The following is a 144179-nucleotide window of genomic DNA, read 5'->3' as shown; positions in this document are numbered from 1 at the left end:
CTAAATTCGTGTTACGAATTTGAAATTCAGTTGCTAATTTGAAATTCAGTTGCGAATTTGAAATTCAGTTGCGAATTTGAAATTCAGTTGCGAATTTTACTTTTGTGTTGCGAATTTGACTTCTGTGTTGCGATTTACAGATTCACGTTGCGAAATTGGAAAATGGGTTGCGAAATTGGAGTTCGCGTTGCGAATTTGTTGGTCATTTTGGCAAATCCAAAAAAAGTTGGTTAAATTCATATATTATAAGGCATTTTCGGTCACTGAGGTTATTTTCTCTAATAATAATATGCTTATAAACTTCAATGTCCATATCCAACATAAAATACACCAAGTATTTGCTATGTATCTCTATTGTTTCATGACCAATTATTAGAGGTTATGGACTTAAACAATGGATGTTAAAGACTACATTCGTTTCATTGAATTAATTTCAAAATATGACCAATTTGATAGATTGTGTAAGTAATAAGGACTAAATGTATAATTATATAAATTTTATTAACAATCATGTCGACACTTATGTTAACTGTTAACGACAAGTGGCTTTATTGAATGCATTTAAATAGTTTAGCAACCTTATTGAGAAAATTTCAAAAATGATGGTCAAAATGAAAATGGACAATAGTTTACCCAAAAAAATTATGGAAAATGATATAATTAATAGTTTATTTTAACTAATTTATCTTTAAATTTTTAACTCGCTTATAATTATACATTGAGTATTTTAGAATTTTAAAATTTTATAAATTAAATTAATTGTGTTCATCGTTAGTTGTGCTCAACAGTACTCATCAAACGTCGTAGAATTTTTCTTTAAATTTATTATTATATTAAATGAAATTATGTAAAATTAACAGATAATGTTAAATTTATGATTAAATATTTTTCGTTTCTTATTTATAAAACTGGGAAGATTTTTTCCCTAAACAAATAAATTTATTTTGATTTTAAAATTAAGAGAACTTAAGATAGTTTTGCAATAAATTATTATCGTGTTCTATAAATTAGAGTTTTTCCTTATATTTTGACATTATTTGAGTATTGTTGACAATTTATTAAGTATTTATTTAATTAGCCACAAAATCATTAATTGATTTTATTCAATGCATCTAAATAGTAAATGCAAACTCAATTATTCAGAATGTTTCATTTTCGGGCTATTTTTGATCATTAATCTATTAATAATTATTTTCAAAAGAATTACTATCAACATAAAAAAATATGAATTATAATGTTTGTAAATAGATAAAACTTTGCCGAGAGAGTCACCTTTACAATGAGCTTTTGTAAAATCCAATCTAAAATAATCAATATATGATACGATTACGGCTACTTAAATCAATATTCAGTCAATATTATTCAATTCGAGTTTTCTTGGCTTGAAGACGAGCTCAACTTGAGACTATAACAAGTTAACTTGAACAAGGTTCAACTTGACTCGATAAGCTCACGAGCAGTTCGTTAATTTTTTTAATAATTACCTTAAAGCATTTTATTTAAAAATTTTAAATAATAATTACTCATCTATTATTTTTCTAATAAATAATAAAAAAATTATATTATTAATTTACTCATCCAAAAATCAAATCTTAATTACCCTACCAAAAAAATTTATGAGTTTAACGAGCAAAGAGTCGAGTAACAAATTATTTTCACGAACATAAGTAGAGTAAAGCTTTAACAAATTTAACAAAAAACAAATCAAATAATAAAATCTTTTAACGAGTACGAATCAAACACCTAAGTTGTTATCGACTTGCTCGACAAACATCCCTAGATACAATAACTAAAAAAAAATTCATGATGCGCACAAAAACACGCGCGAGGAGATGAGAGTGGGAAGATTGAAAACAAAGAATGAGTGCATAAAAACACATTAATTTTATAAACAATCAGTTAGTCTAGTGAGATGAGATACTAGATCCCTTAAGTAATTTCAGAGGTTCGAATTCTGATGTTTACGAATGAAGTAAATTATGTTGGAATGATCGCTCTCGTCTCTACAGTATTCAATCTGAGATACAAATGATTAATGCATAAAAAAACACACTAATTTTTTGTCCGTTAAAAAACAGGTGGTCCTATGGGAGAAGCTTTCTCCGCCGCTTGCCTACTTTAACTCTTACCCTAAAAAAACCCCACTGCACACGTCAGTTCCTCGCATCCCACAGCGCATGTTAGCAACGAACCCCCGTTTCCAAGGTTCAGTCACTTATGACCTGTCTGACTTCATCTTCATCACACTTTGTCAATTCACTCCCAGTTCCCACTGTGAAAAGAGAATAATGAAACCCCCAAAAGAAAATAAACTTTTAGCACCCCCCTTTGCCTTACGTAACTTTCATTAGATCTTCACCTACAAGCTTTAAATGTTTCTTCTTTTCTTACAATTAAAATCAAGTCGAAGCACAATTTTGAACAGCAGAAAGAATTTGGAGTACTTAGATTGTTATTAATACATAAATTTAATACACAATATAAGAAAACAATAAAGAACAAAGAGTACTTAGTGAAATAATAAAGACAATAATTCTGAACCTGTCAAGCAAAAAAGAGCTAAAACAGACACTTAAATCCAAACACAGCTTCAGTAAACAGCAACTCGCACAATCAAACCAACGCTAAACATGGTAGCAATACGAATGATCGAAGAAAATGTACGATTAAATGATAAAGAATGTATTTTACCCTTAATATTTTACGACAAAATTTTCGAGATAATGTTCTGAAAAAAATTAATTCACGAGATAAAGCACTCCCAAGATTAATTGCTCAAATAAGGTGAAATCCACAGTGTTGGTCGTAGGTCGCCATGTCTTACGGGCGACCTACTAGGTCGCCATGTCTTCCCGGCGAGCTACAAGAGATTGTATGTGTCATGCACGTCCCAACACGCTGGGCATCCGAGGCCATCCGACCGAGGCCATCCGAGAGCATCCGAGGCCATCCGAATGAGCTATGTGAGGGCAACCAAGCGAGCTATGCGAGGGAATCCGAGGGAAGCCGAACGAGGGTAGGTCGCCCGGAGTGCATGACGACCTACAAGGTCGCCCGGAGGGCATGGCGACCTATGTGTTGGGACGTGCATGTGCCATGCAACACGTTCATTCTCACGTTCATTCTCTCGCAAGGGTAGGTCGCCAGGAGTTCATGGCGACCTACAAGGTCGCCCGGAGTGCATGGCGACCTACGGCAAACACTGTGGATTTCACCTTATTTAAGCAATTAATCTTGGAAGTGCATTAGCTCGTAAATTAATTTCTTTCAGAACATTATCTCGAAAGTTTTATCATATTTTACACTAGGAGACAAAGGATGAGGTATTTACATTTTTTACTACTAATTTTACACACAAAAGCAATGGGAAAACGTACGAATGACCGGAGGAGGAGCCCAGAATAGACGGGGGGTTGAGCCGGTGAGGTGAGGTGAGGTGAGGTGAGGTGAGAGGCAGTATAAATAGTAGAAAAGATAACCTGGGAGAGCCCTGGTTGTACATCTGAACCAGGAACACACTTTTGGGATTAGTTTCTTTCTTTTTGAAACTTGTAAAAGCTTTGTAGGGTGGTCCATCCATTTGACCCCTTTCCCAAAAATCTTTTATATGCAAATCCATGATTATTGGACCATCCTATACCTAGGGTAGACAGTAGCTAAATGTGAGTTGAAATCATAGTATATTTTTATAGGGTTTTTCAGTGGCAGGCTGATCACTGTGGCTGCACTGGTCTGTCCGGATATGTCATCTTCTGGTAAAGCCTTTGGAGCTGGACCTAGCCATAATCATCAACCACGACTGTGCTCTTAATGCACAGAATCCCAACGATTGCTTTTAATTATTGTTTGGCGCCGATTCATCGGTGGAATGGCCTTTGGGGCTGGTTTTTAATAAGTGATATTTTAAAATTATATTGAAAATATTGCTATACATCCTTTTTATCCCTCTCTTTTTAGGGACTATTCTTGTTACACCTATCAAATGTTGATAATTTTATATTTTTTGAAAGATATTTATCAGTTTTTAATTTTTTTTAATATCACGTGCTTTAAATAATAATATTTTTAACGTAACTATTAATTTATTCATATGATTTATCAAAATTAAATATATTATTTGAACGATAATTTAACAAGTTAGTTTACAAATAACAATAATTATAAAATCCCTCGATTAAAATTGAAAAAAAAATGACTTTTTTTCTCAAACTCTCTCTGTTACTTTTTAGATTTTCATAATCAAATAGTATTAATAGTATGTAATTTCATCATATATCATCGACTTTGGTTCTGTATCTAAATTAATAGTGATGAATCATCCATAACCACCAAAAATTCATTTTTTGGAAGAATATCCCCAAACAATATTTTTTTGGAACAATACTCCAAATTGTATATGTAAGACAACTTCGCATCCAACAACACGCGATTAAAGACCTCACTTTCTAATGGGTGCGAGATTACTCCTATGTGGAAATAATTTTCAGAGAATACAATTTAATATTTCAATTAATGACCTCGCGTTATGCACAACACGAGGTTCCCAAGATATTGAAACGTTCTTGAGAATTTGAAGTATCATGTCTTTTGAATAGACCTCACGGTTTGCGTAATACGAGATCCATCCATCTTACGAATTTAATTTAATCATTACATTTTTATTGTATAATATACAATAAAAAAACTTTGTCGTTATAAATAAACAATATATATTAAAATTACTATTCAATACAGATGTAAAATGTTACAAAATAAAATTACTTCTTGGTTCCAAAAACAAGAATCATGACAAGTACATAGGTTGTTCATTGGTTGCCAAACTTGATCGTATGAATTACGCGGACAGTTGTTAGGACAATTGTAGGCTTCAATTTGTTCTAGGAAGGAAATGTTGTGACAACTCCACGACATTAAGCCTAAAAATGGATTCATCTCTAAATGAATAACTTCTAATTTTTTAGAATTGGAAATATAGAGAGCTTTTACGATTCGAAGTCCTTCAACTCTTTATTTGCATTGGAACATATTAGAATTAGGCCATAAACATATATGACATTGATCAGGGGTGGAGTTAGAACATTTATTTTGGGGTGTCAAATTAAAAAAATATTTGTGCTATTAAAAAATTCATTTTGGGCGACAAATTTAAAAAATATATATTTTAAGGTGCTAAATTTATAAATTTCAAAAAGAAAATAGGGTGTCATTTGACACCCCTCGTATAGAGCTAGCTCCACCAGTAACATTGATATTATCTTTATAGGCTGCTTTCATTAAACAATGCCGACCAAACTCTAAATTCCTTTCACTAAAATAATTATACATGTCGTATCTATATAAAGCTTCATGATTATTAGCAACAAGGAATATTTCATATAAAATTTTCTCGGCTCGTTTCCACAGCATGACTTCAAAATTTTTCATTGAAACATTTTGAAAAATATAATAGTGATACGCAGTTTCTTGAAAAGTCTTGCAACTCAACTGCGTGTTGATGAAATCGATGATAGAATTAGATGCCACATGCAATAGAATTTTTTATAACACTTATTTTGGGAATAACTTCACAATATTAATACATATTTTTTCCAATTTTTAAGATATGTTTAGGAAACCTTCCGAATGGGCCCTTATTTATAATAGTCATCACACTTGTTTCGAAGCGAGAAATTAATGGAACTCTCGTTTTGCAGTACGTGAGGTCCGTTGAAAATACGCGACCTTAAATTCAAATAATATCCAACGTGTCAGAAAGGAACTCACGTTACACATGACATAAGATATATTGAAAAATTACGACTTCTGATTCGAATAAAATCCAACGTGTTAGAAATGGCCTTGCTGGTTGCAAAACGCGAGGTCATAGCATTTCCAGTCCGCAATCTTTTTCTTCATATCCATGTTTCAAAAGTTTCCCTGGGTCGTAAATTGTACAATTTTCATAATTTATAAGATTAGTGGCATAGAATTCATATTTATCTTTCAGTTGAGTCTAATATAAGCACATATGATATATTATAAGTAAGTAAAAATCACATTCAAAATGATTCAAAAGTTTGGTTTTGTGCATCAAGAACAAGCTAAAATGGCTTGATAGACATGTTCGCGGAGTATTGCAACTTATCTTTCAATTGAAACTTATGTGAGCACATACGAGAAATTGTAAGTGGAGTACAAATCGCGTTCAAAATGGTTTCAAACAAAAATAAATTGAAAATTAACAAACATATTTTGTAAATAACTTGCAGTGTCGTAAACAACTCTAAAAATTATCTGAAGATGTTGATGTGTATTGCATATCTTAGCATGAGACAAGTAGATATTGCCACCAGAAAAAAATGTCTTTTATAATAAACGAATACCAACACCTCAGTGAAACCCAAAGGTAAACTTCATCTTAGACTTGTGTTCTTGGTACTGTCGGTACAAAATGAAAAGGGAAAAACTCAACAACATTTCTTAAAGGGTGTTTACTTGATCCTAATTGATAGAATAAGAAGTTTCTCAAAAAGCCCAAGCGAAAATATAGATGCCACCAAAAGAGGATGCATTATATAAACAAATACGATACCCTAAAAAAACTATGAAGTTTTATGAGAACTAGGAAAGAACCTCGCGTCGTACAGATTTATCTTGACCATGAAGAAAAATATCGGTTATATCCGATGATGTAGAGGCACTTATGGTGTCTATCTCAGCCGGAGAAGAAAATGATGCCAGCAAAAGACTATGCCTTTTATAAACTAGAAGTTTCTCAAAAGGGATAAATCATTTATGAAAGTAGAAGAAGGTTTCGCGAAGATGATTAGGTTCAGTAGAATAAAATGAATTTAAATAGGCATGAACCTCGAGCGTGAAGATTCTTCTTATTGTGATGTGGCAGTGAACTCGCGTCTTGCACTACGCGAGGTCCTTTTCATTTCACGTCAAACTTTCACGTCAAATTAGTTGTTGCCATGTCAGGAATCTTCATAGAATTTACATTATGTAAAATGTGAGTTGCTTGCTACATCACGTCAAGAATCTTTTCAAGATTATGTCTCTTTCATATCACGTCAAGAATCTTTTATTTGGAAAAAAACACGACTTCCATTCGAATCCTTATTTGAAGCAAGTAAAGGTAAACAAACAAGCCATACAGAAGTGAAGTGAAGGCAAGGACAAGGAAATTAATCAACATTTGTTTTAATCGTAAGTTTATTTGACACTTCTCGATTATCACATAATTTGAAGTTATCAAAATTTCGCTCATATTTGTTCTTCTTTTAGCATGATCGTAGATATTTTCAAAACATGTATAGAAGAATAAGTGTTACTGCTTTGGTATACTATGATAGCAAAATAATACGTGATCATTAAAACCACTAACCTACTCAATATGTAACGTTAAGGACAATGGTGATATGCACATGATGTTCGATTTCCACGTGCAATATTCATTAGGAGTTCCCCTTATGCCATATGCAAATTTTACTGATGATAATGATGCTACCAATGTCCCAAATTGGAGACTGATAGATTTTGACTTCGATTCTAATGTTCATAGTCTGATAGCTAATTTACATAACGAATTCAACTTATTAAGTTCAAAAAGTAGTCACAATGATTTATGTGCATCATTATCTTCGATGCCAGATCATTTTTGCATAGCTAGCTTCGACTTTGACTTGAATTTGTCATTAATGCAACATTCAATTTACAATCCATATAATATTAGTGAACCTGTGTTATTTTCTTAGAAATACATGAGGTTGCAAGAACACTAAGCTTTTAACCCATTTGACGATTTCTCAACATCTATGGTGAGGCATTCTTGTATTGGTGTTGTCGCCTTTGATCTTAGTAGTACATTTTGTGAGCGGTCTTGTGATCGACGCACAACTGCTACTACTGTTATCACCGTAATTGATAACGTAAAACTATTTCGATTTGAGATAGATATTTCTGATGAAGAACCGATAAGAGAAACATGCCCTGATGGTGATGAGGTAAGCCTCTTCAATGAATAACCAAAATACCTTGACACATCAGTGAGAGCAAATGATGATGACATTTCACGTGTTGCACCTCATGTTTTTTATTACCAACCACCAGCTCACTCAATAACAATTGATATAGAGTCTTTCAACACTTTAAAACTTTTGTAACTCTTACAGCTTGACCAATTCAACCAATATGTTGGTGGTGAGCTTGACCAATTCAACCAATGTGTTGTCATTAAGAACTATAATATATGACACCTGGTTACGTTAACTATGAAAAAAGACGCAGACAAGTACATGGTTGAATGTGTCCATAAATACAATGGATGTAATTGGAGGTTTCGTGTATCACGCTTGAAGAGGATGAACAACATATAGAAGCTGACAAAATACGACCAACCTCATACATGCACCGCCAGCAGTCTCAGTCATGATCATCCAAGCCTAGATCTTCATGTGCTTTGTGATGTCTTTATACCACTAATCAAAGAAAATTCACGTATAACAATTACTAGTTGTATTACTGCAATTATATCTCGATACGGCTCAACAAAAAGTGTATGACCAATGGAAAGAATCATACAAAGAGTTACGACTAGGGGTGCTTATAGAGCGAGTCGATCGTGAGTTGGGCAATGCTCGACTTGTGCTCATTAAAATATTTATTGCTCGAATCTACTCATTGCTCGTTAAGCTCGTTAAAATTTTAGTCGAATCATGCTCGTTAAGAAAATTTGTTGTTCGGCTCGTTGCTCTTAAGCTCGTTAAATTTTTGCTCGAATCGTGTTCATTAAGAGAATTTATTGGTCGAATCATTGCTCGTTACTCCTTAAGCTCACCAAAGTTTTTATTTTATTTTAAATTTTAAATAAATCTACTAATACTATATAGAAATTATTATAAAATTAATAAATTTAACCAAAAAATATCAAAATAGTGTATAAAACAAATTCAAAGCCTAAACATCAAAATAACAATCAATAAATACATTTAATAATAATCATGGTTTAATTTTTTGGTGTAATAAAAATAATTAAAATTAGTAAATTAATATTTAATTATTTATTAAAATCAATTTATTAGTAATTTATCATCTTTTTTATTACTTGTTAGCAAATTAGCAATTTTTTGAATGAAATAATTTTTAAGATAACTACTAAAAATTAATAAGTTTATCGTGAACTTATCGAGTCGAGTTGAACTTTGCTTGACTAAGCCACTATAAGTCGTTGGTTCAGATCAACAACACTTAGTTGTACGACTAATACACACAAATACTGTTGTTGACGGTTGCACAAGATGACAATAGGAAAACTATTTTCATCGTCTTCCTAATAATCGAAAATGAAGACATAAACTCTTGAGAATTATTCTTTAAGAACTTGTGCAAACATATTCTATTACATGTTTTACGTGATAGATATGGTGGGATGTATCTTATTTCTGACAGAGGCGTAGGGATAAAATACGCAAATGAGTGTTTGAGACCTTCTTGACAACCTTCCTATTTATCTCTTGTACTATTTACGCCATATGGTTGTAAATTATTTATAAAAGTTCAAAAACGAAGATGAATGCATAATAATGCTTCGAATGAGTACGTCTTTCACTCTTTTGAGTTTAAGATATATTTTTATTTATTATTTATAATTAATTATTGCATTTTAATGGATATGCCACTCTCATTCCATATGTGAGGTTGAGGAGTTGTTTCAAGAATTGAGACACATGAATCAACAAGGCTATAATTACCTTGCTAAAATCTCGAGAGAGAAATGGCTTCGATCATTTGATGGGGGTAGACGATATGGTCACATGACAATGAACTTGGTTGAAGCGATCAATTCATCACTAAAGAGGGTGTGATATTTGCATATCACTTTCGTTGTCAAAGCGACATATTATCAGTTGACAATCCTATTTGCAACCTTGGGAAAACAAACATTTGATTGGATTGTAGGTGGCCACACAATCTACCCAGATCTCCACACAAAATTGCAAACCTTTGTGCAACACTCAAGCGTGATGAATGTGACATTCATCTCTCGTGAACAAAATAACTTTTGTGTTTCAAATATTCGAGGCCATTGGAAGGCATAAAACACAACACATGCTTCGTTAATATACGTGAAATAACTTACAATCGCGAGCATTCCAAACATTCAAATACTCGTATGCACACATCATTGTTGCTTGTTCTTCTGTACAGATTGACCACATGCAATTCGTTGATTTCGTATACTTACTTGAAAACGTATTTAATGTTTATCAATACGAGTTTCCTCCCATTGAAAATGAAAGGGATCCAAACTAAGTTGATGATGAACCTACAATACTACCAGAATTTTGCATATGGTGTGAAAAAGGGTCGTCCACAATCAACGAGGATTTACTCTGATGAGGATTTGGTTGAACATCAAGAAATAATCAGACAGCCGAAGTTATGCAGTATCTATAGGAATCCTGGGCACATAAAGAACAAATGTTCTAATCGATCACGACCTAGTATTGATTAATTTGTTTTAAATGTAGATTTTTATGTTTTGAATATATTATTGAATCAAATATAATGTTAAAATGTATTTAAATTATTAATTAAGTTCTAATTATTAATTTGTTTAAGTTATCCTTCAACAATATGATTTGTACCCCGCCTCGATCATGCCTATCAAGCCATTCTAGCTTTGTTTTCATGTAGAAAACTAAGCTTTCGAACCATTTTGAACGCGATTTTTACCCACCTTATAATGTCTCGTATGTGTCGATATTACCCTGAATTAAAAGATAAGTTATAACACTACGCCTCTAATCTTATAAATTACAAAATTTTCATATTAACTACCCGAAAAACCCGTTGAGTATGCATATCAAACAATTTTAGCATTTTCTTCATGCACAAAACAAGCTTTGGAACCATTTTCCACGCGATTTTTAACTCACTTATAATATCTAATATCTCGTATGTGTCGATATTGACCTCAACTGAAAATAAATTCCAATACTACACCTCTAATCATATAAATTACGAAAAATTTAGGTTAACTACCCAAAAATACCCCTTCGAACATGCCTATAAACACTTGTGATCTGGGTTGTAAAATTACATAACTCGAGTTCTGTATTACGCGATATATGTTAAATACCACTCGCGATAAATTGCCAAAACGTTTAAATATCTCGGGAACCTCACGTTACACAGAATGTAAGGTCGTTAATTGAAATATTAAATTATTTTATCTGAAAAATGTATTCATATTGGAGGAGACTTACATTCTATACAACGTGAAGTGTTTACATATTTTTTTTTTGTAAGACGTGAGATTTTCTTATGTATGCAATTTATGGGTATTTTTTTATAATCTTCTCTAGAAATACTATTCCAAAAAATGAACATTTGAGAGTTTTAAACTAATAACGCCTCCAACTTGCACAATAAACATTCGACATAGAAACAATTGGTCGGAGACAGAGCCAACAAGGAATTATGAACAAAAAGACTAGGTCTTGGGAACTGTTTGTGAAGCTATTTATGTGTTGTTGACATATAACTGATATCATAAATGATGTGCTCTTATTATTATATATGTACCATAGGTTTAATTAATTATAGATCCCAACCCTTTCAAGTGAAAAAAATATATTGGATATATATTAATAATAGTGTTGTTTTATGCAGCATTAGCAGCCGACAAGGGTCAAATCTTTGCAGTAGTAAGATGAAAGATTACTTCCAATGGTACATTTTGCAGTAATTTATAGCTTTGGAGTGGTAGGGTCGTCCTGCTCCTAGATCGGATCCTAACAGCCCCCACAGATGCAATAATTTAATTATTCATGGGGGTAAGGAAGGTTTTAGGGTAACCTATAGTTCTGTGTACGTGTATGTCGTGGTTTATTTGTTGTCATTTAATGGAACAAATTCGTTTTCACCATCCACTTGGCTGTTCAATTAAAGCTAGTGAGTATTGCTACTTTTGTTCTAAGAAACAAGTTTAGTTGAAAATAAGAGTGATTTTAATTTGAGATACAGTTTCAGAACCAATTGGGAGATTTGAATGACAAAATAAAATATTGTTTTTTTTAAATGAATCCAAACGAGTGTATTTGTAGAGTATACATAATTAAAAGATTATATTTGTTATGAACAAATATTATATTGTAAGTACATTGACTATTCAATAAAAATAATATTAAAATTTCGTAGTTATTTGGATAAAAAATTATAATCCTTAACAGGGACGAAGTTAACATCAATTACATGGAGAGACAAGATACTTAATTTCAAAAATAATAAGACTTATTATGTATTTAATCTAAAAATTGAATGGAAAGTCTAGTTTTAATTAAGTTTAAACTAATGATGACCTAAAATGCTATTAAATCAAAATTTTGGGAGGGCAAGAGTAGGGATGGCCAATCAACCCAAACCCGATAGGTTTGGACCGGACCCGACCCGATCGGGTTGGATTTTTTTAAAAAAAAAATTGGGTTCGGGTCAGGTCGGGTTTTTTAAGTGTGCTATTCGGGTCAGGTTCGAGTTTAGGGTGAAAAATACCCGACCCGACCTGACCCGAAAAATATATAATTTTACCTTATATATTTAGGAATAATTACAATAATACCCCTCTATATATAACTTTTTCAATTAAGTCACTATTTTTATTGAATAAAAATATTTTTTTTATTATTTTGAATCAGGTCGGGTCGGGTTTCAAAGTCATATATTCGGGTCGGGTCGGATCTCGGGTGGAAGTTTCCTTGTTCTCGAGTCGGGTCGGATGACCAAAAACCCGACCTATGGTCATCTCTAGGCAAGAGGCCCTCCCACTCTCTATATAACTTTGTCCCTGGTCCTTAACTTGAGTTCTGCTAATAAATTATAATTTTCACCTAAGATATTAAGTAGGAATGTTACGTCATTATTTAAAAATGTATAAATATATTATGTCAACGATTAATATTGATAATTAAATAACTAATATTTTTCAATAAAACAAAAAATTGTTTTAATAAAATTGAAATGTATTTTATTTGTCATTTTATTATTACGACTATTTAATGAAGCCTAAAATACCATATAAATCACATGAACAACATATGAATCGGTATGAATCGGGGGGGGGGGTGAGAAGTGTGAACTTCTCGTGCTTTCAAGAGCAAATATCTTTATTCCTTTGATCTTTGATTCCCACTTTTGTGGGAGAAATTCCAATTTATCACAATAAATGTGCTACGAAAACAGATCACGAAATAAACCCACATGCAAAAAGGAAAGGAAAAAAAGATTTGTGCTTTGGTGGTCCAATTTACAAACCATATTAGTTACAACAATGCTTGTTTTTTCATTTCATGTCCGACTTTTAAGTTTTACCCCCACTTCCATAAGTGTTCTTTTTTTATTGCTCATCGACGGTAATCAAATGATATCAAAGTATTAATTTGTCGAACCTTTAGATAGATTTTCATCGATTTTGAGTAGATTTCGGGCGTAGCTAATCCGATGAGAAGATAGAAGAGTGAAATGTGAATATTTTGATATTAATCTTACCATGAATGACGGCTTATGACATGCAACAATTGATTTCCTACGGTTTCCGAATCATTAATTGCATCAGAAATACAACAAAACCTAAATCTAGTATTAGAAGTTCAAACCTTGTTTTAAGTGAATTTTTTAAAAGTTTAACAACAAAACCTAAATCTAGTATTAGAAGTTCAATCCCCGTTTTAAGTATCATTAATCACATCAGAAATACAACATTTTGCTCACGTCATCACAGTGACAAAAAAAAATGTCTACGTCATTGTCCTGTTAAAATTTAACGATCAATAATATAATTAAATTAAAACTCAAATCTAGTACTATAACAAAACAAGTGAAAGTTTAATGGTACAAATAATATATTATAAAGAATTCAGCTATACATGATGTCTTTGGGGATGATGCATGTATCAGAAAAATTGAGGGAGGGAAGACTACGATGGTTTGAGAATGTCCTTAGGCGACAACCGTCGGATGCGGTCAGGAGGGTAGAGTCGATTACAGTTGACGGTGCCAGAAGGAGAGGAAGACCAAGGCGGAAGTGGGAAGACTGCTTGAAATCTGATTTGAAGGATTTAGCCCTTATCGAGGACATGACCTATGATAGGAAAGTATGGAGACTTAAGACCAGGGTAGCCGAGTAGTGCGGGTCACATCCATAGGGTGTATCATCTCTTTCTTCTTTTAATGCCTTTGTAGTAATTTCCATGACTTCTACTTTTTATATGTTTTTGTCATTGGAATTTATGAAGGCTTAGAACTAGGGTAGCGGAGTAGTGTTGCCTTAGTTTAGGTTTTAACCCATTTGACTATATTCCTTCACGTTGCTTGCTCTCGTTGACTTCTATGTATCATTCTCTTCATGTTTCCTCTTTTTAATTTTAGTCGGGTCTTACGTTTCTGTTTATATGCAGAGCTTTTTACGCAGGGAGTTACTTGCAGGGATTACTTTCCATTACAGACGCGCATATGTAGACTGCATATGAAGACTGTTCAACTATGTAATTATTTATTTATATATACACACATTGCATTTTATCTTTATTTTTAATTTTTTGACTGTCGGAGGTCTTTCACGGAAGCTGCTCTCAACCTGGCGTTGGAGGCAGCCTACTACCCTACCTCCCCTTACCCCATTGTATATGGAAATAGGGTTTTGTTGTTGTTGTTATTGTAACGTATTAATCATGAAATGAGATATGTGCTGAAATTCGCAATCAACTTAGCTGCCTAGATACAGATTCCATGGTATTCGGAGATATTTTCATTCAGATCATTATTGTTTAATGAAATAGATAATATAAATTTTTGGATAAATTGCGTATTTAGTACCTAAATTATAAGTTTTGATTCGTTTTAATACTTAAAGTCTTAATTTTTTGAAAATCATATTTACAATTTAGTTTTTTGTTTCATTTTAGTATTTCACCGTTAAAAACTTTAGTTTTTGTTTCATTTTTAGTACCTCGTTCAAAATTTAACATTAAGTTTTGAAAAAATTGAAAGTTTAGGTACTAAATCAAACCATAATTGATACTTAGGTATTAAACCAGTGGCGGATGCACTAAGCCCCTAAGTGCATCCCCATTATTTTAGAAAATTGGTTAAATTTAGCTTAATGTGTTAAGGAAAAAAGGAAAAAAATACAATTTTTGCATACCCATTATTTTTAAGAAAAAAAAATTAAAATTTTTGGATCCCTATTCTTAAATATTTGGATCCGCCACTGATTAAACACGTTAAATTTTTTATGGCGGGAATGAAATGAGAACTAAGAGTTAGGTATGATTTTGAAAAACTAGAAGTATAAGTACTAAACGAACCAAATTTAATAGTTTAAATATTAAATGTGTAGTTTATCCTAGATTTTTCAAGTGTTTGGAATCATATGATATGGATTCCAATCTGAACAACTCCCCGGCGGTGATATTTTGTTAGGCGTTTTTTTCAAGTTTTACGAATGGGTGATAATTTTTTTTAGCATTTTCCATTGTTACGTCTGTAATAATTATATTTAAAAATTAATAAGTGAAAATTTAAATAATAAAATTTACAAAAACTATATATATAAGAGATTATTTAAAGTGGTTTAATTTGCTATACCTCAACATAAAAAATCATCATTAGAATTGCAGGTCAAATAAAAATACAAAAACTTATTCAAAACATAAATAATTCAAATTTATAATATTTTAACTTATTTAATTAACAGGCCAAATTATATAGAATATTTATTCTAAAAGTATTTTTGTTGAATCATCTTCTTCTCCTTAGCTCACACGGAACAAGTCATCGACAATACATGAGTCAATGCAAATGACAAACCCAGAAAAAAAAAACAAGTAAAATGCATTAAAAATGTTTAAATATTAAAAAAAATTAAAAAATAAGATTCAAAATTTCATAACTCTGTTTTAAAAACTTTTGAGTATGCAAAATTTCTTATCATTTTAATTTTATTAACAAATTAAACTAAATTTAACATTTTTCCTAAAATAATAGGTGTATAATTGCTCTCCTATAAAGTCATAAATAACCTGAGATTAAGTATGAGATTTGGATAAATGACGGATTGGATTTAGGATATAAAGTTTATGACTCGACTAAAAGTAATAATATAATTAATTTTCAGATATTTAAAGGTGTATGTAGGGATGGGCATGGGTCGGGTTTTTGGTCCACCCGACCCGATAACAAGAAATCCTCCACCCGAGATCCGACCAGACCTGACCAAAACAAGATTCTACCTGACCCGAACCCGACCCGATATATAACTTAAAAACCCGACCCGATCTGAAATAATAAAAAAATTATTTTTATTCAATAAAAACAGTGACTTAATTAAAAAATATATATAGAGGGGTATTATTATAATTATTCTTAAAAATAAACAAATGATAAGAAAATGATAAATTAAGTCTACTACATTAACAAATGTGACCCTTAAGCCTATTTTTTTTATCGTATCATGATGTGTTTTATATTCATTTTAATTTTTTTATTGTATTTATATCGTATCTATTACTGTACCATTCATGCCATGTGTAACTTGATATTATACATGATTGCCAATGTGTCGGGATAGACCTACGTAAACGTGGGCCTCTGTTCACGACATAAGAATGGACCAGCATCTCGGGTTATTATATAAAAGTTAGATGAATGTATACAATTCATCGATTTGTGGTCATTCTAACTTTAACATTAAGAGTCATATTTTAATATAATTAAATCTCTCCTATAATAAAATATATTATAAAAAATATTGTTAGATATACTCAGAGAGTCAGATGTTGAAAAATAAGCAAATCCACCGAAAGATGAATTAAAATAATCCACCGGCATATTTTAGTCAAAAAGGGGATGGAAATTTTTTGTTTAAATATTAAATGGGATAATTCAATTTAGTCACTAAACTTTAGGATATTTATAAATTAGTCCTTATGTTTTAACTATAAATACTCTAGCTCATTTAGCTTCAAAATCATCCCAAAGCATTCTAGCTTTCTTCCAATACTAGAGAGATTTTAGAGAGTTTCTTGAGAGTTGTTTTCTCCTTTTTATCTAGAGAGAATTATCATTGTTTTCTCATTGGTAGATCGAGAGAGGTTGTAATTCCTATTTTCTCATAGTGAAATTCTTCTACCGTTGCTCGTGGTTTTTACCCTAAATATTTTAGGGGTTTTCCACGTAAATTTTGTGTCTCTTTTATCTTCATTTTTATTTTCTCAAATTATCAGTTGGATTTTGCTCAATCTGATAGCCGTCTTTCGCAATAATTGGTATCAGAGCCAGATTGGAGTGTGTAATATCTGCTTATTGTCTTTGTGGTTGCCACCAAAAGGTGAATCCTCCAACATAAGAAAGTAAGAAGGTATTACCCATTCTTTGAAGGTTCCAGAGAACTATTCACGATAGTGAAATAGTGGGAGCTATTCGTAATAGAAGCTATGGCAACAAAATTTGATATTGAAAAGTTCAATGGGAGAAATTTCTCATTGTGGAAATTAAAGATGAAGGCCATCCTGAGGAAAGACGGGTGTCTAGCGGCCATCAATGAAAGGCCGGTGAATTTCACAGATGACATCAAATGGAACGAGATGGACGGGAATGCTATGGCAAACTTTCATCTAGCATTAGCAGATGAAGTATTGTCAAGCATCGAGGAGAAGAAGACAGCTAAGGAGATATGTGATCATCTCACAAAACTGTACGAGGCCACATCGTTGCACAATAAAATTTTCCTTAAGAGGAAATTGTACACTCTCCGTATGCCAGAATCTACTTCAGTGACAGAGCACTTAAATACACTGAACACCTTATTTTCTCAGCTTACATCCTTAAGCTGTAAAATAGGAGAACAAGAACGTGCTGAACTTCTACTTCAAAGTCTACCGGATTCGTATGATCAACTCATCATCAACTTGACAAACAATAATGTCACTAGTCTAGTCTTCGATGACGTTGCAGCTGCTGTTCTACAAGAAGAAAATCGGCGCAAGAACAAGGAAGACAGATAAGTAAATCTGCAACAAGCAGAAGCGTTGACAACGATGAGAGGGAGATCAACAGAACGTGGCCAAAGCAGCAGTCATAAACATGGTAGATCGAAGTTGAGGAGCAAGAAGAATTTAAAGTGCTACCGCTGTGGAAAGAAGGGTTACTTGAAGAAGGATTGTTGGAGTCTAAATAAAAACTCCAATCCACAAGGCAATACCGCAAACACTTCAGATGATGGAGATGCTCTATGTTGTGAAGCTTCAACCACCGTGGAAGGCAGAAAACGTTTTGCAGATATATGGCTCATTGATTCTGGAGCAACATATCACATGACCTCAAGAAGAGAATGGTTTCATCATTATGAACCTGTCTCAGGAGGATCTGTGTATAGTTGCAATGATCATGCCTTAGAGATCGTTGGCGTGAGAACCATCAAATTGAAGATGTATGATGGAACAATTAAAGTTGTTCGAGATGTGCGGCACGTGAAAGGTCTGAAGAAAAATTTATTATCCTACGGATTGTTGGATAATAATGCAAGCAAGATTGAAACACAGAAAGGAATCATGAAGGTGTTCCGTGGAGCGCTTGTGGTGTTGAAAGGCGAAAAGATAGCTGCAAACTTGTACATGCTGAAGGGAGAGACTTTGCTAGAAGCAGAAGCCTCTGTTGCCTCATGTAGTTCTGATTCTGTAATGTTATGGCATAAGAAACTTGGACACATGTCAGAACAAGGAATGAAAGTCCTTGTGGAGCAAAAGCTACTTCCCAGCTTAACAAAGGTATCACTTCCTTTGTGTGAGCATTGTATAACAAGTAAGCAACACCGGTTGAAATTCAACACATCAAATTCTAGAGGCAAAAGTGTTCTAGAATTGGTTCACTCTGACGTATGGCAAGCACCGGTCACATCCCTAGGCGGAGCAAAATACTTTGTCTCATTTATTGATGACTACTCCAGGAGATGTTGGGTGTACCCTATTAAGAAGAAGTCAGATGTGTTTGCAACTTTCAAAAACTTCAAAGCGCGGGTGGAACTTGATTCTGGAAATAAGATCAAGTGTTTCAGAACAGATAATGGAGGAGAATACACAAGTGAAGAATTTGATGACTTTTGCAAGAGAGAAGGCATCAAAAGACAGTTCACAGTGGCGAACACTCCTCAAAAAAATGGAGTGGCAGAGCGGATGAACAGAACCTTGTTAGAAAGAACACGAGCAATGTTGAGGGATGCATGCCTAGAAAAATCATTCTGGGCAGAAGCAGTCAATACCGCCTGTTATTTGGTGAATCGAGCTCCATCAACTGCAATAGAGATGAAGACACCAATGGAGATGTGGACTGGTAAACCAGCTGATTATTCAAACCTCCATGTATTTGGAAGTATTGTGTACGTGATGTACAACTCGCAAGAAATTTCGAAGTTGGATCCAAAATCCAGGAAATGCAAATTCTTGGGGTATGCTGATGGAGTAAAGGGGTATCGCTTGTGGGATCCCACTACCCGCAAAGTGATCATTAGCAGGGATGTTATCTTTGTAGAAGATAAGCTACAAAGAAAAGAAGACGATGCTAGCGCTGAAAAGTCAGAGACTACTCATATACATGTGGAAAAGGAGGTTGAACAAGGAGATTCTTCTGAAGCAGAACCAGCTCATAATGAACAAGAACTAGAGAGTTCTGAAGCTCCAATAACTCGTCAATCAGATCGTGTGAGAAGACGTCCCAATTGGCACTCAGATTATGTTATAGAAGGTAATATTGTATACTGCCTTTTAACAGAGGACGGTGAACCATCAACATACCAGGAGGAAATAAACAGCTCAGATGCTTCATTATGGATGATGGCGATGCAAGAACAAATCGAAGCCCTTCATAAAAATAATACATGGGACCTTGTGCCACTACCACAAGGAAGGAAGCCAATAGGTAACAAATGGGTCTTCAAAATCAAGCGAAATGTTGAGGATCAAGTGGAGAGGTACCGTGCAAGACTGGTGGTCAAAGGATATGCTCAAAAAGAAGGTATTGATTTCAATAAAAAAATTTCTCCTGTGGTTCGACTAACAACAGTTCGAGTTCTCTTGGCAATGTGTGCTACATTGAACTTACATCTAGAGCAGCTAGATGTTAAAACAACTTTTCTTCATGGAAATCTTGAAGAAGTGATTTACATGCTCCAGCCTGAAGGTTTTGAAGAAAAAGAAAAGAAGAACTTGGTTTGCAAGTTGAACAAATCTCTGTACGGTCTAAAGCAGGCGCCGAGGTGTTGGTATAAGAGATTTGATTCCTTCATTATGTGCCTTGGATACAACAGACTTAATGCAGGCCCTTGTACTTATTTCAAGAGGTCTGATGATAACAATTTTGTTATATTGTTGTTGTATGTGGATGACATGTTGGTTGCAGGACCCAACAAAGATCATATTGAAGAATTAAAGGCACAACTGGCTAGGGAATTTGAAATGAAGGACTTGGGATCAGCAAACAAGATTCTAGGGATGCAAATTCACCGAGACAGAAGTAATAGAAAGATTTGGCTTTCACAAAAGAATTACTTGAGGAAGATCTTGTCACGATTCAACATGCAAGATTGTAAGCCAATTTCTACCCCTCTTCCTATTAACTTCAAATTATCCTCCAGTATGAGTCCTAGCAGTGAAGAAGAGAGGATGGAGATGTCTCGAGTACCGTATGCATCAGCAGTGGGAAGTTTAATGTTCGTTATGATATGCACAAGACCAGACATTGCACAAGCAGTGGGAGTGGTTAGTCGGTACATGGCGAATCCAGGCAAAGAGCATTGGAATACAGTAAAGAGGATCCTAAGATACATCAAAGGGACTTCAAATATTGCATTATGTTACGGAGGATCAAACTTACTAATCAATGGGTATGTAGATTCTGACTATGCAGGGGATTTGGATAAAAGCAAATATACTACATGATATGTGTTCAAAGTTGCTGGTGGAGCTGTAAGCTGGGTTTCAAAATTGCAGTCAGTTGTGGCTACTTCCACAACAGAGGCAGAATATGTAGCAGCTACACAAGCCAGTAAAGAAGCAATTTGGTTAAAGATGCTATTGGAGGAGCTTGGGCACAATCAAGAGTATGTCTCTCTATTTTGTGACAGTCAAAGCGCCTTGCATCTAGCAAGGAATCCATCATTTCATTCAAGGACAAAGCACATACAAGTTCAGTACCATTTCATTCGTGAAAAGGTAGAAGAAGGGACAGTAGATATGCAGAAGATCCATACTAAAGACAACATAGCAGATTTCATGACGAAGGCGATCAACACTGATAAATTTACTTGGTGTCGATCATCCTGTGGTATGTCAGAGACATAAGCAACATGAAGGTACAAGGTAGAAAGAATGGTGTGAAGATATGATTGTTCCAATCAAATCTTCAAGTGGGAGATTGTTGAAAAATAAGCAAATCCACCGAAAGGTGAATTAAAATAATCCACCGGCATATTTTAGTTAAAAAGAGGGGATGGAAATTTTTGTTTAAATATTAAATGGGATAATTCAATTTAGTCACTAAACTTTAGGGTATTTATAAATTAGTCCTTATATTTTAACTATAAATACCCTAGCTCATTTAGCTTCAAAAATCATCCCAAAGCATTCTAGCTTTCTTCCAATACTAGAGAGATTTTAGAGAGTTTCTTGAGAGTTGTTTTCTCCTTTTTATCTAGAGAGAATTATCATTGTTTTCTCCTTGGTAGATCGAGAGAGGTTGTAATTCTTATTTTCTCATAGTGAAATTCTTCTACCGTTGCCCGTGGTTTTTACCCTAAATATTTTAGGGGTTTTCCACGTAAATTTTGTGTCTCTTTTATCTTCATTTTTATTTTCTCAAATTATCAGTTGCGATTTTGCTCTATCCGATAGCCGTCTTTCGCAACATCAGAGTCGTCTCAGATAATTTTGAGGCCTTAAGCGAAATTAATAGGTCTTATAGAATAAAAATACATTCTATTAGTTCATATAATTAATTTAATATTACATTAATAAATCTCAGAAAAATGATTAAATTAGGAGTCTAAATTATAAATCTAAAAAGTGAGACTGAAAAATTAGGGATCTCAAATATAAAGGTAAAAAATGAGATTAAAAAAATTTAGAAATCTAAATTATAAAAATAAAAAGTGTGATTGAAAACATTAAGTGTCTCAATTGTAAATATAAAAAATGAAAAAGTTGGATTGGGAGGATTGTCCGAGCTTCTATAGTACATGATCTGGATCAGTCGATTAATAAATCAAATACCAATGATTAATTAAAAAAAGATGAAATATATATTAATATTATTATTTAACGATTCTTTTGATCGATGATACAAACTGAATAACAACGTTACTTTATTATATGTTATTGGTTATTTATGGTATAAGATTTTAATAATATTGTCAATGTTATAAGATTTTATAGAGGTGGACTTTTTATTTTATTAATTAAAATTAATAAAATAATTTGAAATGGCATATCGATAAATTATTAGACAGGAAACGCCTAATTAAATCAGATTTAGTTCTAATTGTTTCCTGTTTTAAATAAAGTTTTAATAGGATTAAAACTCGAATATCCCCTGGGCAATAGACAATTAATTGCCAAAGAGATTGCCGAATAAGTCCGACTCTTTTTCATTTAATTTGAAATAAATAAACCGGCTCTTGGTCAGACACATCTGGGAAGCACGAATAGAAGAATGGGAAGCACGAATAGAAGAACTCATCTCCACTGCCCGCTTCTAGTTTTCGTCGTCTTTCGATCCAAAATCAGATAAAAAGATCTGTTCTATCATCTGTTTACGATCAGATCATCAACAATCAAATCAGGATCCCCGCGAAAATGAACGACTCAGATGTGTCCAAGCAGATCCAGCAGATGGTGAGTTTCATCCGCCAAGAAGCGGAGGAGAAAGCTCACGAGATCTCCGTGTCAGCTGAAGAGGTATTTCAATTTTCATTGATTTTCCCACTATCTCCACCTCTGGCTTATAATTATTGTTTTTGGAAATTTTGCTGAATTGACGGTTAATCCATATGTATTTTAGGAATTCAACATTGAGAAGCTCCAGTTAGTGGAGGCAGAGAAGAAGAAGATCAGGCAAGAGTACGAGAAGAAGGAGAAGCAAGTCGAAGTTCGAAAGAAGATGTAAGCTGATTTCTCTAAAATAAAAAAGTAAATTAACTTACCCTTATTCTCGTAACGCGGTAAGATAGTAGGGTGACTAACGTCAGGTTGAGAGCATGTTCCATCTTCAAATTATGAAATGTCCTTTGTGAGACTCGATCCCACGACCCCAAGTTAAGAGCCTTGTGTTCTACCAATTGATTTTTCTAAAATATTCTACTTAATCTTAGGGTAATAGGATCGAGTCACGGAAGATATTTCATAATTCAGAGGTTTCCCTATTATTCTACCTCCCTTTACTTATTACATATGGAAATAAGGGTCAGATAATTTATATTCTACTTATTTTTTACTTTTTTCTGCAGTAAATTTCATTAGTCAGTTAAATTTGCTCTATCATACTGGATCTGTATAGTTAAATTGCTTTATCACACTGGATTTGTATAGTTTATCACACTAGTTTGATTAGAACCTGAAACTAGGATGAATATTCGATCAAGTTGAATAAAAAAATTGAGTTATTTGAGATGATTAGTCCTATTTTTAAAATTAAACTTTATTTGAATTTTTTTCAATTTGAGTCGAGTTTACGAGTTTCTGTTTAAATTTAATTTTAAATTTTTCTAATATTATGATACTATTTGATTTTAATTTGAAATTATTTTTTATAACCATATACAATACGTATATATAATTCTTCATATTTTTTTCAAACTTAAAAATCATTCCACTAATTACTAAAATTTCGAGTTATTCAAGTTGTATTTTATAACTCAATTGAGAACTTGAAATTTTGTTAGAGTTGAGTCGAGTTTATAAAAAAACAACTCAAAGTCAATTTAAATCAAATATTTTCGAATTGAATCAAGTAAAAAAAATCAGTTTTTCTAATCGAGTTTTGTTCACATGTACCTGAAACCATAATGTGACGGGTGAAGCTAGAAAATTGAAGAAGTTTGACCGTCAGGATGATAATAAAAGATGAAGGAAAGTGAGTTTAGTCTGTTTTGATGTAGAATTAGCACTTCTAGTATAATTAATATAGACATTCTTTTATGAATAAGAGTATGCGTTATTTTTTTTTTTTTTTTTGAAAGAGGGTACTTTGATTAAGAATATCAAGATACACTATCCCCAAGGAGTACTCGATGCAGCTTAATGCATCTAGGATCAAGGTCCTTCAAGCACAAGATGATGTGGTTAATGAAATGAAAGAATCGGCATCCAAGGAACTTCTGAATGTGAGCCGTGATCACCATGTGTACAAAAATCTTTTGAAAGATGTCATTGTTCAGGTCTGTGAATGTCAAGATCATTAAATCATTTTTTGCAAATATTGAAAATTGCAACATTGGATAAGAGTTTTGAATCGAACGATATTTATCTACTCTCGAATATTGAAAGTTTTGCTGTATATTCCAGAGTTGGTCAGACTGAAAGAACCTGCTGTCCTACTGCGATGTCGCAAAGATGATGTGCACTTGGTGGTGTCTGATTCAGCAAAAGAGGACTATGCTTCTAAAGTTAATGTTGATCCACCGGAAATATTCATCGACGATGTCCATCTTCCCCCTGCACCTTCTCACCATGGTGCGCATGGCCCTTTCTGGTATATATTATTAATTCTACGAAAATGCAAGATTACATGTTACCAGTTATGCAAATGATTTGGCAGGACTCGTTATTTTTTGGACCAACATTCCTCCTTATAGTTTACAACTGGGGAGGGTTGTGATGTTGGTTTGAGGTTGTAATTAACTGTTCCCTAGTATGGTTCTACTAGTTGTTTGAAATAATGGCAAAACGGTTTTGCCGTTTTATGATCCGAGCAACATCCCCTTGATGTACCCCTTCTGCCTTCCTCTACCTTAAAAATGAAAAAGAAAAATGATGATACTGACCCTTTTTTTTCTTGTTTTGCAGCTCTGGAGGTGTTGTCCTGGCATCTCGAGATGGAAAGATTGTTTGTGAGAACACTTTGGATGCGCGGTTGGATGTTGCATTCAATAAAAGCAAATATTGAAAATTGCAACATTGGATAGAGTTTTGAATCGAACGATATTTATCTACTCTGAATATTGAAAGTTTTGCTGTTATTCCAGAGTTTGGTCAGACTGAAAGAACCTGCTGTCCTACTGCGATGTCGCAAAGATGATGTGCACTTGGTGGTGTCTGTATGGATTCAGCAAAAGAGGAATATGCTTCTAAAGTTAATGTTGATCCACGGAAATATTCATCGACGATGTCCATCTTCCCCTGCACCTTCTCACCATGGTGCGCATGGCCCTTTCTGGTATATATTATTAATTCTACGAAAATGCAAGATTACATGTTACCAGTATGCAAATGATTTGGCAGGACTCGTTATTCTTTGGACCAACATTCCTCCTTATAGTTTACAACTGGGGAGGGTTGTGATGTTGGTTGAGGTTGTAATTAACTGTTCCCTAGTATGGTTCTACTAGTTGTTTGAAATAATGGCAAAACGGTTTTGCCGTTTTATGATCCGAGCAACATCCCCTTGATGTACCCCTTCTGCCATCCTCTACCTTAAAAATGAAAAAGAAAAAATGATGATACTGACCCTTTTTTTCTTGTTTTGCAGCTCTGGAGGTGTTGTCCTGGGCATCTCGAGATGGAAAGATTGTTTGTGAGAACTTTGGATGCGCGGTTGGATGTTGCATTCAATAAAAAGCTTCCAGAGGTGCGTTGGTAGCTTTTTCAGATGCATGTAGCTTAGTTTTTACCTTGTTATGGATAATTACAAATAAGGACGACGCGTGATTTTATTTTAGGATAAAATTATAAAATTTTAGGAGGATGAAAACATATTATTAATAAAATATACAAAAAAAAACTAAATTATATGAGAATTTAGAATTTTCAGACGGCTGCCCTCGTCAGCCCCCTCGGTTCATCCTTGATTACACATCTAATTCTACAAGAGGAGTTAGAAGAAGCAAATCAATAGTACTTGGGCGTTAGATTGCATGGTTGTCTGTATGCCTTCCTACATTCTTCCTTCTCAACTTTGCTTATTTTGGTATCATTGCAGATACGCAAGTGGCTCTTTGGTCAGGTTGGTGCTTGAAGGGTACGACCGTATCATTTTCTGTGCCGCTTGGGTCTTCAACTGCAGAGGTGGAATAGCGTCGAAATCGTTTGTTCGAGTAGTTGTCGTATTAGATCAAATTAAATCAAATTTTTTAATTTTTGTTATTCGATTTCGATTCCATTAGTAAAGAACCGTATAATACGATTCAGTTTACTTTTTATTAAAATATTGAACATAACATTTAATTATCGATACAAAGTTAATAATAAATTAATTTTATTTGATAATTTTAATCAATCACATATTTTAGTTTGAATGAAGAAAATACATTTTAATGTTAATACTATTAAGAGTTTAAAACTATCATAGTGATCTTATTTAAAAAGAATTTTTTTTTTAAAATGATCCATGAAATTTTGATTTATAAATAATGAAGTTTTGGACTTTAAAATTTCATGGTTAAATACAAGGGATAAATATAAAAAATTATAATTAATTTCTTTAAATATTGAATGTTATGTATGAACTTAAATTTTATGTTATTTTATATATAATTTTAATTTTTTTTGGATAAGTAAAATTTCATTCATCCAAAAAGGAAGGCACCAATTGCTGCTACAAAACAGAAACTCAAAGACATTACACCAATCCCCAATCTATACACAGATCCCTATTTACAACATCAATTCTATTCATATGAGTTCTATGCAATTTGATTCTAACATATTCTTTAATACAACTAACAACAGCTCCAACCAAACGATGAGAACCTCCAAATGTCTGTGATTCCGTTCCTCCCATATGTAGTAGATGAATCTAGTCCAAGCAACTTGAGAATATGCACTAGCAGAGATTTACCCTTAAGGTTAAGTAACAGCCACTGGAGAGAACCATTCCAGTCGAGAGGTGCCTGAGAAAGGCCGTAGAAGAGAAGAATAGCAGTCCAGATTCCTTTGTATATGCACAGTCAGGAAAAAGGTGGTCGCGAGATTCAAGACCAGAGCTACACAGACCATAACCTCCATCCATTACTACACCAAATCTAGAGAGCATGTCTTTTGTGGGCAATCTGTTCAAGATTGTCATCCAAGAGATCATAGAGAACTTTGGGATATGGCCAGGAAATCACACCAGGTGGTGCCAACATACCTTCTCACACCTAATTCGAATGTTATCCCATATCCATCTAGCATTGATTTGGTCCCAGCTACTACTGGAGCCAAAATCCCTCCTAGCTTCACTCCTCATTTTGAACAACTTTGTTAGAATCCAACTGAAATGAGCCTTATATTCAGCATTCCAAAAACTACTGATCTAAGGAAGTAAGAATTCACCCAAGCGATCCAGAGAGAGCCCTCTCATGCTAGGATTTTCTTGATTAGCAATAAGCAGCAAGCCTTACTCCAATCAGCCAAACTCCTCAACCCAAGCCTCTATCAGATTTTAGGGAACATATTTGGCTCCAACTTACCCTAGATCCTCTAGCTGGGGAGTCACACCCTTTCTAGAAAAACCTCATAAATAATTTCTCAACATCTCTGATAACCCCTTTTGGCAGAACCAGCTGCCTGCTCCAATAACTGAAAACACTGAACAAGACATAATTGATGAGTTATAGCCTGCCACCAAACTCAACTTCTTATTGGACCATGTGCTGAGCTTCTCCTTAATCTTTGTCACCAAAGTAGAGCAATCTTTGCCAGTAAGCTTCCTAGTCACCAAAAGTACCCCAAGGTACTTTACAGGGAGTTGTCCAACTCTAAAACCTGTACCAGCCTAAATTTGTTCAAGAACAGACTCAGATAAACCATAAGCATAGATCTCAGTTTTCTGCACATTAAGCATCAGACCAGAAAGATCTAGAAGGCCTCCAAAGTGATCAAAACACCCATAACAGCATCCAAGAACCATGACAGAACACCAACAATTCATCAGCAAAGCAAATGTGGGTTAGGGAGATTCTCTTGCACTTGGGGTGGTATTTAAAAATACCATTCTTGGTAGAGACATCCAGTAAAGAAGAACAAACATTCATCACCAATAAAAAGAGGTAAGGGGATAAAGAGTACTCATGCCTGACCCCTCTAGCACTATTAAAATAACCAACTAGGCTTTCATTCAAGGAGACTGAAAATTTGGAGGAATGACACAAGCCTTTATCCAACTACAAAACTTCAAAGGCAAACCCATAGCCTCAAGAACATCCATAAAAAACTCCCAGTTCACAAAATCAAAGGCTTTTTTCAAGTCAAACTTTATGGCACACCTAGAAGAAAGGCTCTTAGAGTACCCTTTGACTATTTCCTGAGCTAGCAAAGTGTTATCAACAATATTCATCCCCTTTACAAAGACGTTTGGCTTAGAGAGATCATTCCAGGGAAAAAGAGAGATAACCTAGTAGTGATGATCCTAGTGATGGTCTTGTATACTATCGAGCAACAAGAAATAGGTCTAAAGTCTTTAGCCCTACAAGCATTCAAGGACTTTGGGACTAAAACAATAGTAGTTGCATTAAAAGTTGGCAACAAAGAAGAGGAGTGAAAGAAAAACCTTACTGCAGCTAAAAAATCAGTGCCAACCACTTCCCATGCAACACTGAAAAACCAAGATGAGTAACCATCAGGACCAGGGCTTTTCCCATTGCCTTGCCTAAACAATGCATCCTTAATTTCCTTATCATCAACCTTCCTTGTAAGCATATCTTCAGCACCAGCAGCCAGGGAGAAGTTTAAAAAACCCCTCAAATCTACCACAGAATGACATCTAACCAAGGGATCAGCTATCCCAATGAGATTAGTGAAGAAATACACTAACTCAGCAGCCATGTCATAAAATGAGTCCAAAAACTGCCCATTCTCAGTTCTAAAATTTTTATGGTGTTCCTCTTTTTATTTGATTCAACTCTTTGATGAAAAAACCTGGTGTTAAGGTCACATTCTTTAAGCCAATGTACCTTTGCCCTCTGTCTATAAAAATCAAATTCTGCAACCTCCAGATCCACCAAACATGAACAGTTCTCTCCTCATCAATGTTCCTCAGATCAGCATGGCTCAAGTTCCTTAGTTGGATCATTTCCAGCTCAGCTCTTTTGCAAAGAACTCTTTTTGAAATATCAGAGTACTACTCATTGTTAAGGTTCTTCAATTTAGGCTTTAATCTTTTCATCTTAGTGAAAAGCTTTTGCAAAGGGTTACCGTCACAGTGCTCTAACCAAGACTTTTACAATACTTAAGAAGTCTTCACTTGAGGTCCAATACTTAAAAATTTTGAATGGCTTCGGTCTCCTAGCCAAGGCACCCCTTTGAGTCCAAATCACTCCAAGACAATGGTCAAAAACACCCTGTGCCTTAAATTCAGCAAAAGAATAAGGGAAAACAGAAAACCAAACAGGATTAACCAAAATTCTATCCAACTTGCGAGCCAAGAATCCCACATCCTTTTTATTAGTCCAAGTGAATGAAAGACCAAGGAAAGGGTAGTCCAAAAGATCTAAGTCCTCCAGGCAGCCTTGGAAATCCTCTATATCAGGGGAGTTGTAGACACCAAGGGTCTCAAAATCAGAGCTCTCCTCAGCTCTGAGGATAACATTAAAATCTCCTCCAACCACCCATAGAGAAGAGCCAACCTCACTTTCCATGTATTTTAGTTGATCCCATAACCCTCTCCTGGATGTCCTACTATTACTGCCGTAAACAGCAGTGATCAGAGTCCTATGACTATTGACACTACCACCTATAGTTAGGGATTGATCACTCACCCTGAAGACAGTAAAAGACCACTGTTTCTTCCACAAAACCCAAATTCTGCCGCCATCAATAGACTCATAATTTTCAACCATATTCCAGTCATTGGAAAAAACAGAGATGAACTTACCAGCATTGATCCTCCTAATCCTAGTTTCCAAAAGACACACAACATCAGCTTCCAAAGTAACCAACCTCCTCAACACCTTAAATTTCTTGAGAGGGTTATTAATCCCTCTCACATTCCAGAAGCAAACCAACATCAAGTAACAGTAGGGCCAGCACTACTACCAACCCCCACACTCCCAATGCCTTTAGTTTTATCCACTAGGTCCCTCTTCTTGGGCTTAATTTCATTGAGCAAAACAGCAACACCCATGGAAGCCACCCTAGTTTTCCTCTGGTCATCCATAACACCTCCACCAGCTAACATATCAAGTTTACTAGAGGAGCTTTTTCCTGCCTCTTGTCTTCTTTTTTTTGATCATGGAGTCTTGCAAAGTGGGGAACTCCTTTCCTGATCCCAAATCCATAATTTTAATTTTGATTAATTATACATTAAAAATTTAAATTTTAATTCAATTATATAAAATAGATTTCTTATATTCATATTAAATAAATATAATTATTCACATAAAAAATTTGAAAATGAAAAATGATGCCAAGTTACTAACTATTTTACTAATTTGTTAAAATGAAATAAAATCAAAACTTTATTTATATAATTATATAAAACAACAAACTAATGTATTACATTCAATATTTAAATATAATAGATTCAAAGTTAAAATAATCGAGTAAAAAATCCTCGCAAAAACAGAAACTAATGAACCCTTACAAATATGGGGAAGTTTTGAATTGATGAAGACCGATTTTCAATGTTGATAATGGCATTTTAACATCCTGGGTGGACCACTAGATGTCTTGGTTGGACAAGTTGCTTGTAAATATAATGGTGAGATCATTTCTTAATAGCAAAATTCCACTCATCTCAAAATTGATTTCTTCTAAGTTCGGAGGTGATAATCCTTAAAAATAAGAATAGTTTCTTATTTATTAAATAATAATTCAAACAAATTACTTGATGGATATGCAGACGGCGGGTACCCTTGAGGTGGTGGATAAGGCTGTCCATATGCTGCTGGTGGATATCCAACTGCAGGAGGAATTGCTTGATCAGGGCGAGACATCTGCTAAACAGAGGGTATTGCCATTGGTTGCGGACCGAACTTGCCATCTCGTTTGTCCATTTCGATCTTATGTTGTGTCTGTAATCAAGGAAAATTTAAGAAACGGTTCAGAATAAGGATAACAAAAATGTCCGTTTGCTTGTTTTGAAACTCTTCTTACCTGCATACAAGCACAGACCCTGCAAAGGAAAATAAAGCTGAATCGTTAGTGTATTATCTTTAGGAAAGATTAGCTTGAGATGGGGTGAATAGAACAGAATACTTAACGTGCAATAAACCATATCGGCCAAACAGTTCAGAACTGTGCTGCATCTTGAATCTCACCGCTCCCAACAATCACTGCGACAATGGAAAATATGCAGGCAATTTGTTACAGGCAAAACATGAAACCCTAAACATGAAACTAGATCTTTTACAAATTCTTCAAAACTAAACATGATTATCTTTAAAACCATATGGGATTCTTTCTGCAGGTCAATCTCATCATCTCTACTACTCATGTTGGAGTTGAGAATCGAACTTTAAAGCTTATACATTAAGATGCAAGTCGAAGTAACAAAAAAATAGCAGTTGAGACCATATAGACAAACTTCATAATCCTACCTCAGTGAAAAGGCAGAACTCAGGACATTTACGTTCTCCACACCGACCACTGCATGGCATATAATCAGCGCAACATGTATACCTACAACAGAAACAAAACTACATGTTTAAGCCAGGATATCACTTCATCGACTTGTAATCAAAGAGGGATCAAATGCAACAATTACCTTGACATGTCATTATAAAGCGCTCGTTTCCGGAGCACGTAGGATACACATGCAGGGGCATGGCTGAGGGTGTGCAAAGTACGCGACGGCGTATGACCCAAAAAATAGAGACCCCGAAATCGAGTATATCTATCAATTTTTACTATTAATAAGTCCTAAAAAATAAGGGTCCGAAATCGAGTATATCTATCAGTTGTTGACATTAAGAAGCTCAAAAAATAGAGATCCCGAAATCAAATATATCTATTAGTTGTTGCTATTAAGAAACCCAAAAAATAAGGGTCCAAAAATAAATTTGAGATCTATGTGCCTCCAACAACCTAGCCATGGCCCTATGGTCCACTGCAGTAAAACAAAAACGACAATGAATCTGTGATAGAAATTTACTCTTAGAATTCAGACGGTTCTAAAACGTCTAGGAAAGGAGAGAAGTCATCTACATATGTACAGCACTGCACACCAATTAGAAGTTAAACATGATAAAAAGAGGTGAGTATATGAGAAAGACGATGTGAGGAAAAACGTTTTAGGATCCAATACAGAACAGAAACATGAAAACCAGGTAGAGTCAGCCCTAAGTCACTCACTCCAGTCACCGCTCACCAACGTCTCAACTTTTAAACCCTAAACCATCAAATAACCCTTATAATCTAATTGCGGCTAACTAAACTAAACTAAAATTCAGGAGAGTCGGAATCAGATCTACAACACCGAAATGAATTAAAAAAAGATTCGGAATCACTTACCACCAAAAAGCCAAGCAGCAATCTGGGAAAAAAAGAGAGTAAGTTAAAGGGTAAAATACTCTAATGGTCACTAATGTTTTGGTAAGTTTTCGTTTTCACCGCTGATGTTTTAAAAGTCACAAATCAGTCACTAACGTTATCGTTTGTTACAAATTGATCACTCGCCGTTAACAGACGTGACAAAAAACACACGTGGACTGTTAACAGCCTTTAACAGGCTTACCTAGATGGTATAATTACACAAATAGTCCATGTTATTTATATATTTTTTTCAATTTGATCATAGTTTTAATAAATTAAAATAAATTTACCTACGAATCAAGACGTGATATGTGTCATTGGTTACACACCTGTCATAACACTTGTTATCATTTGATTGGAAGACTAAATTTCTTTTAATTTATTTTTAATTTAATATATTTATTTCTACCAATCAGAGGGTGACACGTGTAACCCTTTGGTTGGAAGAAAATAAAGCAACAAAGAAACAAGTAGGGGATTCAAACATAGGATCCTTAGGTGAAATATTACAAGTTAAACCATTGAGCCAAGGCAATCATTTGATATAATTTTGGAGAACAAATGGTTTACATCTTGTCTTAGTATGTAATTGCTTTACTCAAAATTAATAATATGTTCTATATGTTAAATTTTAAAATTATCTTTTTGTTTTTGTTTTAACTTATTAAATATTTTTATTTTTGTCTTAATTTATTAAATATATTTTGTTTTTATTTTAATGTAAAAATATATATTTTATCTTGATCCTCACTTAAAAATATATTTTTTAATATCTTAACTTAAAATATATTTAAATATTTTATTATTAATTTAATAAAAATATATATTACTCTTACTTTTAATTAAAAATATTCAATATTTTACTATTAATTAATTTTTTTAATATTTTACTATTAATTTATTTGGCGGAGGACGTACACTGTTCATTTGGCGGAGGACATATTATTAAATATTTTTAATTAATAGTAAAATATTAAATATTTTTAAATAAAAATAAGAGTAAAATATATATATTTTTATATTAAATTAATAGTAAAATATTTAAATATATTTTAAGTTAAGATATTTAAAAAAATATTTTTAAGTGATGGTCAAGATAAAATATATAATTTTACATTAAAATGAAAACAAAATATATTAATAAATTAAGACAAAAATAAAAATATTTAATAAGTTAAAACAAAAATAAAAAAATAATTTTAAAATTTAACATATATAACATATTATTAATTTTGACACAAATCTGGAGGTATCAATTCCCATTTCTTATCAACCTCCTCCTGCTCCAGCTCCAGCTCCAGCTCCATTCGATGCAGCTTTAGGACATCCTCAAACTCCTTCAGCTGCTCAAGGAAGTCATAACAGTAAGAGGGATGAAGCAGTGCAGAGAACAAATATTGGTTCCTGTCAAGAAACAGTTGCTGTCATCCCCGAAAGACTTATATAAAATCTGAGGATGCAAAGGAATTGGACTTGAAAGCACAAGCTACTACTGAAAATGAGTCATCAAAGGGGCTAGAAGTAGAACTTTCAAAACCAGTTGAACCAATTGTGTCTACAGAGGAGGAAGATTGTTGTCCAACCTGTTTGGAACGTATGTCTTCCCCTTGCCATTTATGAACTCTGTCACACTGCAAAAAAAGTGTGGTTTTGTTCATTACTGCCCTGTTTTTTTTTACTGTTCTTTCCTGCAGAATAAGATGCAGAAAATCCAAAAATTATCACAAAATGCGAACATCATTTTCATCTTGCGTGTACTCTTGAATGGATGGAAAGAAGTGAGACATGTCCTGTGTGTGATAAGGTTTGTCTTGAAACTATTTTCATTTCTTACAAGTCAATAGGAACTATTGTATTTAACGAAGAAGATAACGAGAAGGTAACGAACCTATTAAAATTCATACACGAATTTATAACAAATGATATGAAATGGATTATTAACTAATCAAACTTTATATGAACATCTAATTTTCAAATAATATTATAATATAAATAAAAATGTACAAAATATAATGTCTGCTATGTTTATTCAGTGATTTGTCTTATTAGTAATTTTTATTATATTCATAAATTAATTAAATAAATATATTTTTATATGAAAATATGTGTTTCTTTTTAAGCTTTTTAAGAATAATTATGGGTGGAGTGAAAAGATTTATAAGAGCAGCTCTTTTAGGTTTTGTGTGTGTTTTAAAGAAAAATATCCAATATCTTTGTATTTTTAATATAGACATGGCACGTTTAGGCTTTGTGAGAAGAATATTCCCATGCACATGTCACGTTCCAAGATTTGGACCGTTCCTCAGCCTCAACGGGATTGCCTTGACACAGGCACCAAGTCACAGAACGGATGTTAAAAGAGTGTTATTTCTGATGGCCTACGAAACCCAAGGGAAGGGAGTTTAGGTCAATGGTCTACGCTCTAATCTATAAACCCCAGATTTACAGTAGTACCCCTAATTGAATTGGCTCCCCCACACTTTTTGTTCACCTCCAACGTTTTGTTTTGGTAATTTCCTGCATTTGCAACAGCTCGATAGCCGTCGTTTTGTTTCCGCACATGGCGAATAGCACGTGTCCACCATCTATGACTATATCTATTTCAAAGTCTTCCATTTTCTTGCTTCTCATTCCCCGAGTCCTTTTCTCTTTGCCCAAGTTAGGTATTACGTATTAGGTCTTATCTTCATCTTCACCCCTTCCCCTCTGTGGGTTTTTTCTTATTTATTAAAATATCATCATAATAAAATTATTTTCAAGATTACCACTTATTCCAATTTATTTTTATCATTACTATTCTTTTATATCACAAAAGCAAAACTATAAATTATAAATATTAAATAAGAAAAAAAAACTACAAATATACAAATTTAATAAATACACGTACTGAATGTCTAAGGCACATAATTGCACAAGCTAAACAATGGTGACAACATGTACATATATTAGATTTATCTTCATTCACTCAATGGTTGTGCATTTAAAGTAGTATACTTAAGGCTTGTCTACATAATTGATCATTTATGTTTGTGTTTTATCTACTTTTTCTCACTAATTTTAAAAAAATATAATATATGCTCACTTTCATTTTTGTTTAATTAAGACATGGTTATTACGAGTTAACTATTGTTAACATATTACATGATGTGACAGTTAAATATTTTAGTATAATCACACATTTAGTATTGCTATTTACATACTATTTTAATTTAGTCTTACTTTAAATAAATTAAAATAAATTTAATTTTTCAATCAAATGAGACCACATATCATGTGTCACACTCTGATTGAAAAAAAAAAACAAAAGAAATTCGGGCCAAAGGTGATGCTATACCAAATTATCGTTGGCTTTGGCGTACTATAAATTTAATAAATAATTATCGTTGTTCCTCGTCAGCATCGTCACGAATCCGGCCATGGCGATGCTATACCAAACAACAGCATATATATAACTTAAATTAATAATAAAATATATTAGTAAGTTAATATAAAAAATATTTTTAAAAGTTAATATATATAAAAAATTATAAATTTAAGTTAAGTATTTTTTTATACACTAAAAGTGCAAAATATATACATCGTATTATCTATTTTAGATTAAGTATTGGGCTTGACTCAATGATTGGGCACGTACTTGGTTTCTAAAGAAACCTAGATTCAAATCCCTTTACCCCAATTTGCTTTGTTTTATTTTAGACCAGTGGTAAGTGACATTATTTGATTAGATGATTAAATTTATTAAAAATGAGACTAAATTAAGAGAATATGTAAATAACATTAATCAAACGTGTGATTATACTAAAATATCACGTCACCTAATATATTAACTGTTAACTACAGTTAACTTGTGGTGACTACATATTAATTCAATAAAAACGAAAGTGATCATATCTTAATTAAATAAAAAAATGATCATATATTATACTCTATTTTTTAAATCAATAAAAAATTGAAAAAAACATAAACATAAGTGATCAATCATGTAGTTAAATGTATATTTAAATGTTTAAAAAATTTATATCTAAACAATATGACGTTTGAGAAGCTCATGACCAAACATTCTGATTTTGAATTGTTAAAGATATGCATTAAACTTAATCAGACTTAATCCTGAACTTTGTCAATTGTAGATTTTAAAAGTATTCGGATCGTAATATAAAAAATAATCTTTTATTGATGTATTAATATGATCTGATAAAATTCACGATCTATCTCTGACAACTCAAAATCAACATAATTAGATAAATAATAATTTTTTTATTATAGATTTTTAAAGTATTTGGATTGTAATATTTATTTTATATATTTTATATAGAGATGATATAATAATTCTTTGACCCCTTAACACCACACATAATTAGATAACTAGTAAATACGGCTGTGGTTTGTGTGTCACTAAAAAGTTGATAAGAGATCAATTGAACTTATCTTTTCCTTGACCTAAAATGTTGACATAAAAGTTCCAATTTCAATAATTAGTAAATAAGTATGACAACATAAGATGACGACGACGATGCCGCTGTCGGTCAAAAAGGATGGCATTTGACTTTTCAGGTAATGTGCGCCTTTATTAAATTATTCTTTATTTGGACAGTTAAATGAATAATAAAAAATATAATTCTTAAAAAATCTAAATTAATGATTAATCTTTAATACCATTATTGAAGTTCTTGTTATTTCTTAATTTAAGTTTTAATGATAGTTAAATATTAAATTAATCAATTGAATATGGTTCTAGCGAAAATGACTTATCATCCACTTAGATATTTCTTTTGGCAAAAAAACGTTAGAGATCGCTGCACTTTTGAAGAAAAATTTAATGTTACTCTTGCATTATTTTTATTTTAATACGATCTTTAAACTCATGAAATAAATTCAATGTGATTTTTTGACTAACATTTTTTTCTTCATTGACTGTTACGGTACTGACTTGGCAGTCCACGGTACTAACATGACAATTTAGAATGACAAATTAATGTGGCATATAACATGTCAGATGGACTAAATTGATAACTCAAATATGATATATAGATTGCCATGTCAGCACTGTAGACCACCACATTAACACTCTGATCTGGAATGCTGATACTGTAACGGTCAACGATGAAAAATATTAGTAAAATAGTCCATTGAGTTTGTTTTCTTAACTGAAAGACACATTATTTTTTTCCTCCAAAAATATATAGACATCTAATATTTTTTTCATGTTTTTCCCTAAAACAAACATGAATTTGTGTTGATTTACCAATAACGTTATATTTTTTTGTAAAATGAAAACATAAAGTTGGCCATTAACATATATTTAATAAAAATAAAAGTGATTTGTCTTTTAGAAAGTATGAAAAAAATAAATAAACTTAATAACACATGCCAATTTTTTTTATCAAATATTAACGAAAATAACTAAATTAACATTATTATGAATAATTATCAATTCTGATTGAAAAAAAGTTTAAAATCAACAATTAAATTAAAATACTCTTATAATTGAATAATTATAGATATAATTACTCAAAAATATAATATCCATTCAAAATTAGATACACATTTAGGATGACAATTTAATTTGAATACAATGAGTTTCGATCTAATTCGATAGGGTTTGGGTTTTTTAATAAAAGAAATTGGGTGTGGCTCGATTCTGGTCGGATTTTTTAAAGGGCGAGGTCGGATCAAATTTGGGTGGAGGTGAAAAAGTTTCGATCTGATCCGAGAATAATAATGTAATTTCTTTAAAAATGTATTATTATTTAATTAAATTCTTATTTTTTATTATATCGAGTCGAATTTATATTTTAAAAAATTCAAATCATATCAAAATTCGATAAAGAATAAATATTTTTTTAATTGAATCGATCCAGTGAAGAATATACAATTTTTAAATCAAATTTAATTCAGATAAATAATATATATTTTCAGATTGAATTGACAAAACCCGCCACCCTAACCCGATATGTTGCCATCATATCGGATGGTATGAGTAAGCCGAAGGTAGAGAAATCCGTTGGGCAAATGCGATAGGAAATGGTGGGACCAACGGTGGTGGGGACGGAGGGGGAGTTAGTCGAAGTGGCAGGTAAAGGGGTCGAATTTCGAGGAAGTCCATGGGGATGGAAAAATTATTTGATGGGACCCCCTTTTCTTTATTACTTTATTTATTATATGCGGTGGCGCACGGAACCCCATGAACACGTGGATGCGCACACGTGCACACCTTCCGCAACCACTTCATTACATCAAATCTAATTTCACCTCTACTAACATTAATATAACCAGCTCCAATTAAGTTTTACAACCATCTTCTCTATCTTTCATGATTACTTCTATAAAATATTTTATTAAACTAAAAAATTACTAAATATTTTTTAATTCATTTTTCAAGAACATACGTGTGATGAGAATTTGAAGTTAAATAATTAGCTTATTATACATTATAATTAATCCTCTAAAAGTGGAAGGGCATTTAAGTAAATGGAGCGAAACCTTAGGCAATTTATGAACATTACCTAAGCTCATAGAACCAAGTGATTGCCGTGTTTGACCTCGATTATGAACATATTATATATTTTATTATCGAGAAAATTTGACAATTCCGAGAGGAAGATAGTTTTGAGCTGTTTGGCTCGCCAGAAAAAAATAGAAAAAAGAAAGTAGAAATGAGAGGCGCGAATGGAGAATCTAGAGCTATGAATAACCCTTTGGAGATTATATATGCTGCTGCTAACGCGATCGCTTCAGCTGAGAATCGTGTTCCACAATCTACTGGTCAGGTAAAATTTTTATTTTCCTTTTTTTATGTATGTTTAATACTGTTTTTTTATTGACTTGATTGTTTTAATTGAATTTATTTCGATTTGGTTGAGTTCCAGATGTTTTTAAGCTTCTTTGATTTCATTTCGTGATATGTTTTTGCCTGATTCGATTTTTCCCCTTTTTGTTCTTTGATTATATTACATGCTGATTTAGTGAACTTCTATCTTTAATCAAATTTCGCCTCTTTTTTTGGCTTCAGAAACGGTAACTTAAATGCTTGTGATTTTAGGCTTAGATTTTATTGAAGGTTGGCTTGTTCCTGAATCAAGAGTCTTTCACTGTTGCTTGTGTTTAGGGATACTTAAGTTCAGAAGCTGCAGTTTTTGCTTGTACAAATTGGTTTTTGGTACTTCAAAACATACATGTTTTCTGCTTTTTGAACTTGGCAGTTCGGGAATATGAGAATAGTCGGTGTTGATGAAACAGTGCTAATTAGTAGTATATAATAATTTTTGGTTACTTATTTACCCTGGAAACACCTTGTATTTAGATGATCTTCCTCATGCCTTATTTCCTGTTTTACTTTCATTCAGCAAAGTTCCTAAAAGAAACAAAAGAAGAGTAGCGCCAAGCTGATATTGTAAAATTTGGAACTTAGATATGGTTGTTAATTGTACTAGGCAATCTTTGATATGGCCATGACACAGTTATAGCTAATTAGAAGGTTTCGGATTCGTTGGGATTTTGGAAATCTATAAACTTCAGTAAATCATAAGATCATGAGAACATCCAAATTCAAGGTGGGAAGTGCCCTTTGTTCTGCCCGTAGGTATGATTTCCATGTACTGGAGGTCTAGTTGAAGAGTGGCAAACCGTAATCACCGAGGAAAAGGTTCGGAAATACTTAAACAAAGGGTGGGAAGTGCTTCTGCTCCTTGACCCAAACTTGGATGTTAAAAGGGCAGGTTTAAATGGGTTATCTTCTACGTTAAAAGCTTTGAAATGGAAAAAGATGCCACAAGCTTGTATTCTTTTTGCCAAAGAGTTGAAAGTACATTTATAGCATGATGTCCAATAACCTTTGAGCATATATACTTTAGTATGCTTCATTACTTGATACACTTTGGTAAAGTTCGACGAGGATTGGTTGTATTTTTGCTGTAATATGCCTTTTTGTCTTTTAGAACAAAAGTTTTCATTAATCGTACCTGTCATTTATTTGATTTCTTCTAGCTACCTAAGAATTTGGTGCAATCTCCTGTAATAATGCATTTTATCTTAACGTTCAGAAGAAAAGATGGGGTGGTTTCTGGAGCAAATATTGGTGCTTTGGATCTTACAAACAAAAAAAGCGAATTGGACCTGCTGTTCTTGTTTCTGAAACGAGTGCTTCCCATGCTAATGTGCCTGCTGCTGAAATTCCAACCCAAGCACCTGCCATGACACTTCCTTTTGTTGCACCACCCTCTTCTCCTGCTTCTTTCCTTCCATCTGAACCCCCCTCTGCTACTCGGTCTCCAGCTGGTTTAGTGTCTCTCACCTCCATATCTGCTGGTATGTACTCTCCAGGGCCTGCTTCTATATTTGCAATTGGCCCTTATGCTTATGAAACTCAGTTAGTTTCACCACCTATTTTCTCGACCTTCACCACTGAACCATCGACTGCTCCCTTCACTCCTCCCGCTGAGTCGATACACTTGACTACACCTTCCTCACCTGAGGTGCCATTTGCTCAGTTCCTTGGCCCCAACTTCCAGTTTGGAGAGGCTGGACAGAGATTCCCCATATCCCACTATGAATTTCAGTCCTATCAGCTTCAACCCGGGAGCCCAGTTGGCCAATTGATCTCACCAAGCTCAGGAATCTCGGGTTCTGGCACATCATCTCCTTTCCCTGATTGTGATTTTGCTGCTGGTTTACGCTTTCCCGAGTTCCGGATGGGTAATCCTCTCAAGCTCTTCGACATTGATAAGCTTTCCAACCGTGAATGGGGATCATGTCATGGTTCTAGGACTTTAAACCCAGATGCTACAACGTCCACACCTCGCGGTGGATTTCTTCAGGGTAGACAGATCTCTGAAACTGTATCATATCCACGTGTGGATAAACAAAACCCAACTGATCAGGTTGCAGTTAATCATAGACTCTCATTTGATTTGACTACTGTAGAAGTTATAAGAAGTGTGGAAACAGAGGCAGCAACACCATCTGAAGCCGTGTCAAGATCTCCACAGAATGAAGCAACAAGAGAAAGAGAAGAGAATGCAACTAAGCTGGTGGACGATCATGAATGTCGTGTTGGTGAAACAACCAATGAAAGACCAGAGAAAGCTGCAGCAGATGGGGAAGGCACACCACACCACCATGAGAATCAATGCCTAACACTTGGGTCAGCTAAAGAATTCAATTTTGACAATGTCGATGGAGTTGATGCCCATAAGCCTATTGTTAATTCTGATTGGTGGGCGAATGAGAAGGTAGCCGGAAAGAACAACAGTGTAGCCCGGAATTGGTCTTTCTTCTCCATGATGCAGCCAGGAGTTAGCTAACCGGTATGCATTTTAGTAGATGCCTTCTGATTTTCACGTCATTTTAGGAACTAGATGCAGTGTCGGCGATCTAAACAATTTGGTAACAGCAACAGGGAACAATTAATCAACCATATCACAGGTAACTTTAATGTTATTTTTTTTAGTCAGATGGCGATTTGCATGAAGAATGTATTCGAGTCATCCCGACTAAAAGAAACAAGGTCTCGGGCATATTTTTGTTGTTTGTAGTATACATCTCCAATATAAGCAGATAGATATCATATCAAAAGAGTCTTCGATTTGTGCCCTCATTATGTAAAATATGAATGACAGGATTGCAGTTAAAGTAATGAAATTTTTGTGTGATGGTCAATTTTTAGAATGCTGATATTTGCGAATGGATTGAATTATATTCGCTCCGGGGATAATTTCTAGTTATGCTGATATTTGCAGTTACCCGGCAAGTTTTTTTTTAGACCCATACTAAATTAATAAATCCAATTTACCATACTAAAATCTTTTATTTATTTATTTTATTTTACTTTGAACAAAAGTTCTATACGTGCTTTAATTTAAAATTTAATCATAATATAAAACTTTGTCTTAATTTGAAATTTAATATCCACCACCAATCACTAGTATCCAAAACAATCATCCATGTTTTCCTTAATAGAAGAATTTCTTTAAATAAAGGGTAAATTATGTATTTAGTACTTAAATTATTAGTTTGATTTGTTTTAATTCAAATTCATATTTAATGTTTAACTTTTTAATTTTATTCTAGTATTCCGGCGGGTATCTGGTCGCCGTTAAAAATTTAGCTCGTTTAGTATCTGAATTAATTTTAGTCTGTTTTAGTATCTAGACTTTTAATTTTGTTAAAATTTAATGTTAAGTTTTAAATGGAGTACTAAAATAAAATAAAATTAAACTTTATATACGATTTTAAATAAATTTAAAACTTTAAATACTAAAATATATTAAAATGAGTAATTTAGACATTAAACGCATAGTTTACCTTAAATAAAAGAAGAAAACAAAACAGCATTCTCGTTCCACAAATGGATGGTCAAACAAAAAGTCTGCCCAGGTTGGAGTTTGACGACTCGGTTAGTCAGCTTCGGTTCATTCAACTAACGTTAAATATGCATTCCGATGCTGGGATTTCATTTCTCATTTTCACAACAAACCAGACCAAACTCTGTCGCCTTCTACAAGACCCCAGCAATCAATTTCCCTTCCCCCCTTTATTTTCTCTAATTGCCCACATCTTTCTTCAAAGAATCTATTCCAAAACCCAACATTCTCATCTCTTTCCAAGAATTTGGGGGGTGAAAAATCATGTCAACGATTGCAATGCAGAGTTTGGAAACAGAACCGGAGTTAAACAGCAATGTCGTGTCGATCAACGTCGGCGGCCAGATTTTCCAAACCACCAAGCAGACCCTAACACAAGCCGGCCCTAAATCCCTCCTTTCTCAAATTGCGGGAACGGGTTCAGACCGGTTCGTCGACCGAGACCCGGATCATTTTTCCCTCCTCCTCTCCCTCCTCCGTAGCGGTGCCCTCCCTTCAAAGTCAAGGATTTCGACCTCCGTGACCTCATCGAAGAATCCAGATTCTATGGCCTCGAGTCCCTCTTGACCAGCTCTTTGAGCAACCCTTCTCAGTTTGACGGTTTTGCCCTCCAAAAGTCGTCCGTATTGCCCTTAAACGGCAGGGACTGCCCTTCCGCGATCGCCTCGACGCCGTTTGGGTCCTTGCATGTATCCCACGGTAGCAAGATCACGTCATTCGATTGGTCGCGGACGAGAAAGTCAACGATTCTGACCCAATTCACAGCCGTCGATTCCTTACTCGCTTTATCCCCGGATATCGTGGCGGCCGGGGCGACAGACTTTTCGGGGCTTCAGATTCTCGACCTCCATGGAGAATGCGTCAAACAAGTTCTCAACTGGGAGAATTCGACCCGGTCTGGCTCCACGGTTCAAGCCATCGGTTCATCAGGCGAATTCTTGTTTACCAGCTTTGAATCCAGTAGGAGAAACTCCAATTCTATCCTGGTTTATGATTTGAATACTTTGAACCCTGTTACTGAGATCGGGCATAACGAGATTTTCGGGGCTGATCTTGATTCAGCCATCCCTGCTACAAAGCTGAAATGGGTTTCGAGTTATGGATTACTTATGGCATCCGGGTCACATAGCGGGTTATCGGGTGTGACAGGGAATATTAGGTTTTGGGATATAAGGTCTGGTAATGTGGTCTTTGATTTGAAGGAGAAAGTTGATTGCTTTGCCGATGTTTGTGTTTCGGATAATTTGAATGTGCTCTTCAAGGTTGGAGTGAATTCCGGGGAGGTTTTTAATGCGGATTTGAGGCGTTTAGGGAGTGTGAATAATGATGCAGATGATAATAGTAATCCATGGATTTGTCTTGGGGATAGAAGGAAGGTTGTTAATGGGAAGAAAGAAGGGTTTGGATGCAAAATAGAGAGCCATGGAAATCAAGTGTTTTGCAGTAAAGGATGGGCTATAGAGTTGTGGTCAGAGGTCGCGATGGGTTCAGATAAGACCAGTGAGGGTCAATTAAAGGGAAGGGTTTTTAGGAAGAATTTGATGGGTAGAGTGAAGGATACCGGAGGCTTGAGGATAACCAACTTGGCATTTGGTGGAAACAAGATGTTTGTGACTCGTAAGGATCAGCAAGCCGTTGAGATTTGGCAGGGTTCGACGACGAGGGGGTTTTGATCTTTCAAGACTTTAGTAGCATTGACGAATGTTGATCAACCTAGAATCCAGTAAGCTATTTCTTAAATTTTAATGTATTGTTTGATAGCTGCTGTAACTAGGACATGAACACAAGAAAAATTGTTTGTAGTTGCAGATTTGGTTCTTGGTGATTGAATTCGTATTAGATTTCATGGGAAGATGCAGGCCTTTGTTGTTTAGTCTATTAATGCCCCATCCAAGATGTGGTAATTGCCATTACTGTTGTTGTTTATGATTGCCCTGGGATCCTGCTTCTTGTTGTTGTATGAAGTTTTATGCATTTCATTCAATGTCTTCAAGTTCTCAGTTGAAACCTGCTGTACTGGAAAGTAGCATGGAACTTGTCAGCATTATAGCTATTTTTAAGTAATATTCTTTGAACCAATCTCTATGATGAGCAGAGGAACATACTTGTTTTGATTTCTGAGGAAATACTAATTCTGTGCATCCCTCGATGGCATTGTCAATGTTTAAGCTTAGAAGTTTGCCCTTCAGGCAATGAGAATCATTCAAATCAGGGATGGACCGAGGGGTGTCCCCTTGAAAATTTCAAATTATCATATATTTTAGATACTTTATTTTGCATTTTCTATTGATAATCTATTTATATCTCCTAAAATTTTCATTAACCATGTCAAATGAAAGAATAAGGTGATCAAAATCCCCAACAGCCTGCCAATAATAAAACCCATTGGCATAATTACTAAACAAAGGAGAACCATAAGCATGAACCCCAGCAAGTGGAATTTGCTTCCATGAATTGCTTTTAAGGGAATATAACTCGACTTGGTTGATCCAATCTGCCATCAACCCTTCTTCTAGATTCTCTTCAAAGTAATTAGTAACAAATCTTACAACTTTGAAGTCATCAGTCTGAGAATCATACCCAAAACGAAGGCAGCCGAAACTAGTGTAATCTAATGCAGGAGGGCGTTGGACTGTGGATTAAGGATTTTGAACTCTCTGGTAGATGGGTTCCAAAGGGCAGCCTTACCAGAATCATGTAAACACAAGATCCCATTACAAGGACCATTAACTAAAGGTACATACCAACAATTCTCGAAAATGGGTAAGTGAATATTGTGTTTTACTCTAAAGTTTTGGCCTTTCTCGATCGAAAGTTGAGAGAATTAGTGGATGTAATCATGGGAGTTAACACCACAAAGTTTGAGGAGGAGATTAAGGTTTTTGTTTTTTGAGGAGGTTGTGCTGATGTTTGGCAATGAAATGAGGGGTTTGAAAAGATGAAGACCAAGGCTTGCAAACGCACCTGAATCGTATCAAGGATTTAACAGGAAGCTTCAAGAGAATCTCCAACATCACCATCTCTGGTAACTCAGCTCCTGCTTTGCTCATCTTCCTTCCGTTTTTATTGCCTCTGTTTTTAATCCCAAAAAAATAGGGTTCCTAGAGAATCATTTTAACTGCCGTTTTGCGTTTCCAGGAGGGAGGAAATGAGTTTAAACTCATTTCAAAGCCTAAAATGACTTATTTAACATCTTAAACGGCCCGTTTGTGACCATGGGCCCACGTGCACTCTTTTAGATTTATTGCTTTAAAGGGCCTTGTACTTTTGACTTTAATACAAAACAATCCTCTTTCCCTTTTGTTTTTAATTTTCTGGAAGTTTTCATTCATGTATTCTAACTTTATTTTTATTCATTTTAGTCCAGGTTTCTGGTTATATGGATTTTTTATTTTAATGCCCTTTCATTTTCTTGCTATTTATATTCTAGTCTTTATTTTTATGCACTTTACATTTCACTCTTTAATTTATGCCTTTATTTTTCAGTCCTTTTTCATTTAGACACTTTAATTTACTTTATTTACATTTCAAAACATTTATTTCCTTTATTTGCATTTTAGTATTTTTATTTACATTATTTATATTCCGGTACTTTCTTTTGTTATTTATATTTTTGTTCCTTTAATTATTCGTCATTTACTTTTTAGCACGTTTGTTTTTTATATTAGCTCTTAAATTTCATAGTTTATTCAATTTAATCCTTTTTCATTAAATTTAAGCTTATAATTTTATAATTATTTCAATTTAGTCATTTATTATATTTTAATGGCTTTTAAATTTTACCATTTCATTTATCATGTTTTTTAATCTAATCCTAGATTAAGTTTTTTACTTTAGATTAAGCACCTTAAGTTTAGTTTTCTTTATTTTAGTCCCTTATTTTAGGGGAATGTTTAAAATGGCCCCGCCAATGCTCGAGGTTCCATTTTTAATTATTTGATTCAATAAAATTATAAAAATTATTAAGGTTCAATATTAGAGTCTTCACTTTAGGTTTAATATCATTTTAGTCCTTAAATTAGGGGAATATTCAAAATGATCCCAGTCAATGATCGGGCTTCATTTTAATTATTCGATTGAATAATTTTTTAAAATTTATTAGGTTTAATATTAGATCTTAAATTTTAGATTTATTTCTATTAAGTTTCTTTAAAATTCATAACTTGACACTTTAGTTGATAAAGCTTTAATTAACTCATTTAGTATAATTACGTTTAATAATTGTTTGTTTAATTGCATAATTCATTTTCAAAAGACGACAATGTTCATTTATTTTAGGGTTAATAATGTATCTTCCGCCTTTTGCTTGAAGGTGGCCATTATTAATTCTCAAAATAAATCAACGTCCTTTTCAAACCCATACATCATAATCTCGAAATTATTAATGTAATGTTCATTTATTGAGATTAATAATAAAACTTTCGCTTGCTTAGGAGAAATAATTATTAATTCTAATAAATTAATACTCTTTTTCAAATTTGCATAGCAGATCTTAAACTACATAAAATCTCAAACTTGAAATTTTCAATCTTAGAACAAAGAGTAATGTAATCAACTATGTATCAATTTTGGACATTGTAGGGGTGTTAATCATTCCCACATATAATTGAATCCTGAGCCTAATTTTTTATTTCACATACCAAATTTTTGATATTTTAGTAAAATCAAAAGTTTTATTATCCACTTGTATATATTTTAAAGAATCTCATAATATTTATAAGGCTTAATAAAAAAATAAGTTTCCAAACTATATCAGTTTCCTCATTTAGGAGCTTAAACTTCTTTACAGTCAATTTGGATGCCTAACATTACCATTTTAAGTGTCTCAATCGTAACAACGTTAAAAAAGTTATGTTAAGTGACCCAGGTCGTGTTAAGGTAATTTAAAAATTTTATTTAAAAAACTTTAAAATATTACTATATTTAAAAAGCCTTAACTCTTTAATCCTTACCTTACCATCTCCATTATTGGCCACGACTATTGTCGCCTCTGTCACATTTAGCATCTTCCTTGTCGACTGTCATCTCCCTTATCGTCGTGCGCACAATCAGATCACATGAATGTCGCGATTTTGGGATTTCGGGTTTGCCATTTGGGAGTTTAGGTTCGTCGAGGATATGATGTTTCTCGGATTTGGGTTGTTAGATTCGACTTGTCATCGAGTGGAGGTTCGGTCAATGACAATAATGACGATTGACGAGGGTATAGGGATTGAAATTAGAGTTTTCAAAGTTTTGTATTTTTTTAGGTTTGAGAAACTTTTGGGTTTTTCGATATATATATATATATATATATATAAGTTTTTATTTTAAACTATTTTTTCAAAATTATAGAAATATGGAATGTGTCACTTAACGAAATCTTTTAACAATATTTACAATCGAGACACTTAAAATGATAGTGTTCGTAACATTCTAAATTTGAACTGACCGAAAAATAATTTAAGCGCCTATAAGAGAAAAATGGTATGGTTTATGTTAGGATTTTCGGAAGCTCGAATCGACAATCGGAACGGTTTGCAAAGAGGGGTCGGAACGGTTTTGTGTTTAGGGAGTAAGGAGATTGAAAGATAGAGAATTGCACAACGATTTATAGTGGTTCGACTTTCTCAACCAAAGTCTACGTCCACTACCTTAGCTCCTCACCAAAGATTTTCCAACAAATTCACTAATTTGTTCTTTCTTTTGAGGATAAAGAGTGACCTTACAAACTCCCTAGTTTTTCTGGGCTAAACTAGAACATTTCCCTAGCTTTTACACGGGCTAAGCTAGAACCTTTCCCCTTTACAAAAGGATAAAAAATGTAAAGAATAAAACCTCTCTAAGGTAGGTGTTTACAAGATTGAGCTCACAAGAACAAAATATTTACAAGAGAAAGATGAAATAAGATTGAAAAACTCTTCTCTTGTGTTTGATTGCTTGGATAGTTGTTCTTTTGCTTCTTCAAGTGTTCTTAGGTTGTATTTATAGCTTGGAATGTGTTTGAAGTCGTATATAGTCGTTAGGGATGTTTTGGAGCCGTTTGGAGATGAGAAACAATTAATAAAACAGCTTGGAGCGTGAGGGGAATCGGTACCCCCTCATGGGGAATCGGTTCCCTAAGTGCAATATGTTTTCGACCGTTAGACAGGGGGAATCGGTACCCCCTGGACAATCTGATTTTTCTTGAAACCCTTTAAAAAGAAAATATTTTTGGCTCGATTAAGGCTCGAAATACTTTGTAAAATTATTTTAAAATAGTTTAAGTATAAAACACAATTTTACACTTTAGTAAGGATTAAAATGAACTTTGAAAGACTTGGAGTAATATTTTGATATTCGAATAATTACATCGAATATACTTAGGAAATCTTTTGTAAAATCTTAAAATTCATTTAACTTAATTTGTTATATCGAAACATCAAAATGTTTTCAACAATCTCATCTTTTTGATATAACAAAACATTTGAGTAATTTTAAGATTTTGAAATAAAGTTTGAAATTACTTCCCCTTACTTTAACACTTCTCCCCTTTAACACCTTAACACTTTCTCCCCTTTTTGTTAAATCAAAAAGGCTCTAATATTTGAAGTTCAAAATAACTTTGGAGAGTAAGTAGTAAATTTGACATTTTAAAAATCATTTGAAAAAAATCAAAGCTCCCCCTCAATAAATGCATTCCAAATAAAATTTTGCTTTTAGGATCTTGACACTTAAACAAAATTGAATTTCAACAAAGAATAACAAACATGTTAGTAGCATATGAAATTCAATATATCCAAGACTAAAATACTTTATGCAATACCAATTGTTGAATTTAAGATCATATGCATAAAGTTTTCTAAAAATGTTATGCATTTGAAAATTTTTGATATCAATTATTAGAGAGATATCATTTTTATTTAAACCACATGCATAAACATTCAAATTTAGGTCAAATTTTTTAAAGATTTATAAAATCAAAGTATTTGAAAAGTTGATATCAATTGTTAGAGAGATATCATTTGCATTAAAACAAATTTTGACCAAAATTTTATTATGATGAACTAAAAATTCTGAAAAAAACATTACAACTTTAAAATGTTCATCATAATCATCTTTTCAACATACATGAGATTAAAACAATGATGCATAATCATTTAAAACCAAAACTCATGCATGCTTAAAATCAAATGAGCAACCAAATAATCCAAAATTAAAAGTATTAAGCTTAGAGGTTACCCATTCCTTTTTCATGTGTGGCTAGAGCATCTTGAATATCACCATTTTCATCACAATTGCTTCCACACACCTACAAGAGACATTTAAGTAGATTTTGGTATCCAAATTGCTTTGGATCCTTGAACGTTAGTTACAATGCCCCTTGTTTCTTTTGGAACCCATACTTGCCTAATTTTAAAACGTTTTCCTTTCTTCAAAGGACAAGTATGTTCCATATGACCATGATAATGGCAATGTGAGCATTTTGCCATATTTAAACATAATAGGTTGTTTTTAGAAATTAATTCTTTTTCTTTTATTAAGCTTTCAAACTTAACACCTAACTCAAAATTTTCTTTTTCTAAATCATTTATTTTGATTTTTGAAAGCTCTAAATTATTTTTCAAAATTTCATTTTGATTTTCAAAATCAACTTTTGCTTTCAAAATCAAATTATCTTTATTTTTGAGTTTTGAAATTAATTTCGTTTATTTGGAATTCATGGTCTTAAATCCCAAATACAACATATTATAAGCATCTTGTAACTCATCAAAAGTAAATGAATTAAATTCATTTGAGTTAGAAGATACCTCGAATTCTTCTTGAGTGGTCATGAGGCATAGGTTGACTACTTCATCTTCATCATTGGAATCATCTTCATCACTCCAAGATGCAATAAATGCCTTCTTCCCCTTTTTCTTTAGAAGAGGACATTTAAACATGACATGCCCCTTTCTTTGACAATCGAAGCATACCGGGGGACTCTTCTTCTTGGTTGATTCATGTTTCACTTCCTTGGAAATCATGAATCTCTTGAGTTCCTTCAAGAGCTTGATCATCTCTTCTTTTTGTTCATCATCGTCTTCATCCACCTCATCACTTGAATCTTGATAGCTTTCATTGATGCCTACGTCCTCATTCTTCTTCTTCTTCTTCTTCTTCTTCTTGTTTTTCTTCTCTTCTCTTCCCTTTCTTCATCTTCCTTCACCAGTATCTCATGAGTGAGAAGGGAACCAATTAGCTCATCGAGAGTGAGAGACTTTAGGTTTCTTGCTTCGATAATGGCCGTCTTCTTTGATTGTCACTCTTTTGGAAGAGACTAAATCATCTTCCTCACAAGCTTCTCATTTGGGATTACTTCTCCATATCCCTTGAGACCATTGACAATCACGGAAAATCTATCTATCATAGCTTTGATGTCTTCATCGGGTTTCATCTTGAAGTTCTCGTAGCTATGCTTGAGAAGACTTTTCTTTGATTCCCTCACTTCGTCGGTTCCTTCATGAGTGACTTGGAGCTTATCCCAAATCTCTTTGGCACTGGAACAAGATGAGACTCTCCAATATTCATTTGGGCCTAAAGCACAAAATAGAATATGTATAACCTTAGAATTAAGCTGAAAATTTTTCTGCTCTTCTCTACTCTAATCGTTGTACTTGCCGGGTGGAGAGGAGTAATTGTCCATGATTGAGTACCAAGCTCTTAGATTGTATGATTGAATGAAGTACATCATCTTATTCTTCCAATGTGGATAATTTGCTCCATTGAACAAGGGTGGCTTGTTGACCGGTTATGAATCTATAATAGGATATTCTTCAAGATAATAAGTACCGGAGGAAAAAGTCATTTCTTTGTCGGTTGCGTCGGGAATTGGTAGAGCTTCTTCTAGGATCGTCTCAAGGTGGTTAAACCTTCTTAATGAGTTAGGCTCTGATGCCAATTGTTAGGATTTTCGGAAGCTCGAATCGACAACCGGAACGGTTTGCAAAGAGGGGTCGGAACGGTTTTGTGTTTAGAGAGTAAGGAGATTGAAAGATAGAAAATTGCACAGCGATTTAAAGTGGTTCAACTTTCTCAACCAAAGTCTACGTCCACTACCTTAGCTCCTCACCAAGGATTTTCCAACAAATTCACTAATTTGTTCTTTCTTTTGAGGATAAAGAGTAACCTTACAAACTCCCTAGTTTTTCTGGGTTAAACTAGAACCTTTCCCTAGCTTTTACACGGGCTAAGTTAGAACCTTTCCCCTTTACAAAAGGATAAAAAATGTAAACAATAAAACTTCTCTAAGGTAGGTTTTTACAATATTGAGCTCACAAGAACAAAATATTTATAAGAGAAAGATGAAATAAGATTGAAAAACTCTTCTCTTGTGTTTGATTGCTTGGATAGTTGTTCTCTTGCTTCTTCAAGTGTTCTTAGGTTGTATTTATAGCTTGGAATGTGTTTGAAGTCGTATATAGCCGTTAGGGATGTTTTGGAGCCGTTTGGAGATGAGAAACAATTAATAAAACAGCTTGGAGCGTGGGGGGAATCGGTATCCCCTCATGGGGAATCGGTTCCCTAAGTGCAATCTATTTTCGACCAATAAACATGGGGGAATCTGTTCCCCCTGGGGGGAATCTGTACCCCCTGGACAATTTGATTTTTCTTGAAACCCTTTAAAATGAAAATATTTTTGGCTCGATTAAGGCTCGAAATACTTTGTAAAATTGTTTTAAAATAGTTTAAGTATAAAAACACAATTTTACACTTTAGTAAGGATTAAAATGAACTTTGAAAGACTTAGAGTAATATTTTGATATTCGAATAATTAAATCGAATATACTTAAAAAATCTTTTGTAAAATCTTAAAATTCATTTAACTTAATTTGTTATATTGAAACATCAAAATGTTTTCAACAGTTTAGGTCCTTATTTTTTATATTAAACCTTAATATAATTAGTTTATCAAATTTATATTTTTAAATAATTTTCATAAGCATGATATTTTTATATATAAAATAATATTATAATCTTTGGTGGATAAATATGTTATTTTTCAGTATTATTTTTTATATATGAATACTTTTAGAGAAATACAGATTTAACTATGTTCCTGAAAATTTATGTATATATCTCCTTTTTTCATTAAAATTATTAAAATTATAAAATTTTAATATAAAATTAAATAAAATTATACTGGCAACTATAATGAGTTGGAAATCAATAGGAGGGGTGGGAGCTGTGGATTAATTGGGAGTTTAAGAGCTGTGGATTCAGGTTTTCCTTTGACTTTGTAAATTGCAGACTTTTGTGGACAGTCGGTGCAACCCAAAGTCTCCTTCATTAGAGGGATCTAGACGGGCGGTCGTTTTTTTTAAAGTTTAAGATTATTGTATATTTTAAATTTTTATATATTTTTATTAAAAATCTGTTTTCATTCTCTATAACTTTGTAAATTAAATTTATTCTCTTAAAATTTATAAATTTAAATTCGTCCTAAAACATAAAATTCAAGTACTTCACTTGCATGACTTTGCCGTGGGTTGGTTTCCACGTTTTGAAGTTGCACCTGCAAACCAACATGTCATTGCCTTGCCTGGTCCAAATGGCTGGGCCTGTGTTACATTAAATGCTGGTATGTTACATTAAATGCTGGTATGGCGTTTTAGTTGAGTTTATGCACCCCCAATGATTGCCCCCATTTAAGCCCTCAAACCTTACACCTTTGCTACAATTTCTTCATTACCATCATTTTTCCTTTTACATGCCATTTTTCTTCTTTGGTCTAAAAATAATTCCATTTCATACTTTTCAATTAAATAAAATAATAATATTTAGATTAATTTGATGTAGTGGATGTTCACTCATCCTTAATCATGAGTAGGGATGGGTATGGATCGGGTTTTTGGTCTACCCGATTTGACCCGAGAACAAGGAATCTTCCACCCGAGACCAGACCCGACCCGACCAAAATAAGATTTCACCCGAACTGAACCCGACCTGATATATAACTTAGAAACCTGACCCGACCCAAAATAATAATAAAGATATTATTTTTATTCAATAAAAAACAGTAACTTAATTAAAAAAATAATGTATAGAGGGATATTATTGTCATTATTTCTAAATATATAAGGTAAAATTATATTTTTTTCCGGATCAGATATTTTTCACCATAAGTCCGAACCTGACCCGAACATCATAATTAAAAAACCCAACCCGAATTTAATTTTTTAAAACTCGACCCGATCGGGTCGGGTCGTAACCCGTCGTATTCGGGTCCAATTCCCATCCCTAATTATGATACTGAAATTCGATCCATTTATAAGGATAAAGTATATTTCACGATTAACTGTTTATCTCTTTAAAATACTTTATTTTATATCCGATCTGTTTTGCTTATTTTTGATAATTTTATATTGTGTTTCAATATAAACAGCTGGCTGCGCTATTCTGTCTTCTAGGGAGGCCAGTTGGTCACATTAAAATCATAAACTAAACATCGATCAAGTGGGTTAGTAATAACATCTTTGTTAGAGGAGGAGTGTTGGTACAAGGGGTTGAAATTCAGGATGTAAGCTTATAAGGTCAAGTTTGAATTTTACCATCATCACTCTTGGTGGACAATCCGTAAATTCCTATATAAATCTCAATTGAACCTTAGGTACGCCCTGGTCGTAGAGTAGAGGAGCCACGCCTGACTTAAATTTTATATAACAAAATAAATAACATAACATATGTATTATACTAATGGGGTTGATTCAAGTGGTAAGCAATTTGATATATATTAAGTAAAGTCTCGAATTTGATTTCTTGTGTATACAGAAAATTCTCATTGAGAAATTCACCCGCCAAAACTGGATATGCGACTCGGATCGATCCGGATCAGTCGAGGTAAAACCTTAGGATCGAATCATTCAAACAACACACATATAAAGTCATCGATTAAGCAATTAATCCTATCATAAAATTTTAGAAATACAAAATTAAATTATTAATAAAAACTATAAAAAAATATTTAAATTGTATACAAATTTAAAATTTTAAAAATACGACTACACTCCAACACTTGGATGCATTTTGAATACATCTTTCACATGTGATACTAAACTTTTGAACAATTGGATGATGACAGTAATAATTTTATAATAATTAAAACTACTGAATGGAAGTCTGTATTATTTTAATTGAAGTCTATAGATAGACTTTAATTAATAATTCAGTAAAATTTATATCAAATAAAAAAAAAAAAGTATAATAAAGAAGTAAAAAATATGCAAATCACTTGAAATTGGGTGAGCCCTTTCTTCCTGGAGACACGTCATTTACAAATAAAAAAAAATAAACTTCCTTCAAAATAAATAATAAAATGAATTTATTTCTTTATTAATGCCACTGGGGGAATATTTAATTGTTTAATTGTTGCAAGCTCGAGTGACCTGGAGACCTGGGTTTTTGCTTTTCCTCAACGACCTGAGTCGGCCAGTAATGGCAATGTGTTAGTATTAGGAAGCTGAGTTAATCAGGTCCATGCACTCATAAAAAAAGTGGACTCAGTTTGAAAGAAAGAAAGAAAGGGACGGAGAGATATATTCTCAACGAATTTGGCCGTCCTTATTAATTGCATGCTTTGCTTTTCTATATAACTCTTTTCTCTTCTTTCTTTTCCCTTCACTCATAGCCTTCTTCTTTAGTCTGGTTCAAGTTCATCGCTGATCAAATGGATGCATCAGCGGCTTTTATGATCATATCAGCCCTAGTGGCTTATTTAGTCTGGTTCAGGTTCATCGTCCGGTCACTCAACGGTCCCCGTGTCTGGCCTTTGTTGGGCAGTCTTCCGGGGCTGATCGAGAACTCAAACTCCATGCATGAGTGGATCGCGGACAACCTCCGCGCGTGTGAAGGCACGTACCAGACATGCATCGCCGCGATTCCATTTTTGGCTCGGAAGCAAGGTCTCGTGACTGTCACGTGTGATCCCAAGAACTTGGAGCATATTCTGAAGGGCCGGTTCGATAATTATCCCAAGGGGCCTAACTGGCAATCCGTTTTCCATGATTTGCTTGGTGACGGGATCTTCAATTCGGATGGTGACACGTGGCTGTTCCAGCGTAAGACTGCCGCGTTGGAATTTACCACCAGGACGTTGCGTCAAGCCATGTCGCGGTGGGTTAGCCGGGCCATCAAGTATAGATTTTGCCCGATTCTTGAATCGGCTCAACTTCAACGAAAGCCGGTTGATTTTCAAGACCTATTGCTTCGGCTCACTTTCGACAACATATGTGGCTTGACATTCGGCAAGGATCCACAGACGATATCGCCGGGACTTCCCGAGAACGGCTTCGCATCGGCTTTCGATCGAGCCACGGAAGCCACGCTCCAACGGTTTATTTTGCCCGAAATCATATGGAAGCTGAAAAAATGGTTTGGGCTCGGGATGGAAGTCACGTTGAGCCAAAGCCTGGACCACATGGATAAATACTTGTCCGAAATCATTAATACACGTAAGCTTGAATTGGTGAGTCAGCATCAAGCTGAGACCCCACACGATGACTTGTTATCTCGTTTCATGAGAAAGAAGGAATCCTACTCGGATGAATTCCTCCAACACGTGGCATTGAATTTCATCCTAGCTGGACGTGACACATCATCGGTTGCGCTATGCTGGTTCTTCTGGTTTGTCAGTCAAAATCCGAGGGTTGAAGAGAAGATCGTCGCCGAAATTTCCACCGTTCTGATGGAGACACGTGGTGCTGACACCTCCAAATGGGTAGACGAACCCCTTGTGTTCGAAGAAGTTGACCGATTGATATACCTCAAGGCAGCATTATCCGAGACATTAAGACTCTACCCTTCCGTACCACAAGACTCAAAGCATGTAATAGCCGATGACGTCTTGCCTAACGGGACATTCGTCCCTGCTGGATCAAACGTCACATACTCAATATATTCAGTCGGCAGAATGAAATTCATATGGGGTGAAGATTGCTTGGAATTCAAACCAGAAAGGTGGCTATCCAAAGACGGCAAGAAGTTCGAGCCCAAAGATCCATATAGATTTGTTTCATTCAACGCCGGGCCTCGAATTTGTTTAGGGAAAGATTTAGCTTATCTTCAGATGAAATCGATAGCTGCGGCAGTGCTGCTCCGACACCGACTTACCGTGGCAGCCGGACACCGAGTAGAGCAGAAGATGTCACTAACACTGTTCATGAAATATGGACTGATGATGGAGGTGCAGCCAAGAAATCTGAAGTCTGTCCTGGACAAAGCATGCAAAGTTGGGGGAAATGGATATGCTTGAATTCCAGTGAAAATTTGTATACATGATGATATAAACGCTTATTATAAGTTATTTCTAAATTATTTTTACAAGTGAAATAATAATAATAAATACTGGCATATTCACATGAATCGTTGTTTATTATCCCTACCCTACATGTCAAGAAATAATTTTTTAATATGATAATAGTGGATCAAAGTACTAAATATGAAACTAATAAATGGTCCACATAATTAAGCCTTCAAATTTGGTGAGAGATTGAAATAAAACGTCAAACAAGAAGTTGCAATTTTTAGTTGTAACGACCCCAACACTTAATTAAGGTATTGATTATTTCCCAGAAAAGTGTTTAGAGCCTCAACCCTACCTTGAGAATATGTGAGAATGTTGAGCATGAGGCCTTCGAGCTTTCTTCATTTCAATTCCAGAAGATGAAAGAAAAAGCATTTAGGTTTATCATCCAAATTAGACGAAACCCCAGTTCGCAGCTGCAATGTTTAACAAAGTGTTCTGAAAGATGAACAGATTCAGGTTTATATTAGATCAAATGCGACAGAAAAGAAAAAAGGATCACACTTTCGATGAACATCATGGAATTGAAATCTATTTGCCTAAATAGTTTTGACAAGGGACTTTGTTCCAACTGCTCGAACTAAAATTATTACTGCAGGAAAAGATGACCGTCTTTAAGGTTTTGCATCTGATATGACGAGAGTCGGCCGTCAGACTTGTAAGTTGGATTGCCATGGTGATTGTTTGCAGTAATATGTTCTGATAAGTTATAGCTTCCACCAGAGACCTTAGCAGCTCCTCCATTCATCTTCAAACCCAGTGGTTTGCCAGTTTCCTGTGGAAGATTTTGTGGATTGAATTGTCTTGGATTTGGAATGCTTAAACCAAAATCTATACCTTGGTGAAGTGGGAAAGGAAATCCAGTTCCGATGCCAGAAGAACTCGGGGTGCTTTTTGGATTAATGCGGTCCATATTTCTCGATCCCGTTAATGCAAATCTTCTAATGGTTTCTTCTGGTGAGATGACTGGAAATGATCCTCGACTAGAACCTGGTTCCAGCATTTGATTCACTCTTTCTGCATTCATACAGCTTTTCGTCTCCGCGGATCTTGGTAGAACATAGTTGTTTAATAATGCATCAGGCCTTTGATTTGCTGCTATTTGATCAGTTAGAAAAGTTGGTAACATCGGATACATTGACCAAGGTACCTGACCAAAGGGACTAGATAGTAAATTTTGAACAGATGATCCAAGCTCTTCTACATTAGTACTGGCTCCTGCCGTTCTAATGGCCTGGCCATGACCGGCTTGATCTTTGGGAACTTGATGGTGATCTCCGAGATCAACAGTTTTCTTGCCTTTTGCACTTCTCTTTATAGACCCACCCTTGGGTTTTTGAGCTTCTATAGCTAAAACAACACTGGTATTACTCTTGGCTTGAACATTTTGACCGGCATCACTTGTTTGATGACTTGGTTTTGCAGCCATTGACAAGCTATCTCCTTTCCCGTTTGATGAAGTAATAAGCTCAACAAATTGTCCGGAGCCAAGTTGATCTCCTAATGGATTTAAGTAACCAGTAGAAGCAGGAGCAGTAAAACCTGTAGGGAATCTAACTAAAGATCTATCCATGCCGTATCCGAAGTCATTCTTGTGCTGCAAGTTATTGTTCTCATTGTCTTGAATGGGCACCTGCTGTTTGATTTTCTCCAGAGTGTTGTTCTGCTGTTGTAAGTCTGTATGGCATTGGACTTGGATACATTTATCGGAGTTACTCGATCGATGAGATTGCATGTTTTCCGTGTGGGTTTTCCCGTGTTGATCTTTGCTAGATTTTTTTCTTTTCGGCAACTGGACCTTCTCATCACCCTGACCAGGTTTTCTCCTTAGATCACCCACCAACTGTTGCACTTCATCTATCATCCATTTCAATAAACTTTCTCTTGTAACTTTAAGGTCCTTTAACAAGCACTCCATAAAGTTTTTAAGTTCATCCAGTGGAGCGTGATCCTGAGCACTTGTTTCACCCTTCTGCAAATCAACTTCTTCAGGCGAATCCTTCTTCATTTTGCTGCAGCTCTTATTCCTGGCTGTCCGTTTCTTAGCTTTCCGGACGTTAATTTGACCTGCTTTTCCAGGTTTCTCATCTTCCTTCTGCTTAAGTCTACTGCCTTCACTATTTTCATCATCACCAAGTGAAATCAGTCTCGATACCAGCTTCTTCTTTCTGATAAGCGACCCGTCGCTCGATATCGAATCATTGAATGAAGAATCGAGGTCGTTTTCATCGTTCCTCCTGAACTCCCAACGCTGCCGAAATCCAAATTCTCCCATTTATGCTAGTGGCATCACTACAAACTGAATATTGACAGATACCTTGTTCAAACTATGTTCATTCAAATGGGGAAAACAATCTAGTAATAGCACAAAAGTTGAACAAATATCAATCATATGACCATGCGAGTAAAAACAGGTATCCCTGTTCAAATTCTGACAGGACAGAACAAATGGAGTTGTTAAAGTCAGTTCTTGACAGACTAATAAGTACCTAGTTTTACAGGGCAGAATAATATAATATGGAGAAGCTAACAAAGAAAAACTTTGATAAGGATTTCAAAACAGACGAGTCGAAGAATGAATATATTTAGAGTAGAAGATTTGTGTTCTCACCATATATCAGTCGAGTCAAAAACACAGAATCGATTCGATAGGGATGGTTCATTCACTATGTCTTAAACAAAGAACATATTTAAGCTTTTAAGCGATCAAAATGAAGGGCTGCAGCTGGCTTGTTTTCCTGTTTTGGATTTCCTCCAAATTTTCTATATTGGTTTTGATTTGTTGTGAAATGAAAGATTTGCCTTACCATAAGTATAGTCCGTGATGGTTCTTTGAGCCCTAGTTTTGGATGAATTTCCTTTTACAGAACTTGCCAGATTTTTCTTTTCTTGTATTCATGGCGATTTTATAGATGGTAATGGTTTTAATTTCCTTCTCAAATATGCAACTATTTTCCATTAACAAGGAGAATTTGCTTTGATTATCTTCTAATCATGGCTCTCTATTTATTTAGCTAATTAAGAGAAGGATAAATGATAAGCTCAAATATCATCTTAAGAGTTAAGGAGGATGATTGCATCAAGCCAAATAGGAGTTTACATAACAAAATTCAAGTACATTTACTTGTAACGCAACACATAAGTATTCCAACTCCGTATCTTCCTTAAAGATTTGGCTCATCCCACGGCCATGAGACTAAATGAAGATTTAATAATAAATAGTTTACCATGCCATGTATGATTTTGTCTACAAACCTTAGACTAATTCTTATTTTGTTCTTCTAACAAATGAATCCAAGATTACCCTTACACAACGAGAAACAACTACAGATTTCTCTAAATTAGACTAAACAATCGACAACACGAATAACATCAAACCATTAAGAAACCCATCTTTTATAGATTTTTCCATCAGATTATTAAACAACATGATGCACTACTAATCTGTAACACTAATCAGAATATGTCATCATTACACAATTTCAGGATAGTTATTTTACATATACACACAAAATAGTCATTTGGCATACAAAAGCGTAAATTCATCTCTGTTAAAGGGCACGCCAAAGAAGGGTTTTGAATGACATCGAAACTGGCCAGACCTGGATTGAAAAAGTCTAAATCAAGAAAAACTTATTTAGGAATAAAAGAAAGAAGAAATTAGAGTTACAACTGAAAAACTAGAAATTAACCAAATTCTGCTTCTAGGCAGACAGTACAATCAACTCCATGCTCACTGGTCTACTGCTTTAAAAGCGATTGATCGACACTAAAGAAAATTTAGGACTAACTCAAAACTAACATGCAAAAGGAGTCCAATTAAACTTCAAGGAAGCTACATATACAACTATAAGAATGTAAGGTGGAGTTCTTACTGATCTCTATTTTGCAATGACTCTGTCAACTCATGCCCTCATCAAACAATGAGTTCCTGCACCAGAATAGCAGCAGTATCATGTTTTCCAGTAGGGGCCAAAGTGCAGAATTTTGACCTAGAGGTATACTATTCCCTCCCGTGGTATTAACATCAAGTTATCTGTACACTCGTGGAAATTAATGAGACTCTGGCAACCTGCACACAGGTGAAAGAAACATTAATATCATAGCTTTATCAAATAAAATCATGCGATATCATGCTTTTCTTCCGTTTCGTTTTGCTTGGATTGTTCATGGCATCACATTTAACAAAGACATGATCCTAACAATTCACCAAACACGATAATCATTTCCACATAGCAAATTGTTCAGAAAAAAGCCATCATACTGATCGCTGCACAAGTATTTTCCAACAATTAAGCAGAACTAACGGAGAATGAACCTACCGCCATGGGAATTCACTGGTGTCTATTCCTGCTTGGTGGAGTTCATCAACATATTGCAATGCTTCCCGGCATTCCTCACGGTCATCAAATAACTCTTTTTTGTCACCTTCAATCTGATATGTTTCATGGCCTTTGCCAGCAACCACCTGCAACACACAGCACCAAATTAGCAAACATACTTATCATGAGCAGAAAAGAAGCGTGGAGAAGAGGCGAGGACTACATAATTAACCCATGAAAATTCAAGCCTGGTGCACAAACAAGAGAAGGGGATGACTCACCTTATATGAAATAAATCCCCACGATCCAAAGAATGAATGAGCATAAATGAGGAAGCATAATGGGAGGAATATATAAATATATGTATGTGTGTGTGTGTGGTTTATTCTCCAAAGTCAAAACTCTTAAAGTTCAAGAAGAAACCTATTCGAAATAACTAATTTAAATTTTCAACAAATTTTATGTAGGCAGTGCACCTCATTTGTGGTGTGTGAGCACTGAAGTTACATTAGGTCTATTGCAGAAACATAAAATGCTCATTTAGAAAAACATAACTATACCCATGAAGATGTGGGTTTTCTAGGTATATAGAAGCAAATCAGTTCACTTCCAAAAAGCAACCCAAGCTTTCAAAAACTTACAACCATATCGCCTTCTTCTCCCATGGCAACAGCACAACGTACAGCTACCCGCCTAATATCATGCAAAAAAAGTCGATGACCATTAGGGAGAGGTGGATAGTAATCATTTTCTCCATATTTCAAATAATCTTGCATTGTCCACCCCACGCCAGCTAACATGTCGTCCAATATATCCACTGTTCAAAAGATGAAACACATAAATAATTTGATTTGTGTTTCTAAGCAACTGCCATTGCAGCTCATGATAATTGTACCATTTTCTTATACTTACATGGATCTTCACTCTTTGGATTATCAGATGTCAGGAGAGTCACTTCACTTTTATCTGTTGCAATTTTCGCCATCATTGGTCTTTTTCCCCGGTCACTCTCCCCAGAGCAACCAATAACTTCAGAAACAAAATAATTCATAGGTTAAAAAATGGTAGTGATATTCAATTAGGAGGAAGCATGATTTTCATGTGAAGTAGGAGTTAAAAGGAAAATCATAACAAGCATACCAGTAATAATCCTTTTTGGTGCTAGCTCTCTTACAGAGTCTAGCAGTCTAGATAAGGCATCAGGAGTGTGGGCATAGTCCACAATGACTCCAAATGCTTGCTCCTCATCTATTAACTCACACCTTCCTGGAACAGCATCAACCTCTTCAATCCCTCTAACAATGTCCTCCAAAGGTGCCCCAACTGCAATCCCAACAGCCACAGCCACTAGAATATTATAGATATTGTGCCTTCCGAGCAAACCTGATGAAATCTCCAATATCCCATGTGGTGTATTAACCAAGACCTGAGTCTCAAATAGCGACAACTCAAACTTAAGGGGGTGAACATCTGCATTCTTATTCTCCACTGCAAATGTCACCACGGGAACTTCAGGGTTACCTTGAGCAATAAAAAAAGGTGCATGTGGATCATCAATGTTAACAACTTTCCTATGCCTCTCAGGATCCACCATCCTTGCAAACAACTTTGCTTTAGCTTCCCTATATTCCTCTTCAGTCCCATGGAAATCTAAATGATCCCTAGTCAAATTGGTAAACACTGCAATATCAAAATCAACCTCATTACACCTCCCTAAAGCCAAACCATGAGAAGAAGCCTCCATGACAACAGCTTCAGTTCCATTATGCAACATCTTTGCCATCAGATTCTGAACCAAAACAGCGTCAGGGGTTGTATTTGGTGATTCCAACTTATTATCACCATGAATATAATAGGCAACCGTGCTTAGCATCCCAGTCCTCAAACCCATTGCCTCATACATCCCTTTTATCAAATAAGATGTGGTTGTCTTGCCGTTAGTCCCAGTGATCCCAATAACAGTCATATTCTTTGAAGGATGTCTATAAAATGATGCAGCTAGTGTAGGCAAAACTGAATTAGTATCCTCAACAATGACTAACGCCTTGCATCCCAAGGTATCCTCGATATCAATCTCTTTACTAGCTACAACAGCAACAGCTCCTCTCTTATCAGCTTCACTCAAGTACAAATGCCCATCAGTTTTTCTCCCAACACAACAAACAAACAAATCCCCAGCAGTAACCAACCTAGAATCATGCTGTATCCCTGTTATCTCAACCTCTATATCCCCATTAACCGAAACCGGCACCACTTTACTTTCATCTAAAAGCTCAGCTAAACTCATTTTAAACTTAGGCTCCACAATTCTAACCTTACTCTTTCCAAAACTATCTAAGTCTATATCAAATGATGGATCAAACAAATTAGCTCTTTCTTTACCTTCAGAGTCACTCAAACCGACATCGAATTTAGAAGAATATTCTTCCTCGGAATCTTCATTTTCTCCATCTTCCGAATCAGAAACAACAGTCAAACCTCGTAATTGATCAATTTCTTCCAAGTCAACAACTTCATCAGCGTCCAGCTCGTCATCAACGGCTTCAGTTTTTTTTAGGGGCTGGTTGTAACAAACCTTGCTTAACCAACTCTTCCCGTTTCATGGCAATTGCTTTATCAATTTCGCCGAACAAATCATCTCCGTCGTCATTTCCCGCTTTCTTTTTACTCAACACGTCTTCGTCCACGTCAGCAATGGCAGAAAGGTAATTTGACTTGTGCTTGTTAAAGTCGTCTTCTTGGATTTTGCGGGCACGGGCAGCTTGGCGGTGGATTTGCTGAAACTTGTCTACACCGTGCATGGAGTCCTCAGGAGCTTCGGGCGGGTCATCTTCAGAGGGAGTCGGATAATACTTTCCGTCGGGGCCGATAGCCGGAAGGCGGCGGAGAGAAGGAAGACGAAGAGGTTTAAAATGGACACGACGGTGGCGGTGGCGGTGGCGGTGATGGCCTATTAAAGAGATGTGGTTGGGTTGAGGAACGATAAATTTGGGGAGGGAAAGGAGAGAAAAAGCCATTGGAGGGAGGGAGGATAGAGAGAGTTGCAGTGGGGTTTTAGAACTGCGGAAGGGATAGAGGTTTTAAGATTAGGAAAGTCGGTGCTGCAAGACACGACGTCGTTTACTATGAAACTACACCATTAGTCATCAACTATTGCATCTTTTCTATTTTGATCACCTAACTTTGTTTTTTTTGTTTTGCAAAATCATCACTGAACTAAACTTATAACTTATTAAATCTTTATCAAAATTAGTATCTAAATTAAGTTGTATATCACATCAAAATTATGCAAAATTATTATTAAAAGAAAAACTATATAAACTTATATGTGTTTGTCTAACTCCAAAGGGTCATTGATTTGATTCTTTTTAAAAATAATTTTATAAGTAGTGTACAACTTAACATTTTTTATTGTAATCTAAAGTAAGTATAAGGTAGTATGTGTTTAAAGATAACTTTTAATCATTTAACATTCACCGCTCACACCCTTAACATTCATAGTATTCGGGACCTCAAGAAATTACAACAATTCTTTTACCATGAGGTCGCTTAGTTCGTATTATATAATTTAACTTAAATTCATATTTTTGGTAGAAATTAATGAACTCTTAATCTAATCTAATGGCTAAGTGCAATGAAATTTTAAAAAATAACATGTGTATTGCTGATGAGAGAGAAAATTACATAAATAAAACAAATCTACATCAGCATAATCGTTAAATTTTTAGTGGTTGATAATTACAACTAAAAATATTTCAATGACAATTTTATTGAAAAGAATAGTTTAATGATCAAAATAAAATGATATAATAATTTGACAGCAAATAGTGTAATTTACACTTGTTTCATCTTTTCAATTTGAAAACTACGGTTAACTACAGATCTCAGGCCCACGTGATAATTGGACTTAAAAGCCTACAATTGTATAAATTGGTATAATTCGAATTCCATCAGTCTACTTTGTTGAAATCAACAATTTAACCCCTCTAATTTAGTTGTTTAAAATTTGATTCTCTTGCTTTACTAAAATTGAGAAATTAGTAGTGTGGTCAATGTCTTTCCAGTGTCGTTCATTCCAATTTTAAAGCGATCTCGAATCCATCTCAATCAAAACTTTAATGTGTTTCAGCCTATTTCAATCATTACCCATATAATTCATTTCAATCCATTTCGATCCATACCTATTTATTCATATAAGATTTTAACATTTAAAATTATTTTTTATTTCATTATATAATCATATTTAAATTTAAAATTTAATCATTTAATTAAATTATGGTAGTGAATTAATAATTTCAATATTTCTTTTTTCATATAATTTTTTTTTGCATACTTCATATAAATTGTACACATATTTCCCCCTTTCCCATTGATGTTGTTGGATAGATGGTCGATTGGGTGCAGTTCTCGGGGCCTTTGTGACCTGCAATCAGCGGCAGCGAACCAGTGGTCCCGAACCGGGCCCGACTTAACCGGTCCCCGAAGCTCGATTGGTCGAAGATATGGATATGGATAGTTAACCGAAAACGTATGCAATTCAATTTCCTTCCTTATAAATTCGAAAGTAATGACCAAACCAAAACCATCCACAACGGTCGCAAAAACATCATTAGGTAGCCCAACATATTTGAGTAACTACCTACATTTATTATTCTGGGGCTAAATTACAACTTTCCACTCCCATTTTTAGTCATTAAAATTTTTTAAAAATAATTTATTCACTGAATTTTCGATGTACTTCTATTTAGATCATTTACATATATACTTTTAAAACATTACTAAACTCAATCATATGATCTTACAAAACCGATTAAAACATATCAGATTCAAACCTTTATTTACATGCCAACCACAATTAGTATTACAAAATACATACTATTCTCTTCTTTTGTGATCTGATCTTTGGAAAAGATAAACTGATCTGTCTTGATTAACTTTTATCAGTCTTTCTCTTCTCGGAACCTACGTATGAAACAATCACACGCTAAGTCGTTGACTTAGTGAGGCATAATAAACTATATAAGAAAACTCTAGCCATTTAAACATGCATTAACATATAATCTCGTGATGCTATACAAAACAATATAACATTAAATATAATGTAATGTATACATAAACATATCACACATTGTTTCCAATACAATTCTTACTATCATCTATATCTTATAATTATATCCTCATATACCTAACCTTTTTAATCAACATATGGTTCATTTAACCGAGCAATACACACACATCATCATATAAATCATATAATACAATTCATATCACAAAAACATATACAACACATGTTATTTCTTTATTAGCCCATGTACACATGTGAGAACTGTAGATATGTGAGTCTATTGAGGTTGTGCACTATGCTGTTACCACAGCTCGTATGGGATCCTACTAGGGGCATATGAAATTTGTACCGAAGGACATATGTATTTGTCCCGAATGACCTCTGTATACTGTATATGTCCCGAATGACTGCGTAAACCCTCGACTCTTGGCATGCCAACTATAACTCTAGCCCTCATGACATATAACATGGGCATTATTATTTATCATTTCACATATTCATATAAACATATCACATATTCATATAATCTCATAGTTTCGTTCACATATATATATGTAATCATGTAGTTTCTTTTCACGTAGTACATGTCAATTCTCATATTACATATACCTTTTCTCATATATCTCATATATCATATAATTCATGCTCTATCCTCTTATGTTCAAATGACATATAATGCATACAAATCATATTCACACATGCCTTTACTCATGAATTCATACATCATACAAATCATGTCATCTCTTGTTCTCATATGTTTCTGATACATCACATATATCACTTTTATTACATTAAAAGATAGACATGTAGTCTTATGTGCCCTATCAATACTATATGTTCATATAATCTCTTATTACATTATAAGTAAATACTACTTATTTTACCTCACCTTTCCATTTATTCTCCTAATTATTTATATCAATTCACATGGTTTATTACACAACTTATATCACCTTTTCATGTATTACACATATCTTATATTATAATTTCATATATAATAACATATACCCATTTTCATGTACTCATGCACACATAAGAATCATAAATCAAATAACATTTTAGGAGTCACTTCTTATCATAGTAACTCCGTCACTAGCTCATCACAAGCCAATGTTTGTTCGATAACATAAGTAAAATTAAATTTGCACTCACCTTAGCCTCACTTAATTACCAACTCCACCTCTATGATTTTTCTCTCTTTGAATTGATCCTATCTTTGCGGTTGTTCCTAAACTTGCTTGTGCTTGATATCTATACAATCATACATATAATATCCATATCAGGATTTCAATTATTATGATTCGATCCTTCATTTCTTAGACTAAAAGAAAGCTTAATTTCACTTTATCTTAGGGTAGTATCAGTACCCCCATAGGGTATCGATACCTCTATAGCTAGGGTATCGATACATAGCTTGGGTATCGATACCCATATTGCATTCGAAATTTCAGGCTACGATACCCTCCTTAGGGTATTTGTACCCCCTGCATAATCTGTCAACTTAATCTCAGCCCAGAATTTACTGTTTAAACCCGAAAATTCACCAATACTCATCTAAATCTTCCATTTTAAGCTCCTATCATGCCATTAAATTCAAATACATTTACTAATATGAACTTATATCCATATAAACCATCATTATCTTCCATATCTCATCATGATTCTCAAAATTAAGAATCTTACTAAATTTTCAACTTTGTTATAAATCATTTCTAACTTCATAAATCTCTTATTCTTATGAAGGACAAGTCAAATTTCATCTCAAAGTTCCTTTATTAACTCTTTTTCAAAAAATTCATTTAGAAACACATTCTCTTTAATCCTTCATAATTTCTTAATCTTTTGATTTTTAAGACAACTTAAACTTTCCTTAAGCTTAAGTATCACCTAATGATCAAAACCCATACTTAAAATCAACAAACAATCAAGTAATCAGAAAACTCACCTTTGCTCCCTTGTTCACGATGTAGAAGAAGAAAGAAAGAAGAAGAAGAGAGTTTTTCAGCTAACTCTCCCCCTACGTGTTTCTCTCCTATTAAAGGGAGAAAATATCTTTCATGTTAAATGACCAATTTGCCCTTTACTCCATTTAATAATTACTAACAATAATTCATAAACTATTTCCAGATAAGTCATTGAACTATTTAACTATTCCTCTTTAATAACCAAATTCTGAAGTTTTACAATTTAGTCACTAACCTGATGTTGGGGATGTTACACAACATGTGACATAGGACACAAAGGTCTCTCATTAACCGAACATGCTGTGTAGAATGAAAATACATCCGATCAATCACACTTTTAAAAGAAATGACTAACATAATATGCTCTTATTTTATAAAACACGTCTGATAATAACAATTGATTTGAAAATATTTATTTTAGTGATGATATTTAGATAAAAAGACTATTTGTGAGAGAATAATAGATAAAATTGTAATCATAATAAAAGATTATTATTATGTATGATCCTTGGTATATGCCTCCTTTTAATTGGTGTAAGGTTAATACTGATGATTCCCGTAAAATATGAAACAAATTTGCTACATGTGGGGGTGTTATTCCTCGACGGTGGTTGGATGCTTGGATTCTCTAAAGCGATCGAAATTTGCTCTATAGTTGAAGCGAAGTTATGGGGTATCCATGAAGGTCTTTCTCATGCTTAGAATCTTGGGGAGAGGCAAGTCATTGTGGAAACAAATAGTTTGAAGGTTGTTCTAATGCTACAGGAAAATTCTAAAAGAGGTTCGATCATTACTCTTCTAGACTGTGTTAATGAGTTGTTAAACCGAGAATGAAATTTTACCTTGAAGCATATAAATCGGGCTACAAATAAGGTGGAAGATAAACTAGCAAAGATAGTTGCAATAAGAGGTGAGGTTCACATGGTCTTCTACACTCTACCACTGGAAGTTGCCAATTTGGTTCAACAGGAAGCTGGTGATTGTATTTTGGCAGCAGAGGCCTAAGTTTATTTAGTTTTTATCTTTAGTTCACCAAAAAAAAAAGATTATTATGCTTTTTAGATTCTTTTCAGCATAATCTAAATTCAAAAAACAATGTAGAAAAAATAAGGATTAAACTAAGAGAAGTTGTTAAATTCAAGGACCAAAAATTACTTTATCCCAAATTTTAAATCCAACAACGACATGCGAGCAATAAGTGGAAAAATGAGCGGATGGGTGACATGGTTGGGAGCTTTAATTGCAGAGAGAAGAAAGAGAGGGAGATTGAAGAAAGAAGACAATGGGATTCAAGATTTTGCTTCATTTCAAAGTTTATTTATGTGTTTTATTATCTATCTTCAAACCTTAGTACTCCTATATTACTTGTCAATGTCGTAATATACTCTCTGCCATTCTTTTTTCATCTTCCTCGAACCGGATTTCCCACCATTTTTTATTTTTATTTTGTTTTTTTTTCTGCTCCCTCTCCTTCACGGCTTTAAGTTTAACTCTCCATATTCTTTAGTTTGTCTTTAATGCTGAAAGGGCTCGTGAAACAATGCCGGTTAATATGTTCATTTTCTGGGATCTTAGATGGTTTTGAGTGTTATACTTTGTGTTAATTATCAGTACATTCAGGCTCTTGTTTATTACAGAAATCATGTACACTTTACGAATATTTCTTTACCAGCCAGTCTCTCGGGTCCTTTTGATGGATATGTGTACGGGATGATGAAGATTATTACATCATATTCAACCAGAATCCCGTCAGCTGTGCAGAACATTCAAATTCGGATCTCTTCCGGTTTTCGTTTGTTTGTGATGTCATGCAATGTTTGACTGACAAATTCTCTTCATTTGATTCTTTTTTTCTCTCAGGTTCTCATGCTTAGATTTCTGAATAAAACACATCAAAATGCCCTATTGTTAGCAGTCAATACTAATCCACCCAAAAATGGATAGGATATTACCTACCAGCCCAGCTCTCAAGAGTCCTATGCTGTCACCTAAAAGCCCTGCAATCTATGAAGAGTACAAGTCAGGATGTGCCTGGGGGTTAATTCACTTCTTTGATTTTCGGCAAGCTCATTCCCACGGCAAGCTCATTTCCGATAAGAAGCGATCCAACAGGCAGGCTAAAGGTAAGAAGACCTTTATCTTTGGTGGAGAATGAAGTATATTGTGCGATATGAATCTATGTGTTCTTTAAAGTAAACTAATTGTTCTGATTCTTGATAATGTCATATGCAGTTTCTTTAAGTTTTATGGATGCCATGTCCATCTAAGTTTAGTTGTTTTGATTTTCATCTGCAGGTGATGGTTATAAAAGTAATAAGCCTAGTTTACTCTCTAAAGAGGAGAAGGCTCAATACGCAGATGTGAGTTTATTAACTTGCTTTTATTATAAAACTCGTTGCATATTCCTAGTACCTTTTTATATGAAGGCAATTTGTTCTTTCTTTATAACAAATAGCGAACCAATTCCGTGCTGCAATTATGCTGAACCTATTATAGATTTTGACTATACATTTCTTTGGTGGTTCTTTTCTTCATTGTCTGATGCTTCACATATATCTGTTTTGATTTTTTTTTCAGGATGCTGTTGATAACAAGAATGTTGCAGCAAATACTAGGAAGTGAGATGTTAAAAATATTATAAAAGAAGAGATGTCTGTGAAGCATCAGACTGAGAAGGAAAAGGCCAATGTTGAATTGCAGAACCAACAGGTTAACCCCAAACTTGCCAGTCATTAAAAGAAACATAGGAAGGCGAGCAATAGTTCTAAGAAATCCTGTCGCTTTCCTGTTCATGGTTGTGATGATGTGAATATAAGATAAAATACATAAATGATCATTAAAGCTAAATAGATTGTATCGACTCATTACATCATTTCGACTCATTACGTCATCTGTGATTTCAACTAATAATAATTATGTATACCTATTTTTTCTAAGGTGAATCTTTATATTTTTCTTGCATATAAATTAAAAGTGAATAGTTACTTAAAAATTATTTTAAAATTTACGACTCTGATTTATCGAAACTACCGATGACATAGCAAGCGGATTAACCAAATAATTTCTCGGAAATCAGAGTAGAGTGTAGCGCCGGCGTGCATTCAAAACTAGAGCTAGTGTGAAAATCATTTCAACTGTTCTGAAAAGTGGAAATGATAAATGAGCCAAACCTGTGAAACGACGTCGTTCACAGAATCTGAAAGAAACAAAAGAAGACCAACGTCATTTTGCCTGTAGTTTTAAGAATGAATACGAAATTATTCCCCCTTGTTAGAGTCATTGTTTGGATTCCTTGACCACCTCCACTCTTCCTGGCTCAGTTCTTAATCAGAGTAATAAAGGCTAAAACTGTACCACATAGACACACTCGTTCAAACAGAGTGAAAAAATGAAATAATTCAAAACAAAATGACTACAGCTACTCAAAGATAAAGGGCTCACTGCACTAAGAAAAATGGGAATTTGATAAGGACAAACACACTATAATTGGTTTTTTTGGGTACTTTTTGTGGGTCACTTACCCTCCCATCCCAGTACCATCACTCGAACTCTTTCATAAAAATGGTCTTTAGTCAGAATACTAATGCTCCCACTTGACTCTTTACTAAACAGTAAAGAGTTGCCCCAATAATTTTTGTTTTCAGTTTTAGTTTAAAGTAAAAGAGAAAAGGCTTCTACTTGATGCATTTTTTGATTCAAAAGCTCATTCTTTTTCTAATCATTTTCTCTCCTGTCTTTTATTTACCCTCAATTTCTTCTTTTTCTTGCATCTCTTTGAAAACCTGAAAACCTAGGGTTTTGTTTTTCTTGATCAATTCATGGTCCTGAGTGCTACAATTTCTTAAAAGCTTCTACTTTGTTTGGGTTTTTGAGCTTTTCAGATTTCAAACTCAGTATCCTTTTTTTTAGCTTGCTCAAGAGTTTACCTTTTTCGACTGAAGATTCTTGGGACACTTAAATTTCATTTATTTATAATGAAACCCTGAAACCCCATCTTTGAACATCTTTATGTTTACTCTATAAGATTTGTGGTTAAAAAGGAGATTCCTATGAAGCAGAGATTTCAAATTCTCAAGTTGTTTTAGTTGAAGCCATGGTAAAACCATTTTCTCAAAACCGGTACTCTTTTTGCAAGTTTGAATCAATTTAATTTTGGGGTTAAAAGTCTTTAAATAAACCCAAAGTTTTGGTCCCCAAATATATAAAAAAATCAGTCTTTCTCTTCTTAAACTGTGATTAATTCAATAGTAAATGCATGGATGGGAGAGAAGCCATGGCATTATCAGGCGGGTCATCTCCTTATTATATTCATAGAGGAGTTAGTGGGCCTAGTTTATCTGCATTTTATTCTCAACCAAGTTTCAGGCCCCCATCTAACCCCCAGGTTCAGCTTCAGTCGGACATTGGATCAACAGTTACAAGGGAGCCTAAAAATGACAGCTTTCCTCATGGTATTGACATGGGGTTGCCCTCTGGGGTGCCACCGGGGGAGCCGGTTAAGAAAAAAAGAGGGAGGCCCCGGAAGTATGCTCCTGATGGCCAGGTTTCACTGGGACTTTTGCCTTTGCCTGCGAAGCCCAAATCTTCATCAGGATCAGATGCTTCTGGCCACAAAAGAAAGAAAGGACGTCCTCCTGGGACTGGGAGAAAGCAGCAATTAGCACCTCTAGGTTAGTTTTTTTTGTTGCATTTTGGTGTTTGAATTGGAAATTAGCTAACATATGGTTAGAGCTTAGTTCTCATCAGAAATAGAAATGCTTTTATAAACTTCCTGTGTTGTGAATATATGCTACTTGCCTTTCAGTATTTAACTGTTCTGTTGTTTCTGATAGGCGAATGGATGAACAGTTCAGCTGGGCAGGCCTTTGCTCCTCATGTTGTTACTGTTGGAATTGGAGAAGTAAACCACATCTTTTCAATTCATCCCACATTCAATACAAATTGAATTGATCTTGGACTTGCATCTTTTGCAGTTAAATACACGTATACGACAGTATGCCCAATATATATTCACACACACACACTTAAGCTTATGAGTTGGTATAGAAGGGACATGGGCTGCATTATCCGTTCTGAATTAGCATTACTGTGTTTTGTTACATGATGTAGTTGCAAATAGAATCAGCAATTTCCTAATCATGTAGAACTTTATTTTGATATGGAATGTGCAAATTTTATGTTCTTTTACAGGATATTGTAGAGAAAATGGTGTCCTTTTCACAACAAAGGCCAAGAGCTGTTTGCATTTTATCAGGCAGTGGTACAGTTTCCTCTGTAACTCTACGTCAATCTGCATCTCCAACGCCTACGGTGACATATGAGGTTGTGGCACTTGACACTCCTCTGGTTTTTCTACTTCTGCATAGATGCATCTTGCAAAATCATAGTATGGTAGCCTGATTATGTATCAGTTTGTTTGTGTTTTCCCCCTCTTCATCTATATAGGCTTTCTGCCAATGAAACTGCCATGTTACTTTTAGCTTGGTGGGAACTTATTTGATCTGTTTTAGCTTTTCTTAGGGCCGTTTCGAGATATTATGTTTGTCTGGGTCGTACTTGCTTCCCGAGGATGGTGGACCTTGCAGTCGAACAGGAGGCATAAGTGCTTCTCTTTCTACCCCTGATGGTCATGTCATAGGTGGTGGGGTTGCAACATTGATTGCATCAAGCCCAGTTCAGGTATCCTTATTTCTCCAAATTCCACTATCTAGAGGACTATGGCATGACTCTTTATGCGTATGATTCTAAGGTATCATATAAACTTGCTGCAGCTGGTGGTATGCAGTTTTGTTTATGGGGGATCTAAAACTAAGAACAAGCAACCGGCTAGTACGAAAGGAAAGGATTCCATGCCCCAATTATGCAATGAAACAACTATGCCAACAAGTGCACCTTCGACTCAACATTTTACTTCCCCTCCTCTGAGTGCTTGGCCTGGTTCACGGCCTGTCGGTCTGAGAAACCCTTCCGGAGATATTGACCTGATGCGAGGATGATCACTACATTCATGTTGTACATCTACAGAATCTGAGATGAAAAGTTCAAATATCTTCCCAATTTGCCCTATAGGGGAAATAGGTTTCTGCTAACTTGGATTGTAACAAAGTAAGTTGCTTTAGCTTTGGGTGGAGGTAGGGCTAAGGGGTTCATTGTTTGTTCAGCTGTGAAATCCAACCATTTTTATCTGCCTTATGCAGCATTTCAAGTTAGATGAACAAAATATGGAAAACAAGTGAACTGTGTCAGCACACAGAAATGAAGCTGTGTCCTGGCTGAAAGACATGATAAAGAAAACAAGGTCTAAATCCTGAAATCCAAATGATACTATATGCCTTTGTTAATCTTTTTAAGTGAATGAAAGCAGTGCAGGAAATAAGAATGAAAAATCGAATTGTAACTGTTTGTTTTGAAAAAAGATTAATCAACAAAAACAAAGTTGCATATAATGCAAGAACAAACCTTAGAAGATCCCAATATATAACACTAACATACATGTTGAATTTGGTCTTGTTAGACATGGCTCTAACATGGAATTCTGCAATACAAATTTTACAAACCTGGAATATACGCTCACTACGAGAAGAAGTATTTTATGCTTACACTTTGACCGGCTGGTCTGTCTAGCCTTTATCTCTCAGCAATAATCCGGCAGCTTGTCATCTTCCCTCTTTTTCACTTATCATTTCAGTAGCTTCCTTATATCATACTGCAGTAACACCATATATCCAAAGATCAAATTCACTTTATGTAACTATACCTCGATATAAAATGCCAAAATTAGACTCTTATGCATAGGGTGGGGGGCAAAGTGAAGGTTTCACCTCAAGACTTAGTGGGGAAGTGGTCGGGTAATAACGATGAACAACTTGGCCATCCTTATCGACCAAGAACTTGGCAAAGTTCCATTGGATATCGTCTCCGAAAATTCCCCATTTCCCTAACTTACAGTACTTGTCAGTGGAGAAGCATTATCGCCATTTACTTCAATCTAATACCAAAACAGCTAGTAAGTGCCTCAAGAAATTTTGCACATTATGCATATGGTTCATAAGCAGGGTTCTTCATGCAAGCATGTTATCATATTTGTGCCTAAACTATGCCAATCGAGGTAGATCATCCGGTATATGAATCTTGGTGAAAAACCTATATAGTAACCAATGATTGTGGAAAAAATAACCAAGTTTTACTAATTTCAACAGTAAAGCAAGTACAACTTTGATGCTGGCTACCTTGTCAACGATGGGAAATTCCGATCTGAAGCGGGTGCAAACAAATTCCGAGATCTCATCATTTGATCCTGGTTCCTCATCTCCAAATTGATTGCATGGAAAAGCCAGAATCTCCAAGCCTTTTACAAAACAAACGCATATTTGAGTATGTGTTAACATTGCAATATCATATATCTTTCGAAGTGGGATTTGTAATTATTTCTAATGATGACAATACACAAGGTACGAGGAAAGCTCCCAAGGTTCAAAATGCAAACCTTGTCCTTTATACTTCTCATATAATTGATTCAGTTCTGTGTAGTTCGAATTTGTCATTCCGCTGCCACATAATAACCAAAGAAAGGATCATAAAAAAGAAACCCTAATTGGTCAAAGAACGAAAGAACAAGGCTTTTGGAGCAAATGACCGAGAAATTATAGTCTATAAACCATCATCCATTGGCTCTGTTGCAAATAAAAAATAACACAATCCAGTATTGATCAGAGAAATAGAGAGAAGATACCATTTGGAAGCAACATTAACGATCAATAGCACTTTTCCCTTGTAAATACTGAGATCCACATCATTTCCCTTGGCATCCTGTCAAATTGAGGCAAAAGGATACCAATTACAACCATATGATGGGTCTGCAATTCAAAGCAGAATACTACCATTTGATTTAACTATCTTATTTTCCATCTTATGCTAAATATAATCTCAATAAATTAAAAAATCATTAAGAATCCTTCTTGGAAGAATTAAGAAACTGAGAAAGTTCCTGTCTGTGGCACTACTTTTCATACAAAAAAAAAGCATGATTTCTCGACCGATATCTCAGGCAAGCATCTTCTATCCAGTTAATTTAGCTGCCAATATTGTTAATGTTTCCCTCTTCCCACTCCCCTTCAACAATAAATGAACAACCTCGACGAAAAGGCAACCCAAAGTTTATTGAAAAGGAGTCGAGAAACAATCAAAATTTGCCCATTAGCTATCTATGATATGAAACGAACAGTTCAAACAACTAAAAATCATAGCTAGCTTCTAATTTCAACTTGATTTCATTCTTTGGCTTATCTTTCGTGGAATTGAACAAGTAAAGAATTAATTGAAGTGTTTGAACAAAGTAATAAAGGGATTAAAGGAAGAAACAAGAGACCAACCTTGACAGTGAAATCATAGATATTCTGGGTTTTCTCTTGTTTGAGTCGCCATTGAGTAATGCTCGTTTTGTTCCTGAGGAAAAGTTGGAAAGAGGAAGGCGAGAGAAAAGAAGTTAGTCTCGATTCCCATTCGTCACCATGGAGCATGCTGTTTAGTTAGGTAAATTAATATTTTACAAATCCTAACTTTTTTATTTTTTTAATTAATTACTGATATCCGATCTATTAACCGACTAATCTAGATCAGGTACCGGAGAGACAAAGGCGACCCTCCCAACTCAGTTTACTCTATTCAAAAACGTCAAAACTCGAACCCTTGACCTTAATTAAGGGACTCAGTGCCTCATCTCACTAGATCAACTGATTGTTGGTCTTATTTCTCTTTCATTTCAAATCTTATATCTCCTTCATTATTATAAATTTATGACCAACAGAAATGATATTAATAATAATTTATTCCTACTTTATAATAAAATATAATTATTTAATTCAATAGATCAATTTGGTTTGACATATCAAAAAAATAAATTAATGTAATTTTTAAATATATTTTTTCATTAAATTATTTTAAATTAAAATTAAATTAATAATATATATTTTTTAGAAACATAAATTATTATTGTAGCAGTTATGCAAGTGTCTGTTTCAAAATTATAACATAAAATAACATACATGTAATAATATAATTATTTTTTAATAAAATACATGCAATAACATAATTATTGTAGCAGTTATGCAAGAGTCTGTACTTATACAAGCTAATAGTTGCTTATCATCCATTATTGCAGCCTCTGTAAAGAGTAGGGGAAAGATTAAACAGCCGAAGATCTGGTGATCAAATACTTTGTAATACAGTACACGGTTTTCACTCACATTCTTGAAGGCAATGCCTTTTTCATGTCGGATCCACCTTCATTTTTCGCTGCCTTTAACCGCCGGTTTTGTAGTATTTCTTTGACTTTCACGAGGACTCTATGCACTTCATCGAAGTGAGGACTCGTAGCATTTCTCGTGTTCTCGATCCACTGCTGGACTTTCTTGTGCGGACCCAATAACATCGCATGGTCCTTCTCATCCAAAACCTACATCCGAGAAAGCTTTATCAAATTTCAATGTCTTTCCGAATACATGCATAGATCTGCAAGCCAAGATGGAACAAAGATTCTGAAATTAGCAATCAGTGGTAAGCCGTGTACGTTTGGGGAAGCCGATGCAATGCAAGTAATACATTACAGGTAGGTTTTGAGCAGAAAGATAAATCCCGGCACCTGGTTTTTTTTAGCTCCGTTAAAAGAAGAAGATGAAGTACGATAACCTATTCAACTGAAATGTAGGGAAGACAAGTCTGTCTAACAAAAGTTGACTCTTTGCCATTTCTATATAGTAATTAAGTAAGACCGATCATCAATATCATTGTCAAATTTTGCAGATTTGTGTATATTTTTTCATGTAAGAAAACCTAATCTTGATGGTAGCAAGAAAAGGACCACGGCTCTGAAGAACTGGCTTGGATAAACTATGCCGGCTTTGACCTTTTCTTTCCTTGTATGAGTGGTTTTGCTTTGGCATGTCAGTAAGAGAAAATGAAGATAGAACAAGAAAATGATGATACTAAAGATTACAGAAAAGGACTCTATTTTATGGAGCTTATGAAGGAGATGACCCTAAAAAATACATGCCAAAGAGGAACATATTTTATGATGCTTATAAAGAACATGGACCTAAAATGTGCATGTAAGATCCAAGAAATAATCTCATATACTCGAGAAAGGCTCAGTTGCACCTATAGTTGAGCTGATTACGATGATGAATGGTGTGCAGGACCGTAAGGAAAGAGGTAATCTATAGGAGGCAAACCTGAACCTATATCATAGAATATTATATTCCACCAGAGAAGGCAGCAACAAATAATTGAAATGTGGACAAAAACATCAAGTCACAAAAATGAACCTCGAGTTGCATTATTTCACAAACGAGGCTAAGATCTGCTATGGATAGCTGGTTTCCACCTAGCATAAAACATCCATTACCCTTGGGCCAAAAAGACTCTAACTTTGAAAGAGAGGAAGACAGAATAATCACAGCTTCAGCAGCTGCTTGGGGATTCAATGGACGGCCGAGTACAGATGCTATTGTAGTATTGAAAACATATGGGGATGAAAAGAGAATCAAGTTCAAAAGTCATATCTAACCCAAGGAAGGGGGCATTTATATGCATAACCTGATAGCCAAGAATATGTGACAGGAGGTGACAAAGCCACTTATATAAAGCGAGTTTGAGGCTACAAACACTGTCGAGCACAATCATTTAGTGATGTGAGAGGTGCCAAAACAAAGAATGGAAGAAAACTTAGTATCTCTGATAGTCTAATACTGTAATGGGAAAAGAAGTGCACAAATTTGATGCTTGAAAACCCTACCCAGAGAACATATTGTTACTGTAATAGCATCGACCCAGAAGGGCTAACAACACATCATAAAATAAGACTGTTAGCAACATTATCCTACACCATCAGTAACCATTCACCAATCATTTAGACACTTCGATTCTTTTTTAGGGTTTAATTATACACCTGCACCGCATAGTTCGTTGGAGTGATGTCAATCCAACACCGAATGTACCCTACTTCTCCTCTATCACCCTATTATTTGAGATTTTTCCCAAGACCTCTTAAAAGCTACTAAAATTTTAATCCGAAACTCAATAGAAAATTATCAAAGACATAAAATAAAAGGAAATTAGAAAAACTGAAAATCTAATTTAATAAAAAAAAACTAAGCAAATATCAACTTTAGTATAATTAAAAAATAAAAATTATTGTTGTAATAGAACTTTATTAAATAAGTTTCTTTTTAACCAATTAATTATCAACTTTTACGTAAAGCTTAAGGTTTTTATTTTAAGATGATTTTATCATGTTTTCGTTTTAAGAAATATCCTCAACAAGTACTTCGATTTTATTTTATTTTTCTCTACGTATAATGTACACCACTAATAAATCTATTTAAAATTGATGAAAAATTATTTAAAAATTTAACTTTTATAATGCTTTGTTCTCTTTCAACGAATTTGAAATATATTATTTTTAAAGGAATACTTTTCATTGATTAATAAGGTTAGAACTAAATTGGTTAATGTGTAAAACTTTATGATTATATTTGCTGTTATACCAATGTTATGTCATCGTTTGCTGGTCATTTAATAAAATAATAAAAAAATACTCAAAAATATTAATGACCAATCTGTAAATTTTCATAATTATACGAAAACAATTAACTCATAGTAGTTAAGTAATTACTGTATTACAAATTTTATTTTATTATTATAAATTCATTTTTAATAATTTAATGATTCAATCATGTGCACGAACCAAGTGATCTCGGCGGTAAAGTAATTATTGTATTTCTCGAGGTATTGGGTTTGAGCACCAAGAATATAAAGGGTGTGAGCGTTCAATGTCTAATGGTTGAAAGTTATTTTTGAACATATATTGTCTTGTACTTGTATAAAAAATACATCACTTAAAGTTCGGTGGTATTCTATGTAATTTACCTTTTTTTATTAAATAAAGAAGAGGTATTACATTTTTTTTAACAATTATCAGCTATGATAGAAGCAACAAACATAGGAAATAAAAGAAGATGAATTATCTAAATGGCAGTGTATAACAATGAAGAACTGTTGAGGAGAGCGAAGAATGTTTTGGACACGCTATTAAATGATTAATGATAAAATGACAAAAAAACTGAAAAATATTAAAGTTAAATGATCGAATTGAATTTTTTTAAAATTTTAATGGTGAAATTTACAATTTACCCTAAAAACACTTACAATTGATAGTTTGACGGCAGCAATGGTTCGAATACACGCACAATCGTTGAGCTTGAACAGCTACACAAACTATAATTACGTGTTTAGTATCTAAATTATCAGTTTTAGTCCGTTTTAGTATTTAAACTTTTATTTTTTTCTAAATCATACTTAAAGTTTAATTTTTGTTTCATTTTAATATCATTTTCAGAATTTAACGATAAGTTTTGATTTTTTTTAAAGTTTAGGTACTAAAACGGACCAAAATTGATAGTTTAGGTACTAAACATGTTAAGTTTTTAATGGCGGGGTACCAAAATGAAACAAAAACTAAACGTCAGGTATGATTTTGAAAAAATTAAAAGTTTACGTACTAAAATGGATCAAAATTGATAGTTTAAGTACTAAATATGTAGTTTATCCTAAATTAAAATAATAATAAAAAAGGTTATGAAAGTGCTTTAAGAAGTTGGATGCTCCTAATTCATTCAGCATTGCAAGAATACAATCATTATTTAAGACATTATTACGATAGTCATATATATATATATATATATATACAACATCTTTGACGACCTTTATTTTCATGATTATAGTTTAATTTAAATTTGATTTAATTCTCATTAATGAAGATATAAATTAAAAGAAGAAAGTGAAAATTTTTATTTAATATAAAGAAAGAAAATATCAACTTTTTAATATTAATTAAAAGTAGAAAATTTAATTTTACTAAATCTTTATTTAATAAGTTTCTTTTCATAATCAATTAACGTTCCCTATAAATAACTATAAGAGATTAGGGTTACATATCAAGTTGTCTGTGATTTTTTTAAAGAACTTCTTACATAAAGTTTAGCGTTCTTTATTTTAAGATGGTTTTATCGTGCTTTCGCTCTAAGAAACTTCCTCGACAGGTATTTGAATTATAATACATATATATATATAGATGAATAAATACATATTAACTATTGAATTGTAGGAGGTGATCGTGATAATCACTGCCATGAATGATCAGCAGACAAAGACGAAAGTTATGGAGACCGTTGCTGACATACGTGGTATAACACTCAATCAAGAGATTTTTTTTTATAAATTCATTTTCTAGTTTTGTCGTGAGATTTTGATGAACAGGCGTTGATTCAATTGCGGCGGACGTGAGTGAGCAAAAACTGACAGTCGTAGGGGAGGTGAATCCGGTTACCGTTGTCAGAAAACTCAAGAAGATAGTGAAAGTCGACGATGCTTTCGCCAGATATATCTAAAGAAGAAAATAAACTTAAAAGGAAGTGATTATTTAAATCTTAAGTTTTTTATTTTATTTATGTTTATGTATACAGATTGAAGACTGTGTTGTCTGCAATCTACATATCTTTTAGTCTGCCTACGTGATTAAACTCTGAAATAATATGATATTTACTGTTTTTTATAATGTTATTATATTGATGTTTTTTCATAGGTCATTGAATCATTAATATTGTAACGACATGATCGTTTAATTTCTAATTTTTTTTGTTTGTCACCCGTCGTTATTTACGATAAATTTGATGCCAAATTTTTGAATTATTTTTTCATAAAACTCGATTAAAATCAACGAAAATTTAACTAGAAACTTTCTAAATGTTTCGTTCTCTTGTTACGATTGTTTAGTAAAGATAGTTTTAAGATAGAGAAAATAACCTCATTGACCAAAAATGCCTTATAATATACGATTTTAACCAATTTTTTTTGGATTTGCCAAAATGACCAACTAAATCGCAATGCGATCGATAATTCGCAACGCGATCTCCGGTATCGCAAATCAGTTTCCAGATTCGCAACGCGAACTTCGACTATCGCAATGCGAACTTTGACTATCGCAATGCGAACTTGGACTATCGCAATGCGAATATGTAAATCGCAATGCGATAGTCGGCTATCGCAATGCGAACTTGGACTATCGTATTGCGATTTACATATTCGCATTGCGATAGTCCAAAATCGCAACGACTGGTTGTATTGCATTTGTTTCTTAAGAATTTTCTCTAAAAAGATAGTATTCGCGCGGACGTGTCGAAGACGCGTATTACCACGACCACGACCCGACCCGAGACGGACGGTGGCGACGGCGGCGGCGGCGCGCGAGAGTCCCCCTTGTTCTCTATCACTCAACAAGGAAGTGATTTGCGATACCGGAGATCGCGTTGTGAATTATCGATCACATTGCGATTTAGTTGGTCATTTTGGCAAATCCAAAAAAAGTTGGTTAAAATCGTATATTATAAGGCATTTTTTGTCACTGAGGTTATTTTATCTTTAAGATATATCTTTTCGTCTTGTTAAAAGAATATTTTTCATTGATTAATAAAATCATGGCCAAATTAGTTAATATGTAAAAGTTGAGGCTTATATTTATCATTAAACCAATGCTCAAATTGTCATGTTATCATTTTGCTGATCATTATACGAAATGACAAAAAATAAAATTCGAAAATATTGATGACAAATATATAACATTTTTATAACAGAGTGACAGAAAAATTAAACATTAATTGGTTGGCCATAATGTAGGCTATCCCATTATCCCTATTTTAATCTCATTTAAGAATTTACTTAATCATTATAAATTTATGAGATTATATGATATTTGAACCGTTATAAAATAACCGAGAATATTTAAAATAAATATACTCACTTGTAAGTAGTTTAAATTAATAAAATAAATATTTTTTTATTTATTAGTAAAATATACCCAAAAGATTTTATTTACATTCGCTGCATATAAATTTTCTGTATTATTAATATAGATGGATCCACTTCAAACATATTTTTGGATCCTTCATTGATGAGCCGTGAAATAACGAATAAGCAGAAACTGTAAAGATCGATTACCTCTTAGCAAACCAAGCACGAATACAGGAGGTGGAGGTGGAAGTGGAAGTGGAAGTTTGGGATTCAAAGGAAATCATCATCATGGTTGAGCAGTCAGTGTGTGTCGGTCTTGGCGTCGAATCTGCCATTGTAAGATTTTCTTTTTTCTGCCCACCAACTCTTCGTCTAAATGCTCATTCCCTTTGCTTTCTCTTTCTCTCACAGCATCCCCTCTGTTTTCTCTTTTATATATTTTCCAGGACGTAGCTGAGCTGGTGACCCCATTTTGCAATGGACAAAATATCGGCTGCTAGTGCCATGGAATGGAGCATCCAGCTCGACAAGGCTCTACGCTCCAATAACCCAGGTTTCCCTACTTTTTTTGTTTTTTATTTTCACAAACTCCAATACCAACTAATGTCGTTTCTCCTTCAGTTTGATGAGTTTTCCTTATTCAGCCCGAGCAGCTGAGGCAATTTTACAGACTGGTCAAAGACTGGAACTGTGGGGACGAGAACCTGAAGCGACGAAGGCAGTGCTCTCCATCTTCGGTTTAGTCCCTGGCGAGGATAGACTGTTTGCGAATACTATACTTTTAAGGCTTGCGGACGCATTTCGCTTTGGTGATAAGAAAATCAGGCTGTCTGTTGTCAGAATTTTCTTGACGAATATCAGGTGTGATAAGAGCAACAAACACAGGAATCAAAAGAGACGAACTTTTCCAAATAGCAGAGTCTATAACCATGAAGAACTGTTGAGAAGAGTGAAGGTTGTTTTGGACACAGGTGACGTTGAGTCGAGAGCAATGGCTTTAGTTCTATTTGGTTGTTGGGCTGATTTTGCAAAAGATAGTGCAGAGATACGGTACTTGGTACTCTCCAGTATGGTCTCTTCCGATAACTTGGAGGTGAGTCTGGTGTCTCAACATCAGTATTTCTTCCCAATCACACACATCTGCAGACACTAATCTTGCCCCCATAGATTATCATCCTGCCTTTCCAAACACCGAAGAAATAAAAGATAAGAAATATTATTATTGGCTATGCCATTATTTACATGCCACTTACTATAACTTATTTTTAGAACACAGGAAAGGCTTATTCTCTGCCTTTGCATGATTTCTATAGGTGAAAGCATCATTGTTTGCCGCCAGTCGGTTTTGTGAGTTAACAGATGACTTTGCATCTGTTGTGTTGGAGATGCTGGCGAATATGATGGCTGCCCAAGAAACACCGGAAGCTGCAAGGTTAGCAGGTGTAAGTGTTTTTACTTGAATGAGTGACTCATATTCAGTTTCAAGAAGAGCTTACAAGGTTTTGTGCTCCCTTCCCGTCAATCCCATTCACTCATATCCTGACACATGCAGATTCCAATTTGAATGTCTAAATACAACTTTCTGCTGATTGTGCAAAATTACGACCAGGCCTGTAAATGACAGTTTTTATCCATGACCATATCATGGATTGGTAAAAGGTTTTTCAGGGCCTTTTTGACATGTTATTTTTAAGAGGAGGCATCTAGTGTTAATTATTGCCTGTTTCATCCATTTTAAAGAACTGAGTCCTAAACATGAGGCGCATTGCATATGCCTTCAAAATTTTCCAACATATGATACTCCAATTAGGCACAATAGTGTGACCATTGTTGCTATTTACTGTTATTGTGAGGTACTATTGATCTACTAGTCCCATATGTTATGCAACAATAGGAAGATATCAGTGACAAGTAGAAATCAGTATGCTACTCAAATAATTAATTCCTCCTGCAAACTCTCAGTTTGGAAATTTTTTCTCTTAGCTCATATAAGTCACTACTTTCTTGCAGACTGGTGTAAAGCTGACGTCAGATTCTTCAGAAGAGAATTTCATCATTGCCATACTGGTTTCACTCTCAAAACTTGTTTCCAAGTCAACAAGTCTTATTTCTGAACAGGTATTCCTTCTAGCACCAGTTCATGATGTCAGAGCAGACCCCGGTGAATGATCGTTCTCAATCTCTCTTTCTTGCAATACATTTCATGTGGGATGACTTTCTTAATATGTTTGTGTCTTTCTATTTGGATACAGGTGGATGTGCTTTCGCGATGTGTTACCCAGGAAAATAGTTTGCAGATGCGAGTAACAGCATTAAGGTGTTTGCATCTAATTTTTGTAAAAGAAGGGTGTTGCTGTCCCGTAAATATGTACACGATCAAAGCTTTATTCAGCATACTAGATGAACTGGAACTTCCATCAGTCATGCATTGGGGAGCTCTCCAGATTTTACATAAGGTTCTCTTTAATTATATCATTACTGAGTTGTTTAGTATCGTTTGGTTTAAACTTTGTTGATCATTTGGGGCAATATGCAAATCCTTTTGTATACATACCTGGTCTCCATTCTTTAGAGAAGCTCGAATTTACTCAGATATTAGCCATTCTACAAAATGCATCGCAGTCCCCAATCATGTCAAAGAGCCTTGCAGCTCTTCGAATTACAGATATGTCAACGATACTTTGCGCAAGAACAAATAGTGAATCTTTTGCTGTTTATTCCTCACCTCTGCCACTGCAGGTCATCTCTTTAGTTATGGCACAGGTCAGATCACTGGTGAAGTCATCATCTGATCCTTGCCAGACTAGTAACAGAGTATTGCAAAAAGTTAAAAACCTTCTTAATCTTATTCTTCAGCTTGTTGGGGAACATCAGGATTTGGGTGTAACAGTGCTGGATGAAATCAGTTCATTATCAAATATTTTGCAAATCTAAATGAAAATGCTTTGGCTAGTAAACAAATTGCTTCAGGCGAGGTTATTGACTTTAAGGAAGATATGGGCAAAGTCTTCAGGTCCAAACTTTTATCAAACATACACCGGTTTGTGTCTGCCTGTCTTCAAATCCTCAATGAAGCTGGTGCAATCACTGCCAATGTCTTTGACAAAGTACATTTTCTGGTGGAGCATCTACATCATGGCAGGGTATTTGATTACTATACACGTACTGTTTACTCTTTGCTATTGCATTCTCATCTTGTTGGAGTTGTTATCGAGCACCCATTTAAGCAAGAACTCTATACCCTTGAACATGCCTGCAAGATGTTGTCAGGGAGGGATTACTGGCATGCCTATAAAGCAGGAATATATGCGGCAAGTCAGGGAGCATGGATTACAGCAACTTTTATTTTTGCAGAGCTCATTAGAAGAGTTCAGTCTGATTCCTGTTATTGCTGGCTTAAATCGTTAGTTCAGTTTTTCCATTCTGAGGCAAAACACTGGCTTAGTTCTTTGGCAAAGCAAGATTCTTTCGTAGTAGGTTCAATGGGAATGAATGAACTCCTTACTTTTTTGAAAGATAATTTTGGAGAACTCGGACAAGATGCCACAGGGAATGACAGTGTGCTTAATTATAGGGATGTTCTTGTTGGGGCATGCCATAATGCATGTTCTTCAATAGAAACATTAGAAAGAATAGTCATATCTCAAAAAGCATTCTGCTTCCAGAGATGGTTCTTTTCTCTCAGAACAAAGTTTATTGGGGCTGTAGGCGAGATTCTTGAAGTGTTGGACACATCTAAGCAGGAAAATTTTAGCAACATAATTGAGGTTCAGAACAATGCTTTGACTAACGCCAAATGTCTAGAAAAATTCACTAACGTTTCTTTCCGGCTGAACAGACAAGTGAAGGAATTGGATCTGATAAACTCATCTTTCATCGGTATGGAAAGTGAGAGTTTGAAAGTCATTGCAACACCTGCACTTAGCTGCTCCGTATTGGCCTTTAGTACCGGATTCCCAGTTTTTTTTTCCAAATATCCCTGCCCATAAAAATTTAAGAACTCGTGATGAAGAGGACTCAGAGCATAGCAATTTAAGTTCGATGCTACTACAAGATTTGCTTGGGCGTTTATTGCACATTGACCAAGAGAGTAGCATGGATCTCTGTCTACTTTTAGAGAGTGAAGGATGTCCCAGAAAATGTTCTCACCTTCAGTCCCGAAATTGTATATTGAAAAGTGGGCATGAGGTAAAGGATATACTTAATATAACAAGGTATGCAGTTTCCACTGTGATTCGTTCGCGAAACGAGATAAGCGTGATAGAAATTGAGGCAATCATATCCCAAGTCACGAAGAATGGGAGAGAACTACTATTAGACATTATTAGGAAATGGCTTCGAATTCCATTCCAGATGCCTATTTTCAATTAAAAAAAAACCTTTTACTTAACCTATTGAAGATTAGCTAAGCTGCTCCATTGCATAATGATCTTTAGCTTTATCTTCTGTCACCGATTTCCATCTCTAGAATTAGAGTGGAGCTGTTTGTGATAACTGATATATTTTCAGCTTTTTGATATTCTTGTTTTTGAAATATTGTTAAATCTCCAGGCCTTTCATTGGTTCATAACTCTTTGTCTTCAGCACAGACACCAGAAATCGAAACCAGATTATCGTGTTGTCCGGCTCTCACCTCTCGCTAAGTCTGTGTCTTCAACTGAGAAACACCTCACCCGAACTCTCACTCAGATTGACCAAGTTGTACTGCCTTCTTCACAGCAGAGTGTCCTCTCCGAAGCCATCCCACGGGGAAAGAAACAACTAAGAAACGGAATCGAATCGTCAGCCTTGGTAAATCGCTACCTAAGGGGCGCGAAAAGAGACAGTGATACAAATGATGAGCAGATAGCAAATGAACATTTGTGCGCTTTGAACCAAATGGTAAAGGGCAAGGATTTTCAAGCTGTGTGCTTGATGTATCTCATTTTCCAGTGGGTTCTTACAGAATAGAATGATATAGCTGCTGTACTGACGGTGAAGGATCTTACTGGACTCTTTTGCCATTGAACACTGAACCTCTGTTTACTGTGCAGCAATCTCATGTTATTGCTTAAGTTTAGATTTAGATCGAGCTCTTGTTTGATTGTTTGTGCTTCACTTTTAAAATTATACAAAAATTATTTTGTTATTTATTTTATAAAATTATTTTAGTATCACTTTACTATTATATACCTTACTTATTACTATCACTTCTATAAATTATATGTCAAACAAGAATTATTTTAAGGAATTTGATAATTTAATAATTAATTTAATCAAAATTACCAAAATTAGAGAACACGAAAGATGCAAGTTCACTGGCGACCTGTGTTTTAAGAAAGAACGCGTAAACGACGTCGTTACAGAAATAATAAAACTACAAAGCTATCCCATAATTCTGGCCTGTTTTTCTGGTTTGCGCTTCTCCATTAATCTTGTGTGTGTCACGATTCTCCGTTCTCTCTTTCTGAAACAAAATTGAATCCTGTTTAAATTTTTACACCTTTTGTAAAAACCTTTTCTAAAAAAAAATATTACCCAAAATACCTAAGATCTTTCGCCGTCTTAATCAGTTACCTATTTGGAGTCACTGGAGATTTCTAGGGTTTTATTTCATGTACGACGGAGCTTTAATGTCTTATGAATGGAGATTTCCTATAGCCCCTCCATCGCTCTCCAGTCCCATCAGTCATTGATCATAGCCACAATCGTTACCCTCCTCCCCCTCCTCCTCGCCGTCCGGTCATTATTCAAGAAGCCCCACAAATCCAAAGTCTCCGCTCCCGCCACGTCAACCGGGAAAGAAGAATCAAGACAAGCCACGCCCCCGTCTTCCTGCAACGGCAACACCGATTCCGAGGCGTTCCTTAACGACGGTAGGGCTGGTGCCGTGGAGGAGGAAATGGTAACGGCGGATGTCTCCAAGGTAGCGGCGGAGATGCAGAGCGGGGCGTCAATGATGGAGCAGCTGGTTCCCGAGATTACCACTCACGCGCTTAGTTACTTGGATTATCCGAGCCTTTGCCAGCTTTCTATGACTAACTCACTGATGAGAAAGGCCGCCAATGATGATAATGCTTGGAAAGCACTTTATCACAAGGTACCCGGTTCCCCCAATTTTTGTTGCCTTTCGATTTTTATTTTATTTTTTGGCTTCAATTTTGATTTTCATGAATTCTAATTTCTAATGTTCATAGTTATTTCGCCTTTCATGGCATTTCTAATGAAAGTATGAATTTGGTCTTCATTATTTATTTATATAGTTCATAGTTCATTGGGAGAAAAACTGAGTACACAGAATCAATGACGGCTTTTTTTTTTTACCTCGAATGAAGAGATGTACCCGTCATAATCGTTGCTTCTAATTTCCTCAATGGAGCCGAGCTTTCTTTTCCAAAATTTCACTGTATATCTTTTAAATTTTATTTAATATCAACTGTTATAGTGGATTGATTTCATTGTTTCCCTAATGGTGATGTTTTGTAATTAACTGTGATCCTGTTCTCGATAGCTTTCTCAGTTGGGATTAGTTATTAAATTCTCTGCCTTGATCTTCTGTTTGTTAGGATTTTACGTTGGAGCAAGATAGTGTGACACCGGTTAATGGGTGGAAGGCATACTATGCAGCTACAAGAGCCATAATGAATGTTAATACAGAATTCTTTAACATCATCAGGAATAGGTCTTTTCCTGCTATGAGTTGTTTTTGGCTGAATGAGGATTATGTAAAGTGTATTCACGCGTCGGGAGAACATTATTCAGGGTACGATCTTTCAGTTCGATATCAGGAAAATGCAGTTTACTTCCTTTTGTTCTTATGATGGAGTGTTAAAATTTCGATAATTTCTATAATTTTTCTTTAGGTTTCTGCAATGAATTTTAAATTTTAGCTTTGAGGTAGGTCTGGGTAAAACACTGAACAAAGCCAATAAAGTTTTCCTCGTGTCATTTAACTCTCTTATCTTGTTCCTTCAACATTTTCATGTAGATGTTTTCAACCTTGAAAGATATAAATTGCGTTCGACATGTTTATGTCTAGTTGAAGATGTAATGTTGCACGGTTGATTAAACTCGAGTGAAATGAGCTTGATGTTTTCCTCTTTAAGATGTCTAGAAAATACAGTGATGATTCCAAAAATATTTGAACATAGAGAAGAGCTTTAACTTGTAAGATGATTATAGTTTGCTTTTATGACCTCAAAATTGCTTGTGGTCTTAGTTGCTAACTTGGTTCCAACATTAAAGTGCTTTATGGTGCCTTCATGAATTGGAATAACAGTGCATTTCTCTCTACTTAAGTACTTATTATTACAGTCAACCATGTTGTCAAGGAATTCTATTTGCATCGGTATGTTAGAAGCAACTACATATAAATAGAATTCTTGAGAAATGACAGATATTGTAATTTAAGAATTCGAACGATGAATGTACCACCTAACATTTATATTTGAGTTGAATAAATGGTGTATTTCCTATCGTGATCTAGGAAAGCTTGAATGAAAAACATTTATTTCAAGATATATTGGAGGGTAATTTCCTTTTCTTTTTGGTCATTCCTTTTGTCACAAGCATGATCCTTCATCACATCAGAAGATTGGATGCTTCAGGAAGTTGGTTAAGATTAGTTTATCAGCATGTAGAATGTATATCACCGTAGTATTTGACTCGATTAGGCTCAAGTCTTTATATCACTGGTTTGCGTTATATACCATATTAACTCCGAGAACCATTGGGGTTTTACTGCATGCAGGTATAATGCTGTAATACAGAGTTGGCAGGTTGCATTTAATTGGGAGCAAGAGGTTGATTTTCAGGTTAGAGATGTTCGATCCCGGGTACTGACAGATATGGCATGGGTTACAATGAAAACCTTTGTTGACATAGATAGCGGACCATTTAACATGACAAACATCTTTGAGTTCCATCACGGACGGTGGTACCTTGTACATCACCACAGTTCAGTAATGCTGCTTGCCGGTGGGGACATGGGACAACAGATTCATGAATAACAGAAGATGGAGAGTTAAATACAAAGTGATAATTTTAGTACTAGCTTCAAAACATGGTACTGGTAATTTTATTTAGTTACCAAATGCAAGTTGCTTGAAATTTCCCTGGAATATCTTTTCAATGATCCTTCTATTTTTGGCTTTGCCATCTCAGTTTTGGGTATTTTCTGGTAGATAGGGGACCCTTTACGTTTTAGTCCTTTGATTATTTGTTTGCCTCTTTAGCATATCATAATTATGGCTGTACATATTTCTTCAACAATTCTTGACATGGATGTAAACATGTGGATTGAAGGTGGATTCACAAATCATAGATGTTGCATTATTTGCTGGATAAATTGCCTAAAGGGTTAAATCTAATCACCAGCGCATGTGATAAAATCATTATGGATAAATTTCCTGGCATCCATGAACTGAGATTGAACGAATAAGGTTGTGTTTGTGTTCGTTTGTTTATTTTTGAAAGTGTCTATTTGATTCGTGTTCGATTAAAGTTTTAATATCGTGTATGTATTTATTTGTTTATTTTTTAAGGTGATTGTGTTCGTAGTGTTTGTGAACGTGTTTATTTATATGTTCAAAAAATTGTGAAATTACGCCACTAGTCTTTAAGCTCTTTAAGTTTCACAGTTTGAACCCCAAAGTTTATTATGTGTTCAATATAGTCCATATTTTCATCGATATTTAAAATATAAAAAATGATAAAAGGAAAAGGAAAATCGAGTAAATGAGTTTGAAAACGAGTCGATAAATGAATTTATAAAGAGTTAATAAAGAAGTTTGTTCATGAATATAAACGAATCGAATAAATCTATGTTCATCCTTGTAAGTGTCTATTAAATGAACATAAACAAATTGTCCATATTGATTTATTTAGTTTAATGAATTAACATAAATAAATGTTATACAAACAATCCATCGATCTATTTATACTTTTAGGGATGTCTGATCTCTCGATCCACCTCTGTGGTGTGTATATTTTTTTAATCCTTATAAACTAGTTTTGAACGAGTATTGTCATAATAAAAAAATTTATTGTAATTTACAAAATTTATTATAAATAATTAAATCTCAGAATGACAGGTTGGTTCCATGGTCTAGTGGTCAGGACATTGGACTCTGAATCCAGTAACCCGAGTTCAAATCTCGGTGGAACCTCAATATTTTCCTGATGTTTTGCCATTCTGCATTTTCATCTCTCATTCTGGACCGTATATTTTGCTTACGACGCTCGAGCTCGTGGTTGACTGTTTATCCATTTCCTCATAAAACACACAGAGGAAATGACAATGGCGCTTCTCTCAGCACCTCTATCTCATAAAGCCTCCCTCTTTCAACGCCCTTACTCCACCTGCTTTCGCTCCATAACTTGTATCAAGTACCCATTTAGGCCCGCAATCCCTTTCTCCATTTCTGCTTCAGCTTCACCTGATGGCGACGCTGCCGCCGCGGTTGCTGTTGAAGATCCTCCTTTCAGATACCATCCACATTCGTATAACTCGTGTCGTAACCGGTTTTCGTCCGGGCACGAAATATTAAATTTAGCGGGGAAATTGATGTGAATAAATAATTTTGAAAATAATTTGTGAGTCGCCATCGGCCTTTTGGGTCAGGTAGGTCGAATACCTAAAAAATATCTTTTGAAAGAGTTTTTAAGAAAACATCAATTAAAAGATAAACTGATCTGCGTTTTAACCAAAAATTCATTCTTTTTAATAATAAAAAGGGATTCGTGGTCGGTTACGTTTAGGGAAGGATTAGCACCCCTACAACGCCCAAAATTGGTACTTTTTAATTATAAATTGTCTCTATTATTAAAATTTAAAAATTCAAAAAATATATTTAATTTATAATCCTATAATTTAAAAAAATATTTATTTATTTAAAAATATCCGAAAAGAACTTCTAGGTGCCTTAAGACAGCTCTTTTCTTTGATATTGATAAATATTAATTTAAATAATATTGTTTACTTTTTAATTTTAAAATATCAGAATAGGACATCCAGTTGTATTAAGACTGTCATTTTCTTCAATATTAAAAATAAATATTTTTAAAAAAAATACTATTTATTATATGTATATTTATGACTATATAAAAAATGTTTAACAATATAATAAAATAAAAATATTACTAAAATAATATATTTAAAAACAATAAAATAAATTAAGACATATAAAATGAATAACTAAATTATAAAAATAAAACTAATTACTAATTACTAATTAATTGAAATTATAGGGTTTAAACATTTTATTTTCTAATTTAATAATTTAGTGACCAAAATGAAATTATCTAAAATTCGAATTTTAATATAAAATTAATTAAAAATATGAACTAGGGATAAAATATTATTTATTAAAATTAAAGGATTAAATCTGCTATTTATCCTAAACATATTATTTTAATAAAAATGACTAAAATGAATAAAATTAAAATTCAAAGACTGAATTAAAACTATTATAAATTCAGTTTAGTGACCAAAATGTAAAATTTACAAATACGAGGGACTGCGGACGGGATTTAACTATTTTATAATTACGCGAATAGCCCTTCCCAAAACGGCGTCGTTCGGGAAGGGCTATTTAAGCCCAAAATCAGCTGGCCCGAAGGGCCAGTTTCATTTCTCCTCTCTTCCCTCTCTCTCTCTTTTCTGAGAGAAAGAAATTCTCTCGCTTCTCTCTAGAAAAGAGAGAAGCTCTCCGGCCGGCCGTCGTTAGCCGGCGTTCATCCGCCGTCAACCACCGCCGCCGGCCACCGTCTTCGGTGGCCGGAAATTTTTTTTCTTTCATCTAAACGTAGATCGGACCGTCATAATGACGGTTCCGACATTTTTTTTCGTTAAACTGCTCCCAATCGGAGCAAATCTAAAATAATACCTTCGATGTTTCGAAGGTTCTGACGAGATCCGGTGGTCGACGCTTCCTCGGTAAGTCTCTTCTTCCTTTTTCTTTCTTTTTTTCTTCTGGTTCTTTGCTGCTGAGATCGTTGGTATAGTTTGTTTTTTTCTTTTCTCTGTTTTTTTTTCTTCTCTCCGGTTCTGTTTCTGTCTCTGTCTTTCTGTCTTTCAGGTGGGTGGTGGCTTTTATAGCCACCACCGGTGTTCGTCTCGGACCGGTCCGAAGAGGGGGCTTCGGTGAGTCACCGGACTACCAGTGGTGACTCACCGAGTAGCCATGGCGTGGTCGGCTGCCATTTTATCTTCTGAAGTCTTCGGTTGGGACGTGGCAGCGGCGGAGGCGGCGAGGGCTGTCGGCAGCCGCGTGGAAGCTGGAGCGGCGCCGCGTGGCCCTAGGGTATCAAACCCTAGGGTTTCCTTCTGGCATCATCTGGACCGTTGGATCTTGCCAGATCCAACGGCTGTGAGCTGAGGCGGCTGATTAATTAGGGTTAGGAAACCCTAACTGGAAACCTAAACATTTAGGGTTTCTAGTTAGTTTTGAACCGGTTCTGGTTGGTTTGTAACTGGACCGGTCCAGTTGTAATTGGGCCTGTAAATATTATTATGTATTTAATATATTTAATATAAATTAATAATAATAATAATAATAATAATAATAATAATAATAATAATATGGATAAAAAATTAATATCTTCAGCTGCCCCTCTTTGCTCATTATTGTGTTAACAAGAATAGGGCAAAGATGAAAAGATAATAAATTTTTTTTATCCATTTGTCTTCACTTGATTATAATGGAGATATTGAATAAATTCTTCTCTTTCTTCAGATGAGTTCTTCTCATTATGAACTTTCTGCTGGGGATGATGATCCATCAAATGATGAATTCAAGCAAAAGATTGAACAAGTTCTTCTCATTATGAACTTCTTCTTCTTTCTTCAGATGATGAGTTCTTCTCATTATGAACTCTACCTGGCAAAGTTGATCCATCAAATAATGAATTCAAGCAAAAGATTGAACAAGTTCTTCTCATTATGAACTTCTTCTTCCTTCTTCAGATGAGTTCTTCTCATTATGAACCTTCTCTGGCAAAAATAATCCATCAAGTGATGAATTCAGAAAAAGATTGAACAAGTTCTTCTCATTATGAACTTCTTCTTCCTTCTTCAGATGAGTTCTTCTCATTATGAACCTTCTCTGGCAAAAATAATCCATCAAGTGATGAATTCAGGCAAAAGATTGAACAAGTTCTTCTCATTATGAACTTCTTCTTCCTTCTTCAGATGAGTTCTTCTCATTATGAACCTTCTCTGGCAATGTTGATCCATCAAATGATGAATTCAAGCAAAAGGTTGAACAAATTCTTCTCATTATGAACTTCTTCTTCCTTCTTCAGATGAGTTCTTCTCATTATGAACTTTCTCTGGCAATGTTGATCCATCAAATGATGAATTCAAGCAAAAGGTTGAACAAATTCTTCTCATTATGAACTTCTTCTTCCTTCTTCAGATGAGTTCTTCTCATTATGAACTTATCTGGTAATGAATGATCCATCAAATGATGAATTCAAACAAAAGGTTGAACAAATTCTTCTCATTATGAACTTCTTCTTCCTTCTTCAGATGAGTTCTTCTCATTATGAACTTATCTGGTAATGAATGATCCATCAAGTGGATTTGAAATCTTTGCTAAAATCTTTGAAATTCCTGTTAAAAATTCAACATAGATGAAAATGAATGAAATGCATCTATTTTGCAAATGCCTAAATATGATGCATGAATGTTTAGTTATTTGATTTCAGATTGGTGAATTGAGTATTTCTTCAATTATAAAAACCCAATATATATGTCTTCTTCGAATCAAAGAATCTATCATCTTTGACAAATGCAGATGTAGATATAATGTCACAGAACCTCTTGAGAATAAAACTCAATAGTATATACTCTTGAAAAGCTTGCATTCAGGCAACATGTTGATCCTGATAGCAACTCATCTGATTATGAAGTAACCTTTCAGGATGATTTCACAGATATCGATAGTTCTTCTAATACCGAGAAATCTTGAATTCTGATTCTGATGAGGAGAATAAACTGTTATACTTGACAAAAATGGGATTCTCAAAGGCTGAAACTTCAATAGTCAGGTAGAGATGTGTGGTCCAAATTCATTAATTGCAGAATTGGCAAATTTTATATGCTGCTCAAATGACTAAGGCTGCTGATACACTTCTTCAGATCAAATAACTCAAAGAACACTTCCAGAAGATGCTATTCTGTCTAATCAGATCAAATAACTCAAAGAACACTTCCAGAAGATGCTATTCTGTCTAATCAGATCAGATAACTCAAAGAACATTTCCAGAAGATGCTATTCTGTCTAATCAGATCAGATAACTCAAAGAACATTTCCAGAAGATGCTATTCTGTCTAATCAGATCAGATAACTCAAAGAACACTTCCAGAAGATGCTATTCTGTCTAATCAGATCAGATAACTCAAAGAACACTTCCAGAAGATGCTATTCTGTCTAATCAGATCAGATAACTCAAAGAACATTTCCAGAAGATGCTATTCTGTCTAATCAGATCAGATAACTCAAAGAACACTTCCAGAAGATGCTATTCTGTCTAATCAGATCAGATAACTCAAAGAACACTTCCAGAAGATGCTATTCTGTCTAATCAGATCAGATAACTCAAAGAACATTTCCAGAAGATGCTATTCTGTCTAATCAGATCAGATAACTCAAAGAACACTTCCAGAAGATGCTATTCTGTCTAATCAGATCAGATAACTCAAAGAACACTTCCAGAAGATGCTATTCTGTCTAATCAGATCAGATAACTCAAAGAACACTTCTAGAAGATGCTATTCTGTCTAATCAGATCAGATAACTCAAAGAACATTTCCAGAAGATGCTATTCTGTCTAATCAGATCAGATAACTCAAAGAACACTTCCAGAAGATGCTATTCTGTCTAATCAGATCAGATAACTCAAAGAACACTTCCAGAAGATGCTATTGGTAAATTCATCTTTCATTTAATGTTTGGACTGGGATATCACAGTACTTATTCGATATAAAGCCAGAATTTGTAGATTCGAAGCATTTCCATGCTATTACACTGAAAAGGGCTATATAATTCTGCCAATTAAAAACAAAGTTTCTCTTATTATGCTTCATTCATGTGCTGATGCTTTTCCATTGACAAAGAAATGATGGCTTTCATGGGATCCAAGAACAAAGTTGAACTGTTTATAAACATGTACAGGAAGTGCCAAATTGACAGAAAGGATCTGTAAGGCTTTTGAAGCTTATGACAATGAGCCACCTTCGAGTGTCCAGAAGTATGTTCTTGATGAGTGCTGAAAATGGAATCTAGTATGGGTTGGAAATAATAAAGTTACTCCACTTGAACCTGATGAGGTGGAAATGCTTCTAGGTTTCCTTAAAAATCATATACAAGGATCTGTATAGAAACATGTTTCCTAGTGATATCAATGTCTTGTTTCTTTTTGCTGGAATCAGTAATGCAAAGATCATCTTCTACTGTTTTGAAAACAGATGTGCAAGAACTGAATGGTGATCGGTTGGAGCAATTGATGAGTAGATTTGGCGGATTCGACCTTGTTGTCGGTAGCACCACTTGTAACAATCATGATGTTCATGGCTTTAAGCTAGTGATGATTTGCCTACTTTGTATTCCATGTATTTAAAAGTATTAACATAAAGTGATATTCAGAAATCTTTAAATTATTTCAAAATTATGTTAATTCAATAGAAAAGAATAAATTGAATTTCCAAAAATAAATTGAATCTCAAATAAATTGAACTTGAAATAGATATAATTGTATTCAAAGTTATGGCAATCATAAGAATGATAAAAATTCAAATGTCTCAACAAATTATAAGCATAAGTATTTCTAAATTAATCAAGTTGACACAATTTAGAGATGATGTAAGCTTTTGTCTGGAAGATCTCAAACGTTGTTGAAATGCTTGTAGATGTGAAGTTTCTCCCAAACTGTCAAAATCTTAAGAGGGTTCAATTGCCAGATGCCTAATATCAACCTGCATTTGAGCCGCCTTTTCAGGTTTTCAACTCAAATCCTTCCTTTGGTTACAAGATGCCCTTTGCGGGTTTTCACCTTGACCCCCTTTCTTTTTCTTGTCTTTTTTCTATTTTCTATTTTTTTCTTTCCTTTTTTCTTTTCTTTCTTTTCTTTTTCTTCAAGCATAATATTTCTTGACAGAATCCGAGTTTATTGGATTTCTCAGAATTTTTCCATCCATTTCTGCCAAGATCAACGCTCCTCCGGAAAAGGCCTTTTTCACAACGTATGGTCCTTCCCAATTAGGCATCCATTTCCCACGGAAATCTTTATGTATAGGCAAGATCTTTTTTAATACTAGATCACCCTCTTGGAATTCTCTTGGATGTACTTTTTTGTCATGAGACTTCATCATCCGTTTCTGATACATCTGTCCATGGCAAATAGCTTTCAATCTTTTCTCCTCAATAAGGTTCAATTGATCAACTCTAGCTTGGATCCATTCAGATTCATCCAATTTTATTTCTCTCAATATTCGGAGCGATGGAATCTCAACTTCAATTGGTAAGACTGCTTCCATTCCGTAGACTAGAGAAAACGGCGTTGCCCCAGTAGATGTTCGAACAGTAGTTCGGTATGCATATAGAGCAAAAGGTAACTTCTCGTGCCAATCTTTGTAAGTTTCAGTAGTCTTTGTAATGATTCTCTTGATGTTCTTATTTGCTGCTTCAACTGCCCCATTCATCTTTGGACGATATGCCACTGAGTTTGCATGTTTGATCTTGAACTGTGCACAAAGTTCGGTCATCATTTTGTTGTTCAGGTTCAGAGCATTATCTGTAATGATCCTTTCTGGTAGACCATATCGGCAAACTATCTCTTTCTTTATGAATTTGCAGACTGTGGATCTCTTAATATTGGTATATGAAGCAGCTTCAACCCATTTGGTAAAATAATCAATTGCCACAAGGATGAAGCAATGTCCATTCGATGCTTTTGGTGTGATTGCCCCAATGACATCTATTCCCCACATAGAAAATGGCCAGGGTGCTGTCATTACATGTAAAGGATATGGGGGTACATGAATCTTGTCTGCATATATCTGGCATTTATGACATTTCCTTGCGTAATCAATGCAATCTGTGTACATGGTAGCCCAATAGTATCCATATCTCATTATTTTTCTGGCCATGGAAAGACCATTTGCATGTGTTCCACATATTCCACTGTGTACTTCTTCAATGACGTTTCGAGCTTCGCTGGTATTTAAACATCTCAATAGCATTTGATCATTGCTTCTTCTATACATAATCTCGCCATCAAGAAAATATCCAGCAGCCATTCTTCGCAAGGTTCTTTTATCAATTTCCGATGCATTTGGTGGATAACTTTGATTTTTGATATATTGCAGGATATCATGATACCATGGTTTACCATCTACCTCTTCTTCCACACTATAACAATGTGCAGGAATTTCATATACTTGCATTTTGATTGGCATCATATCAACTTTCTTAGTTGCCTGAAACATAGCAGCTAATGTAGCCAAAGCATCTGCCATTTGATTTTCTTCTCGAGGGAGATAATTGAAGGTAACTCTCTCAAATTCTTTCACTAATTCGAGTGTAAAATTTCGATATTCCAACAATTTGGGATCTTTTGTTTCCCATTCTCCTCGCAATTGATACACCACTAACGATGAATCTCCATATATCTTGAGAAATTTGATTTTTCTTTCTATAGCTGCTTTCAATCCCATTACACAAGCTTCATATTCTGCCATGTTATTGGTGCAAAAGAACTCCAGTCTACTTGTAAAGGGATAATAAACATTTTCTGGAGAAATCAACACTGCCCCGATTCCTCGTCCCAAAGCATTAGATGCTCCGTCAAAGTAAAGCTTCCAAGTTGCAAATTCATCATTTGTTCTGACTTCTTCATTCATAGATATGCACAACAAATCTTCATCGGGAAAATTGAAGTTCAAAGGCTGATAATCATTTGATACACGACTGGCCAGAAAATCAGCTATTACACTTCCTTTTATTGCTTTTTGGTTGACATATACAATATCAAACTCAGATAATAACATCTGCCATCTAGCCATTCTGCCTGTCAAAGCTGGTGATTCCATTAAGAATTTCAAAGGATCAAGTTTTGATATCAACCAAGTAGTATGGTATAACATATATTGTCTGAGTCTTCGAGTAGTCCACACCAAGGCACAACATAATTTTTGTATTGGTGGGTATCGAATTTCACAATCAGTAAATTTCTTGCTCAGATAATAAATAGCTTTTTCTTTCCTTCTTGATTCATCATGCTGTCCTAATACACATCCCATCGAATTTTCGAAGACCGTCAAATAGAGAATTAATGGTCTATCAGGCATTGGTGATACTAAAATTGGGGCATTGGATAAATATTTCTTAATAATATCCAAAGTTTCTTGACATTCTTCATTCCAGACTTCAGGGTTGTTCTTTCGAAGTAATTTGAACACTGGATCACATTTGTCAGTCAGTTGAGAAATGAACCGAGATATATAATTTAATCTCCCCAAAAATCCTCGAACTTCTTTTTTTGTATTGGGTGGTGGAAGATCTTGAATTGCTTTGACTTTATCTGGATCAATCTCGATTCCTTCTTTGCTGACTACAAATCCCAAAAGTTTCCCAGAAGTTACCCCAAAAGTGCATTTTGCGGGGTTAAGCTTTAATTGATATTTCCTCAATCTCTGAAAAAGCTTTCTCAGATTTTGAATATGTTCTTCTTCAGTTCGAGATTTGGCAATCATGTCATCTACATATACTTCAATCTCTTTGTGCATCATGTCATGAAACAAAGTTACCATGGCTCTTTGATATGTTGCCCCTGCATTTTTCAATCCAAATGGCATCACTTTATAACAGAATGTGCCCCACATGGTTATAAATGTCGTCTTTTCCATGTCTTCAGGATTCATTTTTATCTGATTATATCCTGAAAAGCCATCCATAAATGAAAACCATGCGTGCCCTGCAGTATTGTCTACCAGTGTGTCTATGTGGGGTAATGGAAAGCTATCTTTCGGACTAGCTTTGTTGAGATCTCTGTAATCCACGCACATTCGAACTTTACCATTCTTCTTTGGTACGGGAACAATGTTGGCTACCCATTCTGGGTATTTAGATGCCTGTAGGAAACCTGCATTGATTTGTTTCATCACTTCTTCTTTAATTTGCAACAACATTTCTGGCCTCATTCTTCTGAGCTTTTGTTGGACTGGTTTTATATTCTGGATTGATTGGAAGCTTATGTATCACTATATCTGTGCTTAAACCAGGCATATCTTGATAAGACCAGGCAAATATATCTTTGAACTCTTGAAGGAGATTTATCAATTCTTGTTTTATATGGACTGTCAGAGTAGTGCCAATTTTCACCTCTTTTTTGTCTTCATCTGTTCCCAAATTCACAGTCTCAACCTCTTCTTTGTGTGGTAGGATTTGTTTGTCCTCTTTTTCTACCAATCTTAATAATTCAGTAGGAACATCACATTCCAGTTCATCTTCACAACCATTGATTTCTTCCAGACATATAGGCTGCTCTATATATTTATCACTGGATTAAATTTAGGAATACACATGCTATTAACACGGTGACACCTGCAAATTTAAGTCGGAACATTTCCGAAAGAATATAGTAAATTTATGAAATGTAAAAATGTAAGAAAATGTAAAGAATGATTGCCATCTGAAAATTTTAAAGAAAATTTCTTATATTTAACATAATTTATTTTACAAGATAACAAAAAGTTTTCATATTTTTGAGCTAAACATAAAGATTAGTTCTGAATATTACTCTGCATTAATATTAAAAACTATAGGAAGATCTTCAGTGGTCCAATTGGTGAGTGTTTCTCCAGGAAGACATGGTCGAATCCTATCCAAGTACTTGCCAGTCTTATTGTCATTCATGATCATGTTGATAAATAATCCATTCATAGCTTCTTCAACTATATCTTGATCTTTCATCAACTTTTCTTCTTTAAAGGCTTCAACAAGCTGCTGTTCCACATTAATTGTTCCCCCTGATCTGAATATGGTCTTCAACTGTGGGAAAGACATGTGTTTCCAAAGGATTTCTCCTCCTTTTAATTTTGCCTTTCTGTCTTCACATCTTCTTTTAATCTCTTTGTTCTTTTGCTGAAGATTGGGCTTAAACCCTAGCCCAAAACGGTCTTTTTTCATCTTTATACTGATAGGAACTGAAATCCCTTGAAGATTCTTTCCTAGACCTCTTCCAGTTTTAGCTCCGATGCCTAAAGTTTGTTGTACCGTCATCTTGGTGCAATCAGACAATCTGGGACATGGAATTTTCCTTCCTTCTGCAACAAAGGTTGCATTTACAAATTCAAGAGCTCGAAAAGAGCATTCAAGAGCCTCATCATTGGTGTCGATATATGGAACATCGCTTGTTACAGACGCAATGATTTCTTCTTCAGCACTGACGCATATTAGTTGTCCATCAACAACAAATTTCAATTTCTGATGTAATGAAGAAGGAACGGCTCCTGCTGAATGAATCCATGGCCTCCCTAATAGACAATTATATGTGGGGTGGATGTCCATCACCACAAAGTCAATATTATACACGACTGGGCCGATTAACAATGGTATTTCCATTTTCCCAAGCACTTCTTTTTGAGTACCATCAAATGCTCGTACCACATTCTGATAACTCTTCATGTGTGATTGATCCAGAGGCATTCTTTGAAGTGTAACTAGAGGCATCAAGTTGAGAGCAGATCCATTGTCAATCAATACTCCTGGCAACACATGACCATGACAATGTGTCGTGATGTTCAAAGCTTTTACTGACCCCATTCCGCCTTCTGGTATTTCATCATCTGTGAACGTTATGTAATTGTCAGCGGCTATATGTCCCACAATTCTGTCAAGTTTATTGAGGGATATATCTTCGGGGATAAATGTTTGATTGAGAATTTTCATCAAAGCATTCCTATGCGCTTCTGAATTCATCAATAGATCAAGAATAGAAATTCTCGCTTGTTGTTTGTGTAGTTGTTCAACCACACTATACTCACTATGTTTCAAAAATTTCAAAAATTCTTGAGCTTGCTTTTCTGTCACAGGTTCATTGAATGCTGGAAGGGATTCATCTTCAAATACCTTCTGAGGTATTGCCACAGCTTTTCCTTTTGCTTTCACTGGTTCTGAAGCATTGGATGTCTCGGGAGAGTAACATCTCCCACTTCTTGTAAAGAAACCGATCTCGCTCACTGCTTCAGACGTCGATGTGGTACTCAGACTTTGTATTTTCTCTTCTGTTTTTTCTAAAGAAACAGGTCCTCCTACCATTGAAACATTAGTAGTATAATTCCAAGGTACCCTGCGGGTATCTTTATATGGAAATGGTAGAGGAGTGGTGATAACTACTTTCGGCTTTATTGGTGCAGGAATCACCGTAGATGTTTTTACATTGATGATCACAGGATCATTTATTCTTTGACTTGGTTTAGAATCCTCTGATGAGCAAACATTATCTTCTTTTCTTCCTGGCTCTTCTTCAAAGAATTCTATTTCCCTGTTGTTCATCAATTTTTGCACCAAATCCCTAAACTCAGAACATAATTGAATTTTATGCCCTTGCTCCTGATGATATTCACAATAATTCTTGCTTTCATTCTGCTTTGGCCTGAATTGTTGTGGAATTATACCAGCTACAGAGAGTTGTTGGAATACCCAAACAAAAGGAGATTTAATTTCAGAAATGTCAGTCTTTGCTTTCTTTCTGTTCTCTTCCTGAATTGCATTCACGTTTTTATCTCCATGATTTGGCAATGGATGACTTGATGCGGATGGTGTATTGAATTCCAACTTCCCAGTGTTAATCAAATTTTGAACCACCCTTTTGAATGCTAGACAATTTTCAATAGAATGACCTGTAATTCCTTCATGGTAAACACAGTGTGCCTTTGTATCATACCAGGGAGGAAATGGTGGTTGCATGGGAACCAAAGGATAAGGCCGTATAACATCTGCTTTTAACAGCGAATCATAGATCTCTGCATATGGTACTGGTAAAGGTGTAAAAGATAACCTTTCATTTTCCTTTCGAGATCCTCTAGAATCTGCTCGATTAGTGTTTGTTTCCTCTTTCTTAACCCTTGGCTGGGTTATTGTAACACTTTTCAATGAATCTTTGCTGTAAGAATTGGCATTGTTGACCTCATTCTCCTTTTTCCGGTAAGTAGGTCTTTTGGAACCAGACCCATCATTTGATTCAATCTTGCCACTTTTCAAGACATTTTCAATTAATTCTCCAGAAATGACCAAATCTGCAAAATTTCTGGTTGCATTCCCCATTAGATGGTTTAAATAAGGAGCCTTCAATGTATGGACAAACATTACTGTGGCCTCTTTTTCTGACAAAGGTGGTTGAACTTGGGCCGCAGTGTCACGCCATCTCTGAGCATACTGTCTGAATGTTTCATTATTCTTTTTCTCCAAGTTTTGGAGAGTCCATCTATCAGGGACCATGTCTGTCACATGGCGGTACTGCTCTAAAAATGCTTTAGCCAAATCTTTCCAAGATCTAATGTTGGCTTTGGTCAATTGAGTATACCATTTTAAAGCCGGTCCTGTCAAACTATCCTGGAAGCAGTGAATTAACAATTTCTCGTCCTTCACATATCCTGCCATTCTTCGACAAAACATAGTAATGTGGGATGAAGGGCATGTAGTACCGTTATATTTATCAAATTCGGGAGCTTTAAACTTGATAGGGAGGATTAGGTCTGGAACCAAACTCAACTCACTAGCATCAAATCCATAGAATGATTCAGTTATTTCCACGGATTTCATTCGCTCTTCTAAGCTCTTGATCTGTCTGGTCAGTTCTTCATTTACTTTTTGTTTCTCATTCAGCTCATTTAAATCTGGGATCAAATGCTCAGTATTAAGGTCCCCTATTTTCACATCGGTTATAAGCGGATTTTTGCTTGAAGATGCAGGATCCACTTGTTGTTCCTCATGTGGTTTGACTTCTTGTAACGCAGATGTACGAGCATTGATTTGTATAGGTGGAGTACCAGAGTGATAAATTGGTTCTGGTGGAAAACCTAGAGGATATATGGGTTCTTGGTCAAAAGATACAGGATTTTCATGCATTTTTCCACTGATAGCCTGCCTTTTAAACATGTCCTCTATCTTCTTCATCATACTGTCTTGTGAATTTGCAATACTGGCTTCAATTTTTTCCAACTTCATTCTCATTTCTTCTTGTTCTTTATGATGTTGTTCCTCAATACGCTGTATTTTATCCTCCATAATTCTCTTAATAGCTTGTCTAGTACCGTAGTGATGTAGTATTTCTCTTTTGGCCAGAGTAACTGCGATTGAAAAATCTTTTAATATTATTTTTTCAAATTTTAATTAATGAATTTTAACTTAATAAATAAAATAATAATTTATAGCGAAAATTATGAAATGAATGATGAATGTATGCAAAATGCATGTATGAAAAAAACATTGATCCCAAAAAGTCAACTGTCATAGAACAACTTTCATCGGCATACAAAAGTTTCTTTATAATATTTCAGAACTACAGATAAGGCATAGCTTTCCTATTAAGCTCTATAATTTCTTTCATTAACCATGAAACCTTCTTTCCACACTTAGAAACTGGATCAACTTGATGCTCAATTATTTCGGCTTCAACAGCTAGTTCCCCAACATATCTGGCAACTTCGCTCATTTGAACCATGGCCTCGAACACCATATTACTTCTTTCTTCACTTCTTTCAACATAGAACTCAGTTGACTTCTGCCATTGTTCATTTGTTCTTTCAAGAGTCTGCTCTAATTCAGTGATTCTGACTTGACACTTGTGCAGAATTTTTTCAAGATCTCTAATGCATCTTCGCAGTGAAGCATTTTCCTCATTACTTTCTTTGAGGTCATTAGGCCCTAGACGAACCTTTTCTTGAAACAATGATTCTTCAAGTTGCAAAATGTAAGCATTAAACTCTGAGTTTTTGTTTCTAGACTGATCCAGATCTTCTTCCAGTTTTGTTTGTGCTTCTTGCGTTCTTTGATTAAGCTTCTGGATCTGAACATCTTTGTTTCTGCATCTTCGCATCCAATTTCTAGCCATTTCTTGCTCTACCTCAAGTCTGGTGTTGAAATTTTTTCTTTCCAGCTCCCATTTTTCTTTTTCAACATTGGATTCTTCCATCTTTTGGCCTCTGACTTCAAGTTCAGCAATCAACTGGTTTATTTCAGATTCAAATCCCTTGAACATGATACTTTTTTCGCTTTCAAATTTAACAAAGATGTCATTCTTCATTTCTTCTAAATCTTTGGCTCGATCTTTTTCTCTTTGCATTTCATTCATGATCTCGCGATGCTCAGCCTTGTGTTTTATAATTCGTTCTCTTCTGTCAACCTCGAAATCTTCCATTTTTTGCTTTCCTTTTTCCAGGCTTTTGAGTAGACGGCTATTCTTTCCTTTCAGATCTTCAACTCGTCTTTTCTCAATGTTCAATTCTCTGGTCATCTGTACCGTCGATTGGCTGGGTCCTGATGCTTTTCGGGATTTATATAATTCCTGATAATCTTTCTGTAAGGCTCTGTACTCATCCTCACCTTTTTCTTTATCTTTTCTCAACATTGCACATTGTGACGAATGAAAGTCAATGTCAACCCTCAACATAGTTTTATCTTGTCTCATTTGCTCTAACTCTTTCGACCAACCATCTCTTTCTGCTTCAAACTCAGCTCTCAAGATTTCAATCTCTGATGGAACCACCTTAATGCGATCTTCCATAGAAATATCCTCATTTTGATCTGGTAGAGGAATATTTTCGTTTTTTCTGACAGATCTCCAATCTTCATAATCAGGAGTTAGCATTTCTTTTGCTGCTTTAGCTCGAATACAAAAAGTTGTTTTCCAAGCTGTAACGGCTTCCATGATATTTCTTTTATAATTTTTGCTGTGAAATGCAAACTCAGATGACTGTAGTCCAGCAGTGATAGGTACAAATTGACGACCTTCATACTGTCTTATAACCAGAAGTGGTGGATATCCAATTCCTCCCCATAATCCGAGCAGCATTATCCAGTTGTAATCACCACATTTGTAAATGAATTCCCTTTGTATTTGCCACGGGGCTCGCCAAACAACGTCATTGCTTTGCAGATTTCGAAAGGCATTAATCCACATATCTTTCTTAATTTCTTTAGGCCATTCCTGCTCCAGAAATTCCTTTAATGGTGAATAATCCATATTAAAGCGTCGATATGAAATCTTTTCTGTTCTCCAGAAATGACTACGGATCCAAACATATAACAACTGGGTACACCCTGAGAATCGTCCACCTCCTAGCCTTCTGCAAGCATTTAACGATCTGAAGGTCTCTGCTAGGATGGCAGAAACAGGATTAATCTTCTTCAGTAGCTGTTCAAACAAGTCTACCACTGCAGCTTCAATATATCCCAATATTCTTGGGAAAATGACCATACCATATATACCCAGAGCAAATAGATCAAATCGTACTTTAATATCTGGATGGCTCTGAATAAGTTCTCTGATGTTGGTCCAAGCAATGCCTTCGCTTTCGCCTTTTTGTTTTGTACGGGATGCTACCCATTCTTCTCGTACTCCGGCAATTTTTGCTAATTTAACTCGAAAGGGTTGAGTTTTAATTGACTTTGAATAGATTCGATTCTCCAAAGCCCCTTCGATATGTAACAAAGTTGTGTATTCTTCAATAGTAGGGACCAAGTCCTCCTTATTGAAAGTGAAGCAATTGTACCCTGGATTCCAGAATTGAACTAGGGCTCGGAGTAATTCATCATCAACTTCTACATAGAGCAGATATGGGATGTCCCCGTAAGTCTGATAAAACTGCAATTTTTTGTTTGAATCCCAACTTTCCCAAATGCTTCGCAAATCTTGCATATCATTTCTTTTTAATGAAACTGAAGCATAACTGGCCAAGTCAGATACATAATCATCCTGCAGACTGTCTCCTTCTTGTCTTTGTAAGTCTTCAGCCCACTGCCTTACTTCTGAGTTTAGATTTACTTGACTTGAACACTTTTTATCCATAGATGAAGGCTTTCCAATGAGACAATTAACACAAGGATCAATGTCTTTTATCCTGTATGATGCAATGCAAACAGAAAAATAAAGAATACACAAAAAGAAAATAAATTAGTTTACATAATAAAGAAATTTAATAATAATATTTACATAAATATTCTTTATTTAAACATGCTTTTCTGAATTTAAATAATTTAAATAAACATGTAATTTAAACAATAAATAAATTAACAGGAAAGACAGAATTCATTTCTCCTGTGTGTACACCTATTTTGGACAAAATTTTGGCATGACTTCGTATCGGAAGAGTTTCTAAGGTTTTTTATATGCAAGGTTTCAGATCTAAGAATAAAGGTACCCGAATTGTCCTTGTTAGTGCCCCCTTGGGTTGCTAACCCTCAATCCTAGTCCATTATAGACTAAAGTGGATCGAGTTCAATTCGAGGGGATACATTTCTCTATGCCTGACACGGAGAATAAATTCTCACGAAGACAGAGAGCATATGAACCCCGGAAGTTAATTGCTAGGTCTGACACGGAGAATAAATTCTCACGAAGACGTCGCTTTCACTCCCACTTAGAAGGGACAACTCAATTATAGAGCTTTATGTTATGCAATGCACGTGTTGTGTGTGAGGAGAAATGTTCATATCTCTGACAAAATAACTAATAAAATAAAATACTTGCAAATAAAACATATAAATATTATAAAAATAATAAATACATAAAAAAATTTGAAAAGAAAGAATTAAAAATTAAATATATGAATTTTTAATTTTTAGTTAATAGAGACAATTTATAATTAAATTTTTAAAAGTTTGACCAGTCCCCAGCAGAGTCGCCAAGCTGTCGTAACCGGTTTTCGTCCGGCACGAAATATTAAATTTAGCGGGGAAATTGATGTGAATAAATAATTTTGAAAATAATTTGTGAGTCGCCATCGGCCTTTTGGGTCAGGTAGGTCGAATACCTAAAAAATATCTTTTGAAAGAGTTTTTAAGAAAACATCAATTAAAAGATAAACTGATCTGCGTTTTAACCAAAAATTCATTCTTTTTAATAATAAAAAGGGATTCGTGGTCGGTTACGTTTAGGGAAGGATTAGCACCCCTACAACGCCCAAAATTGGTACTTTTTAATTATAAATTGTCTCTATTATTAAAATTTAAAAATTCAAAAATATATTTAATTTATAATCCTATAATTTAAAAAAAAATATTTATTTATTTAAAAATATCCGAAAAGAACTTCTAGGTGCCTTAAGACAGCTCTTTTCTTTGATATTGATAAATATTAATTTAAATAATATTGTTTACTTTTTAATTTTAAAATATCAGAATAGGACATCCAGTTGTATTAAGACTGTCCTTTTCTTCAATATTAAAAATAAATATTTTTAAAAAAATACTATTTATTGTATGTATATTTATGACTATATAAAAAATGTTTAACAATATAATAAAATAAAAATATTACTAAAATAATATATTTAAAAACAATAAAATAAATGAAGACATATAAAATGAATAACTAAATTATAAAAATAAAACTAATTACTAATTACTAATTAATTGAAATTATAGGGTTTAAACATTTTATTTTCTAATTTAATAATTTAGTGACCAAAATGAAATTATCTAAAATTCGAATTTTAATATAAAATTAATTAAAAATATGAACTAGGGATAAAATATTATTTATTAAAATTAAAGGATTAAATCTGCTATTTATCCTAAACATATTATTTTAATAAAAAGGACTAAAATGAATAAAATTAAAATTCAAAGACTGAATTAAAACTATTATAAATTCAGTTTAGTGACCAAAATGTAAAATTTACAAATACGAGGGACTGCGGACGGGATTTAACTATTTTATAATTACGCGAATAGCCCTTCCCAAAACGGCGTCGTTCGGGAAGGGCTATTTAAGCCCAAAATCAGCTGGCCCGAAGGGCCAGTTTCATTTCTCCTCTCTTCCCTCTCTCTCTCTTTTCTGAGAGAAAGAAATTCTCTCGCTTCTCTCTAGAAAAGAGAGAAGCTCTCCGGCCGGCCGTCGTTAGCCGGCGTTCATCCGCCGTCAACCACCGCCGCCGGCCACCGTCTTCGGTGGCCGGAAAAATTTTTTCTTTCATCTAAACGTAGATCGGACCGTCATAATGACGGTTCCGACGTTTTTTTTCGTTAAACTGCTCCCAATCGGAGCAAATCTAAAATAATACCTTCGATGTTTCGAAGGTTCTGACGAGATCCGGTGGTCGACGCTTCCTCGGTAAGTCTCTTCTTCCTTTTTCTTTCTTTTTTTTCTTCTGGTTCTTTGCTGCTGAGATCGTTGGTATAGTTTGTTTTTTTATTTTCTCTGTTTTTTTTTTCTTTCTCTCCGGTTCTGTTTCTGTCTCTGTCTTTCTGTCTTTCAGGTGGGTGGTGGCTTTTATAGCCACCACCGGTGTTCGTCTCGGACCGGTCCGAAGAGGGGGCTTCGGTGAGTCACCGGACTACCAGTGGTGACTCACCGAGTAGCCATGGCGTGGTCGGCTGCCATTTTATCTTCTGGAGTCTTCGGTTGGGACGTGGCAGCGGCGGAGGCGGCGAGGGCTGTCGGCAGCCGCGTGGAAGCTGGAGCGGCGCCGCGTGGCCCTAGGGTATCAAACCCTAGGGTTTCCTTCTGGCATCATCTGGACCGTTGGATCTTGCCAGATCCAACGGCTGTGAGCTGAGGCGGCTGATTAATTAGGGTTAGGAAACCCTAACTGGAAACCTAAACATTTAGGGTTTCTAGTTAGTTTTGAACCGGTTCTGGTTGGTTTGTAACTGGACCGGTCCAGTTGTAATTGGGCCTGTAAATATTATTATGTATTTAATATATTTAATATAAATTAATAATAATAATAATAATAATAATAATAATAATAATAATAATAATAATAATAATAATAATAATAATAATAATAATAATAATAATAATAATAATAATAATATGGATAAAAAATTAATATCTTCAACTCGGAGATAAGTTTTAGTAAATTAATAAGAAAGCTTAACCAGTGGTCTGAATTTTGATGGTAACTGCTCAACTTTCATGGGGTTAATTACGGTTAAACGCACTTTTCTTTCAAGTTTCTTGAATCTCTGAATTAGTTAATTTACTGTTAACCAATGGCCGCTGTACATCACGTTATTTTGTGGGTACAAAAAAAATCCAATATTGAGGGTCATTATTATGGCCTTATAGCAAGGTTTTAGGAATTGCGATTTGTTAGTATTTATGGAATGGAAAGGAATATAGTTTTCTCGGGTTTGTATTGTAATTTTTTATGTGTTTGTTTTTTTACCTAAGAAGATGGCTGACATACTGACAGGGGTTGCAAGGCCTGTGGAAAAGAGGAATTGGAGTGGGGATGCAACGGTGAGGGTAGGATTCAAGGAGGGATTGCAACAGTCCCGGGGTTTGGTTGGTGGCCTATTAAGGCTTACTGTCCTTGCCCTGCTTTCATTGCATCCGGCGGTCGGTACACGTGGTCAAAGCATGGATGATGATGCCTCTGGAGGAGGGGGGAGAGTGAGTCCTGAGGGAAATGGTGATGAACCTGACTTAAGGTAAGTTCAGTACTTCATTATCCTTGTTTATGTATGGTAAAATCGTATACATTTGATTGCTCTGGTCTGGGATTTAATAAAATTTTCGATTAATTTAGTTGAATTCCTTTACTCGAGTTCGAGGAAACATTCGGGCCTGAAAACCTGTATATTTGAACCGTGAGATGGCTTCCTCTTGCCATAGAATTAGAATCAGATCTTTAAAGGAAGGGACATCTTTTTTACTGCATACACCTCGTATGAACACTTGTATGACTGCATCCTCTTGGAAGACGTAGGGTGAAAAAAGAGTGCACTTGTAATGGTCTTTCATTAGTTGACATTATCCTATGTTACTCGGACTCGGGTACAAATGTCGGGTAGGGATGTGTCTGGATATCCAATTTGTCAATTGAGTTAAACTCAAAAGTCGAGGATACAACACAGAAGGATTATAGGGAAGGATAAGTGTGTGAGGACTCATTTTATATATCCTTTATTACACAATAGGAAATTATTTTCTTATTGAATTGGTGTCTAATTAACCCGTGACACTAACTTTTTAAGTTAGTAGAGCTGACGCCAGCTTTATCACCAGCCAGGGTGTTTCTTACTGCATGCGGTGCTTGATAAAAAAAAACCAAAAGATCTGAGATCTTAATAGGTCCCAACTTCGCCATTATATCTACAACTTTATTAGCTTCGCCATATATATATCGTATACTGTTATCTGTGTCATTTCGTCTAAGAATACGACGAATCTGATCCATAGCCTATACCGTGATCTGTGTCATGTCGTGTTGAATAAAGTGTGGCTCCCATTTTGGTGAGACCGGGGAAGGGCATTATCAGCGTGTAACCAATGATCTATAAAAGGAGGTGAATGTTGCCACCAAGTAAAAACACTCCCGCTGCTAATTATAGTTGACTTAGCAAGGTGATGTGCCGGTCGATTTCCCGTCCGAAGAACATGTTTAAATAAAACCACTCTAAAACTCACACTAAGAGATTTAATATCATTGATTAGATGCCCCAGACTCGACACTAATCGATCATTGCTTGTTAGGTATTTGATCACAACTAGAGAATCATTTTCAATCTCTACAAGCCTGACCTGCATTTCCAAAAGCCATTTGATGCCTAGCAAAACCGCATTTGCCCCCATCGAAAGTGTGTCCACATGGCCAGCTTGCTTCCACGATATTGCTGCGATAAAGGACCCGTTTGTGTTTGTTAAGACCGCCCTGAAAACCATCCTTTTACCACATTTGCCTCGTTCTGCACCAACATTTAACTTCCAAAAACCATGGGGCGGTCTTTTCCATTTAGTTACTAGTAGGCACCGTCCAAAACCAGTAAACCCTAGTTGATTTGTTTTTTTCAACTGGTGAATATACTCGGTACACCAATCAGGTACCGAGGAAAAATCGGGAGCTGTCCCGGTCTGATAAAAACTATTCTGCATATCCCACATGCTCCAATACATTACCAAATATTCCCGAAGCATGTCTATAGTACTGTTTGAGATCAAATTACGGATGATATCTTAACAGCTTTTGTGGTGATGTTGCCTTAAAATGCTGAAGCATGAAAGGCAAAAACTACCGTCAGTCCCGTCACACAACTGCAGCTCCAGAAAATACATGAGTTATCCTCGACCTCCCATCTGCATAACGTACACATAGAGTCAATATTAATGACCCCCCGAAAGTAGATTGATCCTAGTAGGAAGAAGGTTGTGGAACATGCGCCAGCTAAAAATAGAAATCTTGCTCAGAACAGCAAAGATTCAAAATGATTTTCATGGCTTTCTAGCCTAGATCATCAAGTCAATTATGAAGTGTGCTCATCGTAGCCAGTTTGTTATCGAAAAGTCTAAGCCGATTTCACCGAGAAAAATCTCTGTTGCTATAAGCAGATCCAAAGGTAAGTTCGCGGTGCTGACTGATATCTACCCTTCCTCACCGGCCACCGCACAAACCAAATCCTCCTGCCGTGAGGGGGATTGAAACCGATTCAGTCCTTTTGTTATTTCTAGTCGTTGATTCAAACTGATTCAACCATTCTGTACTGATATTTTGTTAGTTCAAGTTAAAAAAAAGTAGGAACTGAATCCAACCAAACTTTTACACTTGTTTTGTTGTTGCATTCTGAAGGTTGTTCCGGTTTTTTATGAGATAAACTGAGGAATCCTTAATTCTTGCAGCAAGGGAAAGCAAGGTCCGAGGAAGTTCAAAAGATAAATCAATGCCTGGAATTTGCAACTGCAAGATTATGCTATGCTTCAGAAAGGCCAGACCTGGTGATCCAACATCACAAGCGAGCATTGAGATATATATACAAGGGAAGGATACATTTTTGCAAACCTTTTGTTCTATTTATATTTTAATAATTCAACCATTATTATTTCATGTTTTAATTTTTTTTCTGTTTCTCTTCTGGTTCTTGTCTCGATTATTTTGGACCGATCCGTGTCATTTTGGTAGGAGAGTCTCCCAACCGAGATTTTCTGCATACACAAAAATTTAAGCTTGAGAACTCGCGATATCAAACTGCTTACCGCTTGAACCAACTCTCATCGATATATTTCGTGTTTTATTTAAATGAATAATACATTAAATTTTAAGTAAATTAAAAAAAAATGTCTGAACTGCTTGTTTTATGTACAAAAAATTGTACATTAACAAGCGTGGTTGACAGTCAAATGACGTCCTTGTAACCACATTTTCTGACCAAAACTCCAATGAAATAATCAAACACCCAACCATATCTAGAATGATGGGGAAAAGACAGGTTAGGATGGTCAACATCTGGCCAACGACAATTTGCCATGAGGAGAGTGACCCTTTTACCATCCTTGATTGAAGGAGTCATTGTAGTAGGTAAATCCTTTTTTTATGATTATTATTATTATTATTATTATTATGAGAAAAGATGGGCCAACTTTCAGGGCCTTGGATTCTTTCCCACATCTATGGCTGACGGCCGTTGCTTTAACGTAAGTAGACTAGTTTGTCCTCTTGTGCGCAGATCACGGGTGAACTTCTTTAAATTTTGGGTAAATTACCTCTTTAATCATCTAACTATCACTTTAATTTTATTTTAATAATTTAATTACTTTTTAAAAAAGTTATCATTGTTTTGATTTTAATGATTTTATTTTGATCAACTGATTCAACATTAAACAATCGTTAATTAAAAACTTAACAATAGTTTTAATATAAAAAAATTATTATATCAATAATTTTAGTTATTTATTGACGAATGATCAAAATATAACATTAATGATTTAAAAAATTAATTTTGAAAATCAAATAGGAGGATTAAAATGCAACGTTAAAGGATAAAAATTTATAAATGCCGATCGTTTACATTGGCTTTCAAGAATTAGTGAGGAATATATAAAGCAATAGCTTAGCTGCACAGATCAGATTCTGATTAAAAAGCTTTGATGAGCTTGCTAATTGTTTGCACTAAATTGGTTCCCTTCCCCCCATTTTTTAAGGCATCATTAGGACAACCTGCCAGATCATGAGTTTGCCTACAGAAGCATAATCAATGTTTATCAAGAAAAAAAACAACTGGATAAACTTGCATTGATTTTCTTATCATTTCTTTGAGCTACTATAACAAATAAGATCATGTAGGAACTTCAATACTCTGTGCTCAGTGCACAACACTGCAATGCACACACCAAAACCTCAAACTGTATCGTATAACTTCACAACTTAAGTTGATGTTCATCACTGGTTTCAAGTAATATTATTTATGCATACACCATACAGTAAATGGATCCATAATACTCACCGTCTTAGTTTCACAAATACATAAAACTCTATTCTCTCTACTTATTCTTCAACTTTTTCCCTTCATTATCTGTGTATTTGTATCTGTATGTGCTCAAGCATCTTGCTCAGAATTTAATATCAGAACCCAAGCAATCACCTTGATCAGTAAATATATCCAACAGGGAAAGCGCCTGCAAATTTCACCAGCAAGATTTAAGATCAGAACCCAAGTTGGTAAACTAAGGAAAATTCTGGGCTAGCATCAAAAGCAATGGTGAAAATTTTACCTCCGGAATGTTGAGTTCGAGGCGGAACTTTGGACCATCGTAGTGATGGAGGATTGGCCTAAATGAGTCTTCTTCGAGTGGCTCGCAGATTTTCCTTGTAATAACACGAACCTATGTAGAATCAAAAACCTTAGTATTCCTCAATAAAATACAGAATAAATTAGTTGGATGTTACAGAAATTCTAAGAATGAAATGAATACCTGAGAGGGGAATCGTGATTCGCCGGGGCATTTCTTGTCCTCCCAGGCAGTTGGGTCAATGTTTGTTCCACCAAAGCTTGCAGCCTCAAAAACTCCATGGAGTTGGTGGGTGGAGTAGTTGTAGAGGAACAGAGGCAGGCCCGGAGTTATTGCCCGAACTGAATCTCGGTAACGTGGAGGCAAACCTTCAGATGATTCATAGCAAAAATTAAGGAATATAACCGGAGTCTTATTCAAAATTCAAAATCAAATCGAACCCAGACTAGTTTTTGAGGGGGGGAAAAGGTCAAAGACATACCAAAGAGCTGTCTCTTGAGATTCTCTTCCATGGTATCGTTGTTGCAGACGAAAATATAGCCTCCAACAGTTTGATTCCTAGGCAAAGATTCCGATGGCGGCAGCGTCTTAAATCTCTTATCAGCACCACTCTTCCCATCCTTGTCCTTATTTTCGTTGCTATTGTTGTCGTCGTTGCTGTTGTTCTTGTTATTGTTCTTCTTCCCAGTTTTGATTCCATGAATCTCCTCTCCTTTATTCTTATTACCCTTCAAATTAACATTGAAATTGTTGTTGTTCACTGGCTTTGAATAGATCCCTTTATTGAACCCTCCGTTGACCCCAATATTCTTCTGAGATCCAATCGGACCGAACCCGATGTCGATGTTGGCGTTGTTGCTAGGGGCTCCGATTTTCCAGCCATCGTTGCTGAAAGAGTTGAAATCGGAGACCCTCGGCTTTAAGTTGTTGACGGAGTTCACATTGCCGCCAACTCTGATATCAAAATTCCTCCTCTCGTCGGGCCTCTTCGAGAGATAACCGCTGCTCCAGATGGAATCATTGAGCGAAAGATTAGCCAAGTTCAAATTCTGGACTCTAAGCTGGTCACTGAATTGCCAAAAGGATTGCTGGTTGTTCTCCATCGGAAACTCCAACTCAGAAATGGGATCTGGGTATCAAAGATGAACTAATTTCACAATCTGGGCAACTAAAGTATATGGAGTTCAATCTGTATAACTTATGAATCTGCTATGGTAAAAGCAAAAGGAAGATAAAGGTAAACAGGAAGTATTTAATAAGGAGGGATCTAGGAAAATGAAAAACTGGAAATTGCTTGGAAGCTGGGTTGGGGGTGGGTGATTTTCACTGTTTTAAGATTGCGTGTGGACTTATCAAAATTACACTGATAATGAAATATAAATTAATCATTATATGTCCGATATTAATTAAATTTTATTGATTTAACACATTTGATAATATGGACGAAAGATGCGGATTATCAAATGCGTCTTTCTTAAATTTTCGTTCTAGTTGGCCTCACATGAATAAAGTGCGGATCACCATCCGGCCTTCGTGATAAAACTAACAAGAATGACATTTATGCCTGTGAGCAACAACGTTTTTTTAAAGTTCATCTGGTTGATTTTGACGGATTCTCAGGCTAGGAACCGGATGTTTCTTCCGCCGCAGAGCTTTATTCGGTGATCCATCGACTATGGTTTTACCGGAAACCAAGTATTTAAGCCCTGATTATGGGTGAACCAACCCATAACCGACTCTTCTGTTCTTGAATTGGCACACCGTGTTGCCGGATGCAATTATGAAAACCAGACCGAATGGGGATCCAAGGTGACTCCGTAAATTCTACTATATCTTTAATTTTATTTTTCCTAGAGAGACAGCTTGTTGTAACAATGTATGATGCCTGCAGATTGGATTTAGATATGGAGCACTTTCGGAGGATTATTTCACAGGCTACCGTATGAAATTTGAAGGATGGAGATCTCTATTCTGCTATCCCGAAACGCCGGCGTTCTTAGGAGATACACCCATCAACTTTCTTGATGTTCTTAGCCAAAACAAGAGGTGGGTGATCGGCCAACTTGAGGTAGCGTTTTTGAGATACAGTACCATAACTTATGGAGTCCAAGAGATGGGGCTAGCTTATTCATACATTGCATTCTTGGCCATTTATTTAATTCCGATCACTACATATTCCTTTCTCCCCCAGCTTGCTCTCCTTAATGGAGTCAGCATCTTCCCGATGGTCTCGGAACCATGGATCTCATTTACATGTTCCTTTTCCTCGGAGCATACATGCAAGATTTGTTTGAGTTCGTCGTAGAGAGGGGAACGATACGAAGATGGTGGAGTGACCAAAGAATGTGGATGATGAGAGGGCTTTCGTGTTACTTGTTCAGTTTAACCGAGTTCTTGCTCACGTCCATCGGCATTCCCGCACAGGGTTTCAACGTGACCAGCAAGGTAACAGATGATGAGCAAAGCAAGAGATACGAGCAAGGGCTTTTCGAGTTCAGAGTACCATCACCCTTGTTTGTGACGCTAGCGATGGCGGCGATAATCATCCTGTTATCATTCATCTTGGGGCTCGTACGTTTCATCAATGGCAGCAACAAGGAAGGGCTAGAAATGCAGTTGCTCTTAACAGGGTTTATAGTGATGAATTGCCTGTCGGTTACCAGGCCATGACGTTGAGGCGTGACAAAGGGAGAATGCCTATTAAAACTACCATTACCGCCACAATCTTGGCATCGGTTGTTCATGTAGCGGCTTCTTTCTTTTCCATGTAATACTAGCAGATCAGGAACTACACTAGAAGGCAAATGATGAAAATAATATGCATATGCACTTAATATTTGTATTATTCGTACGTTTGAAGTTTAATTATATAAATTTATTTATTTTAATGTAACAAGTTGGGAACAACACCAAGTATTCAAGCAACTCAAACAGGCAATCTATAAAACAGTAAACAAGACTTAGTAAGCTTGCTCAATTTGCCCTTCAATGCTAAATATTTCACCTCAGTTCAACAATGGCAAGTAAATGCTTTCTATTGTCAATAATTCAACAGTCAAGGAACAAAAACTATTGATGAAAAAGTTGAAAGAGCTGTGTTTCGTTCCTAATCATTCAAAGATACAGACACATACATACCAATCTAATTATACTTCCTCTTCCTTATCTTGAAGCTGGATGCTCGGATAACATCATCGTCAGAGTTGAGCGCCGCCTCGAGAGCCGCCATTGATTCCGGTTTCGTGAAGTAGGTAAAGAGAAGGTAAATGCCATCCAAGTAAGTGTTGGTTTCTCCAGCTTTGTTTTTCCTCCTGATGCTGTAGGCTAGTGGAATCACCCCTCTGTTATATACCTCAATATACATGCCACCACCAGCAACAAGAAGCTGCAAAAATGATCCCATAAATTCCCTTCTTCTATGTAATCTTAGCAACCAAAAAGGGTATTTAAAGGAAAAGAAGGGACATTACCTCCTCGTACTTCTGGGTAAGAGCAAGCCTTTCATCTTCAGACATGTCGGGCCTGAGAACCACCATGGTCTCGTACTGTCGGAGCCCCGGTGGGCACTGGGGTTCCTCTTTATCTTCCAAGGCAGTTATGCCAGACCCGGTTTGGGAAGGCGGGTCATCGTCGGAACCGAGACCACCCTCGAAGAACGAACCGGAGAAGTCCAAGGTCTGGGCTTTGACGGTGAAGGTAGTGAAGTTGTCTCTTTTGAGGGAAATCGGAGACTTCGGCTTTGGAGGAATGGGTTTGAGGCTGCGAGTGAAGGAGAGGACGGGTGGAGGTGAGAATTGGGTGAGAAGATGAGGGCAAAACGGGGAATTGGTTAGAGATGCCATTTGGGTTTTCTTTGATGTGAGCTCTGTCTGATGCTGAGGTTCAGGGATTAGCGAAAGAAGAAGAGGGACGGATAAGGAGAAGTGGATCATAGAAGAAGGGGGCAGTGCGCGCCTACGCTGTTTTGTTTGGTTGGGCTTGTGCCTATTCAGTGGGATATTAATATTATCAAGTTTTTGTTATCCGTTGGGCTTCTTATTATATTCTGTACTAGAATGAATACCCACATTCGCTGGGTTTTAAGGAATCTTAAACCGAATAGTTACATTTTTAAGATTTTAAAATTATAACGATATTAATATATTAATAAATTATAATTTAAGATATATTTTTTCGTTTAACTGGATAAGTACAAATCAGTATTTTTTAAAAGATAATTCTTAATCTTTCGATATTGAATACTCATATCCCTGGCATATAAGGGGCTTAAACTAGAGTCCTCAATGAATAACAATAATTCCTTTACCACAGAGGTCACTTGAGTCGTGTAAATTTATTTAGGCTTAATACACTTCTAAGTTTCTAAATTATACTTCAAATTGACTTTTGGTGATTAAAGAATTTTTTTTTAAAAATAAGTGTCTAAAGTTTCCAACGTTATAATTTTATGTGCATAGACAGTAACGGTAGCTAAATTTAGTTGTTATATAAAATTTCAAAAAAAATAGTTAAAAAACTTAAAATTTTTGTATTTTAAAAAAACCCAATATTTTTTGAAATTATTTAGAAAAACCCAAAATCTTGAAAAGCCCTAATTTCAATCTCTTCACCACCACCTACTGCCACAATCGCCATCAATCGATCAAAATCTCAACAACACTCGATCGCCCCCTAATACTCAATGGTCGACCTCCCATGATTCAAGTGATGATTGCTGCAAAAAGTGGGTGATTGCAGCGATCAGAGATAGAGAGGATGACACAACTTCTAACAACTTTTCGACGAACGACGATCGACGTAGGTGAAAGGTGATGATCAGAGTTTGGTCGTGGGACGATGGTAAACTCGAGTGACAACGGTGCACGCCATGGACGGTTGGTGAAGGATGGTCGACTGATGGCGACAAGGGAGAGAGGTCACGATGCAAAGGGTGGGGGTTTGATATTTTTTCTTTTTTATAATAATATTTTATTATTAAAAAATAAAAAAATTAACGGTAGGCACATAAAAATATAATTGAGAAAACGTTTGACACCTATTTTTAATAAAAACTTCTTTAGACACAAAAAATTAGGTTAAAGTATAATTTGGGCACTTGAAATGTATTAAGCCATTTATTTATGAGGTAGTATTGGAATGAAGGTATTTAGATATGCCGTTTACTATAACATTTTAATACTGACTTTTAAATAAGGATCATATAAGAGTAAAAATATTAATTAAATAATTCAAATAAGTTATAAATATAAATAAATATCATTACCATTACCATCGATAAAAGATAAAAATTATTAATACAACTATAAAATGGGCTAAATTACATAACTGACACCGTTTGCTTTAAATTTTTCCTTTCTGACACCGTTTGACCAATATTTCCAGAAGTAGCACCCTTTCTGCTGAGTTGGCAAAGGCGCGTCCCCGGGGACGCGCTTTACCCGCGGTTTCGTTGAGTTGGATGCCACGTGTGGAAGGCGCGTCCCCGGGGACGCGCCTTTGCCAACTCAGCAGACACGTATTTTGTTTTATAATAAATAGTTTATTTTTATTATTATTATAATTAATAATATATTATGTAAAATGTTTCGATTATAATGTAAGAATTATCAAATGTATTTTGTTAATGTGTGTTAAAGGTGGAGTGAATTATCTACATTAATATGATATAACAATATATGAAAATCAATTTTGACTTTATTGTAGTTATAGGAAAAATGTATGAAATTATAATATTACACATATGGTTATATTATTATTTTTGATTTTGATTATCGATCTATTAATTTTATCAGTTAATTATTTAAATGTTATCAATCTAGTCATCTCATATCAATATTTAACGAAAATATTGATGCATAAGTTAATAAATTAGTATAATTACATATTTAATCTTCAAGACTTACATATTTTATAAAATTAGTCTTATTGAAAATTTAATTTAATAAATTTAATCCTCCAATCAGAACATGAAATGTGTCATTGTATACATAATTTTTTTAATAACTTTTAATTTGTTTAATTTAATATTTTTCTCTACTTAGAAGGTGGAATTATTATTATATTTTAAAAAAATTATAACTAATAATATTAATTATTATATTAAATAAATATATTAAATATATTTATGTATTTAAAAGTTAAAAAAATTTATTTAGGTGTACATACATTGACAAATTATATAAATGCAATAACATTAAATTATTAGAAACAAAAACATTCATTTAAATACAATATTAATTACATAAGAGTTAACGGTTATATGATGATAACAGAGCTGGACATTTTTTTCTATTGTGTCCGATGTTTCTACAATGCCCACATCGTTTTTGTTCTGTTGACTTCTCCCGAATATCCATATCACAATGTATTATAGTAGATTTTGGACGACCTGAGTCCCTCAATAGCAATGGATCTGGTACAATTGTAAGCCAAGTTTGAATCTCATTTGGGTCTCTTTCGTTTCCTATGGGCGGAAACTCAAATTCATATACCTTGAATACTTGTGAAAGTTGGTATACGGGATCAACATAATTTTTGTAGTCCAAATGCGAATGTGAGCAAGCAGCAATGACATGAGAGCATGGATATTTGAGTGCTTGAAAGAAACCACAATCGCACCACCTCTCTTGCAGATTAACTCTGAAAGAGTTAGCTTCAATCCCTTGCAGCGGACGTGGCATTTCGGTTACACGAAACAATTCATGAAACTCAACATAAGTTGATTTTAATGTATACGTTTTAATATATATGTTAATGATAAAATCATATGTATGGATAAATTTAATTTCAATTTAAGTATTGTGTACTATAATTGGAATATAACTTTTAATTTCGAATACAATTGGAATATTAAGTTGAAATTTAATGTTAAATTTTGAATACTATAATTTATATTTTAAATTTAAATTTGAATAATATTATTTTTATTTTTATTTTAAATTTCGAATAATATAATTTGTATTTTAAAAACATTTATCAAACATTTAATGTTAAATGTGAATAAAAAATAACATTAAAAAATATGTATGTAACAACCATGAAACATTTAAATAACATAACCATGTAACAACCATGAAACATTTAATGTAGAATAGCTTTATCAGATGCCGCAACCACATACAATGCACCTGGTTGCGAGATTTGTCGGGCATCAATATTCCTCCAATTATTCGTAGAATATATGCCCGAGCACATGCCTTTGCTTGATCCTCTGAAGCATTTTCATTTAAAACCTCAAAATTAGCTTTCAACCAAGATAAAGCTATTCTACCTCCATTAAACTCTGGCGGAGCAGCTCCAAGATAATCAATGCACATTGATTGCCAATCACCATCCGCCATACCACACATCATATTTCTGTCGACGGGAAGCCCCAGATGCATAGAGACATCCTCCAATGTAATTGTCGCCTCTCCACATGGAAGGTGAAAAGTGTGTGTCTCGGGCCTCCACCTCTCAATCAGTACAGAAATTAGGACAGGTTCGAGTTTGCAACCACCTATAATTGTTGCAATATACCCGAACCCGGCAGAAGCCAAATATGGCAAAATACGTTCCGGTGTCGGTATACGTGGATTTTTAATAAAAGTATCTAAAATACGATCAGCATCCTAAATAATATACATTATAAAAAATAAAAATTAATATAAATTCATAATAACTTTAAAATAAAAATAAATTTAAATATTAACATTAATTATAAAAAATATTACCATATCGCTAAAATGTCTGGAGATATGATCAATATCCAATCGCAACAGCATTTCGTTTTCCATTATAACTGTAGACAAAACAATATAATTAGCAAAAAAAATTAATAATTCTAAATAAATAATAATTATATAAATATTATTTTAATAAAAAAATAATATTTACATAAATATATTAATATAAAAAATAATAACTATTTAAAAAATACTAACATAAAAATAAATTTCTTACCACTAATAACAAATTTAAAACTCAAATAGTTGGAGAATTTGAGTTATATAAGAGAGGAGAATATGATTTTGGTGTGAAGAATGAGGGAGGGTTGAGGGGGTTTATATAGGAGAAGAGGAGGGGTAGTTAGGAAAAACGGATGGGGGCATTTATGACATTTAATGGAAGGCGCGTCCCCGGGGATGCGCTTTCCACACGTGTCTGATGATATGGCAAAGGCGCGTCCCCGGGGACGCGCCTTCTACACGTGGCATCCAACTCAGCAAAAACACGGGTAAAGCGCGTTCCCGGAGACGCGCCTTTGCCAACTCAGCAGAAAGGGTGCTACTTCTGAAAATATTGGTTAAACGGTGTCAGAAAGGGAAAATTAAAAAAAAATGGTATCAGTTATGTAATTTAACCTATAAAATGTATATAACAATAATGATTATCTGACAAATCAACAAAACGAGTTCTAACAAAAAAATATTATTTAAATCGACTCGATATTCTAAAAAAAACTAGATTCCTGTAATGTATAAAAAAATTCCTCTAAACTTTTCACCGAAAATAATTATATATAATTTTTTTTTAAATCCAAACAATAATTATTATTGTACAAAATAATTTGATTATTGTACAAAATAAATTCCTGTAAACTTTTCACCGAAAATAATAATAATTATTATTCCGTTAAATTTTATTTTGAATCAGATATATTACAATGATTATTTCTAGTTATGTACATATTAAGTTTTCAGTTGATTATATCTTATTATGTTGATTATAATTATCTTTGTACATGTAATTTTTGAATTATGATTGTAATTATGCTAATGTTTGTATCTGTTTCAAAAAGAATATTTCTTTAATTAATAAATATTTAGTTTATATCTTGTTTTTTTATTATGCTTTTGTGCTTATTAAATTAATTATTATATTTTATAGTTACATGTGTTATATTATAGTTATCATATTTTACGTTAGTTTATACTATTATATGCCACGCCTCCAAGCGTCCTCTATGGGAAAACAAGTTCGGAAGTGGTATGCTTAAATATAAAATAAGTGTTCAAATCATATCGTTTTTTATTAATATATGTCTAAAGTATTTTTTGATTTATTTTAGTGTTTAAAGTTATAAACGTTATCACTTTAGGTGTTTGAGTCGTCAACGGTTCTAATTTTTCTGTTAAATGACACGTGTCACAATATGGTAATTTTAAAATATTTATTTAAAATTAAAAAATAAAACCATATATTTTTAAATAAATATATATATATATATATATAATTTTTGAAATAAGCCCAAAACTTTGAAAACATTCATTTTAACCCCTAAACCCACCCCCACTATCGCCCTTTGTCGTCGACGAAACTCCACCCGACCTCACCTCCCTCCGTCGACCAAAGTCCCTTTGAAATCGTGATCGATCGACGATGGATCAACATTTTATACCCGCAGATCCTAGGATGAAAACCATGAGCCCACACGATTTCGACGGCCAATCAACGATAACTATGGCAGCATATGACTAAGGATGACATAGACTACATTGACGACAGTGGTAACAGCCGGAAAGGGCAACGGTGGCGGTTTAATTATTAAAAATTTTATTAAATTTATAAAAAAGATCTCTTAAATTATAAAAACAATCTCAAAATTCCCGGTACGTAAACCTGACAATCTCTTAAATTATACGAAATCAATTTCCCCAAGGTGTGCCTTAAAAATTGATCTTCAAAAAGCTTTTGATTCCATTCACTGGAAATTCATTCCTAGCATTCTAAAGGCTCTTCAATTCCCAAATATTTTTATAGAATGGATAGTGGCCTGCTACTCTACTGCAACTTACTCCGTAGCTTTCAATGGAAACTTGACTGGATATTTTAAGGGTGCTAAGGGTCTTAGACAAGGGGACTGTAACACCCCTAACCCGTACCCGACCCGGATACGAGTCCGAGGTGTCACATTGACTTTTCAAACTTTGACTCTTGACAAAATTCAAAGAAAATTTAAAGCTTTCATTAAAGTAAAAGCAGTTTAGTTACATAATTTGACCACAATAACCAAAATCGATCAGAGCATATTTAACTCAATCAATTAGTACATGCCAACTATATTCAAAATAACAAAAATTATTTAACTCATCTATTTTCTGATCTGAAATCTTGTAAGGGAGATGCTGACCTGTATTGCTCCTCACAGCTTCTATATTAACTTTCTGTAACCTGCGTGTGAAACACTCACACGCTAAGTCGATGACTTAGTGAGGCATAAAGAAAAACACATCTAATGGAATTCATACCCACTAATCATGCATGACTGTTTTATGCTATCAAATTATACAACTCATTTACATATACATCAACATATATTCATGTATATTATGTAACAGATACCATAACCCCTATCACACATATATCATATCATGCAATTCATATCACACATCATATACATATATCACATACATTGTTCTCATATCACCAACTTGTTTATCCTTACTAATTCCCTTGTCATTACTTCAATTCCGTCATATGAGCATATAATGAATATAAACATATTATATACATTTTAATATGCCACAATACATTACGAATTCTATAATCATATAATACATAAACGCATAGCATCTCGTATCACCATGACATATATGCACTTCTACCATGTCATGAGAAATACACATATCATTATATCAAATTATGTTCTCTTTTCAAAGCCCATGTACACATGTGAGAACTATAGATATGTGAGTCTATAGAGGTTGTGAACTATGTTGTCACCACAGCTCGTATAATTGCACCGAAGTGCCACATAGAATTACACCAGAGTGCCGCGTAGAATTGCACCGGAGTGCCGCGTAGAATTGCACCGTAATGCCATATAATAATGTCCATAATGACCACATATCATTCCTTAAGAATCATATACATATACTAGGGATCAAGTATGTGTCTCACCAGACTTCACACATGTTCCAAAGAATACATATATATCCCGAAGGACCACATATCATTCCTTAAGAATCATATACATATGCCAAGGATCAAGTATGTGTCTCACCAGACTTCACACATGTTCCAAAGAATACATATATGTCCCGAAGGACCACGTAGATCCTCTACTCTTGGCATGCCAACTATACCCCTAGCTCTTATGACACATAACATGGGCATTAATATTTATGTTAACATACATTCACATATACACATAGTCATGTAGTTCTTTCACATAACTCATCGTCATATAAATCACATATCCCATATACATATGAACCCATGGTTCACTTACGCGTAGAACATTTCCATATAATCGCATAGTCATATAATATTTCATATAACATATATTTTCTCTTTCATATATCTCATATCATGTATCATATCTTGTGATCATATAATCATGTTACTTATAATCACATAACTTCTACTCATAGAGTTCAACATCATTAAACTTAGTTCCCTTTTTCATATCATCATACATTTATATATTCTTATATGTCATATCAATAACCTATAAACTTACTCATATTCTCATATATCATATTTTAATATAATTTGTATAGTAATACTCTATAATTGTATCATATAATGATTTTACCCAAGTACTCCTTTATAAAGTTTATATTACATGTTCAATTAGTCTCATTCTATCTTATAAATAATTTCCACTTATTTAATATCATTTTCCTTTTCCACTCACATAAACCATCTATTTATTTAGTTCAATTTCTCATGACTTCCACAATACTCTTTAATAAAACTTTGTAGCTCTTCACTATAATACATAAATCATAGTTTCCTTTAATTTATCAATCTTCCCTATATAACTTATATATCCTTATTTATGCCCTCGAATTTATACTATTCTCTTAGAGTCTCCTATCATTTCTCGTATAATCACTTACTTATACCATATCATATGACTTATACTTGATTATCTTATTCTCTCGTGTTCATTTCATTTCTTATGTCTCTATCATATAACTTATTCCATGTTTTTCCATTATTACCTAATAAAGTTTTACATAAATCATATAGCATATACAAAGCATATCATAATCTTTAGTCATGCATACATACAATCAATGTAATACAGATAATCAATATAATTATAACAACACATAATCATGTTCATGACTTCATGCATATTACTCTAGGAAATAGACTCATCGCAAGTCTTATTTCCATTAAACACTACATATCACAAGTATGCACTCACCTTGGCCTCACTAGTCAATTCCAATCTCTTATCTTTCCCTTGATCGATCTTACTTGCCAAATGTTCCGGAATTGCTTTACGCGCAGAATCTACATAAATGTACATTTTGAGGCAATCATTAGATACCTACACCTTGTAATTGGATACTAGCAACTTAAACGAACTTATTAAACCAATATTCACATTTTTCCTTTAGGGGGAATCGATTCCCTCCTGTGGGGGAATCGGTTCCCCTATGAGATTCTGGAATTTCTGGTTCGCTTGAGGGGTATCGATTCCCCATTGAATGGGTACCGATTCCCTTGAATGGGTACCGATTCCCCTTGCCCAGAAATCATATTTTCAGCACGAAATTTACTTCATTTCATCTTAAACACTTCATATTTCAACCTCTCCTATATACTAAACTCAAACACACATACTTAATCCCATTTTTACTCATTTAATCCATCTTAATTCTCAAAATCCTCTCATCTTAATGAAATTCAAGAATTATACTCAATTTTCAACATGTTCTAAATTCCTTTCTATCACTCCAAATCTCTTAATTCAACTATTGACAAGTCAAATTCAACTTAAAATTCAACTTATCAACTTTATTTCAAGATTTCATTCAAAAACTCAAAATCTTTAATCTCTCCTATACCTTTCATCTTGTTGTTTTATAACCAAATAAGCTTTCCTTAAGCTTAATTACTATCCAATGAACAACACCCAACCTTTAGTTGAACAAATAATCAACTAATGAAGAACTTACCTTTGCCCTTGAGCTCTTACGGGAGGAGAAAGAAGAAAGGAAGAAGAGATGAAATGTTTTCATCTTCCACGTTTCAATCTCCTATTAAAGGGGATAAAAAATATCTTTATTGTCAAATGACCATTTTGCCCTTTACTACTTTGGATAATTACTAAAAACTTCCAGGGATTATCTCCACATAAATCATTGAACTTTCCAACTTTTTCACTTTAATCACCAAATTATGAAATTTTACAATTTAGTCACTAACCTATAATTTGGGATGTAACAGGGACCCCCTTTCCCCAATCTTATTTATCATGGTAATGAATATTCTTTCTAATTTACTCAACAATGCTGCTGCAAAAGGGATCTTTAATTTCCATCCTAAATGCAAGAAAATTGATCTCGCCCACCTTATTTTTGCTGATGATCTCCTAGTTTTCTGCAAGGGAAATCTGGAATCTGTCATGAGAGTCATCACTGTTCTTGACTACTTCTATGAAATTTCTGGCCTCAAGCTTAATGTTGCAAAATGTGAAATCTTTATTGCTGGAATTTCATCTTACTTGACACTATTATTAATTCTTCTAGTTTTAAGCTTGGAAAACTACCAGTCATATATATCTGGGGATACCTCTGATCACAAGGAATCTTTCGGTCAAAGACTGCCAGCCTCTCTTAGACAAGATCAATGTCAAACTCCATCAATGGTCCAGGAAGAAGCTAAGTTACGCTGGCAGATTGGAGTTGATCAAAACAGTTCTTTTTAGTGTGGCAAACTTCTGGTGTAGGCAACTTGTTTTACCACAATCTGTTATTAACAAAATCGAACAAATTTGTTCGAGATATTTTTGGAAAGGTTCCGAAGTTTTAGCAGTGGGAGCTAGAGTTAGATGGGGTAAAATTTGCACCCCAAAGTCGGAAGGCGGGCTTGGTCTTAAGGACATCAAGTCATGGAACAAATCATGCATGCTTCTACTCATCAAGAAATTACTTGCAGGGGAGGGTTCCCTTTGGGTTGCTTGGATCCTCAACTATCTCATTAAGGATCATGATTTTTGGCACATGGAATAACCGAAGAACTCAAGCTGGATCCTAAGGAAAATCATGAAACTCCGAGCAGTTGCTCGACCTCTTATTGCATCCGGAGCTGTGACTACCAAACTGATTTGGGAAGAGGTTCGACAGAAAAATGGTAAAGTCCCTTGGCATAAACTGATTTGGTTTTCATTGCACATTCCCAAGTTTAGCTTAATCTCTTGGATGGTTATCTTGGATCGTCTTCTTACAAAAGATAGGTTGCTACAGTTTGGAATTGAAACTAATGATATGTGTATCCTCTGTTCCAAAGCAAGAGAATCTAGAAACCATCTCTTTGCTGAATGTAAAATAACTGCTTCAATCTGGAATTCTATTCTTCAGCTCACATGTATTCATAAACCTCTTCTTACCTGGACTAATCTGCTTACTTGGGCATATAACACATGGAAAGGCAAGTCCTTGATTACTAGTATATTGAAGCTTTCTTGGTGCACTCTCAATTATACAATATGGGAAGAAAGGAATCGAAGACTTTTTCAAGGAACCTGCAGATCTGAAGACGAAATTCTGGCCTCAATCAAAAAGACTGTAGGAATACAACTTAGCAATAGGATTGTCAATAGATTGGATATTACTAATATTTCTCTTTGTATTTCTTGGGGTATAGTATGATTTTTTGTGTATCTTGTCACCCCTTTTTTATGCTTGTTTGTTTGGATTGGTTTTGAAGCAGTTACTGCTTTCATTAGGTAATAATAATAATCTAATTATCCAAAAAAAAAATGATAATTATCCCTATTTTTTCAATGGTAAAAAAATTTGGGGGTGGTAGTGACCCCAGGCCTACATGACTCTGACACTGCTTCTGGATTTGCTTGCAGGAAGAGAAAATTCTTGTTTGAATTCGTCTCATCGGTCGTATTTTCTCTTACAGTCGAGCAGACCTTGAATGGAGTTGCTGAAACGAGACTCAAATCCGACCCCACTAGGATATGTGATGGACTAGACTCACACCAGTTCAAGAGTATTGGTATTGTTCATCTTCATGTTCGTAGTCAAATTTGCTTAGGAAACAAGTAATTGATGATGCTTCGGTTCGTACTTTCGACCCTAGGTATTCAAGCGAGAGCTGCAGAGACTGCTTCCGAATCGTTTCGAGTTAATTTGCAATGATAAATTTGTATACTGTTATGATTTTGCGAATTCTGGTGCAGGGATGGTTTCTATGAGCTGCACTCTCCACAACATTTACCAATAAAAAACCCCAAGTTGTTTACTAGCATTTCAATGAACCAAAGACAAGGTAGATTTTATTTAACATTGGATTCAACATTACCATACATTGTTGCAGTTGGAAGCAATCCAATGATTCCGATCATGTTGACTTGAAACCAGAGAATCGATCAACCTCTCGTCGCCGCTTTCCACTCCCACGTTCTGGTTCTCTTATGCAGAGATCATCCTCTCCAAGCCATTCCAATTCTCGAAAACGGGCATGATTCATAAAACTTGTCATCCAAGCATGGGATGCACATTAGTAAATGTTGCTGGTTCTGTTTGTGCTTTTCATAATGTTTGGTGCACTCGAGTCTGAGGGTGAATCTTGTTTGATTTCGACAGTGGCCGTCGGAGCCTCGGAGAACTGTTTCCTTGTCCAGCAGCATGGCTGAAAGAGAGAAGGTTAAAGACATGGAACGATATTCTAGCAAAAGCAAACGCCTGTTCAAGGCTATGCTCAGCTTGCGCAAGTCTAAAATGGATGTCACGGTGTACAGATACTTGGATGAGAATTGAGAGAAAAAAGTTTAAATTTCATTGAAGACACTAATTCTAAGTCATACTACATACATTGCGCAATGAAAAAAAAAAATACAGTTGTGAATCCGAAATTTAATTTAATTAATTTATACAATTTATTCGGTTTGATTATTTGATTAATCATTTTAATTAAGTTTACACGAACGTTTAATTTAATTTAATTTAAAATAAAATAAAATAATCATAATGTAAATTTAAAATTGAAGAGCTAATATCCTGAAAGTAAAAAAAACTGATCTTATTTGATCGTGTTTCAGAATATAATTAAATTTATGGATAAATTATATTATTGATCACTAAACTTTTACATTTTGTAATTTTGAGCACTATTATTTTTATGAATCACTAACATTTATTTTTATTTTCATTTTGATCACTTGATATGGTTTTTTATTGATGCATATGTTACATTTTCAAGCCATAAATACTTTTTAGTTCGGATTGAAAATTATTTTTTTAAAAAAATAAATTTTTTAACATGTACTCTTTTTTTTTTTGTAAAATCATATTTGAAATAAAATTATTTATTTAACTTCATTGATATACTGATTTTTATATTTTAAAACAATACTTAAAATAAACATTTCATAAACTTAAATTTTAAATAAAAAATTTAAAAACACCTCTCAAGAGCACTTTAAAAACAATGTAGACTTACCAATAACCTTTACGAAAGTCATTGCAATTGGTATATGATTGAGAATGTAAAATTTAAGGTAAAACTACTAACAATAATAATTAAGTTAATATGTAATTGATATTAATATAATCTTATCTTCAAATTAGGATTATGAAAGTTTTTAACGAGATCCGTATTAATATCGCCTATGTATGATTGCTTTTTTGAGAACCATATTCTTTACCAAAAAATAAGCTAAAATTTAAATTTATTCTCTTAATTGTATACAAATTCTATGCTAAGATGGATTTTAAATACTTAAAAAATTATTGAATCATGACAGAAAATAGGAAGTAAGAAGATAATTGAATTAAATAATTAAACATTTATCTATATATTTAAATATAATGTTACTTAAATTTTGTTATATTATTTTATAATTTTATTAATAGTTTTTATATATTAGTGAAGGTTAAATATAACCTTTAGTATTTAACTTTGGTATTTTCTTTTGAAATTAGAACTATAATATATTCATTGGTCAAATAAAATAGCATGAACATACGTCTTGTCATATGCATACAAGATAAATACATTCAAGTCTATCATAAGTAAAATATATCGGTGATTGACAATTGATAGCATAAGCAAGAGCTTGAACAATTGAACCAATGACATATAGAGATGAATCGCTCTGACTTCCTAAAGCATTAAACATAAAAGATGAAAACTTGAAAAATATCCAAAGTGAGCGAATGAAAAACGAATCTTCCTTTAATCGAAGTCTCGTCTGATACCAATGTCCGAGAACTAATAGGATGTCATAAGCAAACAAACAAAGGAACCAGACATAAAAAAAGCAAGCAACCATGAAATACCAAAAAATCAGACCTAGAAGAAAACTAAAAGAAGAAACTTACACTGAGAATTCAAAAATACATGCATGATATCTTTTATAGAAAAAAGATCAAAAGAAAATATTATTTTAAATATGATTAAATGTGCATGAAAATTAAGGAAATCTAACGACAATAAAGTAAAAATGACAAGTGGCCGAAGGAGAGACCACCACAACTGCCATTGATGGAAACCTTGCTGTAACCGTTAGGTTGAGCATAGGTTGGGTTGGGTCGGGTTTTTGGTCCACCCGACCTGACCCGAGAATAAGAGAGCCTCTACTCGAGACTCGACCTGATCCGACCAAAACAAGGTTTCATCCGACCCGACCCGAATATATGACATAGAAAACCGATCCGACCCGAAATAATAAAAAAAATTATTTCTATTCAATAAAAATAGTGACTTAATTGAAAAAAATTATATATAGAGGGGTATTATTGTAATTATCCCTAAATATATATGATAAAATTATATATTTTTCGGGTCGGATTTTTTTCACCCTAAACCCGAACCCGACCCGAAACAAATTTTTTTTAAGAAAAATCCGACCCGATCGGGTCGAGTTTGAATGCCCATCCTTTGTAACCGCTCACTAGATTTGTAACTGCACCAAGGAAAAAATTTAAATGGGTTTAAATTTTGAGAGAAATGAGAGATCAACTTTGGTATTTATATGCAATGTGATGCTCAATATTTTTATGTAATTATGTATTTAATTTTTTAATGGTACAATCAAATATTTAATTTTTTTTATGTGCAAATAAGTTTCCAAATTTTAGTTTTTATGGAAAATAAGTATCTAATTTTTCTTAAATTACACTTAATTTATACTTCAAATTTCAACACCTAACTTTTAAATTTTAATACATATTATCATTTTAACTAAATAACATTAAAAGTATAAGTGTAAACTAATCATAATAGAACATATTTAATTAGAAAATATTACTTATCTAATTACATTATAATAAAATGATTAGGCATGTAATTGTAAAAAATGGATATTATATTACATATAAAATGTCAACGATAGATACTAAGTGTTGTTTTTACCTATTAATAGATTAAGTCCAAAATCAAGCGAGCAGGAAGCGAACACGCAAATATACGAAAAAAATAAACGGACAGGATCTCCCCAACAAAAGTTCGATTTTGATTGGCTAGGAAAATGGGTCTTCGAAATCTAAGTGGTCCACGTCATCATCAATGACATGTTTCCCTCATTTTACTCCCATTTAAAAACTTATTCAGATGCAGATTGCAGACACTTCAAATATAAAACGCTGGAACCGCGACTAGCCTCGCAACTTAAATAAAGACTTTCGAACAAACTCGCTCTATTTTAAACGGTACAGAGATCCGAAGAACAAAGCGTGATGGCTGGCTCTTGGAGAGCAGGCGGCTCTTTGGTGGTTCTAGCGATTGTCTTCTCTGGTAAGTGCCGCAGTTGCCGTATATTTGCTAGATCTGCTTTTTATTTTATGTGATTTCATGATCTTTTAATCTTTCTCTGTTTAAGAACAAACGCTGTAGATCTTGTTTTGTTTTTCGACCGATTGGTTCATATTGGATCTGATTTAAGTTCTATGGTTCTATTGATGTATTTGATCGTAGAATGGGAGTTTCAACGACCTCATATTGTGTACAATTATCACCACTGGTTCGATAACTAGAAGTTTATGGGTTTTAGAGTGAATAACTCGTTAATAATTTTGTTTAGGATTATGATCTTTAATAGAGTTTGAACCAATGTTACGTAAACCACTAACTCCCTAACGATCTTTGAAATGATATGCGCTTCGGTAATTCTAGCAATCTAATTCAGTAAAACTAGCGGTCCCATCAACAGATAGTTTACTACTTGGAATTATTGAGTAAAACCAGCGGTCTGATCAGCGTTGTAGGTATGATTGGTTTGGACTAGTGAAGACAAATCTTGTGTTTTACCTTATTTATATATCTAGTATGGCGCAATATTTTATTTTATTTGTAATTATTTTCGTTATGTATGAGAAGGCTCTAGAAAATTCGTTAAAATGTTATTAATTGTTTGTTCTATGGTACACGTGGCAATTTTAAATGTGATCCTGATTTCTAGTTCAATAGATTACCTATTGTTAATCATCCATGATTGAATTTAAAAAAACAATCTTTGAAGGTTTCTGTAATTGCCTCCATTATAAGTTATTAACATTGTCTAAACTTTGCCAACAGGATGTCTCTTTGCAATCTCTATTGCAAAGGAGGAAACCACAAAATTGGGGACTGTCATTGGAATTGATCTTGGTACGACTTATTCTTGTGTCGGTGTATATAAGAACGGTCATGTTGAAATCATAGCCAATGACCAAGGAAACCGTATTACACCATCATGGGTGGCTTTCACTGATAGTGAGAGGCTGATCGGTGAGGCTGCTAAGAATCAGGCAGCTGTAAATCCTGAGAGGACCATCTTTGATGTCAAGAGACTTATTGGAAGAAAGTAATTCACATTCATCTTATGTTTCTCTTTTTAGGTTTTAGGGCCTGATTTTAGGAAATGATGCTTACTGGGTATGCTTTTGTCCTTTTTGCAGATTTGAGGATAAGGAGGTCCAACGGGATATGAAACTTGTTCCGTATAAGATTGTGAACAAGGATGGTAAACCGTATATTCAAGTAAAGATTAAGGATGGAGAGACTAAGGTCTTCAGTCCTGAGGAGATCAGTGCCATGGTTCTGACTAAAATGAAGGAAACAGCTGAAGCTTTCCTTGGGAAGAAAATCAAGGATGCAGTGGTTACTGTTCCTGGTGAGCAGCACATTACAGTAATCTTTGTTCTCTTGTGGAAAAAGCGTTTGTTGTCTGTTCTAGATCATGCTCATATGATATTTTTGTTTGATTTGCAGCTTACTTCAATGATGCCCAGAGGCAGGCCACCAAGGATGCTGGCGTTATAGCTGGGCTCAATGTGGCTAGAATTATTAACGAACCAACTGCAGCTGCTATTGCCTATGGCTTGGACAAGAAGGGTGGTGAGAAAAACATTCTTGTCTTTGATCTTGGTGGTGGGACGTTTGATGTCAGTATCCTGACAATTGACAATGGTGTATTTGAGGTGCTCTCTACAAATGGAGACACTCATTTGGGAGGTAAGCATCTTTCAAGTTTGCTTTTATGTTTTTAAAATTTGATTTTGTTCTGTTTTTTTGCTTATCCTCATTTTTCGTGCAGGCGAGGATTTTGACCAGAGGATTATGGAGTACTTTATTAAATTGATCAAGAAAAAGCATGGAAAGGATATCAGCAAGGATAACAGGGCCCTTGGGAAGCTGAGGAGGGAAGCTGAGCGTGCCAAGAGAGCTCTCAGCAGCCAGCACCAGGTCCGTGTGGAGATTGAATCACTTTTTGATGGTACCGATTTCTCAGAGCCACTGACTAGAGCTCGCTTTGAGGAGCTGAACAATGACCTGTTCAGAAAGACAATGGGACCTGTGAAGAAGGCAATGGAAGATGCTGGTTTGGAGAAGAACCAAATTGATGAGATTGTTCTTGTCGGTGGAAGCACAAGAATTCCAAAGGTTCAGCAGCTCCTTAAGGACTACTTTGATGGAAAAGAGCCCAACAAGGGTGTTAACCCAGATGAAGCAGTTGCTTATGGTGCTGCAGTACAAGGTGGCATCTTGAGTGGAGAGGGTGGTGATGAAACCAAAGGTACATTTTCATCTCCTCCAACATTGTCCATTATAATTTTACCTGCCAATAGCCTGATCAAACTATGCACTAATTGAATCAAGTAAGTCTGATATTTTTCTTTAATGCTTTATGTACAGACATTCTTCTCCTTGATGTGGCTCCACTTACCCTTGGTATTGAAACTGTTGGCGGGGTAATGACCAAGTTGATTCCCAGGAACACTGTTATCCCAACCAAGAAGTCACAAGTTTTTACCACTTACCAGGACCAGCAGACCACCGTCTCCATCCAGGTACATCTTGCAGGCCTATCATTGGAACTCGGAAAATGCTTTCTTGAAAATTGGATTTTCTTTTCCATTTCAAGAATTACGTTGCACCTTATTTTAATCGCCATGTTCGATATCAGGTCTTTGAAGGTGAAAGGAGTCTCACAAAGGATTGTAGACTGCTTGGGAAATTTGAGCTCACTGGAATTCCTCCAGCTCCAAGGTATGTTCTCTTCTCCATCAGTTCTCCTTTGTTTTCTGTGTCTCTCACCTCAAATAACTGACTTTACTTTCTGATCCCTCATTTGCTCAGGGGAACCCCTCAAATTGAAGTTACATTCGAAGTTGATGCAAATGGTATCTTAAACGTTAAGGCAGAGGATAAGGGCTCAGGAAAATCGGAGAAGATCACAATCACCAATGACAAAGGTCGTCTGAGCCAGGAGGAAATTGACAGAATGGTTCGAGAAGCAGAAGAGTTTGCCGAGGAGGACAAAAAGGTGAAGGAAAGGATCGATGCCCGTAACAGCCTGGAGACATATGTGTACAACATGAAAAACCAGATCAACGACAAGGATAAGCTTGCTGACAAGCTCGAAGCCGATGAGAAAGAGAAAGTTGAAACCGCCTTAAAGGAGGCCCTCGAATGGCTCGACGACAACCAGAGTGCCGAGAAGGAAGACTACGAGGAAAAGCTCAAGGAGGCTGAGGCCGTATGCAACCCTATCATCACGGCTGTGTACCAAAGATCCGGTGGAGCCCCAGGGGGTGGGGCGACTGAAGACGAGGATGATTCACACGATGAGCTCTAAAAATAAAGTCTCAAATCATATTGACTGCCCACCTTCTGAACAAGCAGGCAGGGTGAGATGAGAGCGTAGTGTAGGTGAGATGAGGTAACTGTAATTTTTCTCATGGTAAAATTGCCCTCTTTTATCCTTTGTTTTTTTTGTGTAAAACTATAAAACGGTTGATTTTGAAGGGTTATTTCGTTTTGGCTACTTGTTATATTGCTAAGTTATCCATAGTACTTGTTATAAAACGGTTGAAGGGATGTTGATTTTTTTTTCTATATTATTTAATTCCAATCGATAAAAAATTTGGATTTATCAATGAATTAAATATTATTTGATATATTAAAAGTTTATTCGACAGAAAATAATATTTTTAAAGAGTCTGACCGTAAATAAATGTATTTATTTTAACTCATGAAAATTTTATTCAATAATGGACCAAATGTAAATTTTATTTTGGAAATCGGTCTCGAAATAATATCTAAATTTATATTTATTAATATTAAATTAATAAATGGAAATTTCAAACTTTTTTTTTCCAAATCCAAATCATTATCATTTTTCATTTCTTCATGTTTTTTATACTTTCAATCTCTTTATTATATATAACACTTCAACCATTATAGAAAAAAACCCTAAATATAAACAAATGACTAAATACTATAAAATTTAAAGATCTTTTATTTTATTTTATTTTATTTACATTTTTATGTAATAATATAATATCTATATAAATCTATTGATTAAAATTCATGCTATTCAAAAAAGCACGCATGAAATTTTTATTGATAGATTTATTATTTAATAACAATATTAATCTCATATAGGATAATAGTATATATTTACATTAAATGTTTATCAAAATATAAATATTGCATCAAACATTTTCTTAAAATATATGTATTATATTAAATATTTTAAAAATAAAAAATATATGTTATATATTTTACCAAAGATTTATCTCGAGAAAAAAATGAAAAAAAGTGCAGCCGCTACTATTTCTACTTATCGAAGCCCAATTCCCTAAGCTTATGAAGTATCCATCTTCATAACCCAAATAAACCTAAAACCCTAAATCCCTGGATGTGGGAAAAGCTAAAAACCATCATTTAACTCATTGAAGCTTGTCGAAGCAAAGTACCTCATTGCAAAAGATGACGTCCTTAATCTCAGAAACGAGCCAAAAAGTTTTCACCCCCGAGACCCTCCGTGCTGCAGCCAAACAGTCTGAACGTTGCCTCGTCGTTCCAGTTCGACTACGTCGAGCCATCAAGAAGTACCTCCGAGGTAATCCATCTAACTATACCTGTAAATTTACTGACTACTTCAATATCTTTATGCTCAAAATTTCCACGGGTGTTGGATCGTAGAGCAAGAGGACCCTTTTATGCGAAGAAAAGTGTTGCGGTTGTCGGAGTCTTTTAGCAATATTAAAGATGTGAATCTGCAACTTGTGGCTAATACTTCAAAGGAGCTAGTTGATGATCCTTTTAAGTCAATGGAGAAATCACAAAGGTGGAAAATCAAGAGTGCTTACGGTGATATCGGTCTCACTTATAGAGATGATGAGACAGTTGCCTATGTTGCTTCCAGGATGCCCGCTGTTTACTCTGCTTGTTATAGGGCCCTCAGTGAGGTACTAAAATTTCATTCCTCGAAGTTGCTACTTTAATTTTAAGAATTTTGTGACATGATTACCAAATGTTCTATTATTTCTGGGTTTTTCCGATGTCGATTTTTTCTATTTTGTAACTTATTGTGGAACCAATCTATTTTTTGGGTGCTTATTCTAGGTGAGGAGAAGATTACCAGGTTTCTCTCCGTCAAAAGTTTTGGATTTTGGTGCTGGCACTGGTTCGGCTTTCTAGTGCGTCTTTATTTGCTTTTATCTGCAAAAAACTATTTGCTAAATGCTAATTGAGTGTCTTGAAATTATATAAAATTTCTCACAGTTGTGTGAACTTTGTGGTGTTCTAGGGCTATGAGAGAAGTGTGGCCAAAATCTGTGGAGAAGTTTAACATAGTGGAACCATCTCAATCTATGCAGCGGGCAGGTCGAAGTCTTATACAAGGTAGCAATTAATTTTCTTCTCATTTTCAATGAAATTGAATATAATTGTTGTCGGGGAATGCATTTTTTAGGGAGCTAGCAAATTAGCACTTCCGCTTCATCATGTTTATGAAAACTAGAAATTTTGAATATTGGCTATTATTGCATTTATACAAGTGCATTACATCATACTGGCTTATAGCGAATATCTTTGGGTATGTAACTGGATGGTAGAAAAGAGTCAAACTCAAGATTACCAATTGTCTTTGGTGATGACTGGGTTTCCAAGCAGATGATACAAAAGAGTTGAGATTACTACTTGTATGTGATGATGATGATTTCTGATGATATAATATATGGAACCATTACAAGTGAGCATAGAGAGCTTCATTAATTTTGATCACTTGTGTTGTACATTTATATTCAGCATGAATGAGCAGTTTCTGATTTTTTTATGTCATTTGTTTATGTTACTTTCCAGACCTGAAGAACTTGCCCATTATTCATGGTTATAATAGCCTTCTAGCATTTACAAAGGAGGTTAGAAAGTCTGAGAGGCAACATGACCTTGTAATCGCTGTAAGTTTGTAGTTCTACCTAAATTGTCATTGTTTTGCTGCATATAGTTGGTCCTAACGAAATAGAATGCCTCTTTTGATGGGAAAGTCATATGTTCTTGGAGAGATACCATCATTGAAGGACCGAACTACACTAGTGCGCCAGCTTTGGAATCTGACACAGGATGTCCTGGTATGCCCTTTGAACTTTATGTGTTTGTCATTGCATATGTTTTGTTGAGGATTGTCAATGATTTTGTATAGCTCCGTTTCATATAATGTAACTCTAACCAATTTACGGTATTGGTTCTACCCTGGCTTGGAAACCCTTCTGAAACCTGTTAGGATGAACCGAGTCTCCTGGAAAATTACTTGTAGATTATTTATGTTGTTATTCTCGGAATATATATAATTTTGGTATTGTGTTTTATCTCTCCTATTTATTTCAGTTTTGTAAACATCTGATTGTTGCCAGGTCTTGGTTGAACCAGGAACTCCACATGGATCTAATATTATATCCCAGATGCGATCTCACATATTGTGGATGGAAAGAAGAGTGAGTTTACATTGTCTTCCTTTTTTCTTCTGTTGACGGGTAATTTTGTGGTGTGAGATTATTGGTTGTTTCATTTTTGGATATTCTTTCTCGCCACGAGTATATGACACCTTAGTAATTACTTCTTAGAAATGCCGTAAAGCCAAGGTGAACGAGGAAGATACTAAGGACCTTATTGATCTTAGTAGTGGTGCATTCATCGTTGCTCCTGTAAGTGTGATGTTTCCTTCTAGTTTCCCTTATTTTTTAGTTTTTTCAGACTAAAGTACGGTGCATACCTATATATATTTCTTTTCTTGAGAAGACAATTTCAACTAAGCAACTTTCATGGCGCAGTGCCCTCATGATGGTCGTTGCCCATTGGAGAAATCTGGAAAATACTGTCATTTTGTTCAACGTTTGCAGAGGACAACTTCACAACGTGCATACAAGGTTGTTCTCTAGTCCACTTACCAAAAATGTCAACTTATCTAGTATTCCATGCAATATGTCAGCAAGCCTAAATTTCAACATCCATGCAATATGTCAATTAAATCTCAAGTGTCAAGTTGAGGAGCCAAAGAGTTCATCTTGAAGAAATCAGATTAAGTAAATTTGTATATATCTCAATGCTCCTCCCTCATTCATCTATTTTGCAGCGTTCCAAGGGTGATCCTTTACGTGGCTTTGAAGATGAAAAATTTTCTTTTGTAGCTTTCAGAAGAAGACAACGGCCTCGGTTATCATTCTCAACTGCCTCTTTGAAAATTTCATAAATCTTTTTCTTTTCAGTGATTTGAACACCCTGGAAGATGTATGGGTTCTGGGGCTTGAGTAACTCTGGTTTTTACCTAAAAACCTCTTTGTTTAAGCGTTACCACAAAACATACACCCACCACACTTTTCATCATCACCCTTTTTCCTCTATTATTCATGCATTAATGTTAACTGCCATTATTAAATTTCAAAAGGGAACCTTGGCCTCTGGATGGTATGCAATTTGAAACTTTGAAAGAGCAGCGTGCTAAGAGAAATCCTGAAGATTTTGAAATAGACTACGGTATTGTCTCCATCACCCTTATTATTGTTATTTGCTCTTCATTACTCTTTAGTTTACTTCTGTTTTAAAAATGTGATGCAATCTTGGACAGAGGATCTAGATGATGTAGAAGAAACTTCTGATATGATTACATATGAAGAAGTGGATGCAAGTGCATATGACTCTGATGTTACAGAAACTGATAACATCATTGATAGTGATGAAGATCAAGAGGATGAAACTGTTAATGCTAATCTTGGGGGTGGTTGGGGAAGGATCGTCTTTGCTCCTGTTCGAAGAGGCAGGCAGGTTCACATGAATATTTGTCGATCAACCAATCCAGATGCCTCAGAAGGTTCATTTGATCGTGAGGTTATCACACAAACTAAGAATCCAACTTTGCATCATCTAGCTCGAAAGTCTTTCTGGGGTGACTTGTGGCCCTCTAGAGGGAATGTAACAACTACTGATTCATGATCACCAAACGTTAAACACAAATGATTTGTTAATATAAAAACATGTTATATGAGCTGAATTCATCTTTGCATGTGAGCCTCTTCTTCCACCGACAACTTATAGGAATGAATGTCTCATCACAAATTTCAAGCTTGGTTCATGCACCTAATTCATTCTTCTTAAGGTTATGCAGCTAGAGGTAAGTGAATAGCAACATTTGTGTTGGCGTAATTAAGAACAGCCCATCTTAATTTTTATATTTCATCTACAACCTTTTACTGGTTCAATTTGGATATGTCAGGATGAAATCTGGTAGCAGTTTTTGGGAGACAATAACTCATCAGCGTTACCTTTTGTCTCCCACCAGCAAAAGAGGGAAAAAAGAGGAGCAGAATCTTCCCCAACTCCCAAGTATTCTATCCTGTTTGGTCATCAGGGACAATGAGGATGATGTCTGGTCATTCTTGGGACTAAGGTGGAGTTATGTGTAGGATTATACTTGTTCTATTTATTGGGGTCGGATCATCATCTCTTCAAGCTAACAAACTTGCAGGGCTAGGAAGCTTATAAACTTTAGAATCTACTATTTCTTAGGACATATTTGATCAAGCTTTGGATCTTGAATCCGTGATTTGTAAGGTAGTGTACTAGAAACTGTAACTTTTATGTGCATGCAGTGTGATGCACAGACAACTTTACAGTGAAGCTAAAGGGAGTTGTGTGAAATTGACATGATAGTGGCCCCAAGATATTTGGGTACCCCCTACGGGTTGCCAAGTTGAAATCATTAGCTTTTAGCTATGGTAGCTCAACCTCTCTAGACCTTAAAAAGAAATCAGTATTAAATTTCAATCTAAATCTTTCCTTCAAAAGGAAGAAATTAGATTGAAACTAAGCTCTATGTGTAAGAAACATTTTGAAATTGAGAAATCGGGTGAATGGAAGTGGTCCAAAGAGGATAATACCTTATTTGGGACAACTGTGGGCTTGCCACAGGCTACAATACTATAGTGGAAACCAGGCCCCTCCATTGAGCCAACCAATCCTACCATGTGGCCTTCACTTTTCGACCCTCTGCCTAAATGATTCCCCCCCCCCCCTCTTCCTCTCTTTTTCAGTTGCTCTGTATGTATCAATATCATCCCTCACGCCTGTTTTGCATTTTGTTTAAAATTATGGTAAATGGCCTCAATGTCACTGGACTTTTAAAAATTATAAAATGGTCTTTAAATCTATTGAACCGTTACTAAATAGTTTTAATTACTTGTAAAATTTGGATAAACTT

General features: G+C 34.7%; 15 protein-coding genes, 1 non-coding gene and 5 pseudogenes across 20 annotated transcripts; 13 read left to right on the top strand and 8 right to left on the bottom strand.

Annotated features, from left to right (window-relative positions):
* Positions 1–22780: 22780 nt before the first annotated feature.
* Positions 22781–25191, top strand: LOC120186945 (annotated as a pseudogene).
* Positions 25192–28341: 3150 nt separating this feature from the next.
* Positions 28342–30229, bottom strand: LOC120186944. Its single transcript, XM_039190759.1, has 4 exons — positions 29435–30229; positions 29177–29343; positions 28779–29085; positions 28342–28563 (listed from the first exon to the last, which is right to left on the bottom strand). The coding sequence occupies exons 1-4, from the start codon at positions 30227–30229 to the stop codon at positions 28342–28344; spliced, it is 1491 nt and encodes a 496-aa protein (XP_039046690.1).
* Positions 30229–34000, bottom strand: LOC120186943 (annotated as a pseudogene).
* Positions 34001–39255: 5255 nt separating this feature from the next.
* LOC120186856 lies at positions 39256–42350 on the top strand. 4 transcript variants are annotated; one of them, XM_039190688.1, is made up of 3 exons: positions 39256–39463; positions 40736–41998; positions 42146–42350. In XM_039190688.1, exons 1-2 carry the CDS (start codon positions 39350–39352, stop codon positions 41993–41995), a joined length of 1374 nt encoding a protein of 457 aa, XP_039046619.1. In that variant the 5' UTR covers positions 39256–39349; the 3' UTR covers positions 41996–41998; positions 42146–42350. The 4 variants fall into 4 exon arrangements, with proteins under 4 accessions (XP_039046619.1, XP_039046621.1, XP_039046618.1 ...); XM_039190690.1 differs by having other exon boundaries at positions 40739–42350; XM_039190687.1 differs by having other exon boundaries at positions 40736–42350.
* Positions 42351–43185: 835 nt separating this feature from the next.
* LOC120186855 (BTB/POZ domain-containing protein At5g41330-like) lies at positions 43186–44962 on the top strand. Its single transcript, XM_039190686.1, is given in 3 exon segments — positions 43186–43559; positions 43562–44723; positions 44759–44962. Coding segments are annotated over 3 exon segments (1407 nt in total). The 5' UTR covers positions 43186–43318; the 3' UTR covers positions 44763–44962.
* A 10730-nt stretch (positions 44963–55692) lies between these two features.
* LOC120186853 (cytochrome P450 86A22-like) lies at positions 55693–57321 on the top strand. The gene has a single exon (XM_039190685.1). The coding sequence runs from the start codon at positions 55719–55721 to the stop codon at positions 57300–57302; it is 1584 nt and encodes a 527-aa protein (XP_039046616.1). The 5' UTR covers positions 55693–55718; the 3' UTR covers positions 57303–57321.
* Positions 57322–57782: 461 nt separating this feature from the next.
* LOC120186852 lies at positions 57783–61317 on the bottom strand. Its single transcript, XM_039190684.1, has 2 exons — positions 61229–61317; positions 57783–59652 (listed from the first exon to the last, which is right to left on the bottom strand). Exon 2 carries the CDS (start codon positions 59626–59628, stop codon positions 57943–57945), a length of 1686 nt encoding a protein of 561 aa, XP_039046615.1. The 5' UTR covers positions 59629–59652; positions 61229–61317; the 3' UTR covers positions 57783–57942.
* On the bottom strand, positions 61317–64713 carry LOC120186851 (annotated as a pseudogene).
* A 4510-nt stretch (positions 64714–69223) lies between these two features.
* Positions 69224–91689, top strand: LOC120186858 (F-box protein SKIP8-like). Of its 2 annotated transcripts, XM_039190693.1 has the most exons (5): positions 69224–69238; positions 86962–86972; positions 89110–89627; positions 90094–90290; positions 91278–91689. In XM_039190693.1, exons 3-5 carry the CDS (start codon positions 89172–89174, stop codon positions 91534–91536), a joined length of 912 nt encoding a protein of 303 aa, XP_039046624.1. In that variant the 5' UTR covers positions 69224–69238; positions 86962–86972; positions 89110–89171; the 3' UTR covers positions 91537–91689. The 2 variants fall into 2 exon arrangements, with proteins under 2 accessions (XP_039046624.1, XP_039046625.1); XM_039190694.1 differs by lacking the exons at positions 69224–69238; positions 86962–86972 and having other exon boundaries at positions 88955–89627.
* Positions 72518–74943, top strand: LOC120186857 (AT-hook motif nuclear-localized protein 5-like). The gene is made up of 5 exons (XM_039190692.1): positions 72518–73374; positions 73537–73604; positions 73895–74026; positions 74225–74383; positions 74476–74943. Exons 1-5 carry the CDS (start codon positions 72960–72962, stop codon positions 74698–74700), a joined length of 999 nt encoding a protein of 332 aa, XP_039046623.1. The 5' UTR covers positions 72518–72959; the 3' UTR covers positions 74701–74943.
* Positions 75253–77128, bottom strand: LOC120186859 (annotated as a pseudogene).
* Positions 77825–79251, bottom strand: LOC120186860 (glutathione S-transferase T1-like; the record flags this gene model as incomplete). Its single annotated transcript, XM_039190695.1, has 2 exons — positions 77825–78158; positions 79027–79251. Coding segments are annotated over 2 exons (438 nt in total), but the record flags the coding sequence as incomplete, so codon positions are not given.
* On the top strand, positions 83978–85008 carry LOC120186942 (integrator complex subunit 7-like). The gene is made up of 3 exons (XM_039190758.1): positions 83978–84101; positions 84193–84641; positions 84862–85008. The coding sequence occupies exons 1-3, from the start codon at positions 84026–84028 to the stop codon at positions 85006–85008; spliced, it is 672 nt and encodes a 223-aa protein (XP_039046689.1). The 5' UTR covers positions 83978–84025.
* On the top strand, positions 84985–88498 carry LOC120186941. The gene is made up of 6 exons (XM_039190757.1): positions 84985–85047; positions 85559–85666; positions 85801–86004; positions 86288–86362; positions 86455–87507; positions 88100–88498. The coding sequence occupies exons 1-6, from the start codon at positions 85009–85011 to the stop codon at positions 88496–88498; spliced, it is 1878 nt and encodes a 625-aa protein (XP_039046688.1). The 5' UTR covers positions 84985–85008.
* A 933-nt stretch (positions 91690–92622) lies between the features above and the next one.
* Positions 92623–92694, top strand: TRNAQ-CUG. The gene has a single exon. It is a non-coding gene; the product is annotated as a tRNA-Gln (tRNA).
* A 20-nt stretch (positions 92695–92714) lies between these two features.
* On the top strand, positions 92715–114535 carry LOC120186910. Its single transcript, XM_039190740.1, has 3 exons — positions 92715–93013; positions 111954–112191; positions 114377–114535. The coding sequence occupies exons 1-3, from the start codon at positions 92968–92970 to the stop codon at positions 114411–114413; spliced, it is 321 nt and encodes a 106-aa protein (XP_039046671.1). The 5' UTR covers positions 92715–92967; the 3' UTR covers positions 114414–114535.
* On the top strand, positions 112800–138275 carry LOC120186907 (luminal-binding protein-like). The gene is made up of 9 exons (XM_039190737.1): positions 112800–112821; positions 134877–134953; positions 135734–136001; positions 136096–136310; positions 136409–136651; positions 136734–137213; positions 137333–137487; positions 137604–137686; positions 137777–138275. Exons 2-9 carry the CDS (start codon positions 134896–134898, stop codon positions 138273–138275), a joined length of 2001 nt encoding a protein of 666 aa, XP_039046668.1. The 5' UTR covers positions 112800–112821; positions 134877–134895.
* LOC120186908 (B2 protein-like) lies at positions 116014–129397 on the bottom strand. Its single transcript, XM_039190738.1, has 5 exons — positions 129378–129397; positions 116745–117436; positions 116447–116631; positions 116246–116356; positions 116014–116149 (listed from the first exon to the last, which is right to left on the bottom strand). Exons 2-5 carry the CDS (start codon positions 117364–117366, stop codon positions 116084–116086), a joined length of 984 nt encoding a protein of 327 aa, XP_039046669.1. The 5' UTR covers positions 117367–117436; positions 129378–129397; the 3' UTR covers positions 116014–116083.
* On the top strand, positions 117539–119057 carry LOC120186940 (annotated as a pseudogene).
* Positions 119294–120191, bottom strand: LOC120186909 (30S ribosomal protein S6 alpha, chloroplastic-like). Its single transcript, XM_039190739.1, has 3 exons — positions 119734–120191; positions 119380–119648; positions 119294–119348 (listed from the first exon to the last, which is right to left on the bottom strand). Exons 1-2 carry the CDS (start codon positions 120103–120105, stop codon positions 119406–119408), a joined length of 615 nt encoding a protein of 204 aa, XP_039046670.1. The 5' UTR covers positions 120106–120191; the 3' UTR covers positions 119294–119348; positions 119380–119405.
* A 1051-nt stretch (positions 138276–139326) lies between the features above and the next one.
* LOC120186872 (rsm22-cox11 tandem protein 2, mitochondrial-like) lies at positions 139327–142985 on the top strand. The gene is made up of 12 exons (XM_039190707.1): positions 139327–139544; positions 139628–139893; positions 140051–140124; positions 140235–140329; positions 140789–140886; positions 140974–141057; positions 141340–141420; positions 141550–141630; positions 141757–141852; positions 142059–142138; positions 142371–142459; positions 142551–142985. Exons 4-12 carry the CDS (start codon positions 140239–140241, stop codon positions 142913–142915), a joined length of 1065 nt encoding a protein of 354 aa, XP_039046638.1. The 5' UTR covers positions 139327–139544; positions 139628–139893; positions 140051–140124; positions 140235–140238; the 3' UTR covers positions 142916–142985.
* Positions 142986–144179: the final 1194 nt, after the last annotated feature.

The sequence above is a fragment of the Hibiscus syriacus genome, unplaced genomic scaffold (genome assembly GCF_006381635.1).
Source record: "Hibiscus syriacus cultivar Baekdansim isolate YM2019G1 unplaced genomic scaffold, ASM638163v2 tig00113721_pilon, whole genome shotgun sequence".
Lineage (NCBI taxonomy): Eukaryota > Viridiplantae > Streptophyta > Magnoliopsida > Malvales > Malvaceae > Hibiscus > Hibiscus syriacus.
The sequence above is the reverse complement of the archived record's forward strand: the minus strand, read 5'-3'. Positions and strand labels throughout refer to the sequence as shown.

Bases quoted from the DNA above. Each gene is read 5' to 3' on its own strand.
- LOC120186944 (XM_039190759.1), bottom strand. From the start codon at position 30,229: ATGTTGGTTTGCTTCTGGAATGTGAGAGGGATTAATAACCCTCTCAAG. The intron at 29,086-29,176 runs GTACATTGGCTT...TAAAAATTTTAG, and splicing joins TTTATAGACAGAGGGCAAAG to AACTGAGAATGGGCAGTTTT. The intron at 28,564-28,778 runs GTAAGGTTTTTC...GTCTTTGTAAAG, and splicing joins GCACTGATTTTTTAGCTGCA to GGGATGAATATTGTTGATAA.
- LOC120186856 (XM_039190688.1), top strand. From the start codon at position 39,350: ATGAGAGGCGCGAATGGAGAATCTAGAGCTATGAATAACCCTTTGGAG. The intron at 39,464-40,735 runs GTAAAATTTTTA...CTTAACGTTCAG, and splicing joins TTCCACAATCTACTGGTCAG to AAGAAAAGATGGGGTGGTTT.
- LOC120186853 (XM_039190685.1), top strand. From the start codon at position 55,719: ATGGATGCATCAGCGGCTTTTATGATCATATCAGCCCTAGTGGCTTAT.
- LOC120186852 (XM_039190684.1), bottom strand. From the start codon at position 59,628: ATGGGAGAATTTGGATTTCGGCAGCGTTGGGAGTTCAGGAGGAACGAT.
- LOC120186857 (XM_039190692.1), top strand. From the start codon at position 72,960: ATGGATGGGAGAGAAGCCATGGCATTATCAGGCGGGTCATCTCCTTAT. The intron at 73,375-73,536 runs GTTAGTTTTTTT...TGTTTCTGATAG, and splicing joins GCAGCAATTAGCACCTCTAG to GCGAATGGATGAACAGTTCA. The intron at 74,384-74,475 runs GTATCCTTATTT...AACTTGCTGCAG, and splicing joins TTGCATCAAGCCCAGTTCAG to CTGGTGGTATGCAGTTTTGT.
- LOC120186942 (XM_039190758.1), top strand. From the start codon at position 84,026: ATGGACAAAATATCGGCTGCTAGTGCCATGGAATGGAGCATCCAGCTC. The intron at 84,102-84,192 runs GTTTCCCTACTT...TTCCTTATTCAG, and splicing joins TCTACGCTCCAATAACCCAG to CCCGAGCAGCTGAGGCAATT. The intron at 84,642-84,861 runs GTGAGTCTGGTG...TGATTTCTATAG, and splicing joins TCTCTTCCGATAACTTGGAG to GTGAAAGCATCATTGTTTGC.
- LOC120186941 (XM_039190757.1), top strand. From the start codon at position 85,009: ATGAGTGACTCATATTCAGTTTCAAGAAGAGCTTACAAG. The intron at 85,048-85,558 runs GTTTTGTGCTCC...ACTTTCTTGCAG, and splicing joins TTTCAAGAAGAGCTTACAAG to ACTGGTGTAAAGCTGACGTC. The intron at 85,667-85,800 runs GTATTCCTTCTA...ATTTGGATACAG, and splicing joins CAAGTCTTATTTCTGAACAG to GTGGATGTGCTTTCGCGATG.
- LOC120186858 (XM_039190693.1), top strand. From the start codon at position 89,172: ATGGAGATTTCCTATAGCCCCTCCATCGCTCTCCAGTCCCATCAGTCA. The intron at 89,628-90,093 runs GTACCCGGTTCC...TCTGTTTGTTAG, and splicing joins GGAAAGCACTTTATCACAAG to GATTTTACGTTGGAGCAAGA. The intron at 90,291-91,277 runs GTACGATCTTTC...TACTGCATGCAG, and splicing joins TCGGGAGAACATTATTCAGG to GTATAATGCTGTAATACAGA.
- LOC120186910 (XM_039190740.1), top strand. From the start codon at position 92,968: ATGGCGACGCTGCCGCCGCGGTTGCTGTTGAAGATCCTCCTTTCAG. The intron at 93,014-111,953 runs ATACCATCCACA...ACATACTGACAG, and splicing joins GTTGAAGATCCTCCTTTCAG to GGGTTGCAAGGCCTGTGGAA. The intron at 112,192-114,376 runs GTAAGTTCAGTA...TAATTCTTGCAG, and splicing joins GGTGATGAACCTGACTTAAG to CAAGGGAAAGCAAGGTCCGA.
- LOC120186908 (XM_039190738.1), bottom strand. From the start codon at position 117,366: ATGGAGAACAACCAGCAATCCTTTTGGCAATTCAGTGACCAGCTTAGA. The intron at 116,632-116,744 runs GTATGTCTTTGA...AATCATCTGAAG, and splicing joins TCTCAAGAGACAGCTCTTTG to GTTTGCCTCCACGTTACCGA. The intron at 116,150-116,245 runs GTAAAATTTTCA...TGAAATTTGCAG, and splicing joins TCGAACTCAACATTCCGGAG to GCGCTTTCCCTGTTGGATAT.
- LOC120186909 (XM_039190739.1), bottom strand. From the start codon at position 120,105: ATGGCATCTCTAACCAATTCCCCGTTTTGCCCTCATCTTCTCACCCAA. The intron at 119,649-119,733 runs GTAATGTCCCTT...TCATTTTTGCAG, and splicing joins TTACCCAGAAGTACGAGGAG to CTTCTTGTTGCTGGTGGTGG.
- LOC120186907 (XM_039190737.1), top strand. From the start codon at position 134,896: ATGGCTGGCTCTTGGAGAGCAGGCGGCTCTTTGGTGGTTCTAGCGATT. The intron at 136,002-136,095 runs GTAATTCACATT...TCCTTTTTGCAG, and splicing joins AAGAGACTTATTGGAAGAAA to ATTTGAGGATAAGGAGGTCC. The intron at 137,214-137,332 runs GTACATTTTCAT...CTTTATGTACAG, and splicing joins GGGTGGTGATGAAACCAAAG to ACATTCTTCTCCTTGATGTG.
- LOC120186872 (XM_039190707.1), top strand. From the start codon at position 140,239: ATGAGAGAAGTGTGGCCAAAATCTGTGGAGAAGTTTAACATAGTGGAA. The intron at 140,330-140,788 runs GTAGCAATTAAT...GTTACTTTCCAG, and splicing joins AGGTCGAAGTCTTATACAAG to ACCTGAAGAACTTGCCCATT. The intron at 141,058-141,339 runs GTATGCCCTTTG...GATTGTTGCCAG, and splicing joins ATCTGACACAGGATGTCCTG to GTCTTGGTTGAACCAGGAAC.